The sequence below is a fragment of the Lycium barbarum genome, chromosome 12 (genome assembly GCF_019175385.1).
Source record: "Lycium barbarum isolate Lr01 chromosome 12, ASM1917538v2, whole genome shotgun sequence".
Lineage (NCBI taxonomy): Eukaryota > Viridiplantae > Streptophyta > Magnoliopsida > Solanales > Solanaceae > Lycium > Lycium barbarum.
The window spans coordinates 98693425-98836884 of NC_083348.1; the positions used below are offsets into that span (position 1 = coordinate 98693425).

Sequence of the window (143460 nt, forward strand, 5' to 3'; positions counted from 1 at the left end):
AAGAAAACTAAAAATTTCCCGTCAATTTGGGGGAAAATTAAAATTGGAAGGGAAAAAAGAGGTTTTCTAGAAAATCGTCCCGGCCACTGCTAGATATCTCGGAAAAATATGCAAAATCAATTTTTTTTTTTGCATAAATCGGATATCCGAGCGCAAAGTTATGACTGTTTAAAGTTTGACCAATTTACAACTACTCTTTCACCAATTTACAACTACTCTTTCTCCTATATTTTTTAACTATGTTTTTATCTAATTGAATTAGATTTATATTCAAAATAAAGTTATGTTTTGATGATGCGCAATAGACTTCAACATAAAAATTTCGGAGTAATGTAGCTGTGAATGTCAATTTCACTTATGTGGTTTCAATTTTTGAAAATAAAGCTGACTAATTTTCTCAACATATAGGATTAAACTAATTTTTTTTACACGAAATGCAAAAAAATAAATAAATTATAATTTCCTATTTCGTTGGTATATCAACGAAATACAAATATATATTTTCCAATTTCGTTTTTAGATGAACGAAATAAAATAAAATAAACTATTTCAAAAAAACTATTTCGTTCATTGATTCACGAAATGCAAAAAAAAAAAAACATTTTCTTTCATTAATTTCATGAAATGCAAAAAAAAAAAACATTTTTTTCATTAGTTTCATGAATTGCCAAAAAAAAAAAAAAATTGTTGCATTTCGTGAATTGCACAACGAAATGCAAAAAAAAAAAAAAAAACAGTTTCTTTCACGAATTGCAAATAATAATAATAATAATAATAATAATTTGTTGCATTTCGTGAATTGCACAACGAAATGCAAAAAAAAAAAAAAAATTGTTGCATTTCGCTACATGTGTAGCGAAATGCAATAATTCATTCGGCACCGGAACAGTGTGAGTGTGGGTATTTCGTTGGTTATCCAACGAAATACCCATTTTGGTCTAAAAAAAAAAAACATACTATTTTGGGCTAATGGCTGCAAAAATAAGCCATTTTAGCTCCGGACTCGGATGTTTTGTGTACAGGAATGGCCTTCCTTTTTATCATGTTATTTTTTCTTTTAAATCATTTGGTGTATGAATGAAAATACTTATTCAAATCCGATCTTTATATCAAACTTTATTAATTTATACCTACCTAATAAAAAGAATTCTCCAACCGGTGATTCTTTTAATTTTCTTTTTGATAGGAATCGATAAGAAATAAGGAATATTTCTAAGGCGAATTGATTTATGCTAATGTAGTAGTCTATTCCGATTTTGGTGGTATTAGATAATTAATCTTAGCATAAATTCAACATAAGATTATACAGTATCTAGTTGACTCATGACCGCATAAGAAAAAAAATTGATACATCATAGTATTAAATAATACCCGTATTAAGTTATGCAAGTATTTTATACAGGATAGAATATATGAAATTAGAATATGTGTATTTAACAATTTTTTCATCATTAATCATTGAACAATTACTGCATTATAATTACAACATAACTGGTAAATAAACCAAACAACCTAGAGTTATTGGGATGTTGCACTAATTAAAAGGATGGGAAGATAGTGAACTGTGAACAGCTCGAGGAACTCTGAACTTACTATCTGATGTAAATCCAGAGTACTTTATTTTGACTGATCCATTTGGTGCCCTTTAATTGCTCTGAATTGAAACACAAAACGCGTGCCTATTATGTTTCTGAGCTTTGGTTAATAAACTCTACTTTTGACCCCTCATTTCAAAGTTCTAACCTTTGAATATCTGCAAAAGCTGCATCCCAACTTGTCCTATCCTCAAGGTGCCTAAATCACAAATGAGCATATCTAAATTATTAACATAATAGAAAATTAAATGATTTTACAAATTAAACTAGTCGTCATATTCTATCGTGTTACGTAAAGGTGGCAACCGGTTGGAACCGGAACCGGTTGGAACCGAAACCGGTTAAGGAACCGGCCGGTTCCGGTTTACCGGTTTTAAACCTCAAACCGGAACCGGTCCGGTTTGGAGTGGTTAAAATCTATTTTTTGTTTTGTTTTTTGTATTATATATATATATTATAGTATTTATTTGTATATTGTAGCTATATTTTCATATGTTATACAACTTTATAATTAAAGTTTAAATATTTACTGACTAACAGCCTAACAGCAAGTCAGCAATACAGAATAGTGCTTTTCGTATACATATATATGTATAACTTACATACTTATATATATATGTATAACTTATTATATATACTATATATATGTATAACTTAATATATATACTATATATACATATCTACTATATATACTATATATACTTAATATATATGTACTATATACTAATATACTTAATATATATACTATATATACTTACTTATATACTTTAGTTTTTTTTTTTTTTTTTTTTAAATTTTTTACCGGTTAAACCGGTTTAACCGGTCCGGTTCCGGTTTTACCGGTTTAACCGGTTCCGGTTTCCAAAATATTGGAACCGGACCGGTAAACCATTAAACGGTTAACCGGAACCGGTTCTACCGGTTCCGGTTCCGGTTTAACCGGTCCGGTTACCGGTTAAAACCGGTAAGGCCAAACCGGTTACCACCTTTAGTGTTACGGAATGAACCTTCACATAGCTCGATCCAAAAAATTAGCTCACCAGAAAAGTATTGTCCATGAGGCAACCCGAAGTTTAATTACATAGTTTAAAACTGAGTCAAAAAGAGTTAATGCTGTTTTATAGATCAAGATCACGTGACCCCCAGGCCAGCTCATTCATCAGTGCTACTAATAAAATACAAGTCAAAGGTGAGTCAACCATAGTAACCCATGGATGCCATCTGCAGCATCTTTCTGAATTCTGTAAGCAAAAGCCAACCTCCCTTTTCACCCTTTGTGTTCTGATTATCTGCATTTCTCTCTGCCTGTCTTAGCTATTTGCATTTAAAACATTTTTAAGCTGTTGACAGACCCAATGACCCCTCCCCTTTATTATCACCATTACTCTCTTGTCTTTGAATCTTTGAGATTCATATCCTGCCAAGACCCCACCCTTTCACTTTGTGTATATCACTAACTTTTTCTATTTTAAAAATATTGTATGAATCCATGCCTCATCCACGACCAAAGTTTGAATGTTTGATGTACTAAAGAATGGTCAAATTTTCTGCCTATTTCTCTATTAATAGTTCAAATTTAATTTGGACATACACAGATACACTGGATGGGCACTTAAAAGCCGAAATAAATTTTCCAACTTTTTATATCCCAATCAATTACAAGGAATTGATTTTGGGAATGAATGCACGAAACACTATATAACGGCACGTAGAAAAGATAATGAAAAAGAAATGTCATTCAGCTAAGAGAAGAAAACGTCTAAGAGAGGGGCATTGAATGAAAAACATAATGAAGTGACAAATTGGCTTCCTTCTCCATCGGATTCTATCCAAGATTTAGTGGTCAGAGCAAAAAGCACAGTACATTTATCGCTCAATTCCCAAAAACATGTCTAGCCAAAAACCATCACATCTTTGATTTGATGTCCATGTACATCCAACATATAGTCAAAACTGTACAAGACATCCCCTGTCACACCCCTCCTATCTTTTGCGCTAAATCCCAACCCCCATCATTCTTTCACTCACAACCTGATAACCAGATATTTTAAGTTTAAATTAAAAATAGAAAAATTCTCAATAAGGAGCATTTTCAAAATGAGATATTCTTAGTGTTCTAAGATAGTCTCTTATTTCAATCTTAAGGAAAAAGACGTTTGTTATGTCCATGAATCTCAATGTAAAAATCGATAAGTATAGTGTGATCATATTAAAGAATGAATATGTAGTGAATGCATATTATATTGAAATAGATAATTGAAATTACACACACAGACATTAGAGTTCATCTCCATAAACTAGTAATCAAATCTTCGAAAGGAAGAAGAAGAAAATAAAAAGAAAGAAGGGAGGAGGTTTCAGAATTAATCTAAACAACTAAGAAAATAAAGAGATGACTTCACGACATAACCCTAATAAGTTATATCTTATTATATATATAGGCATCCTCACAAAGTGCGCATGCTCCTTCTTTTAACCAGGGTTCCAAACGTAAATTTCCAGTTCCCCAAATGAGTCCTCCATCATGGTTATATTTGTTACAAAATACGTTACATTATTTAAATTTAATCAATATAATGAATAATTCTTGAAAGTTGGCATCAAACAAATGTTAATTTGCCTTTAGACTTGTTATCAAGAAACTTGTTCAGAGATGCCGTAATAAGAACATAGGAGTTTGCTGCAAGGTATTTTGACCCCTCATTAATTAAAATTTAAGTTGTGCAAATTTAAATTAGTCTAGCCAATAAATTTTGAATACTAAGTAAGCGTTTGGCCATGAAAACCAAATATTTTTCACTTTATTTGGAATTTTGAAGTAGGAGTTGAAAATGGAGTTGGGTTTGGTTATAGTTTGTGCAAAAATAATATTTGGTTGTTTGAATGTGCTGAAAGTAAAAAAAGTGAAAACACGGTTCTAATTGCTTTCCACGAAGTTGTATTTGAAATTTTCATGATAAAACGCTAATTTTTAAATAAATTGAAAAACAATTCCGAAAAAAAGTGAAAAATTCTCATGGCCAAACGGTCCAAAACGCATAAAGGGGAAAAGAAAATAGAGCCTCTCCTCCACCCCTCCAAGACCACAGGGCGTATACTCCTGATGATATAAATACAGACATGTAGTGGTGGGTAGTAACAGAGAAAGAGGGTCCCCCTAAGAATTTATTGAAGCAAGAATTGGAAGTAGTGAGGGGTGTGGCCAGGGGTGGTTGGGTTCTTATTTTGCGATACCACCTCACATACTCACAACAGTACTACCCATATGTCCCGTTTGAAAGAGTAGTAGTAGTCACTCCTCTTCATGGCATGCTTAGAAATGTACAACCAAAATAACTCTGATGATCACAACAAACAACTTTATTCAATGAGTCCTAGAATTTCCTTCTCCAATGACTTCATCGACTCAAATACTAATTCTTCTTCTTCTCACCATCGACAACAAATGATTATGAAGAATGAAAGGTCTTATAGAGATGCACCTGTTTCCTCTGACTTTGAATTCTCTGTCACTAATTATTCCATGATTAGTGCTGACGAACTTTTCTCTAAGGGTAGGTTGTTGCCCTTTAAAGAAGGTTGCTCTAGTGGACACTCTCAGAAAACTACTCTTCGTGATGAACTCCTCAACGATGACAATGATGATGATTTTACCTTGAGGATACCCAAGAGTTCTACTAGGTGGAAGGGTCTATTAGGCCTTAAAAAATCTCATGTTGGGTCCAAGAAAATCGACAAGAAAAATGAAGACAAGAGGTCTGAAGAGCTGGCTAATGGCAGCAAGAATTCCCAGGTATATTTATTTATGCAAAAATTAGAAACTAAGAGAGGAAAAAAATCTAGTAAAAATCCAGTATTTGATATGTATTTTGTCTTATGTTCTTTCGCAGGAAGTATACAATGGGTCTGGTAGTGGAAGGGATATGGACTTTCGTTTTAATGGAAAGTATGAGGAGCAGGGCAGTAACTAGATTTTAGAAGGTATCTTGGGGATGCAAATGTCACAGTGGCTTATGCTTTTAGTTTTGAAGTTTAAGAGAATCATATAGATTCTGATTTGTTGGATTTTAGTTCTGATCATTTACTATATTTTTTAGAGCTATTGTGTTCTTTTTGCTATTTGATTCAATCAAATTGTTTAAATATGTAGAAGTTGGGAGTTTTTGGCTTTATTCTTATGAACAAATGAGATTGTTGAATCAAATGGTATCTAGGTTGTATGATTTTCAGATGAAATGACAGCTATAGGGCATTTCGGCTAATAATGATTGAGAAGGCGACCCCCACTTGGACAAGCGATCAATTTTAGGATGAGAGAAGATCGATGAGAAAGCATCTTGGCTTTTTCCCTTGCAATGAAATTCTTGATTTCAATCCATTCTACTCATTTATTACTATTGTTTTCGAGCGTTAAGTTGACATGCTATTTAAATACTAGTGAATTCTTCTTTGCTTCCAAAATACTAGTACTAGTACTAAGGTACATTACATATCATTCCTTATTTTTCTTCAACTATAGTATTTTTTTTATGTTATTGTTAATATTAAAAAATAGATATGGAAGTCAAGGGGTCAAAATGACAGAGGGGGAACAGCTGGATGAGGAAGAAGCACAAAACTCCAAAATAAATTTCACTTTTACCAATTTGAATCTGACTCAGAATTGATAAATGTGCATTTGAATATTACTGTTTGACATACAATGTCCGCAGCGTGGGAGCTGCCGGTCGAAACGTACTTGGCAACTCAGAAACCATTTTGCAAAGAAGCTTCCTCTTTTCTACTAGAGTATCTTTTTCCACAGCCCCCACAATAATTTTGTTACTGTTTGCTACAGTTGATACACTCTTATTTCACTTTTAGCAATAATAATAATAGTACTAAAGAAAACTTCCCTATTTATTGGGAATCTTTGTAAAATCAAATGAACTTTTGTATCAATGTTTTCTTTAACATGTTTGGTACATGTCTTATCGAGTTAAGGTAATTCTGGCTAACTATGCTAGGCTTAACGTTTTCAAATCTTATGTGTATATTCTTGTGCTTATAGAGTAAAACTTATACAATTGTCATTCGTTATAACAACATTTCACTGTAATGGTCTGATTTTCTCTAAAACTGATTTTTCATGTTGTATTTTACTTCTGTATAACAACATCCTGCTTATAACAGCAGTGTCATTCATTATAGCAGTACACTCTCTGTGAAATTACCTCTCTATAATAGTCATACTCAAATATTGGGTAATAATATTTCGTAATAAAAATATATTGTGCATAATAAAAATAAAAAGCTATTATTAAGAGTTAACTATTACTTGGTGTGAGATAGAAGGGTCAAGTGTTACTTGAGGTGAGATCGAAGAGTCAACTGTTAAGCTCTTAGATAACCTTCAAATGAAAGCTATTGAATTCCTTTTGCTGAAAGTTTGGACAAATTTTTTCGTCAATTCCAGCATATATTATCTCCAAAGACTAGAATTTACGAAATAACCTACAATTGTAGAATTCTTATGTCAAACTTGAAATATTTAAAGTCTCAATTAATTTTAAATGCATATGTTCCTTAGAGTAATTCTTTATCGGTATAGTACAAATGGTTATGGATTTAATAGTAATTTATTAGTCTTTTCAATTTTTAATGGTAGCTATGAATTTTCGGACAAACGGTGCCATTATAGAGAGGTTTGATTGTACTATAAAAGGAATTACATTTCATTTAAACGCATTACCTTTTTTTCCTTTTGAAAATATGTGGGAAATCTCTATCTAGCCTAGGGAATTTGTTATCCATGCTTTTTTCTTTTTGGGTTAAAAATACCTTTTTACTTTGAAAAAAAGGGGCTAAAAATATCCTCTGAACTTATTTTGGGTAAAAAATATCCCTCTAATCCTTAAAGTTTTCAAATGTACCCTTGTCTTGATGGAAATTATCCCCCAAAATAACCCAAAATCTTTTTTTAAACCCGCTCCATCATTTAAACCCGACCCAACTAAATAATAACCCATAAGATCCCCTTATTCCCCCAATTCCCTCAAGCTTCAAACCTACATATTGGGGGAATAAGGAGATCTTATGGGTTATTATTTAGTTGAGTCGGATTTAAATGATGGAGCGAGTTTAAAAAATAATTTCGGGTTATTATGGAAGATAATTTCCGACAAGACATGGGTATATTTGAAAACTTTAAGGATGAGAGGGATATTTTTGACCCAAATAAGTTCGGAGGATATTTTTAGCTCTTTTTCCAAAGTAGATTGATATTTTTAAACCTTTTCCCTTGGTTTTTTCGATCTTGTACCTTGATGCAGTGAACACTTCATAAAATTCTGCTTCAAATTGTTGAAATATTGCTTGCGTGATGAAATATACGCTGGACGTAACATTTCTAATATTTCAGGGGTCAATTGATTTTATGTTCCATAGCAAATTTTACTTTTTAGTTTATTTCTAACTTCCTGAGTTATCTATATTTTACATGTAAGCATCTTAAAACAAAATAAAAGAGATCTTTGTAAAATCATTTTTCTCTATTCAACTATAAAAGATTATGTTAGACCATATACTCATAATTTTTTCGGACTCCAATCATGTAATCTCTTCCCTTTACTTAGTATTTATTTCCTTTTCACTCTATATTACGCTCTTTTAGTATTAAGAGCCATTTTATTGTTAAGGACTTTGTACCGCATAAAAGGTAAGTATGTATTTAAATGCCATTGTCATCTTTCCCTTTTTCCTTTCACAGTCCTTTTATGTAAATAAAATTATAGTTTAAACCAAAAAAAAAAAAAAAAATCAACTTACGCACGCATAGTGGCAGCAAAAACTAGTCACAATCCTTGACTATCCTAATTACACTAACATTTTTGCAAAATCAGTTTAACACCTAAAAGATCACAATTAGGGGGGTGGTCATTATAACCCCTTGCTTCAAGGTTCTAGTTGGGTTTGATGTCAAGCCAGTTACGAGCCACCAGTCAATGATTGAAATATTTTTAGGCAAAGTACCAGAAGTGGCAGTCACTACGACACTATATGATATGAATTTGGCCATAGTTTGCGTGTCACCCAATTCCAGAACTTTTTTTACTAGGATTAGATTTTTCTTTTTCAAAGTTCTTATTACTTATTGTTTTCTAAAATTTGTGAGCTATTCTGAAAAATATTTAAAAGATAGAACCGGAAAATCACATGTCATTAATCTGTTAATAAGGCCTTGATAAAGTATTAATGTTTATATGCTAAAGTTTTTGAAATCAAGAGTCTCAATTTACTGTAATTTTGTTTACTATTCCATCGATCCATTGGCTAATTTATAAGTGTAGATTCAAAAGTGAGCTTTTCATTCTGGATCTTATCATATGAGCATTGCTCCACTAAAAAGTATGTGATCTATCATCAACATGGAAGTTCTAAATGAGTTTTCTCCGTTAATACAGTGTTAAGTGATTGAATTTAACAATTTCAAACATCCTTTGGAAACTTTCATATTTGATCTAAACTTGAAAAGAGCTATCTTTTTCTCCAAAAATCATCTATCTAATAAGGACAAGCAGCACAAAACTGAAACAACTATCATAGAATCTAGACTGCTTGTACGTCAGTCTTTGAAATTTTTTAGCTAGGTCTTTCAGGCTTACATAATACTTCATAACAATAACAGCAGAATTTAGCAGTCAAAGTAAAATTATCATGCCCTTCCAGATTGATATGTACTACTAAGTACAAAGTAGGATATACTAACAACATTCTCCCTTTCTACCTTCACTCTGATTTGCTGCATACACCATATAATAACGAAGAAACATAGAGAAGTCTACCATGGAGCATTGACTTCTCCTTGGAACATAAGCTCATAGCTCTCAGCTTTTGATTTCAGAGCCTCAACATCAGCACCATATTTTTCAGAAGCTTGTTTCAGTTCCTCCAGTTTCGTTTCAAGATTCTGTATCTCATCTTCAGCTCGAGACCACTCGTTTTTAGCTTCCAAGTACCTCTTGGTGTCCGAAGCGCCTTCCGAGTCAAATGCAAGACTCAGCAACCAGCGCAGACGAGTCCTTAGAAATCCAACATTCATGCCCAGAAGTTCAAAAGATTTCAGTGACTTCTCCCATATATCGAATTCCTTCCGTGGGGTGGTGAGAGTGCAAGCTCTTATCATATCGGCAATGTTGACGACCTCAAATATCATACCAGCAACCAGCTTACAATGAAGGCCTTGTAGAAGACGATCATGAAGAAAAGAACTTCTACTGCAGCATAACTCGTAGTACTTTCTCCTTATATGTTCAGGAAGTTCAGAGTCTATGCATAATCCATTCACCAGAATGTGGAACTCCTCAAGGCTCCTAATGTCTCTAAAATTAACAGCAGGTCCAAAGGACCTCGAGCCCTCTAAAATTTCTGAAGCGACTTCATCGCTGTCATTTCCCGACTGCGCCTCCAGTGGAACAAGTTGTTTACTCAGATCCGCTTTTCGCTTTCTCCTTTGCAAAACAGTTAAAGGAAGAGATTTCTTTTGACGCTTCTTTATGTTATGAGCATTAGTTCCCTCTGACATGCGACAAATTTGAAACAAGTTGTTTAAAAGGACCAGAAAAGACCAAAAAGTATAGTATTATGTTTTCACAGAATGTTTCGGGAGTAAGATTGATTTACTGACCTGCATCACTTTGCTTGGGGGGTGCATCCAAATTTAGAAGGCTAAGAGCGCCATCCACCTCTTTTAGATCATTTGCTCTTATGACGTAGACCTATGAATTCAGAAACAAAGTTTAGATAAAGATCGCTGCTAAAGATCTGTGAATTTGCAGTGAGAAAAGCATTTCTTCAATTTCCACGTTTCTGCTTCACTTCAGGGTGAGAATTCGTACTAAGATGTCGTATCTGATACTAGGCCTAAGATGAAAACCATAATCACTTGCAATGTATTCTATCATGCTGTTAGCTGGATAACAATTCGTATAAATGGTGAAAGCAGCTTTCAATAGCCCTAATTCAACCAGATATTGCCTCTTAAGCCTGTAAAGTGATTAATAGGATGCACTCATTGACAACACTAATAGCTATCCTCTTACTTTTGGTGCCTTAAAAAGAATCGAGAATAATTTGTGGATTTTTGTTTTCACGAATAAAAAAAAAGCAAGTGCATACCTGCGCCCTCAATTTTAGATACCCTGTGACCCAAAAGTTGAGTTGAAAACATGTAATTTCTCTACTAATAGTATTGCCCATATATGCGTTCCTCCCAAAAGATACCTCGATAGATGCTTGGCTTGTACATAGAAGCTCCTTAAAGGATTATGTTTGCTTGCTTCAATGTTTTTCCATCTCTATCACAGTTTAGGACAAGAACCATCCTTACACAATAGGTTTAGAATACTTGTTAATGTACGTTCCTACATGCGGAATTTGGAATGACTACTTATCTCTAGAATTGTTTTTACTGCACTTTTGATAATGTTGATGCACAATGGACCAGCAGTAGGATCAAATTTCCCCCACCTGACTTTGTTTTCAGGAAATACAATAGAGGACACCTTCACCACTAGTTTTTAAACTACTTCCATCCTGTCCAAGAAGCACAATGCCAGAAAACTGGTGATCCACCAGAGTTCTCTCTCGTTTTTCTAATCCTCCCTTCTTGACCTCAAAATTTGCAGATTGAAACTGAAAGAGCGTTTACTGTAATAAGGTCTTCCAGGACATATTACATCAACAGACTAGAGTCAAACTCAAGAACAGTTTCAATATTTTTTCCAGCATTAATCAACAATAACCATAATTCTGCCCAAATCTTCTGATAAGAATAAAACTAGCAACTGACTAATTCACACTCCTGTTGCAAAATCTTTATTGACATGTGTATAAGTTGGTTTTACATGATGACATCTTTCTTATACTCCACGAAATGGGAAAAAGAAAATCAATCCCACTTCTCAAGTAACCGTAGTTATCTGCTACACTTATGTACAAGTACATCAACTAATAGGATATGTCATACAACCATTGCAATAAACTTAGTTAAAGCATGTTATATAAAGAAACTTGGAGTGTCACCTTGAATCTAGTAGGCTCAACTAGTTGAAAAACTAAAGCATCTCCCTCAACCAACTTGTGAGCAACAACGTACTTTCTCCATCCTGCACTAAGTCCAGTCTTTTCAGCAATGTATTTTATTTCAAATTCTTCGCCATTCTCGCTTTCAAGAATAACTTGAGTGTCCTTTCTTGGTAGATGGGTCTTGCAGAATGGCACAGGAAGACCCTATTGTATGGATGGTATAAAACAAAAATTACAGGGTTAAGTAAATAATTCCTTTGCTAAGTCAAAGTTAAGTTGTTTAGACAAAACTTACCATCCAAAAACAGCTACCAACATGCGATCTAACTAATAATTTCACGAAACTGGGATATTCATTTCCAATACTTGACAGTAGGTCATCTGCTCGAATGATGACTGCTGATTTCATTTGGGTAGCACTTCCAGAACCATCAGCTGCAGCCCTCTCTTGTTTGGTGCTTCATGAAAAAAAAAGCAAATAGCTGTCACTCTCAAATACCGAAGGTTTACAAATTACAATTATGGAAGAATAGCCAAAGAAAGTACTTTACGAAAAGACTAACCTAATTGACTTGAGCCCAGCATCAGCTACTGCCTGCTCAAGAACAAGAGAAACAACATAAGGGAGTGTAGGAAATTTAGTACGATCACAACTAAGTTCTGAACCTAAAATTAGCATAAGCAGAGAGATCTCCTGAAATACTACCTAAATGTCGAATGCAACAGGAAGGAAAATGATATAGCAACATCTTGTATATCCAGAAAAAGGGATTACTACCATGCGAGCTAATGAGGTATCTGGCATCACGGAACGAACATGAGAATGCAGTTTATACCTTTCATATAAATCTTAAACGTTGTGTAGTAATGATAAGTTATTTGTGTTATTGAATATAATAACAGACATCCGATAGCTCCTTTCCTCCCGTATAGTATTCGCCAATGGGAATAATCTGAAGTCACTTAAGATAGGCCTGGACCAATCTTAGAATCCTAGTTTGGCAAATACAAATTTCCTATGGAGTTGAATCAACTTTGAGTCAACCCCGATTAGCTTCATTCATGCTGTACCGAGCTATTTAAACTGAACAAACACCTATTAAGTACCAGTTCACTTTCAGATTTAAGCATACAGAAAACCTGAAAGAACTAATTAAGAAACCTCTTTCATAAGTTCAGTTCATGAAGTTCCCAAATAAATCATCCCAGAAAGAAAAGACCACCAATGTGAGTGCCTGGTGGAACAGTCAGAATAAAAGGCTCGGGAACTAAGCTAAGTGTTGTCTGGGATTAAGGGAAATGTTGACTTTGATAGCCGGGTTTCGTTTTACATCAGCCTGTTTGCTTAAGTTATCGCATTAGTTAATATCCGGGGTCCATTCATTAGTTTAGGCAGGTTCACAATTGATGTGAATTCTGCTACTAGTGGCCTGAATCACATTTTCCACCAGACTGAGTTGCAAACTAACATAACAATTAGTTGAAGCTTTATCAGCAAAACAAGAGGGATAAATGCAAGATTAAAAGCTGCAGCTAGAGCATAGCAATAAATTGGTCAAATATCATGTGAGCCGTAGGTTAATTAAGAGAATGGTTGCTTATGAATAGGGCGGCAAATTGGTGATACGAAGTGAAGTGTATCTCACATTGTTGGATTGAACCTGTTTCTTGATTACCCTCTTCTTCCTGTAGGGAATTGTTGGAATCTGATCAATTATCTCCTTGGGCTTCCTTCTTCTTTTACCCTGAAACAATTGAGCCAGATCCAACATCAATTCAAGTAAATCAAGACAGGGAATAACAACAAAAAATAGAAAAAGAAAAGAATACCAGCAAGGAAGGAGAGAGAATCAGGGAGTTAATTGGGATGGAAGCATCAACAAGACTCAAATTGTCTTTGGGTATTGCAGAATCAGGTAACTCAAGTTGTTGATTTTCAGGTTCCACATCAAGAACTTCCTTCTTGGGCATATCTGGGTAGGATTTATCTTCTTGATTTGGGGGTGAACTTCGATGAACTACTTTTATCTTCATTGGAATTTAGATTGTGCGTTTTGGGTTTTTTTTTTTTTTCTTTCTTTTCTTTCTAGCAGATCGTTTTTCTACCAACACTCGAAAACAACTACTAGTAAGAGATATATAGAGCCCTTTTTTCGGTGTTCGGTCAAGGGTGCATTTAGATGGACGTTTCGTTTGGTCGTTTGGTTTTAACTGTTAAAAGAGATATCCATACGAAAACACAATTACAGATGCATTTTGTGGTTTAATCTTTGCTGGATTGCAACACGAATACTGCAAAAATGGCTTTAGTGGGGGTAGTGACGAGTTTTGGTTATTAAAGATTCCTAGCCACCTGGTTTACGCGTGTAACTTGTAAAAGCTACAATTCATTGACAGTCCTTGGATTTCCTGATACTGGTGGAGAATGAGTTCTTTGCCAGTCTAGTCTAGTAAAACACGGAGTAGACTTGGTGACTAATAAAAAGACTATTTAATTTGTTGTGACATGAATGTGAGTAATCTTAAGTCGAGTTCATTTAACATAGCTTAGTACTAGTAATCTAATCTAATAGTATTAATTAGAGGTATTGTTTAACATTTATTACGTACTGACGAGCTAAAAAGTTGGCTCATTAGTGGCCGAGTGCCTGATTCAATAACGTAGTACCCAAAGGCAAAATTTCCCAACCAGCACATAGATGTTGCATTCTGGGCCAAGTACTAGGGTAACTTCTCTTTCTGAGTGATAGCATATATGTCAAACAGATTCATAAATAAGAAACACGATCTTGAAAAATTAATATACTAAAGGGACTTACAATGATTTGATTTCTATAGAGATCCAGTACCTGAAGAAGTTTGCTATTAGCATAAAACGACATACTAAAACAGGTATGCCGATTTTTCCTCTTTTATTTATGGTAAAAGACTATAATGACTACTTTTTAGCATATTAAAACCAAAAAATCATTTGTAAAATGCTATTAGATGACATACAAATACTAACGAAATTCATCATATTTACATGTTCAGAAGGTATTGCGTTAAAGAAATAACACTCATTTCATGATTTTAAAAATGTTGCATTTGTTTTAGCGTTAATTATTCCTTTTCAATAGTTATTTATTTATTTATTTATTGCTTAACGTGATACACACATGCAACGCACGAACGCTAAACTAGTATTAAAATACGAGAGTTCACCAATTTAGTTGTGGGAGACTATGTCACGACCCGACTAGGGCCGCGACGAGCACCCGGCGCTACCTCACCCGGGCACCCCTTTAACATACTTTCACATAACGTCTAGGTGAGCCATAAATCAAATCATGCATTCTAGCCATCAATCATACTAGTCCCAATTGGACGACAACATTTCTTATATCATCATAGGCATCTATGCCACATCAATGTACATGGGCCGACAAGGCCAACAAATGACATACAAAAATATAGGCCGACAAGGCCAAACACATCTAACCACATACACATGTCTACGAGCCTCTACGAAGGTTATAACATATCACATGAGCGGGACAGGACCCCGCTATGCCCATAATTATGTATACAAAAGAATAAGTACCCAAAAGCTATAGCTCCGAATGAAATGGAGCTCCGCTATGTAGTCCCTGAAAATATAGCTATGGATCAAGCCTGTCTCCCTGTGCACCTGCGGGCATGACGCAACGTCCACAAACAAAAGGACGTCAGTACGAAGAATGTACTGAGTATGTAAAGCATGATCAATATCAATATGAAAGCTTAAGAGTCAACATATGAAATAGCATAACATGGGAGTTAATAATATCGTCGTCATAGCACTTACTTGCTTTCCACAAGGACATTCCATTTCTATTGTGTGTCCGTGTACATACATCCATATCCATATTTATTTACCTTCACATTCATTTTTTATAACATATTCGTACTCATATTGATGTCATATACACACACACACACACACATATATATATATAGCTATAGCGTGCCCGACCATAAAGGTTCGGTGTTTCATACATACTTGGCCAACCAAGGCTCAAGGTCATACATACCTGGCCCTACCAAGGCATCAGGGTTATCCGTACCTTCTGCATAAGTGCGCGCGCGTTTCATAATCATATACATACTCTATACATATTCATATACATATATTCTTACCCGGCGTCATAAGCTCGGGTCTTATTATAGCCCTTCATAGGCACACATACATATAATAGCTCATAAGCATCTTTAGCATCATTTTATTCTCATCGTCATTACTATCATTGTCATTATCGTTACATCTACCCTATAGGCTTACTCGTCATACGAGGAACTTAGTACAATCGTAGCACATCGAGCATCGGGAGCTTACTAGCTCGGAGAATCAAATCATTTGAAGGGAATCATAGTCTTATAGGAGAATTAGATGTTTGGCCAAAGAACCATGCCTTATGAAAGAAGGGTTAGCCTTACATACCTTTTCGTTCGACTATATAACACATTGCACATTCCCTTCCACGCTTGCGTTTATACCTTCATCAAGGTCATACTATCGTTAGAATTGACAACTAGCATAAATGGCTAAAGCTAGGGAAAATCGGACAACATCTCCTTTATTTATACAACATTCCTCCATATCGTAATTCAATTCCCAAACGTCAACAATACATTTACAATATCATAACAATAGCCTTTAGTCATCTACATTATCCATATTCTCAATTCACTTCCAATTTTCCATATTCAAGACCATAACACACGATTTCGTCCATTCACATACCATACCTATTTCATGATATTAACGTCATTTATAACCCATTCATGTCACAACACAACAACAATCATGATTCAATTCAAACTATTTCTCAAAACGTCACTATTCATCTTTCATGACCCATTTTGCTATACTCTTCTAAAATCCAAGCATTCCAACTTCCAAATACCTTAAACAACATATAAATACCATAAATCTTACCTTAGATGTTGTAGGAACAAGACTTAGTCGAAATACTCCACTTGAGCAAAAACCCTAGTTTTTCTCCATTTGGGTTTCTTGACTTGAATGATCTTTAATGGGTTTGCTTACACTTGATTCACTTATTTTGTGTTGTTGATCACTAAAAACCCTTGAAAACTTGTGCAATATATGTAGAGAGATGTTTTAGAGAGAAGGGGTGTGATGTAGAAGTGAAATGAAATAAGCCTTGGTCCCCTTATTTAATGACTTAAAAATCTGATTTGAAGTGCACAGTGGTCGTAAACTTGGTTTACAGTCCGTATTCCAGTTTACGGACCGTCCTTCGTGGTCGTATTTAATCTTAACAGAACCAGAAACTCAGGCTGGGACATGGTGATTTACGATCATGGTTTACGGGCCGTAAACCACTTTACGGTCCGTATTCCAGGTCGTATTTAAGCATTGATCATTTGGCAGAAAGTTTGAAGTTTTGGAAGCCACAATACGACATGGCAGTTTACGGACCGTATACCACTTTACGGTCCGTATTTCATTTTACGACCACTGGCCAGAATGCAAACTTGCAACTTTTCACATTTCCAAAACCTATAATTATTCATTATGGAGCATAACTTCTCTCTTATTGCGATTGCCTTTGGAATCTTATTTAGGGTCATCAAATGTCGTTTCTTACTCATGGAAACATCATACACTCGTGCTCATCACTAGGTCATTCACCCGCGTACCAACGGAAGATTTTCCCGAGGTGTAACAGACTATTATACATAATGAAGGTGTGCTACATTGAACCTTCACTTAGCATAACAAATATATCTACTCCAGAGTCGGTAGTGTGCTCTGCATTGAACTATGACTGCTTAAGGGAAATAAAGTATCACTGCTTACACATAATAATCAAGGTGTTGACATAAGCTTTAATAGCTAGCACATTACGGCCTTGTGTTATCCTAATTTTCATGAGTGTTTTTGAGAACAAGCTTGATTCTCATTGGAAGCTACCTCCACATTCACATAGGTGAAATTCTGTCAAGGGTGCTCCTGTAAACGTTAACACCCCACTCATACGAGCTACAAATTTTCATTAAGAGTTCATAGATTCAACCTCCACAAATTATTACAGAATAAATGCACCACACTATAGGGAGGGAATAAAAAATAGTGTATTTCACAACAAGTCATCATACGATTCTTTTTTTCCATTGAACCTGGTTATAGGATCTCTAGTCCCCAGGTTAGGTTTCCTCATATATGACTCATGAATTTATGAGCTTCAATTCCATCCCCCTCGATGTGCTCCAGACCCTTTTTCTTGCTAAGGCCTTAGTCAGTAAATCTGCAAGATTTCACGTCATCAATCTTTATGGTATACCGCTTGTCAAAATATGATCCCACAAATATATAGTGTTTTTTTTCTCATGGGTCTGAATTTACCATTGTGATAACGGTTTTGTACTCTACCAATAATATTGGTGCTTTCACAATGATTTAAAATAGAAGGAATCAATTTTCAAAATAAGACATTTCATATAATAAATCCGTCAAGCAATTCGCTTCTTCACTAGTTGAAGCTAAAGCAATAACTCAGCTTCCATGGTAGAGTTAGCAGAAATAGTTTTTTCCCAACAAATAGCACTAAAGTGTTCTCATCTTCATCCAAAAATAAAATAAAATTAGTACATATATATATTTATAAAACAAGCCACAAATCTTTGTTCTAAGTAATATACCTGGTTTGCTTTTCCTTGCTAAGTACTTTTACTTCATACACAATATCAGGTCAATTGCAATCAGTCACATATCTCATTTTTTCTCTTAGGCTAGCATACTTCTTTTTTACTTATCAACCATTTTCACACATTTGAATCAAAAGGAGTTGCAAGGCGTGTACAACTGATAAAATTGTACTTTCCAACATTATCAACATAATGTGTCCTGACAATGAAAAATTTCACATGTTTTTTGATATTTTTTTAATTCCAAGAATGAAATTTATCTCACCAAATATTTCATGTCAAAATCACATATTTTTTGTTTCTCGCAACAACATGTGAATTATTGCAAGACTTATAATAGATGCACTTAACACATTTTTAAAGCATTTTCAAAGATGCATAAATCACTTATGATAAATATTTCTCATTTCTTTAGCCCCACTTTTCGAGAATTTAAATAACAATTTATGTTCATGAAAAGTAGTGTAAGTTTATTCATAAAAAATGTTAGGTAAAAAGTGTTTTAGCTTTCTTCCGCATCTAGCGGTGTCGAAGCGGAATGATGTTGACATCTCCTATCTTGACATCCACAATTTTTTTTCAAACCGTAACAAAGATGAATCTCCTTAAAATTGTTGATGAATATACCGATAAATTATAGTTGAAATATAAAATAAATACAATGAAGAAAAATACTATAAAGATTCTTTAGGCTGAGGCGCGAATATCTCGCTTTCTTTAAGAAGATTCAAGCCAGGGGCGGCTCAATATACTAGGTGGCCTAAAGCGAAAATTAATAAAACGGCCTTACGTAATTTTAATAAAACGCGAATATCTCGCTCTCTTTAAGAAGATTCAAGCCAGGGACGGCTCAATATACTAGGTGGCCTAAAGCGAAAATTAATAAAACGGCCTTACGTATTTTAATAAAATTTTTATATTATTTATTTGAAGTTTATTCCTATAACTTCTTAAAATGTAAAGTAGTCACTAATATTTTTATATTAATTTCTTAATTGACAATATATAGTTAATTTGTCTAATCTTTTCTTGAGAGATTACCGATATTGGTTGAGGTTTTATTGATTTTAGTTTTGAATTTTTTTCCAACTAAGGCAACTAGTATAGAAAATTTTAAAGTTATTCTATAAGCAATTAAATATTCTTAAAAAGAATTAACACTTCTTAATTCTTTAAGTATGCCAATTAAAGTACTTTTTTGTACAATTTCTCATTGCACTTTTATTTCAACTTTGAGTGAATTAGACAAAGTAGCAAAAAGTAACTACAATTTTAATTGTTTAACACATTCAATTATAATTACTTTGATCTGATAACAAAGGACAATTTCCGATTTGCACCTTATCCTATCGTTTTTAGCGATTTGCACCCTAGTCTTCTCAATTCCTTGCAAAATCATAAAACCCCATTTTTTTTAAATAATTCACAAAGGGAAAAATAGGAAAACACAATTATTTTCTCTACATGAAAACTGGGTGGGTATTCTTCCCGCGCCTTCTCTGCACAATTTAGGTTTAAGCCCTAGTTCTTCTCTGCACAACGGTAGCATATTGTAAGCAAATACAAACCCCAACAATTGCAGGTTATCATATTTGAAAGACGATTCTCAACCTCACTGAATCAATCATGCATACGATAAAAAAGGAGAAATTGAAAGGTAAGTGGTCTTTTCTGTATTTGCAACCACAACACCCCACTAAAGCTCTACGAAAGGATCTATTTTGGTTGTGATCACCATGTTATTTTGCCACTGTAATATTGATCTTTAAATATAACAAAAAAGAAAGCATAAGTGTTTGTTTCCAACAACATAAACGAAAACCAGAAAACCTCCAAACTTAATTTAACAAAGGTAGAACCATCAATACTATCCGACATAGTGAAGGGTGCTTAATAATGTTAGGGTTTGCCCTGATTTTCTTACCATATTTGAGTTTTACTTTTCTCTTGAAGAAAAGTCAAAATATAACCATAATTGCTTCACTTTTCCTGAAAGGAAGATATAATTCTCTTCCATATTTGGCTAGTCATTTTCTTGGAGGAAAAGGTTTTAGACCTCTATATATTGAATAATCCCTCTCATACAATAGAACACACATAATAGCATCCACAATGTAATCCTTTATAAAGTTTTGTTTAGGAGGAAATTTTTTCTCTCAATAGGTTTTATGCTTTTATATTAGTTTTTCATATGTAGATCAATTGATCAAACTATATTAGAATATTATATTTCTTTTATTATACTTTTCTTTGTCGTCTGATTTATCGTCGTCAAGGTTTGCAATTGTTAGCTTCCGCATAATGCCTTTATTATTTCGATCCCAACAAATAATATTCCATTCCTTGAAAGCCTATGACTACTAGAGCCAATGAAACGGTAGCTACAAAAGCATAAACTGCTCGTTTTTCCTAAATTCAAAACAAAAACGACTTTCACCTCTGTACAGATAAATTGAATTTAACCCCAACCGATGGAAAAATGAATCCGCAGATCTTGAAATTTCCAAGCTAATTCAGGAAAAGCATAACTTTAACTATTATAGATCAAGAGAGTTGGGATTGGCCTTGATCTTTAGAGCCCGTTTGGATTGGCTTATAAGTTGGCTTATAAGCTGTTTTCAGTTTTTTTGAGTGTTTGGCTGGCCAGCTTAAAGTCATTTTATGCTTAAAATAAGCTCAAAAAAATAATTGGACCCATTTGACTTAGTTTATCTAAAGCAGCTTATAAGCTGAAAATAGCTTATAAGCCAAAAAAAATAAGTTGGACTACCCCAACTTATTTTTTTCAGCTTATAAGCTGCAAACAGCTTTAAGCTGTAAGCCAATCCAAACGGGCTCTTAGCCTGCATTTCTCTTGAGCTTGCTTATCTACTACTCCATGAAAGTGAAAATATTTCTCTCTCTAGAAAGACTAAATCAAGAAAGATGGAGTGTTTGTTGATCGAAGAGAAAGAAAGCTTTACTGCTCGAATGGAGAAAAGCTGTAAAGGGAAATAGAAAAAACTTGGTGTCCGTGCAAATGTTTCTATTAGTATTTTTTTAAAAAAACTTTTGTTTACCCCTCCCTCTAGGAGCTCGTCTTTTGCTCCCTTGGTGATTTGAACCCACAACCTTCGGGTTGGAGGTGGAGGTGCTCACCATCTGAGCAACACTCTCTTGTCTTTCTATTAGTATTCAAATGTTGTTGTTGTTGTTTTTTTTTTTTTTAATTTAAATGATTTTTTTTTAGTTTTTAATATGTAATTTTCCTATTTTTCCCTTTGTGAATTATTGGAAAAAATGGGGTTTGTATGGTTTTGCAAGGAACTAAGGAGACTAGGGTGCAAATCGCTAAAAACGATAGGAGAAGATGTAAGTCATAAAAGAACATATACGTTAGGGGTGCAAATCACAAATTATCCGACAACAAAATATTGAAAATGTTCCATTTATCACTAGTGATAAGTATACACTAATGGTATATGAGCAATTTTGGGGGCCTTTATTTTTCGGGGGCCCAAAGCCACTGCTTTAGTGGCTTTGGGGTAAAGCCGACACTAATTCAAGTTCACTGTGGTATAATATTCACCGGTCTAGCAGTATAATTCTGACTTGTCCCCTTCAGGATACAACAACCCGTCAACGTCGTACAACTCAACAAACTTTGGACAAGATGTTGAGTCCAAAGCTCCACCAAATGAACACCTTCCTTCAACTAAATAAAACTCTCTTTTTTTCTCACTTTTTCAAGAACTCTTCAATATTTTTTTTATACATTCACAAGTTTAGGATGACTAACTATTCGTAGGTGAGGAAATCATCCTTACAATGAATTAGAAGAAAGTGGGTAAATAATGAAAGAATTGTAATAATGTAGGTAGATAATGAAAGAATTATGGCATGAGTTACAAGGCCTAAAGAGGAAGAATGCGGGTAAATAAATGAGTTAGTGGGAAGAAGAAAGTAAATCCACATTCAGCTAATATTTTGCCATAACCGAATGTTGATAAATGTTGCACTTTAATTTGAATTTGTAATATTAAAATTCTCAAATATTCTACAGGTTTAATGTCAACCCAGTTACTGTTAATTCACCGTCGACAATCATTATCACCATATTTGTTGTATTAGTGTTTGCTTGTTTCTTCTATTTTTCAAATATCAAATCAATTGGATGGTGCTATGCAAGCCACCAGTCAATGATTGAATATTTTTAGGCCAAGTACCAGAAGTGGCTAGAATTTTCCTTTTCAAAGTTCTTATTGCTATATTGTTTTCTAAAATTTGTGAGTTGTTTTGAAAAATCTTTAAAAGAGAGAACCGGAAATCACATGTCATTAATCTGTTAATGAGGCCTTCATAAAGTATTAATGTTTATATGCATAAGTTTTTTAAATCAAGAGTCTCGATTTAATTTACTTTTGATTACTATTTCCATCGATCCATTGGCTAATTTATAAATGTAGATTCAAAAGTGAGCTTCTCATTCTGGATATACAAAGCATGTGATCTATCATCAACATGGAAGTTCTAAATGAACTTTCTCAGTTAATACAGTGTTAAGCGATTGCGATTGAAGTTAACAATTTCAAACATCCTTTGGAAACTTCATATTTGATCTAAAGTTGTTGTCTCCAAAGATCATTTATCTAATAAGGACAAGCAGCACAAAACTGAAACAGTTATCATAGAATCTAGACTGCTTGTACACCAGTCTATGAAAGTTTTTAGCTAGATCTTCAGGCTTACATAATACTTCATAACAATAACAGCAGAATTTAGCAGTCAAAGTAAAATTACCATACCCTCCCAGCCTGATATGTACTACTAAGTACAAACTAAGATATACTAACAACATTCTCCCTTTCTACCTTCTCTCTGATTTGCTGTATACAGCATAATATAATAAAGTAGAAATATAGAGAAGTTCACCATGGAGCATTAACTTCTCCTTGGAACATAAGCTCATAGCTCTCAGCTTTTGATTTCAGTGCCTCAACATCAGCACCATATTTTACAGAAGCTTGTTTCAGTTCCTCGAGTTTCGTTTCAAGATTCCGTATCTCATCTTCAGCTCGAGACCACTCGTTTTTAGCTTCCAAGTACCTCTTGGTGTCCGAAGCGCCTTCCGAGTCAAATGCAAGACTCAGCAACCAGCGCAGACGAGTCCTCAGAAATCCAACATTCATGCCCAGAAGTTCAAAAGATTTCAGTGACTTCTCCCATATATCGAATTCCTTCCGTGGGGTGGTGAGAGTGCAAGCTCTTATCATATCGGCAATATTGATGACTTCAAATATCATACCAGCAACCAGCTTACAATGAAGGCCTTGTAGAAGACGATCATGAAGAAAAGAACTTCTACTGCAGCATAACTTGTAGTACTTTCTCCTTATATGTTCAGGAATTTCAGAGTCTATGCATACTCCATTCACCAGAATGTGGAACTCCTCAAGGCTCTTAATGTCTCTAAAATTAACAGCAGGTCCAGAGGACCTCGAGCCCTCTAAAATTTCTGAAGCAACTTCATCGCTGTCATTTCCCGATTGTGCCTCGGGTGGAACACGTTTACTCAGATCCGGCTTTCGTTTTTTCCTTTGCACTACAGTTAAAGGAAGAGATTTCTTTTGACGCTTCTTTATATGAACATTAGTTCCCTCTGACATGCGACAAATTGGAAACAAGTTGTTTAGAAGGACCAGAAAAGACCAAAAAATATAGTACTGTATTATGTTTTCACAGAATGTTTCGGGAATAAAATTGATTTACTGACCTGCATCACTTTGCTTGGGGGGTGCATCCAAATTTAGAAGGCTAAGAGCGCCATCCACCTCCTTTAGATCATTTGCTCTTATGACATAGACCTATGAATTCAGAAACAAAGTTGAGATAAAGATCGCTGCTACAGATTTGCGAATATGCAGTTAGAAAACCATTTCCTCAATTTCCACGTTTCTGCTTCACTTCATGGTGAGAATTCATACTGAGATGTCGAATGTAATACTAGGCCTAAGACGAAAACTATCATCACTTGCAATGTATTTTATCGTGCCGTTAGCTGGATAACAATTCGAATAAACGGAGAAAGCAGCTTTTTCAATAGCCCTAATTCAACCAGATATTGCCTCTCAAGCCTGTAAAGTGATTAATAAAAGGATGCACTCATTGACAACACTAATAGCTATCCTCTTACTTTTGGTACCTTAAAAGAATCCAGAATATTTGTGGAATGTTTTATCGATTAAAAAAAAGCAAGTGCATACCTGCACACCTCAATTTTAAGTACCCTGTGACCCAAAAGTTGAGTTGAAAACATGTAATTTCTCTACTAATAGTATTGCCCATATATGTGTTCCTCCCAAAAGATACCTCAATAGATGCTTGGCCTGTACATAGAAGCTCCTTAAAGGATTATGTTTGCTTGCTCCAATGTTTTTCCATCTCTATCACAGTTTAGGACAAGAACCATCCTTACACAATAGGTTTAGAATACTTGTTAACGTACGTTCCTACATGAGGAATTTGGAATGACTACTTATCTCTAGAATTGTTTTTACTCACCACTAGTTTTTAAACTACTTCCATCCTGTCCAAGAAGCACAATGCCAGAAAACTGGTGATCCACCAGAGTTCTCTCTAGTTTTTCTAATCCTCCCTTCTTGACCTCAAAATTTGCAGATTGAAACTGAAAGAGCGTTTACTGTGATAAAGTCACTTAGGACTTATTATATCAACAGACTAGAGTCAAACTCAAGAGCGGTTTGGATATTTTTTTCAAGCATTAATCTACTATAACCATAATTCTGCCCAAATCTTCTGATAAGAATAAACCTATCTGCAATTGACAAATTCACACTCCTGTTGCAGAATCTTGATTGACATGTGTATAAGCTGGTTTTACATGATGACATCATTCTTATACGCCACGAAACGGGAAAAAGAAAATCAATCCCACTTCTTAAGTAACCGTGGTTATCTGCTACACTTCTGTACAAGATCAACTTATAGGATATGTCATACAACTAGGGGTGTGCATGGACCGGGTTGGTTCTGGTTTTTCAAATACCAAACCAAATCAACTATGTCGGGCTTTTAAATCGATAAACCAAACCAATAAAAGTCTGGTTGTTTGACTTCGGGTTTTTTTTCCGGAAAAATCTTCATACAAAATATAATTTTTACTTCAAATATTTCTTTAGTCCTAGTAAGATACAACTATACAATTAAGGTGTTTCTTAAGAAAATAACAAATATGTGAAATGAGTGATTACATTGTAATAAAATATTCAACAAAAAAATATTAGATGATTAAGCATATGTCATACAACCATTGCAATAAGCTTAGTTAAAGCATGTTAAAAAGTATGTTATAAAAAGAAACTTGGGAGTGTCACCTTGAATCTAGTAGGCTCAACTAGTTGAAAAACTAAAGCATCTCCCTCAACCAACTTGTGAGCAACAACGTACTTTCTCCATCCTGCACTTAGTCCAGTCTTTTCAGCAATGTATTTTATTTCAAATTCTTCGCCATTCTCGCTTTCAAGAATAACTTGAGTGTCCTTTCTTGGTAGATGGGTCTTGCAGAATGGCACAGGAAGACCCTATTGTATGGACGGTATAAAACAAAAATTACAGGGTTAAGTAAATAATTCCTTTGCTAAGTCAAAGTTAAGTTGTTTAGACAAAACTTACCATCCAAAAACAACTACCAACATGCGACCTAACTAATAATTTCACGAAACTGGGATATTCATTTCCAATACTTGACAGTAGGTCATCTGCTCGAATGCTGACTGCTGATTTCATTTGGGTAGCACTTCCAGAACCATCAGCCACAGCCCTCTCTTGTTTGGTGCTTCATGAAAAAAAGCAAATAGCTGTCACTCTCAAACACCGAAGGTTTACGAATTACAATTATGGAAGAATAGCCAAAGAAAGTACTTTACGAAAAGACTAACCTAATTGACTTGAGCCCAGCATCAGCTACTGCCTGCTCAAGAACAAGAGAAACAACATAAGGGAGTGTAGGAAATTTAGTACGATCACAACTAAGTTCTGAACCTAAAATTAGCATAAGCAGAGAGAATGTCAAATGCAACAGGAAGGAAAATGATATGGTAACATCTTATATATCCAGAAAAAGGGATTACTACCATGAGAGCTAATGAGGTTTTTGGCATCACGGAACGGACATGAGAATGCAGTTTATGCCTTTCATATAAATCTTAAACGTTGTGTAATAATGATAACTTATTTTTGTTATTCAAAATAATAACAGACATATGAAAGCTCCTTTCCTCACATAATCTGAAGTAACTTTAGATAGGCCTGGACCAATCGTAGACTCCTAGTTTGGCATTTCCTATGAACTTGAATCAAACGTTGGGTAGTAATGATAAGTTATTTGTGTTATTGAAAATAATAACAGACATCTGAAAGCTCCTTTCCTCCCATACAGTAGTTGCCAATGGGAATAATCTGAAGTCATTTAAGATAGGCCTGGACCAATCTTGGAATCCTAGTTTGGCAAATGCAAATTTCCTATGAACTTGAATCAACTTTGAGTCAACCCTGATTAGCTTCATTCATGCTGTACCGAGCTATTTAAACTGAACAAACACCTACTAAGTACCAGTTCACTTTCAGATGTAAGCATACAAAAACCTGAAAGAACTAATTAAGAAACCTCTTTCATAAGTTCAGTTCATGAAGTTCCCAAATAAATCATCATAGAAAGAAAAGACCACCAATGTGAGTGGTGGCCTGGTGGAACAGTCAGAATAAAAGGCTAAGGAACTAAGCTAAGCGTTGTCTGGGACAAAATTTAAGGGAAATGTTGACTTTGGTAGCCGGGTTTCGTTTTACATCAGCCTGTTATTGCGTTAGTTAATGTCCCAGGTCCATTCATTAGTTTAGGCAGGTTAGCAATTGATGAGATCCCAATTGTAAACGAGAGTTGGAGATGTGAATTCTGCTACTAGTGCCCTGAATCACATTTTCCACCAGACTGAATTGCAAACTAACATAACAATTAGTTGAAGCTGCAGCTAGAGCATAGCAATAAATTGGTCAAATTAGTTGACCCATAGGTCAATTAAGACAATAGTTGCTTATGAATAGAGCAGCATATTGGTGAAACGAAGAGAAGTGTATCTCACATTGTTGGATTGGACCTGTTTCTTGATTACCCTCTTCTTCCTGTAGGGAATTGTTGGAATCTGATCAATAATCTCCTTGGGCTTCCTTCTTCTTTTACCCTGAAACAATTGAGCCAGATCCAACATCAATTCGAGTAAATCAAGACAGGGAATAACAACAGAAAATAGAAAAAGAAAAGAATACCAGCAAGGAAGGAGAGAGAATCAGGGAGTTAATTGGGATGGAAGCATCAACAAGACTCGAATTGTCTTTGGGTATTGCAGAATCAGGTAACTCAAGTTGTTGATTTTCAGGTTCCTCATCAAGAACTTCCTTCTTGGGCATATCTGGGTAGGATTTATCTTCTTGATTTGGGGGTGAACTTCGATGAACTACTTTTATCTTCATTGGAATTAAGATTGTGAATTTTGGGTTCTTTTTTTTCTAGCAGATCGTTTTTCTACCACTAGGAAGACTAGAAAACGACTACTAGTCAGAGATATAGAGCCCTTTTTTCGGTGTTCGGTCGAGGGTACATTTAGATGGACGTTTCGTTTGGTTTTAACTGTTAAAAGAGAAATCCACAAGAAAACACAATTACAGGTGCATTTTGTGGTTTAATCGTTGCCGGATTGCAACACGAGAACCATTTTTACTACTAGTAAAGTGCTAACAAGAATACTGCAAAAATGGCTTTGGGGTGGGGGTTACTGACATAATGTCGAGGCTCTAGTTTTTGGTTATTAGCGATTCCTAGCCACCTGGTTTACACGTGTAACTTGTAAAAGCTACTGTACAATTCATTGACAGTCCTTCAATTTCCTGATACTGGTGGAGAAAGAGTTCTTTGCCAGTCTAGTCTAGTAAAACACGGAATAGACTTGGAGACTAATTAAAAGACCATTTAATTTGTTGTGACATGAATGCTAGTATTTTAGTCGAGTTCATTTAACATTAGTTTAGTACTAGTAATCTAATCTAATAGTATTAATTAGAGGATATTGTTTAAACATTTATTACCTACTTACGAGCTAAAAAGTTGGCTCATTAGTGTCTCGAGTGCCTGATCCAATAACGTAGAACCCAAAAACAAATTTCCCAACCAGCACATAGATGTGGGCAATTTGCACGATTGCCTTTATTCGGGGTGGTCATTAATTTTTGTCCCTCAAATTGATGGTCTTTAATTTCTATCCTTCATCTTATACTATGAGGTTTGGGTTCAAACTCCAGCTTAGCAAAAAAAAAACAAATATCGCAAGACAGAGCTTCGTAGTAAAATTAGACCTATTCGTACAAAAGTTAGACCTTAAGGCAGAAGTTTACTGTAAGACAATTTTTGCCCAAAATTAGGCCTTAAAACCTAACTTTTATCCGAATAGATCTAATTTTGGCAAATTTTAGGCCTTAAGGCAGAGGTTTCGTGAAATGAATTGCCTTGCGATTTTTTTTTTTGACTGAACGGAGTTGCGAACCCAAAACATCGAAGTATTTTCGATAAATTTTTTAAGCGAAAGGCAAATATTAAAGATCAGTACGTTTGAAGGGCAATCCGCACATAAAAAATTCATAGGTGTTGCATTTTGGGCCAAGTACTAGTGGGGTAATAGTTCTTTCCTGAGTGATAGCATATATGTCAAACGGATTCATATATATAAGAAACACGATCTTGAAAAATTAAAATAGTAAAGGAACTTACAATGTCGAGTAGGATGCTACCTGATTTGATTTCTAAAGAGATCCAGTTCCTGATGAAGTTTGCTATTAGCATAACACGACATACTAAAATAGGTATGCCCATTTTTCCTGTTTTATTTATGGTAAAAGACTATAATGACTACTTGTAAAAACGAATTAATAGGGTTGACTAATCGCTTAGGCTAAACTTTAGCTCTATGGAGATTGTATGGAAAAACTACAGGCAACCATAGTGTCCAATGGATATACAAGCAATGTACTCCCTTCGCGCACTTTTATTTGTCCATTTTGGATTTTTTACACTGTTTAAGAAATAATAAATGAAATGCATAATTTATCAATGTGTCCATATTAATTAGTGCATATTTTTATTAGTCCTATGCCGAGGGTCTACCGAAAACAGCCTCTCTATCTTGGTAGAAGTAAGGTCTGAGTATATTTTACCCTCTCCAGACCTCACTTTGTGGGATTTCACTGGGTATGTTGTTGTTGTTGTTGTATTTTTATTAGATTTAAAAAATGATTTGAAGTGAGTAATTAATATTATGGATAAAACAAGAAAAATAAAATTGTTTTCTCTTGATATGCTAAAAGTGATAATTAAAAGTGAATTTATTTTGAAATACTGAACAAATAAAAAAAAGTGAACAGAGGGAGTACTCCTTGTGTTCTCTTTTATTTGTCCATTTGACATTTTAATCAACAGACTAATCTTCATGACTATATCAAGTATTTCCATAAAACTTGAGCAGGTTAGGTTTAGCCTAATTTGTCTATTCAAATGTTTACTCAAATGTTTAGTCATGCTAGGCATAAATATTGCTTTGAGTATATATAGGACCTCCCTCCACTCCCCACCCCCAACCCCCCACCCCCCAAAGGTTAAAGCAAAAATTTAAGCATCCAATGAAAAGAGAAAAAAACGTGGAATTACCAAAAAGAGACGGCCAATGAGGAAGAGCTTGACCAATTACTCTTCTTATCTTTATTCTTTCAGAAACTGAAAAACGTGATAAGATAAATATGTATGGAACATAAAATCGGTGTGCTGATTGCTATATTTCATTATAATTATAAGTTTTCCAATTGAAAGACTTATTAGATGATTGAGATTTGTAGATAATTAATTATTAATTTAGATAAAGAAAGTTCATTCTTAGAATAGGACTTTATTTTAGCTTAGTGGTTATGTTTTTATTTCATATATATTTCCAGAGGGAAGAGAAATGGTTAGGGAAAATGACAGGTTCATGAGAAAATTAGCTAAAAAAAGGGTTAAGTCAAAAATTAATGGCCTGCTAAGCTTGACTATCATCCACGGCAGCCATCGTCGGGGGACGGAAACTTTCTTAATTTTGTGCTTCACACGTAATCCAACCAAAACCCCTCCTTGCTTCTTATCTTATCCCTGCTAAGTATATACTGTAGAGTATTATTTTCATCCCATCTTTTCAAACAAAAGCACATGCAAGATGCAACATTTAATAAGAAAAATTATTGCCCTTGCAATGTCTAAAGTTGTTCCTCTAGTCGCATCACCCAGGAAACAAGCGGACTCATAGCACCATCAAAAGATGTAGTGAGATGGTCGAGATTTTTCTATGTAAGTTTGAGTTTGAGAATTAAAAAAATCCTTTAAAGGAGCTCTTTTCCCTTTAACGAGAGAGTCGTACATAATATCAATCTATATTAATCAAGCCCGTAAATTTCGAAATTAGATGATTAAAAAAATTGCTATCTCCAATTCATGGTATTGTAGCAATTTTCAGTGCCTTTACAAAAAAAAATGCTAGTTATTTAGTATTATTAATGTTTAGAATTATCAGCTGTTTGATATTTTGATTCGTTCTTTATGGATTTCTTGTAATCTAAGTTGTAAAGTCGTTATCATTCTAAAATAGGCAACGGCACTTCAGGTGCATTAATAATTAAGAGAAGAAATGAAATAGTACTAGAAGCTACTATTCTCTATGATGCTTTAACAATATTTCAACTTCTACGCCTCTCTGTTTCTAGAAGACAAACATATCTACTTGGTTTTTTCCTGGCACAATTCAAAATAAGTTGGCTGATTTTAAGTAATGAAAGAAATAACCAAGGAAGAAAAGTCTGCATAATTATTGATATTGTAATTTAATAAAAGGGGCACGCCAATTTTCATACAAAAATTAATCCTCCAATTACTCTGACTCATCCTTTACGTCATGGACCAAGACAATATAATTCTTGAGTCGTATCAAACTAATTGGTTTAAAATCAAAATATCTTCTTTGTCTCTTGTTCCAGCCTAGCTTCTCTCTTTAAAATTTTCAGAAGTTGTCTTTCCCCCATAACTGGAGTTTCTGTTTGTTTGACACACACACAAAAAAAAAAAAAAAAGACATGACCAACAAAGTGGATTACTGGTTCCAGGCCGTTTATGTTGTTTTTGCGTTTTGCTCTGCTTTAATTTTGGGTGCTCTCAAAAGTTAGTACTAATTTTTTTTTCCCTTTCAAGATTTCTAATGTGTGATTTTACGATCATGGTCTGTGCTATTATTCTTGGTTCTCAATTCCAAAATTTGCTGATTGCAGGTTTGCTAGTGGGTCCAATTGCTGGCCTAATACTCATTTTAGGAAATGTTGGGGTGATTTTATGTCTTTTCCCAGCACATGTTTTCTGGACAGTTTACACCCTTGTCAAGTAAATGCCATTTTTAGGCCCTTCAAAGTTTCTTTTTTGTTTCTTTCTTTCTAACGTGGATTTCTTCATTATTGAACAGGACTAATAGGTTTGATGCGCCACTTAAAGTTGCCTTCTTGTTCGCTTTGCCAGCTTTATTTGGTATTTGGTTGGGTTTAAGCATAGCTGGTAGTGTTCTTGTGGGAGTTGGATATGGATTCTTCGCCCCTTGGGTTTCTGCTTTTGAAGCTTTCAGACACGACGACAACGATTATAACAAGTTCATTCACTGCATTGTGGTAAAAAAAAATAAAAAAATAATAAGAATCAATTCTTGTTTGTTCTGCAGTTTAGTAAATTTTTATGATTTTAAGGTTGTTTTGATTATGTTAATTTTCAGGATGGAACATGGGGAACCATAAAAGGTAGTTGCACTGCTGTCCGAGATTTTGCAGACATGTGTTATCATTCTTATCCAATGTATTTGAAGGAACTGCGTGATTCCCCTGCTTCTCTGGACTTTCAACCTTTTAGGTTTGTTTCTAATTTGCCTTTCTATGTTAAAACTTTCCGCAAAAAAAAGACAATCATAATGAATCTCTCATATTGTGTTATACACGGTATCATGCCCATATTCTAATAGGACCATATTATATTAACAGTCAACTTACCACAAATTATTTAGAGGAATAAGTCAATGAACTACCCTTGACTCAGAAAATAAATGGGGTTGACTTTCTCCTTGGCCTCAATGATCAGATTTAAAAAAAAAAAAAAAAAAAAATTGAAACTGGGAAAAAGTCTATTCTGCGGAAGAAAAAGAGTAAGAGTAGAGATCAAGAAAAGAGAAGATGATAGGAAATAGTATGCTAAGTCTAGAAAATGACAAGAAATAGTCTAAGGAAGAAATATTTTTTCATGAATTGTGGGAAGAGATTTATATCAAGCAGGAAAAAGAGAAAAGAGGATAATAACTTTTCTTATTTGGCTACGAGCATTTGTTCAATTCTCTTCTCGATAACCAGGGAATAAAATATGCTAAATGTTGTGTTGCAGATTCATCCATGTACCAGGATGTATACTGGTTGGTTTAATGGGACTGATTGTGGAAATTCCTCTTTACACTGCTATAGCCATAGTGAAAAGCCCATTTATGTTGTTCAAGGGATGGTATAGACTCATACATGATCTGATAAGCCGCGAAGGCCCATTCCTTGAAACTGCATGCATTCCCATTGCTGGCCTAACAATCCTTCTGTGGCCTCTTGTTGTCATTGGAAGTGTCATAATGGCTATTTTCTCCAGCTTTTTCATTGGATTATATGGAGCTGTTATTGTTTATCAGGTAATTTATCCCTTTGCCTCCTTTAGTTTCTCAGTTCTGTCTGCTGTTTTAGTGTGACAGTAAGATTTATTATTAGAAAAAACTGTCTCAATTCAGGAGAGGTCATTCCAAAGAGGTGTTGCTTTTGTGGTTGCAATGGTGGCAGAGTTTGATGAGTACACAAATGATTGGCTTTACCTTAGAGAAGGGTCCATTCTTCCAAAGTAATTACTCGAGTTCTCCTTATATTTCTTTGCGCGGTTTTCATATTTGCCACGATTACTGATCATCTTAATCGTAGCCAGGCCTCATTATCGAAAAAACAAGGGATCCAGTTTGTCAGAGCACTCTGTGAAACGAAACAGTTCAGTACAAGGCAGATTAAACTCGATATTTGCTGAAGCACCTGCAATGCTTGTGCCAAGCCTAACGTCGTCTAGATCAGTGAGGGAGGCAATACAAGAAGTGAAAATGGTGCAGGTGTGCTTCTCTTTCGATGTTCTTTTACATGCTATTTTAGTGAAGAGTACACCATGAAAACACTTTCTGGCTAATTCGTAAAATGCTGACAATTGTGTGAAATGATTGATGATCTACTTGTAACATCTTTATATGTAAGCTATCTCTAACAACTTAAGTTTTTAGATAAGATGGTAACACAATACAACAGATCTTTCATAAGTAGAATCATATCTTTCTTGTCTTGGAAACCATGAAATTGGGTAATTGACATGTCACAAAAATTAACAGGTGTGGCAGAACATGGCAAGATCATGTGAACTAAGGGCCAAGGAATTATTGGACGTGAAAGTGATAACCCCCGGCGACCTAGACGATTGGTTGAAGACAAAGCATGGTGTTGATGTTGCAGTCATCAACGTTGGTTTACCGTGTTATACATTTCTACAGATAATCTTTTATTCCATAAAAGCCGGATCAGATGGACTGTTCCTTCTTGAGGATCTTGAAATCACTCACCTGAACAGACCTCAGGACAGATTGTTGGACTGGTTTTTCCAACCAGTCATGGTCCTCAAGGAACAAATTAGAGTCCTAAGTCTAGAAGAAGGTGAAATGAGGTTCCTAGAGAAAGTAGTCCTTTTCCAAAGCAACTCTGAACGCTTTAAGGCCTGGGAAAATGGAAGCGTGGCACCTCAAGATTCTCTTAGAGCTGCCCAAATTGAAGGCATAAGCCGAAGGTAAGTCTCTTTTTAAAATTTTCATCGAATTTTGCAGTGTTAAAACAAGATTTATGAAATTTCATTGCTTTGGCAGGATGGTGGGAATGATTAGAAGTGTTTCCAAGTTTCCAACTTATAGAAGGAAATTCAGACAGATAGTGAAAACATTGATCATGCAGTATTCCAATAGTTCCAGAGAAGGTTCCACGCGATCTGTTCCCCGTTCTGTAATAAAGAACAGTTCCACCAGATCAGTGTCCTCAAGATCAAATGGTTCTCTTGAAATTGTTTGAACATTCTAAGTAGGGATTAGTTATCTTTAAGTCCCATCACGATGATTTATGTGAGTTCATTAAGTTTCATTGTTTGAAAGACTTCACAAAGTAGGCTAACAATTGTTTTCCAAAGCTCAAATCTCTTCCTACGGACAACTTGAGGAGCTTGAAGACATCTTAACAGAAATCGTCAACAACCCATCAAGAAAGGTCTCAAGCGTAGACCATACAGTCTTTTTCAGAACACACTATCAAGTGAACTCGACAGGCTTTAGAGATCAAAAGAATCTGTTTTTTTGCACAGATGCTAGTTCTTTTTTTTTTCTTTTTTTCTTTTTTTCAATTTCAGTTATTTCCCTATTTGAAACTTGTAAAGACATGACTTTTTCTTCTTTCTTCTTGTTTGTTTTCCTTTTCCTTTTAAGGGGTACTACCCAATAGAGTGAAGTTTAGGGTGGGAGATGATGTAAAGTACTGTTATTTTTTCAATCGGTAGAATATTGGATCATTCTACGTTTTGCTCAAGATGGATAATCCCATATGTTGTTGAATTTCAATATGCTGTAGACGGGATAATTGGCGTCAAAAGGCCTTGTTTTCCCATGTAAATGAGTTAATGAGCACAGTTTCTCCTTCCTCTGTTGTATGAAGAATGGTGGAAATAGTGTTTAATAGTCTCAAAACAAATAAATGGTGGAAATAGTGTTTAATAGTCTCAAAACAAATAAAGTTTCCTTCTTGCAACAATCAATGGGAAACTTGGATTAAAATGTAAAAGCAAATTGGTATTAAACTAAGACTAGAGCGTTAGGGGTCGTTTGGTACGCGGACAAAATTATGCCGGTATTATAATTTCAGGATTATAAATGTCACGCCCCGAACCATGGCCTGGGCGTGACACGGCACTCGGGCCTTGCTTGCATGTGTCCGAGCGAACCTCATGGCTTGCTTGTCAACATGGGCATCAAAACAATATAATCTATATGATGCAATTTAAATAAATCATGAAAATGTAATTTACGGAATAAAGTCTTGAAATTATCTCATAGCATGAAATATCATGAAAACACAATAGTTTGCAAACATAAAAGCATAACTGACTCTGTGAACTAACATCTGTCTATGAAACCTCTAAAACATGTCTGAATACTAACTACCAGGACATGGCCCTGGACTACCATAAACTGAATACTAATGCAGACTCCATGTTGAACCCCGAGAGAAGTGGGGCTCACCAATAAGCTAATATCTGAAGTGATCCTACTGCGCAGATGTATGCTCCTGAAAACCAGTATCTGCACCGTGAAGTGCAGGCCCCGGGCAAAAGGGACGTTAGTACATGGTGAATAGTACTAGTATGTAAAACCTGCTGAAATGAAGAACATGACACAACATAGATATAGGATATGACCTGAAACTGAATGTAACTTGAACATGAGCATGAAACATGAGTAAAGTCTTAAAACAGTAAATCAATAGAAATACTTGTATGTAAAACTACTTGTAACGTGGGGAATGCTATAGTATAACCGACAACATGGTCTGGTATTTGCGTCCTACTAGCAGAACACTCACAACCTTGCCAGGGATATGAGATTTAAGTAATAATAAGCATGTAAGGATCCAAACTGCATAATGAAGATGTTGCCTCCTTGCTAACAACCCTTATCCTACGGTGGCTACGTAGTTTCAGGCTATCTGAGCCTTCTCGGTTAACTAAGCAATTCCCAAAATATGAACATAATATAGTTGGCTAAGAAGCCCATGATTTTCGTGAAATAACTTGTAAATAACTTGTAATCATGATTTCACGAAATAACTTGTAACATGGTTTCATGAAATATCTTGTAATATGGTTTCATGAGATAACTTGTCATAGTCTTGCAAACATGTTCTTGATTCATGAGTAATAACAATAGTTCATAATTATATATATATATATATATATATAATTGACTTGAAAACATGTTTGTAACTTGCTACATAAAATCATAAAGTTTCATATAAACATAATAAGAACACATGAGGAAGAATTCATGATTCATGGATTAAGCTAGGGTTCCTAATAATCGTAATGGAAAATTAGGAATACAATAACGAATATAGATACAAAATTCATGTACATAAATACATAAATACGGGCTACCAATATGTTGGGTTTAATGCCCTAGGGTTTGAACTTCATGGATATCAAGAAACGGAGCATGGGGAAGAACGTAGAGATTTCCACATGTGGATGGAAGTTCTACATACCTTAATTGCTCCAAAACTTGAATTAAAGACTTGAGCTTTGAAGAAGATTTTCAAAATCTTGAATTCTTGAACCTTGAGATGGGTTTTCTTGAAAACCCTAGTTTTGGAATGATGATTTCTTGTTTAGATTACAAGGATAGGTATTAAAATTGAGTTGGAATAATTAGAGTAGGCTTACCTTGATGTTCTTGATGATGGAAGAGGGTAGGAGGTCGTTCTAGGGCTTGAAGGAATGAAAAATAATGATTTAAACTGGTACGGACGAATATGTACTGTTCTGGAAAATTAAAATTTTGTCCCAGTTAAATACTGGCCGTATTTCAAAATACGGGCCGTATTTTGAAATATTGGCCGTATTTTGAAATACGAACTGCACTGCATCTCTTCAATAAAATGGTCATAACTCTTTGTACAGATGTCCGTTTGACCCCCATAATATACCGTTGGAAAGGTATTTCAAAGCTCTACAACTTTCATGAAGGAAGTTTTCCCATATTCCAAATAAGTTTTGAAATACGGTCCGTATTTAACCATTTGACATCCAAATGCCAAATTCGAGAATGCTCAGAAATCCTTGGTTTCAGTTTACGACTTGAAATACGGACCGTAAACTGAAATACGGTCACTTTTCATGGGCGTAAACTCTCATCCTACAACGGAACAGGGAAATTCCAATTCTCACATTCTTTATCTGATTTTCTAAGTCTTGGATCATGGTCAAAGCTTACGTTAAAGATACGAGGTGTTACAATAAATCTGGAATTATTTTATCCCATCTCTTAGATGGGATAAGATAATCCCAAGGTTAATTGGATTAAGTGGGCTTCATTTTGTAATCCCACCTTATACTGTAGACACTTCACTGGAACAAAGGACTTACTCCATGAATATTGTGGACTGTAGACCTTGGCTACTCCATAAATTCTATTGTGAGTGTAGAGTGATATTTGGCACAAATATCATGTTTTGTGTCATTTTATATCCTATTCTTATGACTTTTATCGCTTAATTCATGAGGCAATCGTCGTATTTGAACTTATGTCATTATATTTCATGTGTATAGGTACGATGATGACAAACAATGGAAAACTGTGCTTAAAGTGATTGATTTTGGAGCATATGACGATTAGACGAGGTGACGAGTCGAAGACCACAAGTGATGAACTAAAAGGAAAAATAACTGAATTGAAGGTCTCGCTTTTCATCCGCGCATCGCATGAAGAAAGTGGACAAGACCAGCCCAGGCATTACCATCAGGCGATCCTTCCGCATCGCGGAAGGAAAGTGGGAGGCCTCAGGACATTGCGCTTTTCATCCGCATCGTGAAAGGAAAGCGGGGTTCTGCGCAGCTTTCCCGGTTCGACTAGGATTAGGTTTACTTATTTTTTGTTTTTACCCTAGACTATATATAGACGTTTTATTAGCTGAAAACGGGGTGCTGGGATTACTCAAAGACTTGTAAGCCACCGTTCTATTTTCTCTCTCTAGGTTTATTTTATTTTTCATCTTTTTCAACCCTAGATTATTCATAAATTCTTTTGTCTATGATCGAATCATGAGTAGCTAAACTTCTTAATTCTAGGGTTGTGGCGAAAGACTTGAAAGTTGGTTTGATGACAATTATTATCTATTGATTTTCCATATTTTGGGTTGCCTATTTATTCTTGATCTTAATTGTTTGATTATCTGGCCAATAGTTAGACACTATCTGTGGTGCGCGAATTGGACTTGAGAAAGGGAATTCACATACGTAATAAGAATAAATAGAGTTTGTTCGATTTAATCATTTCGCTACTGAGGATAAAGATATACCCTTTAGCCCTACTTAATTGAATACGGAGAAATAAATGCGTTCTTGTTACCTCTGATGACCATAGAGATATAGGCGTTATAGTAACATCTACAGGCTTGTGAGTAGTTCGAGAGAATATCATAAAGTATAATTAACCCGTCAACTAGTAACCTAGGAAATAAAATAGGTGGAATTGTCCGCAAATCAACTGGATTGTCGAAAGCCATGACCCTAGATCTTTCTCTCATCTGATAATTCTTACAATCTTTGTCAAGATATTCCCAGTCACAAAAACACTCATCACAAATTGTTTACTTTTCAGTTTTAGTTTAGTACAACAAACATCTTGATTTTCACTTTCTTGAATAGTTTCATTCGAATTTGAATTAGCTTAACAGTAGAATCTAAGTCTCTGTGGGATCGATATCTGGACTTAACAGTCTATATTACTTGTACGACCACGTATACTTGCGTGTGTGTTTGGGAGCAACATAGAGTCAAATGTATCACAGAAATAGGAATTCCAGTATACGTAGGCGCAAACTGTCTCCTGCAACTTTTTCTCAGCATAAAGAGCAATTTGTCGAGACTAACAACTTTTCCAGACCAATTAATCAATCAATTTAGTTGTTCAGTCTTCTTCTGTCAAACAATTTGAAGTTTCTATCTAGCGATATCTTGTAGACCAAAATCAAGTCCTGCAGAACGTGTTGATCACTCATTTCTTTACATCTATTCAAGGCACTATTGGCGTTGCAATAACCATGCATTATTTTGCTGCAACAATTTGAATCTCAAAGCTAATTTAGTAGGCCTGTGCAGGGGCGATAAAATACAAGAAAACAACCTAACTCTCAGTAAAAGAAAACCTAGATCGAGCAAATTAGGACAGAAAGAGTATTAGTCTTTGCTTTACCTGGTTATTTGTAGTACATAGTTATAGCAATTCGATCTTTTTTATCGTCATGAAAGTTCTATGTATCGCAAGTGAGGTGACCTTTTCGTTTATTCTCCATATGCGCGACAAAACTTGCACCAAAGTAAGATGGCGTTATTCCTGTTTTTATTTTTATTTTTGCCAAAGAAGATGGCGTTATTTCAATTAAAAATTTTGGCAAAAATGAAATACCCCCTCCGTCATAATTTACATCGCACTTTCTAGATTTCAAGCGTAAAATAACTTCTTTTTTACCGCAACTCTTTCATGTCTTTTGAATATTTAGAATTGTCAAATATTATGACTTATAATATTTTTTCACGTAGTTTTCAAATATGTAAATTTTATTTTAAAAAATTTAAAGTCCGAATTTACGGTCAAAACTATAAAGTTTGACTCTCAAAATCTGAATGTGCCACATAAATTGAGACAAATGGAGAACCAAATAAAGATGCTAAAAATAAGTGTTGAAGTTAAACACCATCCGATATTTATACGTAGTCAATGAATACAAAATATGTTTTTTATGCATTCATTTATTGTTTAATCATGATAAAGTGATATGTATTCAATTTTAATGTTAAGTAACTGCAAAAATTAAGTAGTTTGGTTTGGTCTCGATACCGGGTATAAATATGTATTTACCAACAGTATATACCAAATTGGTAATACTCGAGTAGTCAATGGTATAAAGAAGTAGAGGGTACAGTGTGGCGGAACAGGATTTTAAACCAGAGGGTTCAAAAATATAAAGAAATAGACAAACGAAGAAGTCAGGGGTTCAATATCTACTATATATACATAAAAAATAATTTTCACCTTATATATACAGTGTAATTTTTTGCCAAATGGATGAACCCCCGCTCCGCCACACCCCAAATAAGGAAGTCTGTTTCAACAGATCCAAGAAGAATGCTTGTGTAACAATGATGGAACATGGAAGCAGCATTTTCTGCGTCTTTTTACTGCTTTACAATTCCTTTCAATTACAGAAGTAGCGGGTACAGACCCCAAACAACTTTTGCTCCATGCTAACTTTAAAAGAAATTGAGCACTACACTAGACTTCATGTGCCGCTTTCCCGGGGCTAGAAGAACGACATACTATGCAACTATGCAAGTCAGTTTTCGTGCATAAGCAGTTTCGTTTAGCAATGAAACCCAAATTGCCAAAAGAGCAAAAAGGAAACACTCTAAGGGGTCGTTTGGTACAATGGTGGGATATCTAATGGGATTAGATATCTTACTTTCTATATGTGATCAGTGGCGGAGCCAGAATTTCCGCCGATTGAGTTCAAAATATAAAAAAGTAAACATACGAAGAAGCTTAAGGGGGTTCAACATCTACTATATATACATAAAAAATAATTTTAACCTTATAAAAATAATATTTTTTTCCGCCGAGGGGGTTCAGATCCCCCTAGGCTCTATGTGGCTCCGCCATTGTATGTGATAACTAATTTCACCATTTTAGTGTAAAAGTTATTTCAAAATTAGTTAATACTCCAAACTATACATGGGATAGAGTTAGTTCCAAATTTTATCTGGTGATTATTATCCTTTTATCTCATATGCCAAACGATCCCTAACAGAGATGAAAGTATAATAATTTTACCAAGTGCTAATAATTTTAACAAGTGCGCAGTGTACTTTGTGCTAGCTGCATGCATGGAAAGGTCCACAATATTAAAAAGCCTGTAGTAGGATGAGTTTCCCTTTATTCAGCACGTGTCCGTAACTTACACAGCAAGGCCTATTGCTGCGTTTTTCTGTACTGTAAGTCTGTAACCTATCACTGCCTCTGCTCTCCGCTACTGCCTCTAGCGAATATTCCAGCCCTCCACCTTGGGCGTCAGGTTTAGTCCCCCCATCCACACTAGAAGAAAATGGACATTTTCCAGATACATTCCAACAGAATCACCAAATCACACTCAAATTTCAGTGCCTTACTTGCGAAGCATTGTAACAACGGAATGCTCCTACTTTCCAGTTTTAATTTCTTCCTCAATCTCATACTACAGACTAGCTACAAACAGTACAATTGCATTGAACACAGACAAATTCAATATCTTATGGGTATTGTTGGTTTTAACAAAGAAAATTAGAGAAATAACAGGGAAAGACTTAGAAAAAATTACCGGTACATAATGAAGTCAAACGGAATTATTTTATTTAGCTATGTTTAGCTCTGCATTTATAGGAACAAAACAGTAAGAAAATAATGATAACCTAGCCTAGAATATTTCTGCAAGAATATATGTTTAACTAACTAATTACTAGTAACAAATAGGAAAAGCTAGCCAACAAACTTTTAACTAGAATTTATTCAAAAAAACTAAAGCGCTAAAATAAAGTTACGCAGTCCAACAGCAAAGTTCTGACAGGTATGAACAATATGATGCTACATTCGCCCACGTAAATTGCACCGGTAAATATCGAAAGTAAATTCACAAATGAGAACAAGAAGAAGAGCTCTTATTCAGACAAATACTAACTGGCTTCTGTACACATATCGTCCAAACTCCCGCCCTCTATGGAAACCAAAATCACAAAGCCATAAGTAACAAAACAAAAAAAGAGAACTATTAATAAGCGGAAACGGTCAAATATACTTGGAAATACTAGAACCACTGTCACTGGACTACCAACAAATTAGAACGGCTGCTAAAATATTGCGTTGGTCTTGCGGATTCATTTTCATGGTCTCATTGTCGAATCCATTCATAGCGACCTTCCAATGGCTCCTCCTTAGCAAAGTCAAAGTTGTATCTGTTACAACACGCACATTCATGAATCGTGATACTCTTTCAAATGCTTAAAAAATGTGAGAAAGCGAGAGAGAAATGTACTTTTCTGCAAATCGTTTATGGAGATCTTTCTCGGCTGCAGCCAAAAACTCATCAAGCTGATCAACCTCGGAGGGCATTTTTGTCTCCGTAAATAGGCGGCGAGGCTTAGCATGTTGTCGTCTCGGTGTTGTCTCCAGTTTGTGAACTTTACATTCGCTGGATAGAAGGACGCTTTTTGTTTGCAATAAACGGTGAAGAAAAAGAAAAGAAGATAAATGAAACACCATGACAATGATGTAGAACGCATATTTACCTTTCTCTGACCTCTGAATTACTGTTTGCAATTTTCACACTGTCGTCCTGGAAAGTTCAAATATCAGTCCGTCATCCAGTTCACGAAAATGAAAACATTTAGTAATGCATTAACTTGATACTATCAGAACTGAAAGCATTACTGTACATAATGCAGAAAAATGGAACAGCGAAATTTGTAAAATTCAAAGAGATTCACATATATCCAGATCAATAAACTTGGAGCTTCCATTATTATCTGCAAAGCAAGATGCCAAAGCGTCATCAAAGTTAGAACTCACAGCCGGTTTACTCGAAACAGTGTTTCCGTTGGAACTGAGCTCGCTCACAGGAGAATCTAAACTCGCCAGTGCAACCAAGACTCCAGAATGACGACTTCTAACGCGTGCTACAGTTGGTGACATCTCCAAATCACCATCACACATCTTCCTCTTCTTTGTCATCTTCACCGCTACCTCCATAATCCAGCTCCCTTCGACTTGCACTTAAAAATGGGTTAGAGGGGTCGTCTTATTATGTCTAAAAATGGATTGTTTTACATATTTTTTGGAAACATTTGATGACTTATTGTCCAAAAAGATTCAAAAATTACTTTACTGAGTTACTTCTACAACTTGGATCGATGGAGATTTGAGGAACTGACTCGTTTTCTGCTATCAACTTTCACGAAAATTTTGATCTCTCTCTCTCTCTTCATCGAAGTCAAATTCTACGCGATAAACTCCAACAAGTTACAACATTCTTCTCTTTCTCTCTTGGACGGACAAGAATTGTTTGTTACTATATAAACTCGGAGAAATGCAGAATTTTGGCACCAGAATCGTACGATCTGACTTAGGATATCTTGTTTGTTCAGTAGTGTGGGGAGAGAGGAAATGTTAGAGACGGTGATGGTGATAATAATGATAGACGCATTCCGTTTAATCATTCCACTCGGTTCCTATTATCGGTCGCTTCGTCTTGTGGTCCACAGCTCTAATGTGACGCTTCTTTTTCCTTACCATAACGGGATTCTGATGTCGCCGTTAGGAGGATAAATACTCTACGTAGAATAAAGAGAAGCCTAAATATATTTTGCCCAAAACTGATAAAAAGATACTCCTTCCGTCCCAATTTATGTGATATAATTTGACTAGGCACGGAGTTTAAGAAAGGGGATCACTTTTGAAACTTGTTGTCTAAAACAAGCCATAAATATTTGTGTGGTTATAAATCATTTCATTAAAGGTAAAAGGGAAGCTTCAAGTAAAATTATTTCTAAATATAAAAATATATCATTCTTTTTGGGACAGACTAAAAAAAAATGTATCACACGGGAAAGAGAGAGTACTATTTGCTTGTGAACAGAAATAACGTTTATTAGGCATAATTGGACTAACAGATAAGGTTAATGAATGGGATTAGACGAGGAATAAGATCCCACTATGACTAGTCACAAATACTTTTGATTTTAATTTTTTACTATATCTATATTTATCGTTTATTATTCAGCTTACCAAAGACATGATCTCTTAAATAGGAGGTTGGAAATCAGTAGTATTAGTATTATTTTCGTCATTTTTATATTTTAGCTCATAATTCTTTATTCTTAATTCTCTATTATCACTTATTGTCTCTTCTTCCTCAATTTTTTTACTATCCTGCTAGTGTTACTGCGTTTGTTTTCATAGTTGTCGTGCTTATGCTTTATTTGAGATGAGCTAGGGTCTATCGAAAACAACCTTTTTACTTGCACAAAGGTAGAGGTAAGATCTGCATACACTTTACCCTTCCCCAAACCCACTTGTAGATTATACTGGATATGTTGTTGTCGTATACCTACTGTTTGCAGTGTACATAGGTTGAAAAACTGTACCAAACAAGAAATTAGTAATGCACAGAGCTAATGTATGTATTATTGTTCTCTAAAGGAGTATATTCTACCAAACGACCTAAAGAAAGAAGAAGAGAATTGCATGGTGGTAAGTTTTTATAGCCATTTAGTATATTTTTTTCCTTTTCCCAAATCATAAAGTAGTCAAAGGGCTTATTTACATGGTGAAAAGCTGGCCAACGTATTACTAAATCTTCCACTATGATCAAAACTGAAGTTTACAAGTGGATGAACTATGTTTAATCTAACTATTTATGAAATGGAAAATAGTCAAGAGTATTACTTAAACCAAACAAAGCGGAATTGAATTCTGCTCGAGGATATCTTTCTTCTAAAAGTTACATGAATAATAATGGAATAATAGATATAGTACACCGTAACCGTATGTATCAATATTTGGATGAATTGCAGGACCAACAACAGCAACAAGTTAAATGTAAACGACCCATGTACATCACTTGAGCATGTGGAATTTAAGAATTTTTCCTCCCGTACGTGGTCCTGAAACTTGAATATTTTATCGTATATACTCGTTAGCCCCAAAAATGAAAAAGTAAATTCCATTTAACTCTCTTTTCGTTTTAGGACAGTACGTAGGGAACCCCCCCCCCCCCCCCCCCTTTGAGATCAACACAGTATTAATGTAGAGAATCCCATTAAGAATTTACATGTGAATGAAATAATTGTCACAGAAAGTTAGAATTGTCAAAAGTATTCTTTAATATATTGCTATAAGAAGCCAAACTTGTTCGTCTTTTGAAGGGAATTGTTGGGTGTCAAAAGTTTCTTTTCTGAAAGAAAAAAAATCTCATTCTTTCCTTTCACTTCCTTTGAATTTCAAATTTATTTTTTGGAGATTCTTTTCTCAATAGGACCTAAGAATTTTTACTATAACTTGATCTTTTCTTATGTTGCTTTTATAATTACAACTATAAAAGCAACATACCCAGTACAATTTCATAAGGTGAGGTCTAAGGAGGGTAGAGTAGGCAGACCTTACCCCTACTTTGGGAGGTAGGGAGGCTGTTTCCGATTTATGTTGAATAATGAGTGTTAAATAAGATACTACCTCCGTCCCGTTTTAACGGTTGATTTAACATTTTCACGCTCATTGAGAAAACAATAAATACAAGATATAGTTTATTAAATTATCCTCATTTGTTAGATTTTTTTTGAAGTTGAGTAATATTAGAAAAGAACTACTATTATTTAATATTAAGAATATAGTTAAAAATAATTATCAACTTTTAAAGCGACTTTTACTTTAATTTGGGACGGAGAGAGTCAGATACATACATAATTCTAAAATGTTCTAAGTTTTTTAATATACCGATAAATGTTACAGTAGTACTAAAAGGGATTGTCTAACCTATTGTCAACTCCAAGAAATTAAAGCCAATTAAGGGTGTGTTAGGTATGGAGGACAATGTTTTCCTGAAAAATGTGTTCTTGGAAAATAAGTGAATTTTTACTTATTTTGTCATGTTCGTTTGGGTAATAAAAAATAAGTGAATTTTTTACTTATTTTCGCATGTTCGTTTGGTTGGTAGAAAATATTTTCGGAAAAATACCCACCCAAGCCCCACCAACTCCACCCCATACCACACCCACCCTCCCACCCAAAACAAAAATTTGAAGTTTATAATTTTTTTCTGAATTTTCTACACCACCACATCCCCCCCCCCCCCCCCCAAAAAAAATTTATTAAAAAAAAGTTTTAAAAGTTACTTTTTTGGATTTTTACACCACCCACCACCCCCTCCAAAAAATTTATTTTTTAACCACGCAAACTTTTAATTTTCATAATTTTTTTATAAAGGTGAAATTTAATATGAAGTAGAAAATTCGAGAGGGAGTAGGAGGTGGGTGTACACAATTAAAAAAAAAATCAAAACTTTTAAAGAAAATTAATTTCTTTGGAAGGGGTGGTGGAGTGTCGGGGGAGGGGAGGTCGTGTGGCAAAAAAATAAAAAAATAAACTTTTAAAACTTTTTTTAAGAAAAAAGAAAAAATAATTGGGGAAGGAGGGGGGAGGGTGGGAGCGGTGTGAGGGGTGGAGGTTCGAGGTGAGGGTGGGGGGGAGGGATGTGGTGGTGTAGAAAACCAAAAGAAAAATTAAAAAAAATAAAAATTGGGGAGCGAGGGTGCGGGGTGGGGGTGGAGATTCGAGGTGGGGGTGGGGGGAGGGATGTGGTGGTGTAAAAAACCAAAAGAAAAATTTTAAAAAAAAATTGGGGAGCGAGGGTGCGGGGTGGGGGGTGGTGGGTGGTGTATGGGTTGCGGGAGTTGTTGGGGTTTGGTGGTTGGGGGTAGGTTGGGTTGGGTTGGGTGGGGGTGGGGTGGGTGGTGCATGAGTTGCGGGAGTAGTTGGGGTTTGGTAGTTAGGGGTTGAGTGATGAGTGAAATATTACTTGTGGACTTGTTTTCCCTACTTTGATTGGGGAAGTCATTTTTCCCATTTTTAAGGAAATTATTTTTCTAAAAAAAATGTTTTATAAAAATTTTTATCAAACAAATATGAGAAAATTAAAAAATATTTTCTGATACACCGAAGACACCCTAAATGAAAATTCAATCATCACATTCACACGTGAGGGCAAACGTCGGGTCTTGAAAACTGGGACCATATGTACATACGCCCTCTGCCCAAATTTGCCATGCAACAGTTGTGAATACAAGTTTGTTGTTTTCAAGTTTACCATGTTCAAACCACAACGTTTACTATTTTACGTCCTTGAGGAATTTATGAGCACCAAAATAAGTGAAAGGAGAATCTTTTTTTCCATGGCAAAGAATCCTCATTTCAACAGTTATACTCCTATAAGAATTTATGAGCCTAGATGGTTAAAAAGGCAAACCATCAGAGTACCGCAGTATCGTACCTTTAAGGGGTCGTTTGGTGCATGGTATAGGTTGGGTTATCCCAGCACTAAATTTTTGTACCGTGTTTGGTAGAAGGTATAAATTTATCCTGATAAGGTGGGATATCCCACCTTATCCTGGGATTATTTTATCCCATCTCTCAGATGGAATAAAATAATCCCAAGAAGTGGATAAATTAGTCCCGAAATTATAATCCCGAGATAATTTTGATTACCTACCAAATGACCTCTAAATGCTTTTAGTTCTCATACGTATTGCAGTAAAATAGGAACACTGTAAAAAGGAATTTACTGGATTTGTAGGATTTGTAGGATCGCACTTGGATTTCTATAGTGAAGCTGCTTTCTCGTAATTTGAACTTACGTATCCTGATGCTCCTGTACGTTCTTTTACTTACCATCAAACAGTCACTTTTGGGTAAAATTTATTCGATTCCGGTGTTTACAGCAAATCATGTAAAATAATTATAGTTTTGTGATTAATGAGGTGAAAATGTATGTTAATTAACTATGATAAAGTGCTAAAACTCTATGTGCAAACACATGTCATGCATCTATGATCTATATATTGGCTTGATTAAAACATCGGGTGCGAATAAAATTTTAGCTAGCGTCACATTTGGTAGGAGTATTTTCTCTTCCAAATGAGAATTTTCTGCACGAGTTGGGATTAATTGAGCTTTAAACTGCGTATTGAATACTGGATAAATCTAAAAAGATAGAATTACAATGAAATCATACATTTAATAAGATATATACTCTCTCGGTTCACTTTTACCTGTCCACTTTTGACTTTTCATGCTGTTTAAGAAACAATGATTAAGATAGATATTTTACTATAATACCCCTATTAACTAATACTCAATCTCAATAATTGAAACTCAAATTCCCATACGTAATTATTAGAGCAATATGAAGTTCCACGATTCAACATTAAGTTTTTATATATTAGCACTTCACAACTCATCCATCTCTCTAGTGCTTCAAATTCTTTGGAGCCAAACAGTAAACTAAGAGGTTTGTGTCAATCTCAATGCTATGCATTGGTTAAGTAAAATTGACCATTGACCATTACCATTTTTAGAAGTCTTGGTAAATAAATTAAGGGTAAAACAGGAAAAAGAAAATTGTCTAATCTTGATATGTGAAAAATGACAAGTAAAAATGAAAATCTATTTTAGGAATAGTGGACAAGTAAAAGTGAACGGAGGGAATACTTATCAGGCAAGTACAAACTGGATGTTGAATGAAATGCATAGTAATAGTGTCACAAAGTCACCCTATAAACGGAAGGAGGAATAAATGCAACGAATATTTCTTCTGTGAAATAATTAAATCCGAAATCTTGAAATCCAGAGACTTAAATATGCTGTACACATTGAGGCAGCTAGAATTCAATATCACTGAATAATAGAGTAAACGATGTCGGAGATCTGGATACCTCCTTGCTTTGGAATAGGGAATATTAAACTTGCTACGAAATCAATTGATTTTTCTCCTAACTCTAGAGTCTAGATTGTTAATCTGTAGGGACTTTGGTGTGCATGGGGTTTAATCCACCTTTGGATTAATTAATGAGTGGGATCATGAAAGCTACTTTGTCTCATATAGGAACTAGGAAGGATGAAATCAAATAAATTTATTGGATATAGCACACTTCTACTTTAACTTTAAAGAGTTGAGAATATGGCATTGCCCTCGCGCTCGCTTCCCCGGCTCGGCTTCGGTCGAATAATCTAATTCAGGGGCCTGCCTCAAATTTCACACACTCAAATTCGAATTCTTCTTCTCCTGTTCTTCTGCATTATTTTTGAAAATAAAAGTAAGTGCCGAATGTGATTTACTCCGTTATTCGGGTTCACTAAAGTTCTATAATTTGAAGTACCTCTATTATATAATTGTTTATATCGTTCTATTATGAGGGGAATTAATTCAAAACCTCCACAATGAGGAGATTAATAAATTTAAATATTAAGGACAACCAATGTAATTCACTAATTTGTAAGCTCAAAATTGATTTAATTTTACTATTATATATTTTGCTTTAATAGAGCTGGTTAGTGATACATAAAGTTAACAATATTATGTCCATAAAATCTGGTATTAACATGCTTGAGGGGACATAAGCACCCTTATTCCTATTCCCACCTTGCGCGCGGCAAGATACGACAACCTAACTAATTGGATTCACCTTATTAGCTTTAATCATTGCATAAGTACTAATACTAAATTAATTACTGGCGACAACTAAAAGGTAAGATTCCTCAAGTTATGGTAATGATAGGTGGTGAAATAAAGGGTAGTAGACAAAGGCACATGGACCTTATACACGGAAAACAAGAGCTTATTTTTGGGTCCTATTCACTTTTGAAATTTTGAAAAAGGAAAAATTAAGGCGGCAGACGGCAGTGATTGATTTAAAAGTGAATTTCGGTCCTCTTTTATTTCTTTAAGATTGAAATTGAACTTCAAAAAATTAGACTAATTAGTACTTTTCCTTACTTTAATGTTTCCTCTCACATCTGCAAAATATTAGGAACAGGGAAAAAGTCAATACTTTCCCCAGATCGAAAACAATGCTGTTTGGTGTATAATAATTTGAATTTTAGCAGTATTTTGTAGGATGTAAAAGTATAATATAATAATTTCCCATTTCAGAATACTGCAAGATCCAAATAGTCTTTTGTCCATTCCAAAAGGATGTAGAAGTTTATTACTACTGGTCAAATGATATAGTAGTAAGTACTTTTGTATTTTCTGAATGAATACTGAGGTCAGTTTATTATTATTTCTAGGTCGTGATACATTACTTGTACTCTACTATTGTTTTCACTAGAAGTACTCTACTATTGTTTTCACTAAACCTGCGTCCCCAGAAATATTCTAGTAATACCACTAATTCCAAAAAGGACTTCTCTTAACATGGTGGCTGGTAGTGATCATGTTTGTATGGAGGCTAGGGGTGGTGGTTGAGCAGTGCTAGCAGGCGGACCGCACCACTGCCATCCCTACAGGCGGTGGCCACCAGAGATCATGTGCGTCTTTAGTTGATGGTGGCGAGCAACGGGGGAGACGACGGTTATGACTAGTGGCTGTGTGATGGATGTGGCTGGCAATTTTAAATGTGGTAGTGGTTGACGATTGTGATTGTGACTTGTCGGTGGAAATTAGTTGGCAACGGTGGTTGTGTGATAGTGATTGGCGTGGTACTAAATAAAGTGATAAAAAATTATTTATAGAAAATTTTAAGTGAATATTCTAATGATCGATTTAAGGTTTGTACATGATCTAAATGACTCAAACTTATTAAGAGTTAATAAGTGATGGTGAAAGAAAATAATAAATATCAGAGAGGAACTCGAATTCAAGGAAGAAATACTGGTATTTTTAAGAGTTAAAGGGATAGCAACACACCTTAAGTGTCACGTTTTTTTAATTTCGTACCTAAACTATCAGGTGTGAGAGTTTCCTACCTAAACTATCACCAACTAGTTAGCAAAACACACCTTAACTATCAGTTGTTCATTACCATCTTTTCTTTATTTTTAATTAAAGGAATTTGCAGTTGATATTTTTTTTCGTTTATATCTTTTCTTTAGCTAGCCGCCAACCATATTGGAAATTCTGGACGGAATTAACATGGTGGGAAAAGGGGAGGGAGAGGTGTGGTTTTAAAACTGAAAAAAGACAATAGAATTGTAACCTCGTAGCCAAATTATTCTCACATAAAGGCACGACTACATGTCAAAAATAGAGCGCTGAATGACTTTATCTGTTTAACCATCTTTTTATGAAATTTAAGCGCGCGCGCAGTGGAAAGACATAATCCGTAATCCCAAGGCTGGCCAAAAGATAGTGAGAAAGCAGAAAGCCGAAAAAAAGGAAAAGAAGGTGGAAAAATAGGCAGAGATAAGGAATCAAGTAACATAAAAGATCGTGGAAATTTATTTTATCAAAATAATTTTCCTGAGGAAAAGGAGTCTGACTGGAATATACAACTTTATTTTAAAGAGAGACTTATTTTCATGTCTAAGACATGTTTTCATGGCTACTGCCTAGTGCGCAATTGGTCCACTCCTTTTTTTTTTTTTTTTTTTAAAAAAAAAAAGTTCAAAGCATCTTGGTTTTCATCGTTCTAAAAGCGTAATCAAGTCTTCACCCTTTTGGAACAGACATTTTGGTCCTTCTCCCAATGGTCACGTCCAAACGTACTCTTTATTTTTATTTTAGTTTTTAGTTTTTGTTTCTTTTTTTCTTTTTTTCCATTTAAGTGCTTCGTGTAAAGCACGTAGGTATAAGGTCTCAGAGACTCAGAACAATAATCTAATACTGGCATTGGATTATATTATCAAGATACATAATCTAATAGCTTTGGTGGAAATTTTCCTTATTATCTAAAAAAAGGTTTAGCTTATTATGGATAGGTGATTATTTCTTATATGATTTAATGGAGTAAAAATTCTTATATATATAACTGCCAATTCATAGAATTCGTTTTTGTATCGAATTGGAAACTCTTGGTCATAAAATTGGGGCAAAATAAAGAGATTTGGCAGCTTCAAATTTCACCTTCCTCCTCTAGAGTTCGAGAATAGGTTTCTGTGATAAATATATACCCGTAATGCAACTTTTGGTATATTATATGATAGAGTAACAAGTAAAACCTTCATTTCATAATGCTTAATACTAGGTAAAAAGTACAGCAAAGAACAAGTTAAAGGCGATCGACATACTTCATCGTATATATGTCAGTCTTGCGATAAATAATCAATTCTGTAAGTATTAGTACTACTTCAGCTAAAAATTAAAAAGAGGTGGGTTAAAAAAAACTATCTTTTCTGTGAAGCAGAAGGCCAAATAAAGAGGGGTAACTGATGGAGATGGTTAAATTGTGAGGGGAGCCGTAAAAAGTTGTGCGCTAGAATGGAAAAGTAAATGGTCCTCAAATACCATTGCGCAATAGTACAAAAAATGTTACTCTAGTATCTACTTCGTTTTCTCCGATTTCTATTCCTATGCTATTTACGTAAAGAACGAAAATGCTATTCCATTTAGGGTGTGTTTGGTACGAAGGAAAATGTTTTCCGTGGAAAATCTTTTCCTATAAAATGTTTTTTGGGAAAATAAGTGGGTTTCTTATTTATTTTCTAGTGTTTGGTAACTAATCAAAAGAATTATCCCAAGATCATTTATATGTAATCTAGGAAAACACCGTGGGGTGGGATGGGTTGGGGAGTGGGGGTTCCGGGGTGGCGTGGTGGGAGGGTCAAGAGATGGGGATTGGGGTCCTTGGATGTGTGGGGAAAAGACAACGAACTTGGAGTGTTACTTATGGAATTTGTTTTCCCTACTTCCAATAGGGAAGTTATTTTCCTCACTTTTAAGGAACTTGTTTTTCTAGAAAAAATGTTTTACAACCATTTTAACTAACCAAACATGAAAAAATTGGAAAATGTTTTCCTCCATATACCAAACACACCCTTACTGTTGCCTTTTCTCCTCATACTTCTAATTTACGGCCTTGATTTGAGTTCCTCTCATTTTGGGCTAGATTTGGAAAAGTTCAGCAAATCATGTGGCAGCTTGAACAGTTTTAACATCTTCATGAATGCAGGTTGAATCTATATATAATATAAAGCTAGGCATAGACAAGATGATATCGCATCTTTCTATGACCTGTATTTGTATTTATCTTTTTTCTCCTTTTTTTTTTTTTAGCTTTATTGCATTTTTGGTTAATTCCTGCAACTAACCTATAACAACTGTTATAACATTCAAATGTCAGAGAATTAAAAGCAAAGGAAATTAATTCTAGCATTAGTTATAAGTTGAAATTAACCTTCACAACGTGCATGCCAGAAGGAGTTTTAATTTGGAAGCCCAATGGTCCATCATTAATTCTCTAAATAATTTCACTTGAATGGCTACTGTACAAATTTAACCTCAATAAAAAGAGTTTACATATCTTAATCTTTATCCCCATAACCACCTTCTTTCATTCAGTGAGAATTTACTTTACTTTTCTCTTCCATATTGTTACTAATTAGAAAATAATTTGCCATTGTTCATGGCATATTAAAGGAGGATGTGAGTTTTTTATTAAAGGAGGATGTGAGTTTTTCTGTTAAAAAACTTATGAACCTACACCAGAAGAGGGTAAAAGAAAGAAGCAAAACTGAGTGCATTTGTCCCAAATGATTATAACTGTAGGAATCTTCGGGTGAGTTTTGTCTTTATTTTTCATTTGTTCTTTCTTTTATCTTTTTGTGTCCTTTTCTTCATTACTTTCATTTCTTCTCCAATGTCATATTCATTGTAAGAGGTGATGTTCAAGAAGTAAAAATCGGATTAGCAAAATTGATAAATGTAATAGTAGTATGTATTTTTCATTTATTAGTTTTCTGGTCTTTTTTTATTATTAAATCCTTTCATATAAGAAGTTTGTGTTACACTTTGGTGGATAGTTCAGGATATGTTATTGAATATCCTATGAGATGTTGGTATTTTCTTTTTGAATGATCTTGATGGTCGTTTTTTCATGAATTTTTTATCATGCGATTGCAGGGTATGTGTTTTCATGACCTTTTAATTTGAAGTTTAAGTTTCCTTTAATGTCACAAATCATTATTTGTATGAAGACTTTTTCATGAGAATATCTCTTCAAAATTTGCAGGATAGTAGATAGTGTTGCTGATGAGGACGTGACTGGGATTTACAGGGTATAATACAAGGAATGTAATTTTAATTTGTAGGAATTCATAAATGATTGCAAGGCCGTGTTTAATATCAGAAAGGAATGACAAGATCAATGGTTAATTAAAAAAAAAAGGGGGGGGGGGGGGGGGTGCATTAAGCTCTTGAAATGTATTCATGAGCTTATCTATTTTTCTTTGATCTGATTCATCTTTAACTTCTAATGATAGTATTGCGTAAGTAACTAATTCTACATTCAAGTTCTTAAATCATACTCTCAATATTTTTTCACATTCATTAAAGATCCCCTTAATTTCTTTTTGTTGCGTCTCTTTCTCAATTTCATTTCAACCTTCCAAATTCAGTATAATTCCTTTTTGTAATTCTTTCTCTTATTCATGACTTTAACTGAGAGTGATTACTACAAAGAGAAAATATGAGGTTTCATACCTCCTATGCTAGCACGCTCAATTGTTTAAGAGATATCAATCATTTTTATAAAAATATGACATTATTGAACTCCCTATTCAAAAAGTTGAATACTTATTTACATAATTTAAATGTACAAGGAAATTATGTTTAATTTATTATACATATGCACATAAAGAGACCAATTTTTTAGAATTATTTTCTTTCTTTACACATTAAAAATAAAAAAAGATATAGTTATACCTATATGGCTTATACAAAACTACTCAACAACAACAACGACAGCAGCAACAACATATCCAGTGTAATCTGACAAGTGCAGTTTGGAAAGGGTAGAATGTACATAAATCTTACCCCTGCTTTTTTGGGTCAGAGATACTGTTTTCGAAAAATCAACGACTCAAAACTCAAGTGTTAATAAAAATGAAGACTCTTAGAAAAATGTAAAATGAAATGTTAATAATAAAAACACATTAAAATCTGAACTATAATCTGTATGTATGTGTATATGAAGAATAAATTTTAAATACTTTTAATATATATTTAAAAAAATTGTATATAAAGTGAGGTCTCGGATAAATTCACTAGTTTAAGTTATAATGACAACTAATTAATCCCAGAAAAAGAAGTAGTGAATTAGTAAACAAGAATACTACATTTAGCATCTTGTGAAGTAATTACTGTTAATGGCGAACTAATAAGTGCGACATTAAAATAGACAATCAAGTAGGGCACAGACTGTATGAGTAAGCAGCTGTGGCCTGTGTGTTGTGAGACTGAGGCTTGCCAAAACCAGTGAAACCAAAAATTGAAGGGCTTGACCATATATTGGCCAAATAATGGGGAACACACATGGCAACGAAGCGAGTAGATTCTATAAATAGGGAAGTGGTCCAAATTTACTTCGAAAGCTACATTTCTCACTAGTTTGGATACATATATAAAAGGCTTAATGCATATGAAGCCTCTAAACTTGTCCCTTTTTTTCATTTTAGCACCTCAACTAAGTGTTGTTCCTATTAAATTCCTGAACTCGTCCTCAAGTGTGTCTATCAAACCCTCTAAATTTGATTTTTATTAGAAGCAAAAATTAAATTGGGTTAATGAAGGTGAAGTAATATTTTAAACGTGTGGTAAGATATTCTTTAGGTCATGGATGTGTCGATTTCTGTTGGTTCTGCTCTTCCACTGTCGGCTTAATTAAGAGCTTACTCTTTTTTCCCCTCTCAATTGCTGTTAATCTGAGCTAAAAGATGACATAATTAAATTAGAATATATATTAGCATATTGCTACATTGAAGATGGAATACTATGTAAGTCAGATTGTGTTTGATAGACACACTTGAAGACAAGTTCAGGGGTTCAATAGGAACAACACTTAGTTAAGGTGCCAAAATGGAAAAAAGAGACAAATTCAGGGAGCTGCATATGCATTAAGCGTATATAAAATCAATGAAAAGTGGTCGCGCTAGTAATTGATTTCATCAATTCACTCTTTATCAAGAAAATGACCTGAAGGAGATGAGAATTGGAATGTGGTCCTGCTGAAAACTTAATTAATGTAAGGGCTTGGTTCCTCATAGGAGAAGTTAGGCGTGCAAGGGGTTCATTCGAATCCACTTTAATAAAAAATTACAGTATATATATAAGGTAAAAAAAAATGTATATATATATATATATTAGATGTTGATTTCTCTTAACTTTAATAGTATATTTGCTTTTTTATATTTTCAATTTTCCTTAATGAAAGTCCTTCTTATTGATATAAAAAATTTAAAATAAAAATAAAAAATAAAGGAGCTAAAAGGTAGAATTAGATTATGAAAAAAAGCAGGAACTAAAGGAAAAAAAATTAAAATAAGAAAAAGTATATAAAAATCACCAGAAAAAAAAAAGAATAATAAATACAACTAACAAAAAAGTTGAATGAAATTAGATTATGAAAATAAAAAAGAAAAAGAAAAGAAATATATGAAATTAAAAAGGAACAGGAAATTTTAAAAAAAAATAGACCAAAAAATAAAAATAAAGGAGCTAGAATTAAATATGAGATCAAACTCTGGTGAAAAAGAAAATAAAAATAGTATGATTTAGGAAAGAAATAAATGAACAAAAAAGGAGGAAAAAACACGAAAAAATAAATAAGTAAAGAAGATAAGAAGCAGAGAAATAAAAAAGGAAAGAAGAAAAATGAAACAATTACCTACAAAAGCTACAATGGTAGGAAGGGTAAACAGTTTTGGGGCATGAAAGTAAATGGTATAGAATGATAATTATTTTATGTGTAGTAGGCATTGGCGTTCTTTTTCCAAAATTAAGCTGGGTGTCCATTAGGGTAACTAGTTTGCCAATTTTGGCCCAATTCTCCACTTCTTACCCCAATTAATTCTTCAGCAATTTAGTTTCCAAGTCTCTCATGCTTGTTTTTAGGATCTATCTATCTCATGGCTTCTCCGATCCATCTATTTCTACGCTCTTTCTTTTCATTGACTCCCTATTATGAGTGACCAAAATCACTTCTCCCATTTATCTTTGAAATTCGATATAATTTCATGATTTTTGAGTCCAACTCCAATCTGGGTCATCGCTAGAATTTCCCATCGTAAATTCTCCAAAGTGGGTTTTGTTCAGCGACGTTCAAATGGTTTCTTTTGTGGGTTCTATTATGTCACCTCTGTCAACATTTGCAAAAGCAGCAGTGGCTCCTCTTCTTCATCTACTTACTAGAAAATATTGTTTCCCAATTCTAATTTGGAAAAGCCATTCTTGGTGTGTTCCCTGACCTGATGAGTAGGAAGGGTAAGGAGACTGTTTGTGGTTGTGTTGCTCTCAAAAATAAAAAAAAACACTTTTGAATTGTTATAATTCTTTTTGTAATGTCGTCGCTCGTTTCCACGTCGAAGCCCATTAGGTGTTTAGTTGCACATGGGAACGTGTTCAAACAAAGGTTGGAGATTGATAAAACCCGATTAGGGATTAGGAGATCATGTTCAAGTTCGATTCTTAAGTATATGTAATATATATGTAATGTATAGTAGTGTATACGGTTGTATATGTAAAATTACAAAAGAAGTCATACATAATAAATGTATCATCTATACACTGCAATTTGGGTTGGTTTCATGTGTTTATAAATGAATACACAAAGCACATACATTATATACATGTATATGTAATGTTCATATATAGCTATACAGAACAAATACATTATCTATGCACCGATGATACAGTGAGCTACATCGGCTGCAAACTAGATGCGTGGGCCGTATGTATGTATGGGTCAGAGTCCCGAAAACATATCGAGTAGATCCAATACATATTAGTCACCACTCCATATGATAAGGACCCGTTTGGCCATGATAATTATCCACTTTTTTCCGGGAAAAAGAATTCGCTTTGTTTGAAAATCAGAGTTTGGCATGAAGTTGTATTTGGAATTTGGAAAACACCTAAAACCCTATTTTTCACTTTCAATACATTCACACAACCAAATATTCTTTGCAAAATAACCAAACACAACTCATCTTCAACTCCAACTTCAAAAATTTCAAATAAAGCGAAAAACATTTGATTTCGATGGCGAAACGCCTACTAAGAATCTGAAATAGATAACACCCTATGTCTATTTGGATAAAATATTTACCTGAAATGGCCCATATTTCTAATATTACCTTAAATGTCCCTTTTATACATCATTATACACTTTTATACAGGTTTATACATTGTCTACAGTAAGTGTATAATGCTGTATTTCGTGTGTATAAACATTGTTGTAAAAAAAAAAAAAAAAAATTGACTCTGCGGATGTAAATAAAAAATATGTCTGTGTGGATGTAATATTTTATACTGAATTGTATATTATTTGAAATTATCCCTTATTTTAAATAAGCTAGAAGGTATGTTTTAGCTTTACAATATACAGTCAAACCTCTCTATAACATCATCCGCATATAACAACACATCTCTGTAACAAGTAATTTTTTTTCGAAACCGATTATATGTTATATTTTACTTCTATATAACAACATTTTATCTATAACATCAACAACCAGCTTTATAATAGTAAACTCTTTGTAAAATTACCCTTCATATAACAACCATATGCTTCTTTTTTGTAATTTGACTAAATATTTAATTTGATACTTTAATATACTATATTTATGACAGAATACTACATTTGAATACATAAAGCTTAAAACTTTATACATTCACTAATGAATTTATTGGAATTGTATCAACTTTTTTTAATGTTTAGGTAGTGAAGTATGCATATCTTTTAGATTTAAAATTTAAATAGTTATTTTTATAACATAAAAAAATAAATTTTATGCATCTCTTTTGCCTATAACAGCCAACTATTATTTAAATGTCAAATGCTGTTATAGGTAGCCAAAACAATTTGGACCCAATAATGCTGTTATAGAGAGATTTGACTGTATATCCCAATTTCAAACTTACAAAATGAATAAAAATTATAAATTGGAATTCTTCTTATGATCCTGAAAGAAGTTCTACATCTAACATTTGCTGATTAATTCCTTGTATAGAAGCAAATTTCCATATTTTGCAAACTTCATGCTAATATTATTTCGTATCAAGCTTCTCATAGTTCTAAGATTATTTTTTGGGAGTATTGGCCTATAAATAGTTCTTCGAACGCTAGCTTTATTTCTTTTTTTCATAATTGCTTATTGAGTATTACTCACTGGCTAAGGGAAAGTTTTCAGCCTTTCATTGCCCTGTAATTGCCAATAAGCCCATACTGTGTCAGTCCTTTTGGGCTGGTCCACTGATATAAGCGGGCTGGAGCTTCTAGACGAAACCCTAAAGGGCAATTTGCAGGATTGTCCTTCATTAGGGGTGGTCTTTAATTTTTATCCCTAAAATTAGTGATCTTTAACTTTTGCCTTCGCTAAAAATTTATTGGTTTCGGGTTCGAACCCCGCTCAGTCAAAAATTTAATAAAATTCGCAAGATAGAGTTTGGATTCGCATTAAGGCTTCCTTGTCAATCCAAACATCTGCCTTGCGTTTTTTTTTTTACTGAGCTGGGGTTCGAACCCACAACCTCGGGGGTATTAGGCGAAGGACAAAAATTAAAGACCACCCCAAATGAAGAGCAATCCTCAAAAAAAAGAACCCTAAACGTAATACATTTTTTTGCTGCCCGGATTGTCCTTCTTTTGGGGTGGTCTTTAATTTTTGCCCCTCAAATTGATGGTGTTTAATTTTTGCATTTCACCTAATACCCCGAGGTTCTGAGTTCGAACCCCAGTTTAGTAAAAAAAAAAAAAATCGCAAGGCAGAGGTTTGGATTCGCAAGATAGAATTTTGCGTTCAAAACTCCACCTTAAGATAGAGTTTGAAACTCTGCCTGAAGCATGCAAAACTCTATCTTAAGGTAGAGCATGCAAAATTTTGTCTTGCGATTTTTTTAAAAAAATTTTGACTGAGCGGGGGTTCGAACCCTAAACCAAGGAATTTTTAGCGAATGACAAAAATTAAAGACCAATAATTTGAGGGACAAAAATTAAAGACCACCCCCCAGCGAAGGCAATCCTGCAAATTGCCTAACGGAATAGCAACAAAATAGGGTCCATTAATCACTTAACTATGAAAAGTATTGGGCAACTTACACAAATAGCTATAGTCTAGGAGCTTCTAACCATCCATATCTAGCTTTTTTTTAATTCACAATTCGTAGCTAATTAAGGCCAATTCGCGTGTATTTGAATATACTGTTCAGTTGTACCCAACCTTATTTGATGTCGCGTGTATTTGACTGTATTTGAATATATGCAACTTTAATTTCTCTGTACATGTGTATTCAAAATGATTGTATTTCAGTGCATTTAAATACACGACAGAGCTGTGTATGTTAGCATATTTATATATTGATGTATCCTTTTATTTTGGCAAGTATTCGAGTTCCGATCAGTAAGGTCTTCGCTGAACGTCACAAAGATTGAATGTATTCAACTTTATTTTAATGTATTTGAGTTATCGCCGGCTAGTATTTCACTGCTATAAAGTGTATTTGGGTATATCAAACAATGGTAGGGATAAAATTGTATAAAAACAAGAAAAATTCAGATTGAAAATTTCAGATACACTATATTTACTCGGAAAAATTGTATACAAACATATATATATATATATATAGATCATTCAAACAACACATACAGTCAAATACATCTAGTTTGCCTAAAAATACAATCAGCCAAATACATTAAATTTATATTTACACCAGTGTTTTAAAAGGCGGGGGCGTAAGGCGGGACGTTTTACATACGCCTCATGAGTATTTAATTTTTAGTATTTCTTAAAATAATATAATTACAATAAATATTTTTAAATAGGTAAAATTACATAAACAAAATAAAAGAAAACTGTAAATAAATGAAACATATATATATGTGTGTGTGTGTGTGTGTGTGTGTGAGCGCGCGCGCGCTTGATCCTCGCAAAAAATGATCAAAGCAATCCATTATACACCGCTTATAACTTGTAATTATATATAACATAATTTTACAAGTATAAACAATACAATGAAATAAAAGCTATTATGAAATGGAAAACAATTCTAACATTTTAACTTTCAAACACGGAAAAAAACACAGTTTCTTAAAACACTATTACTATCATACTATTCATTTTATCTCCCTATAAGCAAATAATCAATAAAATTTATCAATATTACAATTAAAACATAACTTCTTCATGAACAAAAAATAAAATTATATGATAATTTTGATACATAGGACTTATGACCAATGACAAGTGAAAATGTACAATTCCGCTATGTGTTTTTTTTTTTTTTTAAATTAAGTGATATTCACCCTCACGACATTCTCAAATAGTAAATATCCAATACTATGACTTGTTATATGAGTTACACCCAATCTTCTATTTCTATAGATGAAAAACTATTAAGTATCATTATTTTGTTAAACAATTATGAGGGTGAATGATTTTAATTAAGGAATTTAAAATATAATTTGTGTAAGAACTGTTAGGCGAGCCCTGGGCGTTGGGCGTTAGGCGTGTTTAGGGCGTACGGTTGGGCGCTTAGGGCGTAAGTCTCATAGAAACTAAGCCCCGCACGTTAGCCCCAGGGCGTTTTGCCACTGCCCTGCCCCAAGGCGAGCCCCGGGGCGAGTCCTGACACTGCCTTTTAAAACAATGATTTACACTAAAAAAAATGACGAATACACTCAGATCTGAGATATAAGATGGAGAAGAAGCGATGAAATACACTTAAATATACTCAGATCTGAGATACAAGAAGAAGAATGATGAGCAGGTGTATTTGCTCAACTTGAGATTGTTCCACTTCTCAAAAACCGAATACAAGCCTCGAATCCAATCCCTCAAAGATTTTCTCGCTGGTGGAAGAATTTCCGCCAGTGACTCGACAATGGCGGTGACGCCGCTAGGGCTGTTCAAAACCGAACCGCAACCGATAACCCAACCGCAAAATAGGTTTATTGATTTATTCGTATCGGGTAATTGGATTAACGAATGGGGAATGGTTTGGAATTTTATAGTTAACGGCTTAACGGTGCGGGGGGCGGCTTCCTCATTTTCCTTATCGGTTTAGCCGTTAACCCGTTAAGAATAATTAAATTATAAATAAATCCCTATGTATATAAAGTACTAAAGATTAGAAATACTAATCTTTGAGCCTAAAATTCATTTTTCTTCCCGCAACATGGTAGCAGTTTCTCATTTTCCTTATTGTTTCTGCCTGGTGTTTGTTTTTTTATTATCTCATGTTACCAACTAGAATCATTCAAAACATTTTTACTTTCCTTGGATGTTTCTTCCCTTTTCTATAGTGAAGATGAGAACGAGATAGAATTACTAGTGGTTGTTTGAGAAAAATAAGTTTTCTTATGGACATTGACATGCTTTAGTATGAAATTATGATACTTAATCTGCACAGTTTATTTAATAACGGTACTTTAGTGAAAATTTAATTCGTATTTCCAATAATTTAAAATCATGTGTCCCAAGAATACCCACCATGAGTAATACATCCATTTAAACCTTGTGATGTGAAGCAAATAGGGTCAAATGTGAGTTTGCAACCTATCCACTATCAATATTGCGCCTTTTGTGTTTCGATAATTTTGTATTGATGCAATAGTCCGAGCAAAGCGAGGGAAAAAAATCTCATATACTTTATTAATTAACCGATAAACCGACCGCTAACCGACCGTTAACCGCTAAATCCACTCCGAACTAACCGATATCTTATTGGTTGGTTAGCGGATTGGGATATTTAAAAACCGATATCCGATAAGCCGAACCGTTAAGCACAATTATCCAACCGAATCGCCCGATAAGCACCCCTGGCCGCTGCTTTACGGTTCTCGTCTTAGGGATCTGGTTCTTCTTCTTCATGTACTGTTTCTTCTTCTACGACATCATTTTCATATTCTTCTTGTTTAACATCAGGTTCTTATTTTAATTATCTCGTGGTTCTTCAACTTGTTATTATTTGGATTCGGAAGCTCTTGTTTTCGCTTCTTAGCCATGATGAATATTGAGGTAGAGAGAAAAGAGAGAGTTGAAATTAGGATTTATGATTTGGGGGCTAGGGTTTCGATGGAGAGGATGATAAAGAAGAGTATAAGGCTAAAGACAGAGGGCGAAAGGGGGGGGGGGGGGGGGGGGGGGGGGAGAGAGAGAGAGAGAGAGAGAGAGAGGTGAGGGAGAAGAGAGATTTGGAAGAAGAATTTAAGTTGTGAATACAATATAGCTATAAGCAGTAAATTGAAAATTCACTGTAGCTACTAAAAGTAATTAAATTAAATAGTAGTTATTAATCATAAATACCTCTCAGAGTTAGCTAAGACATGTTCCAAAATTATTTAACAAAGTCGTTTTTTATTTGTAACAAGAATATTAGTTATTTTTGCCTATACAATTTCAATGGTTACTCTTCCACAACAACAAAAACAACAACATACCCAGTGAAATCCCACAATGTGGGGTCTGGGGAGGTAAAGTGTACGCAGACCTTACCCCCTATTTCGAAAGATAGGGAGGCTGTTTCCGAAAGACCCTCGGCTCAAGAGAAAACGCGACGAGAAAAGGTCAGATAAGCACAAGTAGTTCAAAGCAAAATGAAAACGAAACTAAAGAAAGCGAATAAGTCATGATAGAGCATTCTGAAAAAAGGAAGCAGTAGCTACCACAGATAAATAAGATAATCAAAGTACAAGAAACGACATATAGTAGCAAGAATCAAAGGACAATAGACTATAGATCAAAACTGTGACTACCTACTAGCCTTCTACCCTAATCTGAGTCCTCCATACCCTCCTATCTAAGGTCATGTCCTCGGTAAGTTGAAACTGCGCCATGTCCTGTCTAAGCACCTCTCCTCAATACTTCTTCGGCCTACCCCTACTTTTTCTGAAACTATCAATAGCTAACCTCTCACACCTCCGCACTGAAGCATCAATAGCTAACCTCTCACACCTCCACACTGGGGCATCTGTAACTCTCCTCACATGCCCAAACTATCTCAGCCTCGCTTCCCGCATCTTGTCCTCCACTAATGCCACTCCCACCTTATCCCGGATATCTTCATTCCTAATCCTATCTCGCATGGTGTGCCTACACATCCATCGCAACATTCTCATTTCCGCAACTTTCATCTTTTGGACGTGAGAGCTCTTGACTGCCCAACACTCTGCCCCGTACAAAGCGGTCTCACAACCACTTTGTAGAACCTGCCTTTAAGTTTTGATGGCATCTTCTTATCACACAGCACTCCTGAAGCGAACCTCCGTTTCATCCACCCTGCACCAATACGATGTGAGACATCATCGTCAATGTCCCCTTTTTCTTGTATAATAGACCCAAGATATTTGAAACTTCCTTTCTTTTGGATGGCCTGGGTATCAAGCCTCACTTCCACGTCAGGCTCATTTGTCACGTCACTGAACTTGCACTCCATATACTTTGTCTTGGTCTACTCAACTTGAACCCTTCAGACTCCAGAGTTTATCTCCAAACCTCCAGCTTAGCGTTCACTCCGCTGCGTGTTTCGTCAATCAAGATTATGTCATCCGCGAATAACATATACCATGACACCTCACCTTGAATTTGCCGCGTCAAACAATCCTTCACAATGGTTACACTTCCAAATTGTATAAATTTGGCCAGTAAAAAATGATGTAATATTTTGTTTAATCTGCATGGACTTCCATTATTCCCCAATCCACTTAGAATTGATGACTCGTACCACTTAAAACTAATCCGATCCTCCTGACCCAAACACATAATCCGAATAAAATTATCTTCGTTCTGGGTAAAACATTATGTTTTCACTCACTATAAAACCCTAGTCAACACAATATAAAATATGATCTTAACCCCCTACTCAATGTAAGAAATTTCACTCCCTTCGTTTCAACTCGTATGACTTGATTGGAGTACGGGGTCAAACTAACTAATTCGGTATGAATTCGAACATGTAATATTTATTTTTTAAACTATATAAAATGCACTATAAATCACAATAATTAATAATTTAAAATATTTAAAAATTATAATAAAAAATATATATTTGACTCTATAATAATCGTAAGAATTAGCAAGCGAATGGAATGAAAGACGAGGGAATCTATGTAGTATATCTTTTATTGGACAAGCAGATAAGTAAGAGAGTAAAAAAAAAACAAACGGCAAACGAAAAGAATGGTAGGAATTTGGTCAATTCAACCCCGCTTCATCTCTTCATTTCTTGGCGACTGCCGTGTCATTCAACCTTGTCACCCACTTCATCAACTCTTCCATTACAACCCAGGTTCTTCCTTTGCTATTTATATATACTTTGATGATATTCTCATATTACTACTTTGGGACAACAAACTAAAGTAAATTACCCTATTTTCTTCTTATTTTACTGCCTTTTTCATCCCAAGTTTTCTCTATTTACATATACTTACTATGTACTTTCTTGTCGTCAGTTCAGCTAGTGCACCCCACCCCCGCTTACTTCTTTATTTCTGGTCTCAAGGTTTATGATGGTGTTCAATATTCATAATAGTGCTTAGGGGGGACAAAGTTGAATCTTTAGTGTAACTAGTAGGAAAAGAAAATATTACAAACAAAATTGAATCTTTTATGTAGCTAGCAAAAGGAATTATTTTATGTACTCATTTTGATGTTAAATGTTTGTGGTTACTCAGGAAATAAACATGTGACCCTGCAATGCTCAAGAACTTTTAGTGGGTTAACGGATTTGTTATTCAACAGAAGGTATGTTATTTAATCTTCAAGTTAGACTAGCATTTTTGTTTCTCAGCATGCTGATTACCATGTCACTTTTCTTCTTTTAATCCTTAAACATGTGACCTTTTGACTGTTACTGTCATGTTTGCATCCTCAATTCCTCCACTTGGAGGATATGAATTTGCTCCCCAATCAAGTTTCCGGCTACGCTCATGGGAGGTGATACAAAAGTAAAATCGGCCGTCGCATCTTGCACTTTTTGGCCTTTTAAGTGAGGGATGTCATTTTGTCTTCTTGGCATGACAAACTTGAAAATAAACACGTCTGTTCTTCATCTCCAAAATCCTCCACAGGCTCGGGTAGTTCAACTTTTATATCACCAACTAAGCACAATGTTGAAAAATGGTTGGAATGTGGTCTAAGGCGCTCCATTTTCAAATTCGCTTCATATTTGACATCCTCATCCACAAATGAACTGGAGTCCTCAAAAATTATTTGACTAACCTTTCTTTGCAATTCTAGTATCATTTCTTCAACCTCGGTGTCATTCATTAAAGTTGGGTCAGTTGGTTGGAAATCTGTCATTTGCTCTTCAATATGGGCCTTGACCTCATCTTCTGTTGAATCCAACTCAAAATTACTACCCTCGACCATTTGGTGTTGAGCATTGTATGCCTCAACCTTTGCAGCCTCCAAGTCCCGGATAGCAATTTTTCAAGTTGCTCCACTTCTTGACACTGCTCAACATTTGTCATTAAGAATTCTTTCATCTGTTTTTGTGTATGCTGCCATTTCCCTTTTAGGGGAAAAAACAAGAGGTGCTTCCGTTTCTATTCCTGGTTCTTGGTAGTATAAAGCTAGGAGATTCCTCAAATGGAAAATGCCATACTTGGTTTGAGAATGAGGAATTAGTATACATCATTAGTGGATCTTGACTAAATGAAGTTTGTCATATTTCCGATCTCAATGTTTAGGTTTTGGTTCAATCAGTCCAATTATAGTTCATCTCTTTACATTTAATTGTAGAATTCTGAAAATAAGCATACTCAACCTTTGATCCTAGCTACATCTGCGCCCAAATTTGAAAAGCATTACAAGGGCATGGCTGAAAAAGCAGCTAGAACTTGTATGGATCAACAGTGAGAAAAAAAGGAAAACTTAACTAATTATCATTTTTCACCTTACCTTGCACCCAATAGCCTCCGTATGCCGTCTAGCTCACGTTAGCCACTTTTTGCCTAACAATTTAGACTTTTGACCCTTGGAATTATTAGCTTCTACCCGCTTCTCCTGCCCATCCTTTTCGCTTCTTTCACCTTTTGGGTAGGTCTATTACCTTGAACTGGACAACAAATTCCCGCGTACTTGTTTTGTCCTTTTCTCCATTATCGCGTTGCAAAGAGGCCCATTTGGAGCTAATTACACCTGATATCCCTATCAACATTTTCCCCTTTAAGTATCGTTTAGATTGAGGAGGAGTTGAAGGACATCCTTGCCTCACAAGGATTCTAAATTATGCTGGTCTATCGTATAATCCTACTAAAGACAAACATGTTTAGAGAGCAACAAGCATTTTCTTCCCCTGTGCCAAATTAGACATCTTAAGTTGAGTTGCCATGTGTTTTGGGGAGGATTTGTATAGTTGTACTCAAATATATTTAGGTCGAACAGTAGAAGTGTGGGGCGACACTAGGTATGTTGTTCTTGTAGTATAGATGAAGTCAAACTCATTTATTGATTTGATGTTTCATTAGTATTAACCGTGCCCTACCCGTGCCCTACTTATTCTTTTGGAAGTATGAAACTGAACAAGTCGTCAAAAGTGAAGGGGAATAATTTCTTTTAAAAAGCGGAAACGTGATATGTGCCCCAAACGTAAGTAGGTCAGTTAATCTGAGGATGATGGTGTATGGGAATATGGAATTGTCTATAGAGAGTGACAGTTGCAAGATGGAGACATGGAGGGTGCAAGCAAATATCAGTACAGAAGGTCTTGCGTAGGTTTGCTTAAAGGTCACGCTAGATACTTGTAACTTAATAACTTTTGGCATTGTCTTGGTGCAAATGAAAGACATCTCTTTTGTTTATCAGAAAGAAAGTTTTGTAAGCTCTTAATTTTCTATTGTTTCTAAACATTTTAGACAGTCTTATTAGGTTCTTAAAACCTGCATTACATGAATACCGCATTTATTGTAGGTTCGTTTCTGAGTTGTCTATACTGATATGAGACGATTCTGGTACTGGGAATAGTTATGTCTATCTCTGTAGGGAGGTCACGAGAAGGTCCCCTGGGAGAACCTACAGCGGACTTGCCTATGCTTTGCTTCTTTTGGTTCTTCCTATACTAAATTGATTTTACGGATAGATTATGGCTGATGAATTATGAAAAGTTACAATGGACAATGTGAATTTGAACTTTCTTCATGTGAGAATAAGGTCCAACAAATTGGAAGTTCCAATGTTTCCCTTATTTTATGTTCCTGCTTGCATGCTAATTTTGAACTAAACTTGGCAGAAATGTAGATGAACTTCCAAACACCAATCGCAAACGTTTAAGACCAGGTCAAATTTCTCCTCTTCGACCAGTTCCAGAAGAAATACAAAGGCCTCCTTATGTGAAGTCTAGGAAGCCACCTGGGATTGGTAGTGGCTCAGAAGTGCATGACAGAAACGGAATAGAAAAGATGAGAGCTTCGGGGAGGCTTGCTGCACAGGTTCTTCAGTATGCTGGGACATTAGTCAAGGTGATTTATGGAGCACCTTCTACTCAGTCTCGATATGGAATTCTTTGCGCCTACAAGCTTCATTTAGGTTAAAAATCAAGATTTGTGTTTGGCCCAGTTTATGGCTTTCAGTAACTGACTTGATTAGCTAGAGTCTCTATTTCCCGTCTTACTATGATCATCTACTTGCTTTGAACTTTGGATATTAACTTTGTTCAATTAGACATCTACCTTGTGTTTTTGCTCCTTCTAGGTTTTTCTTTGCAGACAGGTTACTACCAGGGGATCGCTAGTAAGAAGGAAGGGGGTTCAATTTAATCCCCTTCATCTTACACTATACAAGTAGGGGTAATTTTTTTTTTTTTTTTTTTTGTATAAACTGTTGAACCTCCTTGATACAACAACATACCCAGTGTAATCCCGCAAGTGTACAGTTGAACCTCCTTGATATGAGGGAAAATTCTAGTGTAGTGGTAAGCGGGTTCAAAAGTTGTTTTAGGTCACAAGTTCAAGTCTCACCTGTGTCATTCTATAGCATTCTTTTGAATGCCCCTTATGTAAATTTCTGATTTCTCCCCTGGTTACAATCTGCTTTTACTAGTCCTTCCCTTACAGTTTGTATGACAACTTTATATTTTTGGATGTTCCAAAATGTTTAATACCGTTTCATTTTTATATTACTTTTGCAAATTTATTGACCTATTCAAATTTTACACATTGATATGAGTTTTTCCCTATTAAACTAACTTCGCAATCATTACTTTAATATTTTTCTTCTACTTTCACTAATATAAGATATACATCAAATTAACTTGTTAAACTCCATGCACACAAATACTATTTATAAAATGGAATATGGGGGAGTAAATGATTCCTTTTTTATCCTTTCTTTTTGTTCATGAATAGAAAATGTAAAGAATGTCTGCTGTCAGATAACTCCAAATTATTCAATATTGGAATATAACAGGTCTAAATGGAGCGTGAGGATTTATGTAGCCAACCCCACCCAGCTTTGGTTTGAGGCGTAGTTGTTGTAGTGGTCACTATTGCATCAGACTGACATCTTCCGTAAATGGGTGCAAAAAAGATCAATAAACAGAATAGTTTCGCAGGTTGTCTGAACTATGCATCATTTTAAATCTGCATTGCTATTTCCTCTGGCAGCCAGGCATTATGACAGATGAGATTGACCAAGCCGTTCACCAAATGATCATTGACAATGGAGCATATCCGTCTCCTCTTGGTTACGGTGGATTTCCAAAGAGCGTATGCACATCAGTAAACGAGTGCATTTGTCATGGAATCCCGGATTCACGTCCACTTGAGGTTTGTTCTGCTGAATAGTTGTTTCTTTCATAACCAAGAAATTCAACGTTGCAACAGGCTAACATTCTTATGGTCTGTGATAATTAATGTTCAGGATGGGGATATTGTCAATATTGATGTCACCGTTTATCTTAATGTAAGTTGTTTGTTGCAATTGATTGGTACCATTACGTGTCTTTTCATTGCTTCAACTTTTCTGTTTAAACCAATATTTGTTTCTGTAGAGAGTAAATAACAACATCATCATACCCGTATATTCCCACAAGATCAGTAGAGAGTAAATGTCAGTTAAATAATTTTGCAAAACGATTAAGCATATCAGAAAGATGTATTATATTTCCTTCTGTCAAAAAAGCCAGCTTTGTTTTATTTAGTGCATTGATGACATCTAATTGTGTGAGGATGAGCTGATGCGCTATCTTCTAGGTCTTTCCTTCCTCTTCTGTCTCTCACTTGAAATTAAATTAGTCGAGCATGGTTTAATAAGTGCAGTCTATGACTCCTGCAACTCAATTTTCTCTCTGTTTATCTGCCTGGCTTGATTGATTATGCAGGGTTACCATGGTGACACATCAGCAACGTTCTTTGTAGGAAATGTTGATGAGGAAGCCAAAAACTTGGTGCAGGTATGACTTCTTGGTGGTATAGGGATATTTGGTACCAGCTTTTTGTGTATGTACTCGGCATTTGAGCTCATCATTAAAAGCTAAGAAAATATTCTTTTTATGGCTCTGATGCTTAGAAGTTCAACTTCTTTTTTTCATTGATGATCATATAAGTTTCTCGCAGCTATATAAGATTTTTTTTTTTTTGAACCCTCAGGGGTTGGCCTGGTGGTAATTGGCTTGAGCCTTGGGGTTTGCTCCCTTTCAAGGTCTCAAGTTCGAAACCCACTGGGTGCAAACAATTTCTGAGGGCCATCGGACTGGGGTAAAACCCTGAATTACCCGTGGTGCACTTGCGGGAAACTCCTTGCCGAGGGCCTGTGCACCCCCGGGATTAGTCGGGGCTCAAAGAGACCCGGACACCCGGTGCTTAATCAAAAAAAAAAAAAGATTTTTTTTTGGCTCTTCTTTGGTTTAACTTCATATTGTGAAATCACATTATTAGTAACGAATGCATAATCTCTTCAGTGTCTACATGTCTGTTGAGTCATTTTGTTTTTGATCTTATCTGACCCCGTACTTGACCTTAAAAAAACATAGGAGCATATTTTGAGTTTCTGACTCTATCCTTGATCCTTCTAGAACATGAATATTGCCCCTTATCCAGTGTTGTCAAAGGCGCGCTTTAAGCTCTGAAGCGAGGCTCAAACCATGTTGAGCGCTTCACCTCGCTTTATGTGCGCTTCAGTGTCATCATCAAGGCTCTAAGGCATACTTTTCCTTGCCAATGAGCCTCTCTTGAAGGGGTGACACTAGATAATTCATATTTCACTTTATCGTAATATTTTTACAATTCCTTTGCCCATATGACTTTTATTCATGCTTATTATTATTAGTCTTGGACTAAACATATATAGATTTGTATTTTGCACCATTGCGCCTTTTTCATTTAAGCCCACGCTTTATTTGCACTTTGCGCTTAAAGCCCTAGCTGACCTTAGAGCTTTTTTGCGCTTTTCGCTTTTGATAACACTGCCCTTATCTTTATTGCCTCTACTGTCAACCCCTCTTATTTGACAAGTTTGACAGGGCATGTTGTTGAATTACCTGACTTGTGTATTATTATTATAATGGTAAAAGGGGAAGAAGATATTGAAGTTATAGTTGAACGACTAGTGTTTTTGGACAAGACTACATCTTCGTTTGAATTTGTGTACTTGACAGAAGTGAAAGCTGTATAGGATACTGTTACTTACAGAAGTGTGTCAAATATTTTAGATTGACAATGATAAATCATTTAACATAAATTGGGATACAGAGTATCTATCTTTTGTAATTTAAGGTGGTACATGTTCTTGTTTATGTCCTTAACTCTGTGACTTGCAGCACACTATCCAATAGATAAAGCTGTTATGTTAGTATCTATTCCATAGTGGAACAAACTTTTCTTTGGACTTTTTGGTAAAAAGTGCACTTTTCAGATGACATATTAAAGTATGTCTAACTTTTGATGCATGTTCGAAATTCTTATTTAACTGCATAAATGACAATTAAGTGGAATAGGATGACCTAATTACTGATACTACACCATATTATGCACCGATCGCTAGATGCTAGGGATCGGAATTGCAACCTGAATAGAACTGGAATATGAAGAAATTATAGTTTATATCATATTTTGTTGCCTCTTTGCTTAATTTGAATTCCTACCTTTTGTACTACTAAGAGCCCGTTTGGATTGGCTTACAGCTTAAAGCTGTTTGCAGCTTATAAGCTGAAAAAAATAAGTTGGGGTAGTCCAACTTATTTTTTTTGGCTTATAAGCTGTTTTCAGCTTATAAGCTGCTTTAGATAAACTAAGTCAAATGGGTTCAATTATTTTTTTGAGCTTATTTTAAGCATAAAATGACTTTAAGCTGGCCAGCCAAACACTCAAAAAAGCTGAAAACAGCTTATAAGCCAACTTATAAGTCAATCCAAACGGGCTCTAAGTATTCTGTATGCTTTAACTTATTTTTAAAAAAAAAAAAAAACCTTTTTTCCTTTTGTGCTTTAGAGGGAGACACCTTGTTTTGTTGTATAGATGCATCTGCAATCCCGCCTATTGATTTTTATTTGATGCCTCAGGTCACTAAAGAATGCTTGGACAAGGCAATATCAATATGTGCACCAGGAGTTGAATTCAATAAAATTGGCAAGGCTATACAGTAAGACGTCTGCCTAAACTTCTATCTTTTTTGTTCTTGTGCATCTTGGTCTGCTAAATTTTAGAAAGATTTGTCTTGGCATGAAGGTGATTTGTCATGAAAAATCAATTGATTTGAGGAATAGGACACATTCATATCTGATATTTTTTGTAACAACAACAACAACAAGCCCAGTATAATCCCACCATGTGGGGTCTGGGGAGGGTAGAGTGTACGCAGACCTAACCCCCACCTTGAAAGGTAGGGCGGCTGTTTCCGAAAGACCCTCGGCTCAAGAGAGGAGAACAAGAGAGGAAAAACAAGACAAAAGGTTAGATAGGACCAAGCATATCGAAAACAATATGAAAGCAAGGAATAACAAAAGCGAGAAAGTCACGGTAGAACAGTCCGGAAAGAAAGGAGCATTAACCACTATAGATAACTAAGATAACCAAAGTACAACGACCCAACAAATATAAAAAGCAATCAAATGCAGAAATCAAATGGCAATAAACAAATGAGCAAAACTACAACTACTATGGTGAAAGGATTAGCCACCTAGCCTTCTATCCTAATTTGAGTCCTCCACAATCTCCTACCTAAGGTCATGTCCTCGGTGAGCTGAAACTGTGTTATATCCTGTCTAATCACCTCTCCCCAATACTTCTTCGGCCTCTCTTTGCCTCTCCTAAAACCGTCCATAGCCAACCTCTCACACCTCCGCACTGGGGCATCTGTATCCCTTCTCTTCACATGCCCAAACCATCTCAGCCTCGCTTCCCGCATCTTGTCCTCCACCGATGCCACTCCCACCTTGTCTCGGATATCTTCATTCCTAATTCTATCCCTCCTAGTGTGCCCCACACATCCACCGCAGCATTCGCATTTCCGCGACTTTCATCTTCTGAACGTTAAATTTCTTGACTGGCCAACACTCCGCCCCGTACAATAAGGTCGGTCTAACCACCACTTTGTAGAACTTGTCTTTAAGTTTTGGTGGCACTTTCTTATCACACAGCACTCCGGAGGCGAGCTTCCATTTCATCCACCCTGCACCAATACGATGTGAAACATCGTCGTCGATATCCCCATCTCCCTGTATAATAGACCCAAGATACTTGAAACTTCCTTTCTTTTGAATGGCCTGGGTACCAAGCCTCACTTCCTCGTCAGCCTCACGCGGTAGGCCACTGAACTTGCACTCCAGTTTTCTGTCTTGGTCCTACTCAATTTAAATTCTTTAGACTCCAACGTCTGTCTCCAGCCCTCCAGCTTATCGTTAACTTCGTTGCGAGTCTCGTCAATCAGGACTATGTCATCCGCGAACAACATACACCAAGGCACCTCACCTTGTATTTGTTGCATCAATTCATCCATCACCAGGGCGAATCCATCCATCAATATAGTCTCGTCAATCAGGACTATATCTGATATTTCTTGTAAATTCTTAAAATGCGGTTATTATCTATCTAAATATACATCAATATATTGCTTGTTTAGCATAGCAGATTTTATTGACCAAAACGTTCTATTTGTAGTGACCTTGCAGATAAACATCGCTATGGGGTTGTTCAACAGTTCGTTGGCCATGGAGTGGGACGTGCTTTCCACAGTGATCCAGTCATTCTGCATTACAGTAATTTTCCTGTTTTTTATACTAACCTCTTTTCTGCTTTTTCTATGTGAAGAAAAATGATCTATGCTGAGCCAATTGGATTTAACTTGTTTGCTAATCATAATGTTTGCATGGGAGAAACCTGATCTTCTTGCTGAGTTTTCTACTTGTGCCATCCAATGTACTCCCTCGATCCCATATTAGTTGTTGAGGTTACTTAAAATGTTTGTCCCAAGATACTTGTCATTTTACGAAATCAAGATAAAAATTAATGATTTTTTTTCCATTTTGCCCTTTTTTGGATTGTCAAACAAATGTTATTCATTGATGATATGATTGTTCAAATACCAATAAAATTAGCCTACCCTTATTTATGAAGAGAGATAACTAGATAAGGGTAAATTAGTAAAAGAATACTTCCTATTTATGATTTCTTAAGAGGTGTGCAAAAGGGAAATGCGACTCTAATATGGGGTGGAGGGAGTATTATTTTCTTGAGGTGTAATAATACACTGCTGTTGTATCAGGGGATAAAAGTAGAGTACACCTTAAATTTATTTGTATTGCACCCCAAATAATACTTAAGCTATGTGTAACATAAATATTGAATCTCTGTTGAAACTGGTTCGAACTACTATCAGTTATCTGAGATGACAAAAATAAGTTACTTCATGCTGTTTGATCTGTATCAATTTACAAAATGTTTCATTCATTTGCAAACCTCCATCCTCTTGGACAGTTTTGTAATGCAAAATAATCTATTTGAACAGAGTCAATTTTCACTTGCATTTAGTATTATTCTTTTCCTCCTAAACCAGTAATTGTGTTCATATCAATTTTCATTTTGCTATATTTGTTTTCTGTCTCAGGGAACAATGGACGTGGACAGATGGTGCTCAATCAAACATTCACTATTGGTAATGTACAGTAACTGATTAATTTTCCACGATGTTGAAGAGACTTACCATGATATAGCTGCACCATATTTTTCTGTGTTAAATAAATGTCCGCTTGAACTCTCTGTTTATAGATATTAGCCAGAATCTGGTAGCTACTGTATTGTGTCTCGTTCTTCCCTGTAGTCTGTCATTAGCTAAGAACTGAGGTTTCACAGTGCTTAATGTTATGAATCACATGGTTAGTTTATGTTTGACCTCTAGTTTTGCTGTAATTGATGCATCTCTTGCTTTTTAGAGCATAAAATTACTACTAAGCTTTATGTCCACGATTTTTCTGTGCTGAATGTAACTTTTTTACTGTGTTGTACAGAGCCGATGCTGACAATGGGTAGCATAAATGGATTAATATGGGATGACGATTGGACTGTAGTTACAGAAGATGGTAGTCTATCGGCACAGTTTGAGCACACCATTTTGATAACTAAAGATGGTGCTGAGATTCTAACACAGTGCTAGTGATGGCCCTGCAACAACATCCTTCTAACAATTCTATATTGTTGTACAATTCCATATTGGTTACTATAATTCTCATATTGACCTTGTTCTAGTTTTGGTGCTGTACTATTCTTTGATTGTGCGATAGAAATAAAGTTATTGTTACCTTTGAATCCCCTTCTCGTTTCTTGGATATCTAGTGTGATTCAAATTCTTAAGGAGACTTGTTCAAGGTTAACCATTTTTAAACTTTAAATCCCTACTTGTCTAGACAATGGGACACGAAAGTTTATATTTATGACAAGCTTCATGATTTGGCCTAATTCTATGCTTAAAATAAGTTAATTCTAAGCCTGCCAAATAGTTCCATTTCGAAGTTTTTCTTGCACGCCTTCGCAATTTGGCAAATGGCAATTGTGAACTGTTTTCACGAGAGTTCGGAAAAGAAAGACTCTATTTGCGGTTCTATATTACGTGAATGAGAATTAGTATGGTTCCAACAGTTAAAAGTCTATTAAAAATTGACTTATGTGCAAAGCTTTCCAAAAGAAGATAATTTATCAATGCGCTATAAAAAGCCAGTTCAAGTTGAAAACTATTACTCCTGGCTACCATTAGCTTCTTAATTACTTGGTCGAAATTGGAAATATTTTACCGTGAGGAGAAGCATTTCTTCCCATGTGGTTATTCACTTTTTTCCATTTTGCCATAATCTGATCAGGTTCTTCCCATACATATTCTCAACTGATCTCACTTTTTATCTTATCATTTACGTGCATTTGGTCCTAACAACAATAAAGTTACTAGTACTACGTTGCTTGGTGCCATCTATATATATATATACACATACATGCACAATAAATTCAAATAGCATTACGATATAGTACGCACTTGAAGAAGATTTCAGATGACTCAGACTTCGAGTCATTCATTCACCTAAAAAGTTAAGCACATACAGCTGGAGATGGAGGGACTTAATTGCAGGAATAAAATCCAGCGGAGCACGGAACGTTATGGAGAAAGAGTTACAGTGTTGAGCATTGATGGAGGCGGAGTTAGGGGAATCATTCCCGGAACCATATTGAGTTTTCTTGAATCAAAGTTACAAGTAAAACAACTTGATTTGAGTCATGGAGCATTTGCACAAATTATCGACAGTGTTATAATTCCTTACATTGTCAGTGTATAGTAACACTAAATGTAGTAGCTTTGTGTATTGCAGGAGTTGGATGGACCAGAAGCTCGACTTGCAGATTACTTCGATGTAATAGCAGGGACTAGTACTGGAGGCCTAATGGCGACCATGTTAACAGCACCGGACCAACATGGCCGTCCTCTTTATGCTGCAAAGGATATTGTTCCATTTTATCTTGAGCATAGTCCCAAGATCTTTCCCCACCGCAAGTATAACTACAAAATTACCTCATTAAAACGGTTCTCCTCTAACTTTTATTTAATTTAACATAATGCGATTGACTTTTACAGTAAAATCGTAACGCTACTAAGGATGATGTATGGTCCAAAATATGACGGTAAGTATTTAAGGAATTTAATCCGAGGACTCCTGGGGAGCCGAAGATTGCACGAAACTATAACTCATTTGCTTATTCCTACGTATGACATCAAGATACTTCAGCCCCAAGTTTTCTCTTCATTTGAGGTTTAAGAAGTTTACCTCACTGTGCACCTAATTTTCTTTAATCGTTTTCCTCTATTTCTGTATGAAATATGGTCAATTTGAATGATTGCAGGCGGCCTTGGATCCTGCTATGGATGCTTTATTATCAGATATCTGCATCAGTACTTCGTCAGCTCCAGTTTATTTTCCTGCTTACTTCTTCAAGACAAAAGATTATCATGGAAATGAAAGAGAATTTAATCTTATCGATGGAGGCATTGCAGCCAATAACCCGGTAAGTTCAAAAACATACTCTCTCTGTCCCAATGTATATGGGGCCGTTCGAATCTTTAGAGTCAATCTTTTTAATTTTCACCATAAATTCAAATATAGAATTTTTAAGGGTTTTCTTTAAATAAATATTACATATTTAGAAACTACATAAAAATAATACTAAGTCACAATAATTAACAATTCAAAATATTTAAATGACATATCAAAATATTACGGTCAAAGAAATCGATCTCGTTTGACTCTGGAAATTCGAATGATGCGACATAAATCAGGAAGGAGGGAGTATACACAATTATAATATATTTTGGTCATGTCATAGGAAGACTAATTAATTAGTACTAGTACATTTTATTTTATAAAGGCATTGCTGGCGATGAGACCAATTGGAGCCAAGGCAAAACTATTGCCGGCAAATGTTTTGGATTATGGCAAGTATCTAGTTCTATCTGTAGGAACAGGTACTTCAAAGTCACAAAGGAAGTATGATGCAATTAGAGCAGCCAAATGGGGACTCATTTGTTGGCTCACTAAAGATGGAAACTGCCCTTTGGTGGATGCTTTTACTTTTGCCAATGCTGATATGGCTGACCTTCATTTATCCTTGCTTTTTAGCACTGCTGGCCATATAAACAACTACCTTCGGATTCAGGTCTTTTACACCATTTTATATTGAGTTTTAAGTAATGTATACCGTTACACCATCAGGTCACGTTTACTTGTTGTGGCAGGAAAGCTATCTTAGTTTTAAAATTATAAATTTTACATTTTACGGAGATTTACCTGTAAATATTCTTTGAATGACCTAATAGTATAAAAAATTATTTACACTAATGATGGTTGGTGTGTGTATATATATATATATATATAATTTAAACTCTTTTATATTTGGTTACTGTTGTTATTATTTAGGTGACCTGATGATCAGTATGTAGAAGTCTCACTCTTATACTTTTGGCAGGATGACTATTTAAGTGGACGGGCATCATCGACTGATAAAGCGACAAAGGAGTGCATGGAGGAGCTGGTGGAAATTGGTAATGACATCTTGCAAAAGCCTATTTCAAGGATGAATCTTGATAGCTGCAAATATGAAGCTGTTGAGAATGAAGGCACAAATGAGCAAGCTCTTACCAGGTCTCTAATTAATTCATAATCCAAAAACCTTGAAACAAATACTAATGATTAGACTTTAGATATTTATAGATAAATTCCACAGAATATTTATTGTGATTTATTTAACAGATTTGCGAAGCTGCTTTCACAGGAGAAGAGACTTCGCACTAAAAGGATGAAAGAGAAGAACTTGATCTAATGGACACGCATGAACAAATTGTAGAATAAGTCCAAAATTGTTATTCTTCTAAGATATAATTGACTAGTCTCTCTTTTGATTGTTCAATATATATAGAATAAATTATAATTCTTCTTAGAGAGAAGACATGTCTCAATCTCTCCCATTTGTCAAAGCAGTTGGATCACTTAAACGTACAGTTTTCCCATTATTATATTATTTTGTATTTGTAAATCAACATATATAATTAAAATTATTTGTGGACTTTACTTGAATTGATAATCAAGATACTTATCCCCCCCCCCCCCAAAAAAAAAAAATTGTCTATATTTCTTTCCCTTAGAAAGTAAGAAAACGGAGAATGAACCTTCAAAAAACTGCGGAAAAAAAAAATGGCTTGCAGATGACCCTTTTTCTTTTGTTCAAAATTTAGTACTATCAAGAAAAAAAGAAGATTATTTCAAATGTCTTCTAGAAAGTGAGGTATTATGCGTCTGTGACAAATGAGAAACATATGTAACATAATATCTTCAATGAGAGAGTTGAATGACAAGCACAACTGAAAATTTTCGATGAAAGTTTACTCGTAGCTAGGAAATACTATAAAACACAATCAAATGATACTTCTAAGGATTGTTTGATTGTTGATGATTATTTGACAATTGATAACTATTTGAAAAAATCATTATCAACATTTAAAAAAAAAACACTTTTACAGCTAAAAACAATGATGTAAATAAATGAAACTAATTTAATCATATAAATTATAGGTATTGGGCTTTATGGCCGCGTTTGCTGAAAAACAGACGGGCTTCGCTTGCTTGCTTGTTTTTCTAACGTGAGGCCCAACAGCCCAAAGCTAAAAGTCGTCATCAAACCTATAAATGACGTTTCCATTTGATCTTACCACTTTTCTAGAACAAAAAAGTAAAACAATTCATCCATCCAATGGATTATTGTATAGCTGTGAATTGGGAGGCACTGGACTCTCTAATTATCGATTTCGTCAAATCCGAAAACCTAATCGAAGAAGACTCAGTAGGTTCTCCTTCTTCGTGTTATCAGTCACGATTACTTATCCGTCAGATCAGACGTTCAGTTGAGTATGGTCACATTGATGCCGCTATTGATCTCTTGCGTGTACACGCGCCTTCTGTTCTTGATGATCACCGTCTTCTCTTCTGCTTGCAGAAGCAGGTAACTCATTTTTTTACTTCGCCATTTTTCTCCAGGCTTAAATTTTGCAAGTGAACTTTCTAGACCTCACCAATTCGATTTAGTTTGCAAGGATTTAAAATTAATTGATTCAGCCTTCATAAAAATTAAGAGATTAGGTGCTATCACCAACTATTTATCAAAACACATCTCGAAGCTGACTAGACCAAGTGGTTGAATGCAATCGCCAAAAGGCGGTGACAGCTTAATTTGCCCATAAAATTTCGTCCACATGCCGGCTGACTCATTAATTTTGAGGTGTGTTTTGATAAATAGTTGGTGATAGTTAAGGTAGGAAAAGCAAACACTTGATAGTTTAGGTAGGAATCTCGCAAAAAACAATGATACTTAAGGTGTGTTTTTGACCATTAAGAAGACGCTTAACATTTTCGAGTTAATAGCTTCTTAAGTCTTACTCCCTCTGTCCCAATTTATGTGGCACTATTTGACATGTCACGAAGTTTAAGAAAGAAAGAAAGACTTTTGAACTTTATGGTCCAAAACAAGTGTTAGATATTTGTGTGGCCGTAAACTATCTCATAAAGTTAAATTGTTTCTAAATATAAAAAGGTGACATTCTTTTTGTTACATACTAAAAAGGAAAGTGTGCCACATAAATTGGGACAGAGAGTATCTATCTGACTTGCGTATGTACAGATGTCACCTGATTATGGTCTTACCTTTTATTTGTTGAGGTTGAAAACCCTGAAGATAGCTGCAACTCAGATTGGGGTGCTTTGTCCTTGCCGAGGCTCTTCAACGCCTATGGGTTCCCTTTTGTAAAGGGCAGCACTTGATAAATATAGCTAGCAAAGAGATATTTTAATTGTTAAAGCAATATTAAGGATGATTTTAGTAGTGAATACAAGATAATCTATTAGAAAATTAAAACTAAATTTTGCATCTGAGTCAAAGAGTGAAATGGTATTTGAACTTAATTTTAGTTAGCCTTCCATCTCTTGTCGATATTATTGTTCTTTTCATTTGCTGTTATATTTTCTTATCACACTCAAGACTGACAGACACATAATCCCTTACCTGTGCTTTTCTTCATTGAAGTGCTCGCTTTAATTACGCTTGTCAATAGTCACTTGGTGTTTTCCTGCGTTTTTCCTTTTTTATGTGATTAACCTTAAGACAACAGATATTTAGAGTTTTAGTTGATTTATGAGACTTTTTGGCGATATGCTTCACCTATGTTATTTTTAGGTTTAAAGGTCTGTCCATGCAAACTCGCTGGTAAATTAAGTCAAACTTGTCTCCCATGCTTCACTTAAACGAATAATTGGTGATCCCTGAAACTTGTCTTCATGATTTTTCTGCAGAGGTTTATTGAACTTTTGAGGAAAGGAACTGCAGAGGACCGAGAATCTGCCATTAATTGCCTCCGAGAGTCACTGGCACCTTGTGCATTGGATGCATATCCAGTAGGTCCCCTGCATATTCATTTTGATTCCATTATCAACATTGACTCTAGTGAATACCTCTTCTATCAGTCAACATCACAATTTTGTTTTTGTAATCACAACACGACTCACTTATTTACATATCGCTATTTATTTTTCTCAATTAGATTATAAGTTATGTTTATGCAACGCATGGAGAAATGTTTGGTTTGACAAGCTTATTCCTGGCGTTTCTTTGTGGTCCAAGGATGTAATTTCTTATCATTGATTCTTTGTCATAAATCTTGTTTTCATAGATACAAGTTATGTTATATGATATTGGCTTACACGCTATTCTCAGATTCATCACTTTGGATCCCATTACATCAATTCCATACTTTCAAAATAGTTCATTTGAGTTCTCTCAATCTCATTTACAAAAACAATTTTCTATGTGCATTCTTAATCAGTATATGAGAATCATTTCGCTTCCAATGGTTCTCTGTGTTCACACTTGGGTTCTAATGAATGTTTAACTTTTTATCTTAAGGAAGCATATGAGGAATTTAAGCATATTCTTCTTGCCTTGGTTTATGATGAAGAAGATAAGAATTCTCCGGTGGTGAGGGAGGTAAGAGGTTATTTCCTTGGCCCCGAGATTTAGACTTCCATATATGTTCATGTGGCAGCAGTTAGATGTCTCAGTGGTTTATTGAGATTTATTTTGGGTCAAATAAGAAACTGAATGTCTCCTTTTAGTTAGAGTGACTAATGTCTTTGCACTTCACTATCCCAGTGGTCTCCAAGGAGGAGGATTGACATTGCTGGACTGCTGTCATCTGTTTTAAGGGCTCATTTATGTGCATATGATCCTCTTTTTGCGATGTCATTGAGGTACTTGATAAGGTTAGTACAACTTTTAGATGATCCATGACGTGCTTAGATGCACATTCCAAATCCAATGAAATGGAAACATTCTATAACTGGTCCACCAGCGATCCAAGTCCTCTTTATATTCTTATTTAATTTCACAATCATTTTGCAGCATACACAAGTTGTTTTGCTTTCGTCAGGGAGTTCCATCACCTATATCAGATCTTACGCAGAGGTTACTTCTCGAGGATCGTGACCCCCCTGCGACACCACTTGAGAGTTCCTATGAAGCACCTCCATTTGATGAGGTTATAAATCTTAGCTACTCTATTACTATCCTGATGTAATTGTTTTGGTTATTGAACCTGAAGAGGAATGTGATTTGTAAATGTGCTATGCTTTATGTGGTAATTCTCTTTGGTTATTTTATTTTACTTTTCAAAGGTCTTAGAGAATGTAGAGAATCTCTGGTGTTAGAAAGGCCCTTATTTGCTGTGGCAAATTATAGGGTATTGGAGTAAAATGTCCAATCGGGGATGGTGTGGGTGTTAAAAGATGTCTATATACAGATGCCAACTAGTTTGGGATTGAGGTGTGTTTTTTTGATTAAGTAAGATTTGGTACTTAATGTAATGTGCATCATTTGTTAAAGTTTAAACTGCCATATCTTCTTTTTTTGGGATACTAGAGAAATCCTTCTAATGTTTTAGGCATTAAGTGACATCAATATTTTATGAAAATAGGTGGACATACAAGCTCTTGCACATGCTGTAGAGCTTACAAGGCAAGGGGCTATTGATAGCTTGAGATTTGCCAAGGGTGACTTATATCAAGCATTTCGGGTTAGTATGCCGAATTATTTGCTATATAATAGAAATTGTTTGCTAAATCTACATTAAACTGGGTTAGTTTCTCTTAGAATCTCGCATATACCACACTATTTCTGCCACAATAGGTTCCATCTTTCGGATGGTAATTTGAAGATTAGTAATGTCCTCGTACAGCACCACCTGCTGTTTCATTGATAATACTAAATGTATGGCTAGTAATTACTGGTGATGCTGAGAACATAGTTGATGGAGTTCAATATGGCCCCCCTAATCTTGGGGTGTTTTCTGTTTCTCAAAATGAAGCTTTTGTTAAAGTTATCTGCTTTTGATGGATTTTGTATACCTGAGGAATAGCCTTGTCTCTTATTTCTTTTTGGTGCACCCATGAGGTTTTTGTTTGTATAGAAGATTGGGTGTCATTAGTAGAAAACAATGTATTTTTGTAAGGTTCTCTACTTTTTGGTATACTTCGTGTAGACGGGCGAGTTTTTGCCCCCCTTTTAATGAATTATATTACTTACATCAAAGAAGTTAAAGTTATCTGTGTGTGTGTCTATGTGTGTCGACGTCAATCCTCTGAGTTTTGGATTTGTGTGCCATTATCATTATTGAATTCCCTTATTTTTTATTGCCCATTCAGCTTCCAATGGCCTGGATGATGTCTCACATATAGTTGCATTAAACTACAGTCAATACTTATGGGTTTGCTTGCCTTATGATTCTTTTCGCTTCAACAGCGATTCAGTTTCTTTCACTAAATGGAAAATCAGTATGTAGTTCTTTCCTTGTAGCTGCCAGTGGCTTTTCTCAGTAAAAAAGCCGGGATGGGACTTGGAACGATTTCGTCGCTCATTTGCATTCTTGTTGAGTTGTTTTCTGTTTTTTCTAGTGTTCGAGATATTCTATGATCTGCTTATGAGGTAGATCTAGCCTGCTAATTGTACAGCTTTGATTGCAAATAGTAGAGAATCACAAATACTTTTGTTGAGTTTGTGCCTGTACTTTGCTGTTGCAGAATGAGTTGTGCCGGATAAGGTTGGACGACCCCATGGTTGATGAGCTTGTTCATGAGTATTGTGTCTATAGGGGATTCATCAACTTTAGTGTGGTAGATTCTCCTGGTAAGTTTCTCATTGATTTTACTTTCCATTCTTACATTCTGTTTGCTAATATGGCTGGCTTTTATTATTTTTTCCATTACCAGGGATGCAACTTAGTATCAACGATGATCAATCAGTGTATGGGCATTTGCCAAAGAACTGTTCCACTGAAGTTGGGCATGGAAACACGAAACTTTCTGGCAGTGGCACCTCCGCTACTCAAGTAATCATGGAGGGATCACCTGAAAGTAATACCAACTTGGCTAGCATTCGAAGTACTGATACTGAAGAGCGTTACCCTAGTGAGACAAGTCATGGAGATTGCAGTACCAGTGGGACTCCTCAGTTCGAAAAAATTCTGCAGAAAAATAAGTCTCTTAGAGTTGGTGAAACAAACAAACGCAAAAGATGGAGGGGGAGACATGAAAACACAGAATTTGTGTCTGGACCTACCAGTGAAAGGAGCAGAGAAGATCTTAATGCCAGCACGACTATGTTGAAAGATCAGCAGGCATGTATTTTGGTTTTAATGGTTCAAAGTAGAACTTAACATTACAAGTACCAAAAAAAAAAAAAAAAAAAAAGAGGCGGTGAGTAGTCTTCAAAGTTAACACTTTTGACACCTTTCATTACAGGTCTCTCCGAAATCGTGCTTCCTGAATATGATGAAGAACCGAGAGGACAAGCATGAGCTTGTGCTGGGTTTGAAGGAATTAGCTAGCAGAGGAATGGCAGAGGAGGTCGTGGAGGAGATTAATGAGATGGATTCAAACTTTTTTGTGCAGAACCCTGCTCTACTTTTTCAACTTAAGCAGGTATGGAAGTTAAACTTTTGCTTGGGTCAAATATCACTAGAAGTTATAAAGCATGTTGGTATTGATTAAGGCATTTCAAAATAATCTCTCTGGTCAGGTTGAATTTTTGAAGCTGGTTGTCTCGGGCGATCATACTCAGGCACTGAGGGTAGCCTGTTCTTTTCTGGGTCCTTTGGCTTCTAGTCATCCTGATCTATTGAAACCATTAAAGGAGACTTTGCTAGCTTTGCTCAAACCTAATGAAGAGGCATTTAATGAACACATGCCCTTATGTGCTCTTGCCAATACACTCCAGGTATGACATTCTGCACTCTTTATGGTAAAAGCAGGTCCCAGGTGAACCATGACCTGCTAATCTTTACCCATCCTTACGTCCCCTTTATCTCCTTGTCAGTGTATCTGTGTATATGTAAGATAACAGAGTGAAAGACCCGCCCATTTACTAATGCAGCCCATTTTGACCTGTCCAAATTCAGCCCGATCTGCCCATTTGACACCCCTAAGTAAGCCCAATCTTTTGGAAATTTTTCTGTTTGCTCTTTTCCAGTGAAAGGGGAAAAACAGGGCTCTGGGATAAAATGGTGGTGTTATGGAACTTCCTTTTTACTTGGGAGGGATTATTTCAGAAAAACAAAGCTCATTTATCTCTTGATCAAACAAACCTCATTAACCATCACTAATTTTCCCTGAATCGACTTATGAATGTCAATCACACAGCAAACAAGAAACTGATTTGTTTTCATCGCCGCTTTCTCACTTCAGTTTCCTGAATGTTGATTCTTAATCATTCTTCATTGACTTGGAATTGTATTTTGTCCTTCATTAGCCATTTAAGATTTGGGAAAATTTGAAAAGCAAGATCTTGCTGGTCCTCTTTTTCCATTTTTCTGCTATATTAAACGGGCTTCAGAAGGCGCGGGGGGTTTTGGGGTTTTTTTTGGGGGTGGGGTTGGAGTGGAGTGGGTTTTGTATGTTTTTGTGTCTTCACTCACCTAATTTGCTGTTGCAATTTTGGCCATGTAAAGGTTGCTATTGGTAGGAGGCTTGGTATTGAAGAACCCCAGCTTATGAAAATTATAAGGGCCACACTTTATACACACAGTGAGTGGTTCAAACTTCAAATGTGTAAAGATCGATTTGAAGGGCTCTTAAAGATTGACACCCTGAAAGAAGCTGGTGCCAAATTGATTATAGATGCTTCCAGATTGGATGTTGACATGAGCACTGATGGATCATCTCAAGTTACTGGTTCCTCAAATAATAAGAAACAGGAAGATGGAAGTCCAACCCAGTCATCGGCCAGAGATGTTGGATGTGATGAAACTGCAATACTAAAAGTTATGGTGAGTCTTGTTCTGGTTTACAACCTTGCTTCTACTTGACGCTATTCTACTGAGGTGTATGTCCCCTGTTAGTGTGTGCTGCTTATCAGCAGATCATGTTAATTTTCTAGATGTTCTCATTATGTGCCATTTTAGCAGGTCATTTTTCGGTGCAGCTACTTAATTGTGAATATTTGGTGCAGGAATTTCTGGCATTGCCCAGAGCGGATGCAATTCATCTCCTTGCACAATATAACGGGAATGCAGAGACGGTCATTCAGCAGATATTTGCATAGTTCCTAGATTATAGCGGAACGGTGATATTCATTTATTTGTTAAATTGTTTAGTTTCCTACCATAAATTCTTACCTCTGAGGCTTTATTATAGGCTGAAAGAGGGGATGTAATAACTTAGAAAACAACAAAAATAGGTGGAAAGGGGATGTCTTTGTGTGTTACCTGAAAACTTTTCCACGTCAAGTATGATATTGGCTGATGAGAGGTTTGGTTATGTAAAGTGCTCTGTAAATACACGTCATAAATGAGGATGAAGAAGTTCCAATGAAATGCTCTTATGTTCCAGAATCTTATGTTACTTATTACTGTGCGTTTACTGATGCAGTTTTTTTTAGCAGTTCGTGTCTATCTAACTTTTGCTGTATGAGTCTTAAGTCACCAATGTAGTTTCACCGCATAGATAATAAAAATTGAAGTGAACAAAAGAATGATACGCTAATAAAGGTATGCAACTTCAATTCCACCAATATGCAAAGGCATAAAAGGAATGGCAAAGTAGGACCATTATTAAATTGAAAAACTCAATGCAGTCACGCAATAGCAACACAGTGGATGATAATACAATGTCATTTAGACCAACCGGCCACCGGCTTTGGACTGGCGGAGTTTTCTCTCGTCCGAAAGTATCTTTGCAAACCTGCAAAATTTTAAAACGAGACAATGGTCACTAATTAGTAATTAGCAGTTTATGTATATAAACAATAATACAACAATAAATGCGACAGACAAGTGTACCTCCGAAGAGCTTCCTTGTTGGTTCCTCCATTCTCAATTGGTTCATAAACTCCTTTGTCTAAGTTTATCTTGGAAGCTGGTTTTTCAAGCAGCTGTTCTCCTACCTTGACGAGTGTTTCTAAATTTTCCTTTGTGGATACGTCAGCTGAGGCCAAGTTCCCCGTTAAGGTGTCATCCTGGTATCAAGCAAATGTGAAATTATGGTAATCGATTCTAGATGGTGTAAAATGGGAACTGTCATATCAAATAGCAAATTACGGCAAATGAGATTAGTAACTTAAAAAAGAAGGCAAGTAACCTATTACAAGTTACAACATGTTAATTCACTTATAGGTTAAAAAAATATATTGTCTGTGTGTATAACTGTGGCTCGGGTACCTGGATTCGGAGGTACTTATCATCCGATTTAAGAGCTTTGAAAACCACAAAGTTGTGATAATCAACCATATCAGCGCTTGCTTGATTAAAAGCATCTATGATTGGTGTAGAGTTATTATTAGTTAGCCAGCTAAGTAATCCCCATTTGGAAGCCATTTTGGCATTGTACTTTTCCTCGTTCTTTGCATTGCCTGTCCCCAGTGATATTACCAGAAAACGACCATAATCCATGGGCTTTATAGGGAATAAGTCTTCATGCTTCAACAATACTTGCTTAGTCACCTCACCAATTGCTATCAATGTCTAAAATTCATCACATACATAAACGAAATATTCAATTATTATCAGATCTTCTACTCTGAAGTAGTACTAACTTATTAATTCTACTAATTCATAGTATTATATATTTACCGGGTTATTAGCAGCGACGCCACCATCAATTAGGTTGAATTCCCGTTCATTATTTTGAGCATCCTTGTTCTTGAAACTGTGGGCAGGTAGAAACGTTGGCGCTGCCGAGGTACCAATGCAAATGTCCGCCAGTTCTGCATCCAAATCAGGTTTCGATTTTGCCTACAAAATGGTTAAAATAGTTGAAGTATTTGACTCGTATATATTGACATGTTAAAATATTTTAACATGTTGTAGCAAGGTAACTACCTTATTTTTCAAGCTATTAATTTCACTTATTTAATATTTACTTTTAGTTTATCTTTTAGATGATTAGTACTATAGAGATTCTTTTACAATACTATCAATACATTAAAGTGATCTAACAGAATTTTCCAATTAAGGGGATAAAAGGAATTAAACAAAAAGGAGGATTAAGTCGAAATATAAAATGCGCACCTCATATGAGCTGAAGATAACTGGCTGAAGTGTCTTGATGTCAAAAGTTGGAACAACGACGGCAGTTAAGGTATCATGCAACCTGGTACCTCCTAAGAGTCCCTTTATAAGTGTATGAAGATACTTCCCATCATATTTAGGTCCGTTCATCATTTTGGCTAGATTTAAGACCCCAGTAAACGGCCCTCTGCAAAAATTTATCCTACAAATCAAGAAATATATATACATCGAAGGGTGTGGTCTAATGGCCCTCAATAATCGGGTTAAAATCATTGGACAGCAGATTTCGAATTTCAGCAGACAAAAGAATGCTAGCCTAAGTCTTGATACATAGTCAAAGATAAATAATCAAGGTGAATACAAGTTATCTGTATAGCATCATTATCCCTAAAAAAACCAAGAATCATATTATATATGTTTGGGTTAACGTATAGCTAGCATGAGTTACCCTTTTTGGGGAAAGATTTTGGGGGAGTGCTGAAGATAGAAAGGAGTAATATCTTTTGCAGCATATAAAGGGCGTTTCTGTTCATTTGGTGCAGCTAACATGGCTGTTACAAGACCACCCGTGCTTGTTCCTGCCATCAAGTCAAAATAATCCGCGAGTCTTGCATCTTCACCGTCCAACTCCTGCAACAAAATGAACACAATTAGAGAAGGTTTAAGTTTAAACTTAATCATGAATTCAGCTTTGAAGGTTTTTATCACTGAACTTACTTCATCCACCTCTGAATATGTACAACTAATATCACTACTAAAAAATCAGTATTTTCCCATTGATTTCCCATTGAAAAAATTTCGAATGTTGGTGGGAAAAACCTAAATAGTAGAGTTTTCACACGGAAAAATTAGGAAGTTTCCTAGCGTCTCAATGGAAATCCGTTTCCCACCATGCGTTTTCCCAATGAGATTATTCGGTAGGAATGAGGTGGGAAAATCATGTTTTATAAAACAAATTTTCCACTGAATGGCGGTGGGAAAAACTTTTTTTTCTAGCGGTGTATATCGTACATAGCCTACATGAACTTATAATTCTAGTCTTGGTCAATATTTTTATTAATTTTCCTAATTACCTGAAGTTGTGATTCAAGATATGCAAGAATAACCCCAGGAATGATTCCTCTAATTCCTCCTCCATCAATGGCGAGAATGGTTATCAGTGTCCCTGTTTTGGGAGGCGGCAATATTGCTACTTGAGATGATGCAGCTGCAGCTTCGTTTTCCATAGGATTCAAAAGATAATTAAGTAGCGTGAAAAAGGATTATAGAGGGAGTTTAATTGGTTCATCCTCATATGCTAATCATAATGCGAATAAATAGAAATATTGTGCAGGAGTTTCAAAGATGATAATCATTATAAAATAATATTTAGAGGTATCTTTGTCAATGAGCACATGGGATATATAAACTGCTCTTTAATTGAAGAGCTCATTAACAAAACTCAATTCCTCTGTCTAGTAATTTAGACTTGAAAGATATATTGTTAAAGAATGTATTGAGTTTAACTTAATCGAGAAATTGAGTAATGGTTAAGCATTGCTATATTTTTAAGTTTCTTCAGCGTTCAAGTTGCGCCAACATCTAATAATTCAAATTTATTTAATTAGATGTCCTGGAAGATTAGTTGTTGGACAAGCATTGGTCTCTGTCAACAAATACACGATTAGACACGTTTACCTTTCTTCAAAGACAGTACCATGATAATTTGGGGCTAGTTTTGCAGCTTAATTGCACATTTGCACGATTTCATTTTGACTTTGCTAGTATTTTCTAGGGAAAAGGGTCAAAAATATCCCTTTACTTTGGGAAAACGATTAAAAATATACTCCATTACAAATTTGGGTCAAAAGTATCCCTCCCAGACTCCCATTATTATTTCAAATATACATCCGTCTTAACGGAAATCCCCAACATAACCCTATTTCATTTTTTTACACCCGCTCAATTTAAACCTGACTCAACTAAATAAAAAAATCCATATGGGTTACCTGCTCCTGTGCCTAGTGGCTCCAGATGTAGGGCTTGGGAACAAGTTGGTTGCATATGATTTTTTTATGTAGTTGAGTCGGGTTTAAAAATGAAATCGGGTTATTTTGAGGGATTTGAGAATTTCCGTTAAGATAGGGGTATAGTTGAAAAACTTCAATGACGGGAGGAGTATTTTTTATCCAAATTTATTGTGGGGGATATTTTTAGTTCTTTTACCAAAGTAGAGGGGCATTTTTTGACCCTTTTCCCTATTTTCTATCTCACATTCTTGTTCTAACTCCAAAAATTAGGGGAAAAATTAGCAGTAGTTACAAAGGAAATGATTTCTTCCTTGGATAATTTTTCCTGAGATATATCTGTTTTTACTATGTTCCTTTCTTTTCTTATTATTATAAACTATATATGTCGCTGGTGTTAATTCCTTGTTTTCCGTTTCTAAAGCATTTCGTCAGAGGTGTTGTAGTTATCTTGTATTTTCAAATTTTAAGCTTGCTTTTAGTGCAAGTAGAATAGAATCACATGATAAGGATGAAGCTTAAGAATAATATACTCCTAGAATGACGGAGAAAAGTCAAACAAGAAAAACCTGGGAAAAAAGAAAAAAAGTCAACACACAGTGAGTAGCCAAGAAACTCTCCAAAAAATACTTATATGCAATTGGTTCGTAAGCGATATTCCATCTCTTTCATGTTACATTGTTTATTTATTGTACCACAAATTCTTACCTGTGAGGCTTTATTATAGGCTGAAAGGGGATGTGATAACTTATAAAAGAAAACAACAAAATAGGTGGAAGGCGACTCTATGTGTAACCAGAGGCGGACCCCACATGGATGGTGGGAGTGCACTATCAGAGGCGGACCCACACGAGTATATATATATGTGTATATTTTGAGAAATTAATATATATTTAATTGTTCACTCTAACAAATAAAAGTGTCTTTGGGGCACGTTGGTTGCAATTGCTGCTTCCCTTACATGTCACCTTGGATGAAATCCGAATGTCACTTTTAATTATTTTTTTGAGCCTGTTATTAGGAAAACAATAAGGGTTAAATGAGCTCGCCTAGATGCGAACCTGCACTGTCACCACATGTTGCACAACTTTAGCTACTGAGCTATCTCTTTCATTTACTTCACTGTGTTAAATTTTATTTATTACACATATTTAACCTATATACTTGTATTTTCGTCACTGCTATGCTATTAGTGATCGGTCCGACACGGTATTATTCCTCAATCGTCATTAAAATTTTTATTGGCGTTTATGTTAAGATAACGGTGCGCTCGCCGTCTTAAAATCTTGGGTCCGCCTCAGTAGGTAACTTGAGGACTTTTTCCATGTCATCAAGTATAATAATGATTGATGAGAGGCTTTGTTATGTGACAACTCTGTAAATACCCTTCCATAAATGAGGTTAAATTGCAGCCTTCGTCATATTTACTTGGGGCGGAGCATCCAGGGGATGAAGAAGTTGAACCTCTTCGTGTTCCAACGAAATGCTCTTATGTTACAGGATCTTATGGATTACTTCAATTTACTATGCGTTTGCTGATGCAGTGTTTTCTTTTTGCAGTTTGTGTCTATACTAGTCAGCTTTGCTATCGAAGTCACAAATCGAGTTGGACGAGTAGGTAATAAAACTTGAAGCGAACAAAAGATGACACTTTAATATTGTATTTATAGGGATGCATTGCCATATTGCGACATTGACTGATGTAGAATGATACGCTAATTAAGCTGTGCAACTTCAATTCCACCAATATACAAAGGCATAAAAGGAATGGCAGAGTAGGAACATTATTAAACTGATATACATAATACATTCACGCTGTTGCAACAAAGTGGATGACAATACAACGTCATTTAGACCAACCGGCTACCAGCAGTGGACTGGCGCAATTTCCTCTCGTCTGAAAGTATCTTTGCAAACCTGCAAGATTTAAAAACGAGACAATGGTCACTAATTAGTATTTCATCACCAGCTTACATGTATGCATGTTCAACAATTCAACTATAAATGTGATAGACAAGTATACCTCCGAAGTGCTTCCTTGTTGGTTCCTCCATTCTCAATTGGTTCATAAACTCCTTTGTCTAAATTTATCTTAGAAGCTGGTTTATCCAGAAGATGTTCTCCTACCTTGACGAGGCCTTCTAAGTTTTCCTTTGTGGCTACGTCAACTGAGGCCAAGTCCCCCGTCAAGGTGTCGTCCTGGTAGCATACATATTTGTATCAAAGTACATTCAAAATTATGGTAATCGAGTTTAACTAAAGTGTAAAATATATGTGGCGCTCTCATATGAAATATATAGCTAATGACAACAAATTATAGCGGTATATACTCCCTCCTGTCGATATTATTTGTCTTTTACAATTTCTATTCCTCTCTTAAGGAAAGACATTTAATAACTTTAATCATGAGAGTACTTATATCTAAATCATTATTTCTCTCTCCTTATATGTCTAACTTAATTAATAGTAATTCATTAATTGAAACCTCAAGAGAAGATCTAGAAAATACGGCGGTAACTTTTTTGAAACAAATTCAGTTTGAAAAAACTATTAATTAATACCCCTCTGTTCACTTTTATTTGTCTAGTATTTTAAAAATAGATTTTTACTTTTACTTGTCGGGTGAAAATGATTTTCACCCCCCAACTTTGCTTTAAAAATCAAACTCCCCCTCAACTTTGAACAATAGTCATTCTCCCCCCTTTATCCTAATTGGCTTTTTAAAATTCCTATTTTACCCTTATATTATTAACTTGTCTTTTTTTCTTTTACCTTTTTAAAATCATGATTTTTTATCTCTTTAATCTATGTAACAAATTTCCTATAAAATAAATAAATATTATTTTCGATACAGAAAAAGAAAAGTGAGAAATACTAGTTGAGTATGTAAGTTAATGCCGTTCTATAATGAAATAAATGAGAAGAATAAGAATTTTATTAATAATATTCAAAACTCTGATATCTATTTATACAAGTAAACATAACATGCACTAATAATTTTATAAATATATTTCAATGAAGGTAATATAAAATAATTAATAAAAATAGAGGTATATTCTATAAAAATTATCTATTTATATTGTAAATGAATTTTAAATTTTAATTTAAAATATTCTATTAATGACAACCACAACCAGGACTATATATATATATATATATATATATATATATATATATATATAGAGAGAGAGAGAGAGAGAGAGAGAGAGAGAGAGGCGCCCTCGCGCACACACACATACAAATATATGTAAAAATAAAAGGTAATATGTATGTGTGTGCGCGCGCGCACGTGTATAAATATACTTATGCATGTAATATTAAAATATGAATCATAAAAGTAATATTTGATTTTGTGATAAATTCATAAATGGATTATTCTATTTATAATATGAATTTAGATAAAAGTGTATAAATATCTAGGTTAAAAAATAAATTTTTTATACTATAAAAAGGTATTACATAGATGGAGGATTGAAATGCCAAGGGTAAAATAGACATTGTCTAGGATAAAGGGGGGAGAATGTCTATTGTTCATAGTTGAGGGGACAGTTTGATTTTTAAAGCAAAGTTGGGAGGTGAAAATGATTTTTGCCCTTTACTTGTCACTTTCAGCATATCAAGAAAAAACAATTTTTTTGTTTTGTTTTACCCATAGCATTAAATACTCACTTCAAATCATTTTTCAAATCCAATAAAAATATGCACCAATTAATATGAGAACATTGATAAATTATGGACTTCATTTATTATTTCTTAAACAGTGTGAAAAGTCCAAAATTGACAAGTAAAAGTGAACGGAGGGAATATTTGGAAGTGAAGAATGAATGAAGATAGATAAGAGTACAATGCTGGTGATCAAAGTGAAACTGAAGCTCGGGTACCTGGATTCGGAGGTACTTATCATCCGAGTGAAGAGCTTTGAAAACCACAAAGTTGTGATAATTAACCATATCAGAGCTTGCCTGATTAAATGCATCTATGATCGGTGAGGAGTTGTTATTAATTAGCCAGCTAAGTAATCCCCATTTGGAAACCATTTTGGCATTGTATTTCTCCTCGTTCTTTGCATTGCCTGTCCCCAATGATATTACCAGAATGCGACCATAGTCCATGGGCTTGATAGGGAATAAGTCTTCGTGCTTCAGCAATACTTGCTTAGTCACCTCACCAATTGCGATCAATGTCTAGAATATTCATCACATACATAAACGAAATATTCAATTATTATCAATTTTCTACTCAGAAATACTGATTATTCGAAGAATTATTTTAATTAGTATGTCATGTTGTAATTTTTACCGGGTTATTAGCAGCGATACCACCATCAATTAGGTTGAATTCCCGTTCATTGTTTTGAGCATCCTTGTTCTTGAAACTATGTGCAGGTAGAAAAGTTGGCGCTGCCGACGTACTAATGCAAATGTCCGCCAGTTCCGCATCCAAATCAGGTTTAGATTCTGCCTATAAAATGGTTAAAATAGTTAAAAGTATTTTGACTTGTACACATTGACATGTTAAAGTATTTTCCGCAAGTTCACTGCCTTATTTTTCATGCAAGGTATAAAAGGGGTACCTCATATGAGCTGAAGATAACTGGCTGAAGTGTCTTGATGTCAAAAGTTGGAACCACGACGGCAGTTAAGGTATCATGCAACCTGGTACTTCCTAGGAGTCCCTTTATAAGTTTATGGAGATACTTCCCATCATATTTAGGTCCGTTCATCATTTTGGCCAGATTTACGAGCCCAGCCAATGGTCCACAGCAAAAATTAGTCCTACAAAAATCAAGAGATATACGTGCATTCAAGGGTATGGTCTAACAGTTAATGAAGTGAGTGAAAATCGCAGTCGTACAGAATTCAAATCTCATCAGAGACAAAAAAACTGCTAGGACGTGACTTTTACCCATATGCCTAATTAAGTCTTGGTAGGCGTGTTTATTTCTGGTATCTGTGCTAGTGGAAAGTAACAGGTATCCAGTGGAACAATTGATCAGGTGAATTGCCCATACAACACCATTATCCAAAAAGAAAAGAAAAATTTTATCCTACAAAAATCAAGATATATACATGCATCCCAGGGCGTAGTCTAATGATCATTAAAGTGGGTGAAAATTATAGGAGCACAGCACTACTAGGTGACTTTTGCCCATATGCTTAAGTCTTGTAGACATAGTTTCGTCCGGTACTTGCACTAGTGGAAAGTAGCAAGCATCTGATGAAATAGTCCAGATGCACGCAGGTAGCCCGTTCAACACCATTATGCACAAACAAAACAAAAAAATCAAGAATCATACTATATGATTGCGTTAACTTAAGTAACATGGTTTACCCGATCTGGGGAAAGATTTTGGGGGAGTGTTCAAGATAGAAAGGAGTAATATCTTTGGCAGCATAAAAAGGGCGTTTATCTTTGTTTGGTGCAGTTAACATGGCTGTGACAAGGCCACCCGTACTTGTTCCCGCTATCAAGTCAAAATAATCCGCGATTCTTGCATCTTTACCGTCTAATTCCTGCAAACAAATACAATCAGAGACAAATCTAAGATTTAAACTTGGTCTTGAATTCAACTTTTCACGTTTTTATTACTAAACTCACTGCATCCACCTCTGAATATATGCAATTAATGTAGATACATAGCCAATAAGTCTTCATAATTGTACTCTTTGAACATTTTATTTTACTCTAATTAATTTGGTTAATAATTACCTGAAGTTGTGATTCAAGATATGCAAGGATAACCCCAGGAATGATTCCTCTAATTCCTCCTCCATCAATGGTGAGAATGGTTATCAGCTTCCCTATATTGGGAGGCGGCATTTCTACTGGAGATGGTTCAGCTGCAGCTTCGATTTCCATCGGAATATTGTAAAAATGGATATATAGAGCTGACTTAATTAGTTCATCTCATATGCTAATCATAATGATAATAAATAGAAATGTTGTGCAGGCGTTTCAACGATGATAATCATCATAAATAAAACAAAAAAGAATATTAATAAGTGTTTTTGTCAATGAGCACTACAAATGGACATATAAAATGGTCTTTGAAGAGTTCATTAACAATACTCACTTCCTCTGTCTGTCCAATAATTTAGACTTGAAAGATTGTTGAAGAATTTATTGATTTTAAGTTAATTAATAAATGGAGTAATAGTTAAGAACTACAATTTTAAGTTTCTATAGCGTCCTGTCCAAGCTGTACCAACACCTAATAATTCGAATTTATTTAATTACAAGTCCTGGAAGATTAATTGTTGGACATCCTAGTTTCAGTTAACAAATACACGGTTTTACACTTTTAGCTTTTTTCAAACATAGAACCATGATTATTTGAGGCTAGTTTTTGCAACTTACATAAGGGGTTAGCATGATTTCATTTTGACTTTTCTCGTAATTTTCTATCTAACATCTTGGTCTCGCTCGAAATTAAGGGGAAAAATAGTTATAATCTTCCTTGGTTGATTTTTTCTGGGATTTTTGTAAAATTCCTTTCTTTTCTTATTATGAACTATGTCGCTGGTGTTAATTCCCTGTTTTTCGTTTCTAAAGCCTATCGTCCGAGTTGTAGTTCTATTATGTTTTCAAATTTTAATTTGCTTGTAGTTGTAGTGCAAGTAGAGTAGAATCAGGTGAAACACGATGAAGCTTAAAAATAAGGCAAAATAATACTCACACAAATGAGGAGAAAAAGTCAAACAAGAAAACCTGGCAAAACAGAAAAAAGTCAATACAGAATGACCTGCAACAAAAGAGGGAAAAACTTATATGCAAGGGCGTTTGCACCAAGAAGTTTGTGTCTTGTATATAAGCTTTTTATCATTATTTATGGTTGAGAAGTGATACTTCATCTATTTCATTAAACTAACCTTATTAAACTCGGCACGAAAGTTAAAATAAGATTGTCTTAAATTTATAATTTTAAATATGTCACAATGTACTTGCTATAAAAAAATATTGAAATTTGTGTTATTAAGGATGTCATAATATTTCTGTGCGAGGAGAACTTGTCATTAAGGCTAAAATCGGAATCTTAAGCTGAATTATTTTCAAATTTAAAAATGTAATTTTTAAACAAATTAAAAAGATCTATGATGTCCAATGTCCTCCAGCTATAAGAAGGACATTTGAAGTCATAGTTGTGAATCACGATCGATCAGGAGATTCTTTTTTTGATCCAGCTACAAGGAATTTACTCCTATTTTCTTAAGGTTTTTAGGGTACTACGACGTGTACCCATGTCACTTCATATTTTTAAAAGATAAAGGTCAAAAATACATTTTAACTATTATATTTTTTTGAGTTTCATACCTAAACTATCATAAGATTGAGAAAATTACTTAAACTATCATTATTTAGTTTACAAAACACACCTGAACTAAATGTGTGAACTCACTCTTCAAAAGGAAAGTGAAACTCAAATTTTCTCAAAACAATTATCCACATAGCATAAGTAATGCTATGGTGGCACCTTAGAAATTAAAAAATAATATTTTTTTATAAAAAAAAAACTTTATATTTTTTTTTTAAAACTGCATTATTTTTTAAAAAAATCAGCATTTTTAAAAAAAATATATGATTTTTTTTTTGAAAAAAAGTATCAAAAAATTTTGAAAATCAGAAAAAAAAAAGATTTAAAAAATGGAAAATTTGAATTTTTTTTAAAATGTGAAAACTAAATAATCAGTTTTCTTATTTATTTATTTTAAATAACTTTTCCATTTTTTAAACTATTTTTTATAATTTTTGATATTTTTTTACAAATATTATTTTTCAGTTTATTCTTTAAAACAAATAACTTTTTTTAATTTCCATGTGGGTGCCACTGTGACATTATTTATCCACTTGGATAACACTTGGCAACATTTTTATATAAAATGGAGAGTGTAGATCACATGCTATTCAAGAATAATTTGATGTGTGTTTTGCAAATTAGGTAGTGATAGTTTAGATAGTTTTTCTCAACCTTCTGATAGTTTAGGTATGAAACTAAAAAAAAATGATAGTTGAGATGTGTTTTTGACCCTTATCTCTATTTTTTTAATATAGAAACGTGTTGTACCTAGTTTTCAAGTTTCTTCAAGATATACTCTGCACGCTATTGCCAGTTTGCTTTTGAAGTATTTCTGATGTTCCTTGGCCTTTATTATTTCCCATTTTCTATTTCTTTATCATGCGTCAGAGTACTTTGAAAAAGAAAAGATAAACATACCACGGCATTAATTATTGGCTAAAAAAAATAAAGGAATAGGAAAATAAACTAGAAGCAAATACGAATCAGTCTCTTACCGTTTTGATTTGTAAGAAAAGGTCAACTCTTCACTTATTCTACCTCACAAAATCTTGAAGGCTTAATAGCTGGGACCTCCTAAACTTGATATTTTTTTTGTTTGGGTACCAAATTAAGGATTTTTACTGAACAAATTCGACAAATAAAAATGTAGTGTCTGAAATTTGAATACTCAAAATGAATTTTGAACACCCTAAAGCACTGAACCAATTTCTATTCAAAATCTATATATGTACATAAAAAATTATAAAGTATCTTATATACCATGTCAAGTGGGATATTTTTCAACCGTAAATTGCTACATATCTAATACAATAGTTTATTTGTTTCAAACTATGCAACTTCTTAGTTCTTCTTAATACACCACACATATTTTACTTCAATTTTTTTTTTTTTATAAGAATACTTCAACTTTATATTTTTTTATTCATTCTTTAGGCACAATGGTTATTTGTCCAACTATATATCCCTCCGTTTCAAAATATTTATCTTACTTTCTTTTTTAGTTTGCTTTAAAAAGAATGTCTCTTTCCTTTTTGTCAACTTTTTAATTTCAACTTCCCACATGACATGTTTAAGAGCACAAAATTAAAGGACAATTTGGTATATTCTACATATCTTTAGTTAGAAACCACATGATTCAAAAATCTTTTTTATTTTCTTAAACTTTCTGCCAGTCAAACCAGAAAGACTTGACTGGAATTCTATTATTTTAGCCACACATAAAATTTTACCAAAATAATTGAGTTTCAAGTGTAATTTTTTTTATCTTCTTATTTAGAGACAAATGACTATTTGTTTTAACTGTGTACTTTTTCTTTTTAGGGCGAAATTTATAAAAAACAAAATTTCTAGATCGTCCACTGTTTTTAGTAAAAATATTTAGCCAAAATAATAAACTTTTCAACTGCTTATTTCTTTTTAGATGGAATGACGATTTCAACGATGCAATTCTTCTTTTTACGAGATAAATTTGTGGAAAAAAAAAAAAAGGAACTCAGGTGACCCTCCATCATATTTATCCATACAAAACAAAAATAGCCTAAATAATGAAGTTTGAACGTGCATTTTACAAATTTCGCTCGCTAAAATGATCCAAAATATCTATGAGTTTAAAAAGGTAAGAATATATTTTTTAATATTAATATTTAAAAATATTAAAATTAATATTAAAAAAATACCATGTGAGGAGAAATATTCATGTGGCAGCGAGTATAGCACACCTCCGTGAGCTAAAGTCATTCATGGGGGGAAAGGCGCCGGGTGGGGGGGGGGGGGGGGTTGTAATAAACCAATAATAATTCAGATGTAGACATAACAAAAGGTATATCAAGCTCAAGGGGCGCCCAAACTATTAAGGTCTCATTTGTTTGCACTTAATGGAGGTCTGAATCTTAATCATTCAGATCTCAGTCATTAAGTGTGTTTATTTTTTTGGTCTGAATCATAATGGGAAAAGGGTCAAATTTACCCTCCAAGTATGGTTTATAGTTTAAATTTTTCCTCCGTCAAAGTTTGGGATCAAATTTGCCCTCCTCTTTAGGATACTTGTTATATTTGCCCTTTTTTGGAAGGAAGTGTGACTTGAACTAAAAAATTAGCCACGTAAACTTCCAAACCCAATTATTTTAACCCATAACCCGTTTACCTATCATATAAAATAATACAAACCTAATCCTTTTATTTTAGAAAAGAGAAAAAGAGGGAGAACAAAAAGCTCTACTGCTCTACAGGTGCATTTCTTTAAGGTTGGGTCCATAACATGTGTGTCAATTCCCTCAGACAATTCATACCCAACATCACCATTGAAATGGACCTCGTTTTCAGCAATAACCTCATAGTCCTTATAAAGCTCTACTGCTGTAGGGCTGTAGTTGGTAGCCCATTTGTGTATCTCACTTTCATTGGCTACTAACATGTCCATTACCTACACAATATTAAAGTGTTAGTTTTATGTGTCAAACTAAATAGACAAGCTAAAATGGACAAGTGTTACCTTTAGCCTGATATCTTCAAGCATTCTGATAATTGGCTTGTGTCTTGCCTCCAAAATCCAGCTATCAAATGACAGCAGTAGAGCTTTTCGTTCCCTCTCTTTTCTCTTTTCTAAAATAAAAGGATAGTTTTGTATTATTTTATATGATGGGTAAATGGGTCGTGGGTCATGGATTAAATTGGGTTTGAGAGTCTACGTGGAGTCTACATGGCTAATTGTTTTTAGTCCAAGTCACACTTCCATCCAAAAAAGGGCAAATATAACAAGTATCCTAACGGGGAGGGTAAATTTGATCCCAAACTTTGACGGAGGGCAAATTTAAACTATAAACCATACTTGGAGGGTAAATTTGACCCTTTTCCTAATCATGATCATTCAGATTCAGTCCATTAAGTGTATTTGTTTTTTCACTTTTAAAAACTCTTAATGGGTCTGAATAGATCTGAAGAAGGAATCAAATCTGTAACAAAGTCTTAACACAATTCAGACTTTGGTCTTCTCCCTTTGTGCAAAAAACAATTTCACTCTTCCCTCTCCAACTATCAATCGACAAACCAATTTCTTTTCCTCTTAAACTGGTAAGGTTCTAAAATCTTTACCCACATGATGATCTATTATTATTAAGCACTAGTAGAACATGAATATTTCTACAAAAGAAGGTTTAATTTATTTATACTATGTACTGGTAAGTCTACATTAAATTAAAATGGGATTGAAAAAGCCTGAGGCATGTAATATCTCGAGAATACATATAAATCTTATATGAATAGTAATATTTATAGTTCATCCATTTAAGGCTTGGTATTCGTGTAAGCTTCTTATTAATATGTATGTCCACAATTATCAAAAGGTGTTTTCATAGGGATGATTGCATATGCAGTTTAAAAAGGATTATGAATGCATATGCAATTCCATTATAAAAATGACGATGAATGCAAATGCAGTTTCATTTTTTTTTTAAAAGGTGAAAGCATATGCAAGCAATTTCAAAACTAGTTATCAGCATTTATAATTTCATTTACCTTGTTAGAATATTTTTTTATATTGATTTCAGATCGTTCAAAATATTTTCCAAAGATAAAATATACATTTATATTTTTGAAATATTATTTTCTATCAAAAAATAATTTTATTTTGCCGTAATGAGATTTTTATAATATTTTAATGATATAATGTTTAATACCTAATTTTATTTGAATATTATACTGAATATGTTTAAAATGATAAATTATTTACATTCATATATTGAAAACAAACAGTCTTAATCATTCAATGTTTATATTCAGAGATAACATCTTAATATTTTAGATGTGTATTCAAATTCAGACGTTTAAATTTTAATGCACATCTTAATATTCAGTTATGTATTCAGATTCAGACGTCTCAATCTTAACGGAAATAAATGAGAATAAGTCAATCTTGAAAGAACAATAAATGATAAGAGCTTCAAATCGGGAAAATTGATGAAAGGCTATGCCTTTAAACCCAATAACAGTATGCATCCTAGTACTAGAAGATCCTTAATGATTAAATTTATGGAGGCACATTAAATATGCCATTATAAATATTAGGCAGAAGAGCTAAAAATTTGTTTTTCAATTTGGCACGAATTATTAATTGCCTGTTTAAATTATGATGAGTGCTAACTATCCCTACTTTTGGATCCTTGAAATTTTGCAGGCGAAATTAGTACTCCTCTGAATAAAACAAAGTGTCCACTTAGCTTTTTATTTTTTGGTCAAAAAAAAGTGTCTACTTATTAAATCAAGAAACAATTAAACTTATCTTTCCAGATTTGCCCATATTAAATGTTATGTGATCAAATTCCAATGCCTATTTAATTGGGGTAGTTTAGTCAATTTACATATTTTTTTTTCTTGGAGTGAGTATTTTCTTAAGGGGTGTGGAAATTGCTAAGTGAACTCTTTTTTTGATCTGGAGGGTAGCTTGAACTTCACTGTTTAGGCGTAAATGTTTTTATTATGCTAAAAATAATGGAGTTTTATCGGAGTTTTAAATATTTGACTAAGATGACACTTACTATGGGATGGAGGAAGTACATAATAGAGTTCTAATCAAGGTTTTTTTTCTCGAAAAAAATACACAGTTAAAATAATTAATTATCGCATCTAAAGAAGAAATTTAAAAATACACAACTGGCAGTCTATTATTTTGACTAAATTAATTCTATTTTGCTAAGAAGACGGAGTTCAAGCCAAGGCTTTTACAAATTTGGCTCAAAAAAAGAAAAATGAAATACACAATTGGAACAAATAGTTATTGCATATGAAAAAGAATTTTAAAAAAGCAAAAAAAAATTATTAGATATAACTATGTGACAATTAATGGTTGAAAAATACCCCCACTGAAAATTGATTTTTGATTTTTCTTTACTATCATGCGCCTAAAAATAATGTATTTACACTATTTGTCATGCCATGGTTCAAGAGGTAAGTGCTAATAAATAGTCAAGTCCAGGATTTAAATGAAAACCACGAATAACTTAAGCATACAACTAATAGTTGGTGTTAAGTTTAATGTTTAGGTATATCCCTATCTAAGTATTACTACCAAATAGAAACTGAATCTTTCTTGGATTATTCAAGAAGATTTTGCATATAAATTGGGCTCAAGAAAGTGTCCCACAACTGTGTTTACTCCAAATCTTTAAAAGGCCCAATGTGAATATTGCATCCTTTAATATTGAACAAACAAATAGTATTGGCTTATTGGCCAGGTTAGAGCATCAAACAAAGGCCCTGTTTGGATTGACTTATTTTAGGTGCTTAAGCCAAAATAGCTTTTAAGCACAGTCTTACCCCACTAAAAAAAAAAGTATACTGATTTTTGTGGCTATATTATTGCTTTTTTCATATTTTGATCCGTGTTTGTCAATTAAGTGGCGTTTGGACATAAAACTCGTGAAATTTAAAAAATGGTATTCCTAGGAAAGTTAATTTTCAGGTTGGATCTTGTTTCTCGCCTCAGTTATCTCCTAGGCCATTTTCCTTCTTTTTTTTTTTTTTTTCATTAGCGTCAAACCATAGTTGAGACCTGTCGTGGGTCAATAATCTATATGTTAAAATCAATTTTGTTTTCTTCATATGCTTATACCTTACACTACGTCTAAAAAGAAACTGACATTACGTTATCTTATACCTAATTAAGATTAAGCATCATTTCATTTCAAAAAGAAGAAAAGGAGTTAGTTCCACTTTCTATTTATACAAATTAAATGATGTTTTGAATCGTATCATCCGTTCATCGTCACATAAATCACTATTTAAAAAATGAAAATTAGCAATTAGCGACAGATAAATTCTGTAGCTAAACAATAAAATTCATCGTTAATCCTATTTACCGACTGATTATAAGAAAATTTTGTTAGCTAAGTGTCATATACTGAGGAAGTTCGTTTTTTTTATTTGTTTGTTTGTTAATTATAGGGGTGGGCGTTCGGTTCTTCGGTTCGATTTTATCGAACTTCGGTTCGGCTATTTCGGTTTCGGTTTTTTGAAGATGAACACCGAACACCAAACCAAACTAGTTCGGTTCGGTTCTTTCGGTTCGGTTTTGAAGTTTGGTTCAGTTTGGTTTCAGTTTTTTTGATATGACATTAGAAGCGATTCCATTTACACTAATTCACATTCTCAAAAGCAACAAAACATAAAACTGACAAATTAAAATTAAAATCAAACAAACAGGATACACAAGAATAGAAAACCATAACAATAATATATGATTACTAGGTGTTATATACATACAGTAAGAATAATTAAGAAAACACATAAAGGACATACATTAATCCTAAAGCCACATCCTAGTCACATTTCTTTGTTAAAGATATTTGATTTTTTCAATTGAAGTGGAAAATTAGGGATACAAAAGCAAAAAATGACTTGTTACAATTGTTTTTTTTTTTTTTGCTTAAACTTAATGGGCGTGGACTATTTTAATTTTTTTGGGTAATGTATTAAATTTCGGTTCTTCAGTTTGGTTTAGTCAAAGTTCGGTTCGGCTATTTCGGTTTCGGTTTTTTGAAGGTGGACACCGAACACCGAACCAAACTAGTTCGGTTCGGTTTCGGTTTCTTGAAATTCGGTTCGATTTTTTGGTTTTCGATATTTATGCCCAGCCCTAGTTAATTATAGGTAATAGGAAACAAAGTACAAGTTCCGAGGTAATAAGAGAATTTTGTTATAATCAGTTAATTATAGGTAATGGGGAAATTTTGTTATAATCAGTTAATTATAGGTAATAGGAAAATTTTGTTAGCTAACAGTAATATCCCACACTACTCGTATAGCCACTCAAGTGGAAAGCTGTCTTCAGTTTTAAGCAAAAGCTAATTGATAAAAGAGAGTGAGTGCTTTTATAATTGTAACATGTTTTTTGTCCATTCCCTCCTATAATTAACTAGACACCCCAGATCCTTTGCTTTAGTTTCTTTTTTATATATAATATAATAAATACAAAGAGCATTGCCTTTAGCAGGAAACAACAACAAACAACAACAACAACCCAGTGAAATCCCGGGGTCTGGGGAGGGTAGAGTGTACGCAGACCTTACTCCTACCAAGGTAAGATGGCTGTTTCCGAGAGACCCTCGACTCAATAAAAACATAAAAAGAGGTCAGATACGGCTAAGAGATTCAAAGCGATATGGAAATGAAATGAAGTAACGCAAGCGACACAGATAACATAGAATAATCAAAGCACAGGAAATAACAGATAATAGCATAATAGCATAAATTAGAGCACAAGAAATTATACTACGATAATGCGACTATTAATAAGGCAGGGTAATGAGACTATCTACTAGCCTTCAACCCAGGAAAGAGATCTTTTAATTAACAAAACACTTCATACAGTCAAAAGAAAGAAGATCGATGTTAGCATAACGTTTTCCTGCTGAGCTGTATAAATTAGCTATAATAATCAAACTTCATTTTAGAAAGATCAAGCAGCCTAAACTCTGAGTTTAACTTCAATACGCTAAAAGCTCAATTTTGTTTTTTGCAATATAAGGTCACCTAAAGTAAATTATATATATATATATATATATATATATATATATATATATATATATATATATATATATATAACACCATATATTCATAAAAAGTGGGGTTAGTCACAAAAAATAAAAAGTGAGATTAGTAGCCTGACAAATAAGACGAGTTTGAATATCCAATAGAGTATAAAAATTCTTAGCGTTATCAGCTTTTGTAATCACCTGAATCCTTTAAATATAACATGCGGTAAAAGCTCTAAATATGATTCGATATGTTGTTGGAGCTCTGAGTACCACTGATAAGTAGTGTACTGTATTGGATGAAACATGAATATATGTTTCAAAAGTTTGGTTGGTGAAGTGGTTATCATGAATCATGACTATAGCTTAACTTTATATTTACGGAGCTGTATTTAAAAACTACAAAGTATTTAAAAGGCCAAACCCATCGACATGTACCTATGGTCGTCCACTTCTTTCACGTGAGCACCTAAAGTGACCCTTGTTTCATTTAAACATTTCAGATGGGTTATTCCTATTTCAATTAGACACTTTTTGCACCGTTATCGGAGCAAAACTAACACCAAAAGGGGCGTCACCTCATTTCAAGTTGACGAAATATTGATTCGTACTGATATCAAGTTTGAAGATTTCGTTGCTACAATTTCAAAACAATTGAGTGTGGACGTCGAAATTAATTCTTTAGAAATCCATTACAAAGTCGATGAGAATTCTCCACCTATGTCAATACACAATGATATGGGGTTGCTTGTATACATTGAAATGAAGAAAATAACTCAGGATTTCGGCAAGTATCCACTTTGTATAACAGTGAAGGTGAATGATATATCTTCCGATGATATGGAAATTGATATACATGAGTTTTCAGACTGTGATACAGTTCCTCGAATTGACGGAGGTAATGAGAATGACCAGCAACATGAATTTTTGGAAGAAATTGGGATAATTGAAGATCCTCTTAGTCAGACTATCATCGAAGGTCAATTGTACAAAGACAAAGATACAATCGTTAGTGTTATGAAACGTTACGCCTTCAGGAAGAAATTTCAGTTTAAAGTGAAAAGGTCCAGCTCAATAAGGTAAAAAAAAAAAAATATTTATATATCTAATGAGCTTATTGTATGTTATGAGAATCTGTATATCATATTTTATTAATTTCTCCGTGTAAAAAATCCTCAATATGTATGTGTATAACATAGATGTCCTAAAAATGTGATATACATTTGGTTTGAAATATGAAGTAGACGTTTAATATATGTTGTTTATTATAATTAGAATATCAACGCCTATATAAGAAAATAGATCACAATATGCTGCAAATGAGGAGAAAGAAATACTTCAATTTAATTTAAATTTTCTTTATATATGGAGTGATTATTTCTTATTTGGTCAGATACTCGCTGGAGTGTGTTAATGACCAGTGCACATGGTTTTGTAAGTATTCAAGCTTGCACAAGTCTAATATTTTCAAGCTGCGAAAACTGAATGATAAACACACTTGTTCAAGAAAAGATAGATTGTTGACACAGCGTATGGCTACTTCGAATGTCATAGGAAGTCTTATAGTGGATAAATTTGTTGACCCAAAAACTGTATACACTCTCAGGGACATAGCCAAAGACATGACGAAACAATATGGTATTGACATAAGCTACTCAAAAGCCCATAGATCGAAGAAAAAGGCACTTGAATCATTGGGAGGGAACGCAAGTGAATCATATGGAAAGCTACCTAAATACTTATTTATGTTGATGCATTCAAACCCAGGATCAGTTGTTAGCTTGAGTAAGACTGATGAAGGACATTTCATGTATACCTTTGTGGCATTATATGCATCAATAAAGGGATGGGAGTATTGCAGACCAATTGTGGTGGTAGATGATAGCTTCCTTAAAGCATCTCACAGAGGGACTTTTCTAGCAGTAAGCACTCAAGACGCACCAGATGTGTTGCTTTAATTATATGTTGTTTACGATTATAGATGAAGTCGTAGTAGAAACATTCATTCAATTAAAACAAAATGGCCTGAAATGTTGACTATACCAAGGATGTAGTTCAAAATGACTTGATCACTAATTACAGGTTCTGCACTATAAATAAACACATAACAACAATGGGTTCCATTTAATCCGGTAAACCTTATATTCCTATAACGTAACAATAGTAAGATATAATGAAATCCTTATCTTGGAGTGCTTGCCATTAGGGAGAGGAGGCGGTGAGGGAGAAGAGAGAGGGCGATTAGAAGACGAGGAGATACATTTTAAAGAGAATTAGATCATGTTCCCTGTCGATCAGATCTAAATAGAATTAGAGATACATTGTATTCTGTTCATCCTCGATGGTTCCAACTTTGGTATTCCAGCGTACGGAAGCTTGGTAAAATCAATATCCCATCTCTTGTCATAAAACCTTGTTTTAGCCAGGAATATGGGGATTAAGACTGCATAAGGTAAAATAGCCTCGCGAATCTTTGCTTTATGACCCACGCCATGCATTGAGTCGTATATGTATATACACCTTTCCTTAAATGTCAACACACCCAAAACCCAAATTGTTTTATCCTCTAGTCCAATTGGAATTAACCCATGGTCAATGGTGTGCCACGGGACATTGCAAGACATGAAAACTCCATGACTATATTCAGCTATATCATGATCATCGTTGATTACAACATAATCCCTATTATTCTCAATAAATTTTTTGTACAAAGAATTAACCTTGTCAACAAAGCAGAATTTGTTGTGGTGAAGGATTTTGGGATATTCAAATCATACTTGCCCTTTTTCCGCAAGTAGTAAAATATGACATCAATATGCTGTAAAAAAAAAGCAACTTATGTTAATAATAAAAAATAATTAAGTTTGAAAAGATTTATGCGTGATATACCATATGTAAGAAGAAAAATAATGACAAAAGGATAATAGACATCTATAAATAATCTATAACATTCTTCTTCAGTGTCAACTATGATTCTCTCATTCTATGATTGTTATTAGTCAGATTTTTCTACAGTAGATCTATATTTTTTTTTTTTTAAAATGCATTAGTTTGCGACAATTGCAAGACAAATATAAATTTGAACTTAGATTTTATCAAAGAGATTATAGAAACCTTAAGTTGAGTTCTCATCAAAAAAATAAGATTTGGAGGGAAATATATTTGTACCGTGTGATTCAAAGGTCGACCGATGTACGAAAAGGTATGGAACCATTCCCTATTCTGAATATGTTGATCTCCAAATACATATGGTTTCTTCATCTGACTTTTACCACTCTGGTAAATATTTACCCTGTAATGAACCCAAATAAAAAATTCAACAGTTGAGGTCTATAACAGATATAATTTCCTTCTTAAAAAAAGTACGTACTTAGATTTTCTCAACATATGTCTGTCGACAAATTGTTGAAAAGGAAAGCACAAGTTGGTGTCAACTTCTGTCCCCACTTCTTCGGTGAAAGGGTGTTTAAGACTGAAGAATGTTGACAGTCGTAAAGCCACAGAGCTGCTGCCAGAACCAAATTGGTTCACATATGGAGAAACATTATATCTCCCCTCATACCTTATTGTTGTTTCAGGAAGAGGCGTTGGAACAACTGAAATTCCTGAAACTTGCGCAAGAAGCTTTGGATCAGAAGGAATTTTTGGAACTTTTGCAAATGACTTTTCCAATTCAACAATCTGGGACTCTGTTGGGACGGGGTAATACAAATCATCAAACGAGGCAAAACGTTTTTTCCTTTTTACTTCATCAACCGTCGTGTCTATACAGAAAAACAGATGAACAAGTAAGGAAAACAATAGGAAAAATATAATTGATAAGAAGTAATACGTTGGTTTGGACAACCACAGAAGGAAGTTATTACCCTGGAAAACACTAGTTTGGACACCACCACCTAGGGAACCTGAACGAAGCGATGTCTCATCCAGCTGTGTATATGAGACATCATTGTAAACTTTCTTTATGTAGCCGACCTATATAGAGCAGAAGGAATCCTTAAGTTTAAGATTACAAAAAAAGCTTGTATATCATGCCTAAGATTATGTTAAATAGTATGGTTATATACAAATATACATACAAGTTTTATGCGAGAGATACATCTTTGCAAGAGAACTTATATTGTTATATAGATTTAAAAATGACGAAGAAAACTTATTTCATCATGCTTAAAATTATATTAAATAACAGATATACTGTCAATTATGCAAGTTTTTGAAATAGATATACATTTTACAAAGGACATCTTATATGGTTCCTGATTGTATCTCAATGCATACTCTATGTTGGCTGCTGATTCTAATAAAAAAAAATGAAATTACCTCCGCGGCTTCCACATGTTTTGGTACTGCTTCAGCTATATGTTTCAGAGCTCCAACTCTAGTATGCCCAAAAAATGACTTAGATGCTTTCTGAAGTGTTTCATTTTCAAGATTTTTACTAGGATCACCCTGTCCAGCAATATAAACATTCGTAATCCAAAAATAGTGGTATATAAAGTAGTTCAAATTTTTGTGAAACTCATTAATTATTTATAGAAAATATATCCTCCTGCAAAATTAGAATCCCTCCGATTCATTCTTGTCAAACAATCTCCTACGTATATCCTCATTATCTTCAAATAATTTGACGAATGACTCCATCATAAACTTCTTGAATGAGTAAAATTCATCGCTAAATTGAAAGTAGTAAGAGTAACTTTGTGAATAAGATTCATCACTAAACATAAATCATTTTATGCTAAATCACAGTTTATTTGATAATCGGTAAGCATAAATTTGCTTACCTTTTCAAAATCTCCTTTGAAACCTTTTTCATGAAGGTTTTGATCAAAAAAGCGATAAGTAACTTTGGAAGTGCGTTGTTACTGGTTGTTGCTACTCGTTGGAGGTGGCATGCTTAAAACACCATGTGAAAATTTGGCCAATGACTCTTTCACATCATGCTTAAAAGAGAAAAATTCTTCCCTAAGCTAAAAATAAAGAATGTTATAAGAGTATAACCGTTAAAAACAACTAACAGCTTGTTACCTTAAGTCAACTCTAAGCTGAACTTACATTATTTAAATCAGACATCATAACTTTCTCGGCTGAAACTTAAATGTCACTAATTGAACTTATCATCTTTGTAGCTGCTTGTTGATGTTGCTGCTTCATCTTCTTCGAAGGTGGAATCTCGAAGTCATCATCACCCACATGAAATTCAGGAGAATCGTGGAATGGACGACAATCTCGAAGATCATATTCTTCATTCTCTAGCAAAGGTAGAATACCAAGTTCTTCCTTCGTTGCGGATATATTTGAATAAATAATCTGTATGGAAAGTTGAATTAAAACAAACTTGTGTTATTTCAACTCCAAAATTATATCAGTATGTAGAAATTACAAGATTCTGTGTATATTGATATGTTACAAGATTCTGTGTTTATATCGATATGTACGATGCATAATATCAATTACTATACAAACATATTCACACAAATTTAAATTTCACACACTACCTTGTTATTGAACATGGCTTTGCACAACTTTGAGAAGCCTGGCTTCTCTTTGATGACTTGCCAGTTTAATATCCTAGGAACCCTGTTTGAAACACGAATGACGATCTCCTCACGGACATTTGAAAAACACTCATCGACCCAAATTTGCAACGCTAGTGGTAAGCCACCAAACCTATAAAACTTGTTGACTTTCTTTAGCTTATCTCTGACAGAATCTATTAATGATGTGAACACCACCTTACCCCATGGAAAAAACTCAAATTCTCCACTCTCAATCAAATTAAAATCTCGATTACTTTCAAATGATCTAGAGTTCATAGTGGAGAAAAGGAATGTGTATAAGAAATAAAGCAGAGCAATCTTTACTGCATCTCCATCAGATTGCCATTCCTTTTGTTCGAAACATAAAATAAGGTCATCCTTTGATACCCTATCACGACCTAGAAAGAAAACTTCCTTAAGCCTATTGGAACCACCATAACAGTCCTCATGTTTAACATCACCAATACACCTTCATCCAGTCACTATTGAAAACTCCCTAAGCCCGAAACACAATGTGTTCTCATTTATTTTCACGTAAAACAGATTTGGATTATCTTGATTCAGTTCTCTAGACATTAAGAACTTAATTATTTGGTTCTGCACAGTTAATCTAGGCATATCTAAAAAATACCCAAAACAGGTATTCCTAAACAACAGTAGCTGCTCATCAGTAAGTGTTGCATTAAGCAGATCAACAACCTTAACGTTTGTGTGTGATCCAAAGTGTGAAGTACTGAACTTTATATGCAATGGGACATAATAATCCCACTTCTGCAAAAAGCGAAGAACAATTTATAAATGTTTAGTACACATTAAGGCTTACATCATACCTAATTAATATTCTATTGGGCAAGAGAAAATAACTGAGTGGTTAGAATGAGATATAAAAGGTGGATAATCAGATGGATTAAATTCTAAGGATAATAACTAACTGGTACATCTTTTATGTATATCAAACGACTATTGATTGTACCTTGATATTTATGTAAGTGGGGAAATTGACGTGGAAATACAATAAGCACATACTATTGGCACAAAACAACCTAGATTTTAACTATTGGCATCTTATAGCCAAAATACAGAATTCCTTCTTAAATATTGGCGTTATATAACCAACTAATTAATTAATTCTCACCTATTAAAAAAGTATCTCCTTGTATCTCCCCATGTTCCCTCTACGTCTGTAAATTTTCAATGATTAACTACTCTTGAAGATTTTTTCAACACCACCAAACAATTGTACATAAGGAAAATTGGGGCAGGAATATGAAAAAATGAGATCAATTCACATTATATGTACATCCTATTGTGTACCTTATGTATTAACATATAATGTATATATAATGGAATGGGCAATAAATGTATCACATTCTCAGTGTATCACATTTTTATATATACAAACTATATCTCACATTACTTCTCAATGTAACACTTTATTAGAGCCTAAAATCCTATATACATAGTATTCCATTGGTACGACATATGGATTTAGAACTGTGGAGGACCAGCACACCAGGAAAAACACACATTAGGCAACACACCAACCATAAATAGAAATATGAACTTGTCATAAACTTTGTAACTTTGTTTCTTGGTTCTTTTTTTGACATTTCCTGTAGACTAAAACAGAGAACTAGGGAAGACTTGAGAAGAAAGGGGGATAAAGGGAATTATGTACAAAGAGATGAAAAAAAAAGTTTTAACCAAAAAGAAATCAAATAGGTAAGCTTTAAAGAGGGTTTACCTTCAATGTATTCTTAGATTTAACATTGTATTGCTTCTGAATACCCTTAGTGTTATGAGATTTGACTTTCTCATCATCTTATGTATCATCCCCGATTGCAATTTTTTTTCCCTTTTCAATTGTATTGTTTTTTTTTTTTTAACTCCGAATCTCATCCTCAACTACTCTTGCCTGTGGAGAATTCGAATCCCCAAATATCGGATCTTCAAAATTAGAATATCCGGCTACCTTATTGTGTGAAGTTCTTACAACCCCCATAGTTACATGTTTCCTCACCATTGTTTACTTACAAAGTTCAAAACTCAAATGCAAGACAAATTAACTCCTAAATAATTTCTTAAACACAACATCAAACATCGCTAAAATATCGGAGTATACATCTGTGGAAGTTTAGATTTCCTGTAAATATACCTAAAGAAAGAAGGAAGAAAGATGGAGGTTATTTGGGAGATAAAAGCAGTTACAGACGTAGAGGGAACATGGTACAAGGAGATACTTTTTTAATATGTGAGAATTAATTAATTTGTATATTTAATTAGTTGGTTATATAACGCCAATATTTAAGAAGGAATTCTGTATTTTGGCTATTAGATGCCAATAGTTAAAATCTAGGTTGTTTTGTGCCAATAGTATGTCTTTATTGTATTTCCACGTCAATTTCCCATTTTTTTTAAAAATTAAATTTTACCCTGCTGGGCCTTTTATTTATTAGATGTAGGACAATTGTTATGTCCGTTCATTTTTTAGTTGGGTATCTGGGGTTGGGCCATGTTTTGAGCTCAGCCTATGTGTTGAACAATTTAATTTCATGAATACCCAATAGTGCATCTTACATTACCGCTGGTGCCGCTCTCTCCTCTTCTTCCTTTCCTCCCTCTTTGGCGTTTGCCGCCACCCCTTCCTCCAACTTTCACTGTAAATACCTTTTTGGGTCTTTATTTATACCTTCTAAGTAGTGGAATTTGTGGGTTTTTCTTGTTCAATAAAAGTAGTAGTGAATAGGAACAAACAAAGACGAAAAATATGCCTCGTACTACCACATTGGAGTCCCCTGGTTGCCCTTCTCTTAGAGCTTTAACTTTTGACATTCTTGGATTAATCAAAGGTAAATGTTTGAGCTTTTAATTAATATGTTTCAATAAAGTTTGAATCTTTTTTCCTAAAAATTGTATTTTTATTTGAATGGAAACTGACCCTTTTCAGCTCACAATCAGTAGTGCAAAGGGTATTTATTTTCTTAAAAAAGATTTTGTTGGGTGCAGTTATTGAAGCAAAGGGTGAGCAAAAGGAAGCTCCTAAGGTGGTGGAGAGATGGGGGGAGCCTGATGCTTCAAGGTGTGTTCTTGCCACGTCAATTATAGACCGCCAATTTGACCCTGTAAGTTGTCCCTCTCAACTTCATTGTATTATGTATGTGCTATATTATTCTACTTGTGGGCTAATATTCCATTTAGGGGTCGTTTGGTAGAGCGTATAAAAATAGTACTGAATAGGGTGTATTAGTAATGATGAGGTGAGTTATGCGGGGAAGTCAAAGGACTCATATCAGCTCTATTTCTGGTTCTTTTCCAAACACATATTCTGTTAACAGTTTAACATATGTTAGTTTAAAGGAGAAAATGATGGAAAACTTTATACACTCCACACAAGATCGCAAGTAAATCATTAGACAATTACATAAATCTAGAAGATTTGTTAGGGCATTTAACTTGGTCCATAGTAAGAATCAATTGAAGGAAGGAGGGATCTTCTAAGTCTTGTTACTTTTTTTATGGCACTTCTCTTAATGAGCCAGAGAGGAAAATAATCAGTAACAGACTTAGGGACCACAACACTATAAATAAGGAAAGGCAACTCTTCGAGATGACTTTTCACAATAGGTACCTTTTCAGATATAGGCCCATCAATATATCTGAAAGTTGTATTGGGTTTCTCATATATGAAGCCCATACGCTATTAACTGATATTTCTATAAATTAACACTTTATTAGATCATAAAAATGGGCTTCTTTAATTGATAGCAATCTATTTACAATTACATTAAAGATGTGAGTCCACTAAATAGAGAATTTCTAACAGAAAAATCACACACTTAGGTTAATTGAAGGTCTGATGTGCTTAGTCAAATAACACAAGGATCAAAATTGGAATATAGCAATAACTCGGGGACCAAAAGCGCTATTTACCCATTAGTTATACATAGGTTGAAAACACTACCAAACAAGGAATTAATAATACCAAATTTAATATATGTATTACTTTCTGTAATACATCCTACCAAACGACTTCGACAGCCTCCTAGAGCATGATCTTGAGCTCGTCACTAATCCGAGCTCGAGTCTCGGCTTTCTGTTCGACCACTCTCAACTTCTCCTTGTCATTAGCACTCTCGGATTCAAGCTGGTGATGCCTTTCTGCCATCATCACAGCATCGGCCTTGACCGAGTAGAGTTCACTCCGAAGTTGGAAAATAGTGGCCTCGAGGTCACCAAACCTCGTAATAAAATGCGCATTGTCTTGGTTAAGACCGAAATTATCCGCTTCAAGGAGCCGATTATTTTCAACCATATCGGCCAACTCGGCCTTCAAGAGAAGATTTTCAACCTTTGCCGCTCCGAGCTCGGATTGAAGGTTAGGTAGAGCCGCGGCCGACTCAGTTGATCTTCTTTCTCTTGCAGGAGGAGTTTGAACTTCTCCATTTCTCGGCCCTGGGCATCCAGCTGGCCCTTTAAGTCCTCAACCTCGTGTTGGGCACGGACAAAGCCCTCCTTAACGAGTACAACATTCTGTAGAAAAAAAAGCAAATTGAGTTAAGAAATTGAATAAATGAGAGTTAAAAATCGCACATCAATGATAGAAAGATGAGCGTAAAGCTTACCCGGTTGCCTGCATGCATGCCTTCGTTAATAAGGCACTGCCAAGGAACCCCGACCAATTTTCTCTTATTCGAATCCGAAATAAGAGGCCTTAGATAACTTGCTACTCCCCCAGGGCCGGATAAAAAGCCACAATCCTCGGGGATGGTGATCATGGCCGATCTTGTCCTTCTCGATTCCACACTGGGGGTCGGGAAAATACCTACAAGGGAGTCCCTCGCACCCGTTTCAGTGGACCGACTAGCCGCCCTCGTGGCTAGAAGAATAGGAAGGTGTCCAAACCAAGCTGCTACCCCGGTTGCAGGAGGGATGTCCGAGAACATGTCTTCCAGGTTATCGGACCTCGATGCAAGAGTAGGAGAAGCCGGAACGGCTCCAGCTGCCTCGATAGAAGTTGGTGCCTCGGATGTAGTAGCTTGGTCGCCACTGGACAGTGGGCTGGCAACTGTTGTAGCCTCGTTGTCTGGAGCTGGTGCTAATTCAGGACTTTGATCAGCCTCGGTATTCAAAGACGGGCCAGACCTTCTAGGCCTCTTTGCCAAGGGAACCACTTCGGGTGAAGCATCACCTGAAATATCGATAAATTCAATGGACCTCAGTGGAATTGGAAAAAAACATCTTCTTCCCTACCTGTGTGCGGGGTCGGGATAGAAGTTCCTTCCTCAGCTGTAGGTGAGGGCGGAATGGTAGTTTCTTCCTCCGGAATAGAGGTGACAAAAGGGCCCGCACCAACCCTTCGAATAATAATATCAGACTTTGATTCATCCCTCAGGGTCTAAACATCGCTCATCGGCCTCTTCTTTTGTTTCTGCCCTTTGGCCGAGGGCTTTCTCTGTCTCTTTCCGGCTCCAGTAATGAGCCGGGATGCCCCTGCCGTATCAAATTTGGGAGCTGGTGTGGTAGGCTTGGCTGTTGATTTGGGTCTTGGCTCCACCGAGTCCTTGGGCAAGCCTGAATACCAAAGGAGTTATAGAAAGAAAAATCAAAATGGAAGGACGCAATAAGTACCTAATCAAGGGGAAGATTACCATGATTTTGGGCAACTCACTGGCCACAGGACAGGTCTCCCCATGTCCGTTCACCATAAGGGTGTTGGCTGATGATTGCCTCGACCCACTCAGAGAGGTTCCGGATAGCTGAAGGTATCCATGCCTCGGCTAAACTAATAAAAAAAAATTACATATGCATGTAAGGGAGCAAATTTAGACAGATTGTAGAGGAAAGATAATTATAGAGGGGAGACAACTGAGCAACTTACGTCTATTGTTTCACTTTTCTGGAAAGGGCATGTGATCAGCCGAAATAATGTTTGCGGTCCTAACCTAGACATAACGTTCCAACCATCGTCGATCTCTATCCTCGTTGAGTTTGGAAAGAATCGGGTTCCGACCTCTTTTGGCGACCTTTATCACGCCCCCTCGAAAGATTCTCGGAGAATACAATCGGATGAAGTGTGCCAATGTGAATTCCCTTTTTGCGTTATTGGCCAGTAGGCGGGGGCAGGACACGATCCTCCAGATAATCAACCCGATTTGGGCCAAGGTCACGTTGTACGTCCGGCACATCTTGAGAATAACCGGATCAATTGAAGGATCGAATTTGAGCGTGAACGGATATGTGTAAATGTACAGGAAACCTTCTATGTAGTCGGTAATGGTCTCGTCAGGCCCGGGAGCGAACGCTTGCACCGGATGCTTATCCCATCCACAATCGGCCCGGACCCGAGGGAGGAGATCCTCCGTAATAGACGAGGGTATCGCCTTACGTCGAAACCCTTATCCTCGATTAGAGATGGATTCTCGACGTCAAATTCGTGGTTGTAATTGGTTCTAGATGGTATTATGTACAGAGCAGTCAGTTCCACAAATGTTTTTCCTTTGGGTTTTGAAACAGGTTCAGCTTCCGGAGAAGAAACTGAGGGAACAACCTGGGAAGTAGAATTGGTGTTGGCTGACATTTTAAAGATGAAAGAGTGGATATGAAAATTTTAAGATTTGAAGAGTAGATGAAAGATTCAAGAACGAAACAATGAAAGTGGAATATTAGAAGGATGGAAGAGGCCGTTAAAAGATGCAAAAAACCTTGAAGATTCAGAGCAAATGAAGAAGTTAACAAAGAGGCTTTACGATCAGGGAAGCAAGAATCAAGAAGTAGAGAATGAGAAGTGAAAGTGAAAGTGAAAGTGAAAAAATGAGCTGCTTTGAGCCTTATATAGGCCTTCCACTGTAGCGGTTACAGAGAACGGCCAATCGAGAGGTGACGCATGTCCCATAATTAATGTGACATGATTTGAGGCGACGTGGGTTAAGGTGATTCCCAAGGTCGACCACTCGGGATGAGACACGTGGCCGTAGTCAGAAGAACGTGACATAACTGTTCCATCCAAATTTGAAGATAAGAACGAGCTTATGGAATCACCAGTTTTGGAACTTATGCACTTCCCGTTACTCCAGTAAAACTACGATCCGAAAAATGTAGAGACTATCTGTATATGGTAAAAATCGGGTCAATGTATGACCCGTGAGTCCGGAGCCGAGGGTAAATCTAAATGAGCATGAACATGTACGATCTCTTCTTCACACCGGGGTATTGTACCGGATACAGTTAACCCGAGACAAGAAAAGCGTGTCTGTTGGTCCGGGTACACCGATCCAAAATCAACGTGTCCGTTGGTCCTGTTAAACCGTAGCGATGTTGTCACGCGTCATAAAACCGTTCTGTCATTTGCACTAACGACAATACGGGTGTCAGACCGTACGGTCCTACATTATCTATTTTAGGGTTTATTTATTTATAAGGGCTTTGCATTGTATTCAAGGCCCATAAGGCATACCTATAAATAAAAGACATTCTTCCCCTTTTTGGGGTTAGCTTTTTTCAGATCTCAACAATTGTAATAGTCAAATATATTGAAGCTCTCTCTCAGATATTGGTCCGAATTTTGTGGTGTTCTTCCTTAGCTTTACTTGTTCATTCAATATAATATATTACTCAACAAATATATCTGGCATAAACTACACACACACACACACACACACACATATATTTTGCAACAAACGAACCCATAGACAGTGGTTCAGGCTGAGCTTGAGTCGGCTAATCAAATTCAAATAGTTCTTCTTGAAGAGAGATCCGAACTAGAAGAGTTTCTTAAAGACATGGAGACTGCCAAGGCTCGTTCTGCGATTCTGATCGAGTATGAGCGGTGAAAATCCCGTAGGGTTACCCTCGAACAGGTTAAAAAAGGGTTAGGGGACCTCCAGGCTCGGATACTCGAGGCCAAAGAAATCGAGAATAGGGCCAAGAAGGCTCTCGATGCCAATTCTGAAGATTCCGAGCAAACAGTTTCCTAGAGCTCCGGTTCCAATCATACTGGGTAGATCAGGGCCTGTACGAGCCTTTATTTTGTTTTTATTTTTGACTTATGTGAAAAGTCCAAATGTAAAGACTTAGTTTTATATATGAATGCGTATTTCCCTTTTGGCTGTTGTTTTCTTCATTCTTTTATCCGAATGTATGTTATGATATTTGCATTAATCATTCATCCCGAAAGGAATAATCAAAGGTTCGGAGCCACATCTTTTGTTCGAATTGCGCCTATCTTAACTCATTAAGTATTGGATTTTTCTTCGTTCGGTACGTTTTTGACCGAGGATTTTGTCGAATGGTTTGCCCGTGGGGATTATTTATGCTTGGTGAATTCAGACGTCTCCGAATCACGTTGGGCATTTTGGGCTGAGGTTTTTAAATTGTTTGAACTTTTTTCGACTGTTTACTTATAATAGATTAGGTCCGGATACCTGAATCCCTACCTTTTGTCAAATTTTTAGACCGCAGTCCCTATTCGAGGGTGTTAAAAGATTTTAGCTCGGTTCAACGTGACCTTGTTTCCTTTGCTGAATTTTGATGATAGTCCCCAGCACAGGGTATTTAATAAAGACTTGTCCGAGACATATTTTTTCATAACACTTCTTTATATTGCAAGTGTTTGCACGTACATAATATAAGGATTGCATTTGTTTCCTTTTGTTTTTGACGTTGCAAATACTAAGTGGACACAATTCACTTTTGATCTTTTGGTCCTTACATCGAAATATAACCCAGAAGGTTCGGGTTTACACAAAAATAAGAAACATAAAATTTTGAGGACCTTTCTGGGATAGCACTTAACAGTGTTTCTTCGTCTGCTTTGGTGAGTTTAACTCATTCTACCTTTTCGGGATAGGCCTCGATGTGGGTATAATAGTCTCCTAGTATTTATCCGAGCGGCATTATCGGGTAAGCACTATTAAGTCCCCACTCGAGGGGCAGACCCTCCTTTTCCGGGTACTTTGCCTTGTTTTCGTAAAGTAATACGTTGTACTTGTTGCCTCATTAAAAACCTTATCGGAAAACCCACTTTGGGACAAAATCGTACAAAGCAAAAGAGTGCAACACGTGTTTTCAGACCTAAATCCATTCGAAACTACTTCTGCAAAAAAGGATAGGTTAATAAAAGATAATCACAAGGGTAGGCATCCATACCTTAGCAATAGTATTTCTTCAAATGAGCCACATTCCAGTTATTGCGCAACCATTGTCCGTCCATGGATTCCAGCTGGTATGATCCTTTGCCAGTTACTCTGGTTATCTTGTACGGCCCTTCCCAGTTCGGACCCAACTTCCCGCCATTGGGATGCTTGGTGTTCAAGTAACTTTTCGAAGTACTAAGTACCCGACTTGAAAATGCCGAAAATTGGCCCTCCGGTTGTAGTACCTCTCCATTCTTTATTTTTGAGCTGCTAAACGGACCAGCGCATTTTCGCGTAGTTCGTCCGCCAGGTCAAGTTTTACGGCTATAGCCTCCTCGTTTGACCCGCTGGTGATGTATTTGAATCGGAGGCTCGGTTCGCCAACTTCTACGGGAATCAGAGCTTCAGCCCCGTAGACCAATGAGAAAGGTGTTTCTCCCGTACTTGACTTTGACGTAGTTCTATAAGCCCATAATACCTCCGGTAGCACTTTCCTCCATTTATGTTTCGATGTTTCAAGTCTTTCTTTAGATTTTAAATTATTGTTTTGTTATTTTCCATTTACGGAGTCGATACTATCTTCTTGATCTTCAACCCTTCGAGGAAATTATTAAACTTACTGCCAACGAACTGAGGGCCGTTATCACAAGTTATTTCGGCCGGGATACCGAAATGACAGATAATATGGTCCCATATGAAGTCAATAACCTACTTTTCTCTAATATTTTCGAAGGCCTGCGTTTCAACCAATTTTGAGAAATAGTCAGTCATAAACAGAATGAAACGAGCCTTACCTGGCGCCCATGGCAAAGGACTGACGATGTCCATTCCCCACTTCATGAACGGCCAAGGTGATATCACCGAGTGCAGCAACTCCCCGGGTTAATGAATCATCGGGGCATGCCATTGACACCCATCACATTTTCGGATAAAATTCTTCACATCATTCTCCATCCGGTTTCAATAATAACTGGCTCTGATAATTTTTCGAACCAAGGCTTCCGCACCAGAGTGATTAACGTAGGTACCCTCATGGACTTCTCTCATCATATAATCTGTTTCTCCGAGACCCAAACACTTGGCTAGAGATCCGAAGAAAGACCATCGATACAATTCACTATCTATTAAGCAGAACCGTGCTGCTTTGGTCCGGAGTGATCGTGATTCTTTTGGGTCGCTCAGGAGCTTCCTATCTTGCAAGTAGTCAATGTATCTGTTGCGCCAATCCCAAGTTAGACCCATTGTGTTTATCTTGGCCTGCCCATTTTTCTACTGCCGAATTCATCAATTGTATTACGGTACTGAGGTTGATATCCTCCGCTTCGACTGAAGAGCCCAAATTGGCTAATGCATCGGCGTCATTATTCTGCTCCCTGGGTACATGTTGCATGGTCCATTCTTTAAACTGGTGTAGTATCACCTGAGTTTTCTCCAAGTATCTCTGCATATGCTCATCCTTGACCTCGAAGACGCCATTTACCTGGTTAATGAGCAAGAGAGAGTCGCATTTTGCTTCAACTATTTTGGCTCCCAGACTCCGAGCTAATTCCAAACCTGCAAGCATAGCCTCATACTCAGTTTCATTGTTAGTCAATTTAATAGTTCTAATCGACTGTCTAATGGCATCACCGACGAGGGTCTTAAGAACAATGCCCAACCCGGATCCTTTTAGGTTCGAAACACCATCTGTGTGTAGAGACCATGTTATACCCCGTATATTTATACGTCGAATTATTCGCAAGCAAATCGACCCAAGTTAAAGACGGAAATATTTTCGGACACGAAATAGGAACATTTAATTTTCAATTTTAATTAGAACATAAATTGTTTATAAAATTTATTTAGTGTAAAAATATTATTGGAGATTAAGAAATAATTAATTATGATTAGATTATTAAGTGGAGATTAGTGATTAATTAAATTAATTAATTTAACTTAATTGTGGGCCCCACCCGTTTTAACTTTTTTTAAAAAAAACAAATTAGCAAAGTTTGATGAGTCATGGGGTGGACACATGTCCCACGGCTAAGAAGCCTATACATATTCATCAAATATGAATCATACCAACCGTACACTTCATTTGCACAATTCAATACAAATTATTTGATATAGAAAATTACTTCAATATCGTTTCAATAGCAAGCTCAAAACAATCCATCAAAACTACCACATCTAAATACAATCTGCGACCTTTACTTCGCAAAATCACAAACACATGGAAACGAGTGTAATATTACCATGAAAAAAAGCACCCATACATATCTATAACTATATTTCCATCCCTTCAACATAAACAAATTACCTTCAAATACAATACCATAATAATGACAACACTAATCAAACTTAATCCAATTAGAACAACTCCAATTATGTCCATTTACAATTTCAAGGCCATGGATGGCCGTGAGCTTGGCATCCACGTCTGCTCATATTCTTCCTTCAATGGACTTTTTGGTGAAGATGAATGCCTTATTCCTTAGTCATCACATGAATATATAGGCTTCCCATGCATAGGACACGTGCCCCACTATAATGCATCATCCAAGTTTTATTTTTTTTAATAATTAATTCTGGTTGGGCCCACTTAATGGTCTAATGAACTTAATTAATCATTAATCCTCACTTAATAATCTGATCATTGCTAATTAATCCCTAATCTTCACTAATATTTCTATACTAATTGAAATTTATAATCAAATCGTGTACTAATTAAAATCGGGGATTAAAAGTCCTTTTCTCATATCTCAAAAATAATCTTGTCCTTGAACTTATGTCGATTAGCTTACGAATAATCCAACGTACAAAAATACGGGATATAACATCCTTCCCCCCTTTGGAACATTCGTCCTCGAATGTTAAACTGGTCCTGCACTCCCAGTACTTCCTTAAATGTTCTTTTACTTAATTATGCTCTTCACATGACTCTTTCGTTGGTCGATTCCCTTCCATTTATTATAATGCATTTCAGATCTCTAAGTAACCATTTCCGTAATATTTCCTCTTTCTGTTGCTTCTCGAGGTAATAATGCCACATCGTTGTCTTTACTCTCGTCCTTATCTCGTAGTTGGTTGACAGTTGTATTGCGAGCTCTTCGATTGAAATCTTACTCTTTCCCTGGTGCACTTAGTCATAACTCGACTCTTTCTTCTTCTATAGTTACTCCCTCAAGATATATCGTTCACTTCATCTTACCTCTTACGCGTAGACGTCCCTCATCAATTTATTAGACTTTACAATCCCTGGAGTATTTCATGCCTCTGGCAACCTGTAGACCTTTCGCAGACTCTACGAATAAAATGAAATTTTCCAAGGTGTTACACTATTTTACTTCAATAACCTTACATTACTCTGCTGTTCCAATCCATATTCTGGAATCTTTGGCCTCATGTATCACTCCTCGACTTCTTTAAAAGACTTTAACTGTCACTCTACTTTTTAGCTCTTAATCTCAATCCTTAGAGTTAGCTATCAAGTAGCGCTGGAGTTCCCTCATATAATAAATTTACATAGCCGCTCTGTAATCTTGCTATATAATTCTGAAAGAATTTTTGATTTGACATATAAATTCACTGTCTTCCAGTAACCAGCTCGTTCTGATTATCTCGCTTAAACCATTTCATAATTTCCCTTAACCCAACTTGTAACACTTTAGGCATATTATCTCGTGTCGTTTCCTTATTTTTAATTCAAACTCTTCTATTTCTTCTTTACTCAGATTTTTCTCTTAGGTTTTCTGTCACACATTATGTTGCAATCTTTACAAGAATATGCGAAGGTACTCAAATACCTTAGCGTCGTTTCACTAGTCTTTATGCTTTACTTTGCATTCTCCTCTTGTATATTTCAATCGGTATCGGGGTTCAACTATGGCCATGTCCCATTTGCCCCCAATACTAACTCTATCTCGGTAATTTGGCTCAAACCATCTTTACATCTTTCCTTAATGCCCCCGAAATATCATAACCACATTGTTATTACTGAATCCTTACTCTTCTTATCAAGTACTCACTTGGTCTCATTCTTATCACACAAATATTCGTAGGCTGCATAACTATTCTTGTAGAACTTGTATAAAGTGTATCTAATCTTAGTCAGAGTTTTCCCTTTTCCTGGTTCATTCTGCTTTACGTATCTCATTTGTACTAATACCCACTCGTTGCCTATCTTGTCATACTCCTTTACCTTCCTCTATTCACCCTTTGATTTTATCATATCCTACTATAGGAGATTTTCTATCCTTCTCTTTTGTTACTTATAAGTCACAATATCATTAGCGCACAACTCTGTTGCCAAATCTTAGCCTCTAATCTAGTATAGTATTGCTATCCTTTATAATATCTCTTAAGTTACTTGTTACCATTCTCTTGTCGTACTCTTTCTTTTTATAAGCACCCACTTTTATATGTCATATCATTCAAGATCTTTACAAATAATTCTCAGCACCGTCTCAAATACCATCTTGACTTCTATCTGTTTATTGCTGGCTTTCAGATCTTACTAACTTGTTTCAGCAAGGGATCTCACTTGAAGTTTAAGTATTCATATCAAATATATTGCAGTGTCAATTGTTTCTATTTTACACTTGCTTTTCTCACACCCGCTTCCCCCCTTTAAGGTGTACTTATACCATTATCTGTTTATATTCCGCTCTACGTCCCTATTTCCAATCTCAAATTCATCTGATCCCCCCCCCTTTTTTTAACACATTTGGCATACTGTACCATATCCATATCTTTTCTTTATAATTTATAACTTTGATTATCCACGTATGAAATCTTAACAAAATCATGAGGCGACGAGAACCATTTCTATATATGGTACAAAATCTCATCTGACCATCTGTATTCGAGTAATGCAACCCAGGTAGCAACTCATCCAAGGCCACATTCCACTTACCCCAATCAGTAATTAATTAGTACTTATAGTCGTTCCAAATTCTCAATTAGGTAGCACTTATATTCCGATGATAAGTGTCCAAAGTTCTCTTATAACATTATCTTTATCCCAACCTACATCATCTGTTTCTTTTAATAAATTTACAATACATTATTTGTTCCTCAGGCCTACAGTCCTTGTCCTTTAAGGATTTCACTATTTCCGAGGTGAAGTCATATACATGCAGTACCCCTTTATGCCTTATGCTCTTTTACCCTTATTGTGTACCTAACGCTGACTTCTAACTTACTCAAAATCATACCAAGTTCGTCTTAATAATGGTCTTATCTTATCACCTTATCGCCGTACTCCACCTTTAAGTTCGTTGCTATATATTTCCCTTTTGTTTTATACTCGTATTCAATTAATTATGTCTATCTTGGGTGCTTCCTTTAGTATTCCCTTACCATTTCTCTAGTCTATGTCCATCTTCCATTCTGTGCACGAGGAATCTCATGCTACCTCTGTATCCTTCGGAAAACACTACTTCTGCATAACCCCTTTCTTATTCTCAAAACGTATTATGTTCATCCCTGTTTGTTATTGTCATACTAGTCATTTTCTAGCACTCATTCTACCTCGTTGCTCATTTTTCTGTAGTTTGGTCTTTCTGAATTCCATCACTTATATTACTCGTGTCCACGGTTATGTCATAACCTGTTACTACACTGTTATCTCGCTTTCTTCTTATTTCCTTCTTCCAATTGACTCCTTCTTCTCTTGTGTTCGCTATCATTCCCGTTATCACATAATATTTATTCTGAACTTTCCCTATAGAAGAACTTTATAAGTCTTTCTTATTCGTTTTATAGCTCGCTTTTCCGTTTCACACTTGCCTTTATACTCTAGTCACATAGATCACGTCATATCCTTTAGTCACTTCCTCACTAGGCTTTTTTTTTCATTTCCATAACAATCCTTATTATATTCACATAATATCCTGTCTGTAATCAATCCTATAGTGTAACACTTCTTAACCTTATTCACGATTCTTGTTATAGTTTAGTTACACTCTGTGGAGTAGGCGTACTTAACCTTTTCCCCTTTCTGATCAATCTTATCCTTAATACCTCACAAGTTGTCTTATCAATACATTCATATTCGTCGCAATTCTTCCTTCTCCGTACTCGTGTCTCAATCATACCATTACTCCTTTTAACTATAGACTCGTCGTAATTTATTCCTGCTTATCAATTCAGTCGATACCTCAATATAATACTCTATTAAGATTTGCCAGCCTTTTCTAAATCATCCCTTAGTATCACAAGCCCTTCCAAATTATCCTAGCATTTGTTTTTACCATATCGATATCGACCTCATAATTACTATTACTATTAATTTAACAGTTAACTTTATTTCTCGAAGTCAGCCGTACTCGCAACTTAGTCAAAGCTTATCATTACTGTTGACATGATCTTTCAAGACTTTTTACGAACCTATATCTCATTCTCTTTTTATTTCTAGGAACATTTTGGTCGAGTTTCCTCTGTATTTCTTACTATCCCAAAACTTGCACGCAGGAAATACCAACAATGCCTTACAGGGCCAACATATATATATATATATATATATATATATATATATATATCATAGCCACACAAGGCTCTCAATACTAACAATAGTATGAAAATGATGAACTTATCTCGTATGTCCAACTCGAACTGTACATGTTACACTTTCCTGTTTATTTTCCCTTTTCAACCTTTAACTGCAGGTTTCAATCATACCTGTAACATTCACAATATATCTGACACATATTCTGCTTGCCGTTACTGATTCCTTCAGCTTCTTCTGTGCGCACCTTATGACTGAACTTTTCAACAATATATATATATATATATTCAATCCATTTTTTTACTATACTTACAATAACTTACCTTGATGATGGCCAGTTTGCCACTCTGTATATACAAATTCTCATAACGTAACCTCAATATCCAACTTTCACATGTATGTATGACTACTTTCCATCCTAGATTTCAAAATTCCCATGGTGATGGAAACACCTTGGTCACCGTTACTTATAAATACTTGGCTGTCAGCCCCTTTGATTTCTGCTCGCCGCTATTAGGTAATAATATATAGCAAATGCACATACATAGGAAATTTCAATAAAGTCTCATATACCTGTAGTCGATCGATCTCTAGTCTGATCTGGTGATCTATAAAGTGAAGTGTGCTCCTCGTCATCGTATGCCCACCACCTACTCGTCTGGCGGCCTTCATCATCTCCCTTATCTGAGTCTGAGGAATATAGATAATCGGGCAACTCCTGGTTTACCGACGGCCAGGATAGGGGGCTGGAGTAATCCGTAACACTTATCGGGGTAGCCGGTCTAACGTGGTGCTATGCCTTATGAGCAACTGGTACGGCCTCTGGGACCTCCTCCCTGGATATCAAAATCTCTGGAGGAATTGTCGCTGGGTCCTCCGAGGGGTCAGTCTCGATAGAATAACTGAGGCTCCTCCTGCTCGGTCCTGGAGCCTGGGGTCCTGAATCTACTCTAGGGACCTTTTTAGCACCCCCACTATCTGAAGCTGACCTCTTATAGATGTAGTGCACAACACACCGATATCTGAAGCACATCCTAAATGTCCTGTAGCTTCTTGTTTATAGATGTGGTGCACAACACACCGATAAACAAGACTCTAGTAGACACGGCCTGTAGACATTCCGATGATGAACTGCTCTGATATCACTTTTGTCACAACTCAGCCTCATGGGCCGTGACTAGTGCCCGAGCTAGACACTCGTAAACATACCTGTCCAATATAGTCAAGTGGTAACTAAGGCAATATGAAGATTTGCAAGGACAAGCTATAGACTCAAAACGCCATATATCATAATAGACCTGTCTCCTGAGGAATCACAGCTAATCAACACATAGCACGATATGCAAGCCGACAAGGCTGCCACTATATACGAGGATATCCAAAGCAAAACATATAGACACAGCTGAGCATAACCTATATACGACCCACATATGTCTACAGACCTCTAAGAGTTATAAGAGTGAAATATGACGGGACAGGGCCCCGCCGTACCCCTGAATATATATAAGTCTATATCAGAAGATCTGTACCAAAATATCTAGGCTCCGGAACAATGGAGCTCTCCAAACAGCTGACCAGAAGTCCTAAGCTGGAGGATCACCGGACTGAGTGTCTGCACCTGCGGGCATGAAACGCAGCCCCCCGAAGAAAGGGGGTCAGTACGAGATATGTATTGAGTATATAAAGCATGAAATACAATAAAGAGGATCATGACGGAAATAGAGATTACTGGAGACAAGTATGACAATCAAGAAATCACTATATTTGTGCCTTATAAAATGAAAATCATGCATAGCTATATCATATACCCTATCCGGCCCATTATGGACTCGGTGAATAAAGTCGTCTACATGTATACTATGCCCTGCCCATCAGGGGTGTCGGTACCATCATCACATCATCATATCATCATATATATATATACCGTAACAGGCCCTCTAGTGAGGGACTCGGTGAACAATGCAGTGAAACTGTGCACGAAAACATACCCGGCCCGGGACTCGGTGAAAGATATATTAACAGTATGCACGAGCAGAGTAGTGAGCAACCATATGCAAACTAAATCATCATATGAGACTCAATAGAATAAGTAGAATAAACTAACACTTGAGTATCAAAGACAACAGTTATGTCCAATGCCCCTCGAATGTCATTATGCATCATATCAAATAGAACTTCAGGAATCATAGACATGTATCAAAATGTAATGAAATAGGTTCTGGAAATCAAAGACAATAGCCATCCTAGTGTCTCTAAGAATAGGAACTTCTTTGGAGTTATATGCTCGTCGTCTGTTTGTTTCATAAATATCATGCCAAAAGAAGGAAGGAATAACTTCACATACCTGTTATAGATCGACCGTAACCAAGCTTGCTTCATCGTCCCTTTAGCCTGTTAATATGAGAGTAACACTATTGTTAATAAACTACGACCTCCCAATTTATAAATCTACAACCAATCACTTATGGGAATCACCTCTTAGTTCATACTTCTTTATTCGTATTTTAACTAGTTAAGAACTTACGGAAATCGGGCAGCATTTCCTCTATATAACTTGCCTAACCCGAACTTCCAATTAATCTCCGATTAGCACAGTAACACCAACAACAATAATAACAACCCAATAACCTCTCCTAATCTTTTTTTTTCTCAAATCGATAACATCTAAGATTATACACCCAACAGACCAACATACGCTTCGTATACGATACGTTATACAGTTGTTTTCTTCCAAATTTATGAACCATATTAATAACAACACGACATCAACATCAATTACCATCCATGTACAAGAAAATTACTTCAATATTGTTTCAATAGCAAGCTCAAAATAATCCATCGAAACTACCACATCAAATATAATCTTCGACCTTTACTTCACAAAATCACAAACACATGGATACGAGTATAATATTACCATGAACAACAGCACCCATACATATTTATAACTATATTTCCAGCCCTTCAACATAAACAAATTACCTTCAAATACAATACGATAATAATGACAACACTAATCAAACTTAATCCAATTAGAACAACTCCAATTCTGTCCATTTAAAACGCCAACAATAATCATGTAATTTTCTTACTTCCAATTTCGTCTAACACAAATTAATCTCTCCATTACAACATCATTAACACCAATTACATTTCAAGAAGAAGAAATCTTACCTTAAATTGATTAGGACAGATCCTATACTCACTTGCACCACTTCTTCTTCCTCAATTCAATTTAAACCTTATGTTTCCGCCTCCTTGAACATGTAAAGCACCTTGGGGATTTTTTTTTTTTTTTTTTAAAATTTCAAGGCCATGGCTGGCCGTGAGCTTGCTAGCCATGGCTGCTCATATTCTTGCTTCAATGGACTTTTTGGTGAAGATGAATGCCTTATTCCTTAGTCATCACATGAATTTATAGGCTGCCCATGCATAGGACACGTGCCCCACTATAATGCATCATCCAAGTTTTATTTTTTTAATAATTAATTCTGGTGGGGCCCACTTAATGGTCTAATGAACTTAATTAATCATTAATCCCCACTTAATAATCTGATCATAGATAATTAATCCCTAATCTTCACTAATATTTCTATACTAATTGAAATTTATAAGCAAATCGTGCACTAATTAAAATCGGGGATTAAAAGTCCTTGTCTCATATCTCAAAAATAATCTTGTCCTTGAACTTATGTCGATTAGCTTATGAATAATCCAACGTACAAAAATACGGGATATAACAGTTACCCACTGTTGTTCTCGTTTTCAGCCACAATTTCGTTGTTGTTGACATGACCGGATTGTCCACTGCTTGCCATTTTGTCCGTTTCTTGCGAAAATTAGCAGATTCTTCAATCAATGGGTAAAAGAAGGAAGAAGCAAAGATTAAAAAATTACTATTATCCTAGCCCCACGGTGGGCGCCACACTATTTTCACCGGAGTTGGTAACAATTAAATTTGTAAGTGAGGTATAGGATATGGGGATGAATTTTAATCTATTTGGTTGATGTAAAGTGTCTATGGGTTCGTTTGTTGCAATATATATATATATGTGTGTGTGTGTGTGTGTGTGTGTGTGTGTGTGTGTGTGTGTGTGTGTGTGTAGTTTATGCCAAATATATATGTTAAGTAATATATTATATTGAATGAACAAGTAAAGCTAAGGAAGAACACCACAAAATCCGCACCAATATCTGAGAGAGAGAGAGAGAGAGAGAGAGAGAGAGCTTCAATATATCTGATTATTACAAATGTTGAGATCTGAAAAAAGCTAACCACAAAAAAGGGGGAGAATGTCTTCTATTTATAGGTATGCCTTATGGGCCTTGAATATAATGAAAAGCCCTTATGAATAAAGAAACCCTAAAATAGATAAGGTAAGACCGTATGGTCTGACACCCATACTGTCATAAGTGCAAATGACAGAACGGTTTCCTGACGCGTGGTAATATCGCAATCGGTTAACCGGACCAACGGACACGTTGATTTTGGATCGGCGTACCCGGACCAACGGATACGCTTTTCTTGTCTCGGGTAAACTGCATCCAGTACGATACCCCGGTGTGAAGAAAATACTGAACATGCTCGTGCTCATTTGGATTTACCCTCGGCTCCAGACGCACCGGTCATACATTGACCCGGTTTTTACCGTATACAAATCCACTTCTTCAAAATACTGGAAACTAATAAAGCTTTGTAACTACTAATACCTGTTGCATTTGCAGAAGAGTGAGTAGTTGGTTGTTGTGGTTGATGTTGACTCAACCTTTGATTCAGAAGTTCCACTATCTGCTCATATTGTCCCCTTGAAAACATAGGTGCTCCTCCAATTTTCACCTGACCATGTGTCATTTCTGCACCTTGTCTAGCACACATTTCTGCAGTCCTGACACTTACTTCACTTGTCCTCCCAACCTTTGTAACTCCATTGTCATGACTGTCCTCAGCGTACACATTATAAGCAGCATGTTCTTTCTTTTTGGACTTAAAACTAGGTGGATAACCAACCACCTTATAGCAGAACTCTTTTGCGTGACCCTTCATTTTACAAACTTCACAGTATAGATTGTAATTCTTCTTGGATTTCTGAGGGCCTGTTTTAGAGTACAAAACTATAGGATCATGACTGGAACTTGCATTGAAAATAGAGGGCATAACACCTAACAAGCTGCAGACTTAGCTTAAACAGACTTTTGGTTTTCATCACCAGAAATCATGGCATATGCTTTGTTCACAGAAGGCAGTGGAGTCATTAAGAGAATTTGACTCCTAGCTTGCATATAGTTCTCATTCAGCCCCATCAAGAACTGATATAGCTTTTTCCTTTGTAGATATTCTACAAAATCTTTAGACCTTTCACAGTTGCACTCTGGTGGAGGAGCCAATGCCTGAAACTCTACCCATAGATTATTGAGTCTAGTATAGTACTCAGCAACAGTCGATGTTCCTTGACTTAAGGTTGCTATTTCCCTGTGTAGATTATAGGTTCTTGATCTGTCTACTTTGGCAAATCTTTCTTTTAAATCTTCCCAAACTTCATATGCAGTTTCAGCATACACCATACCACTAAGAATATTACTAGAAGTTGTGTTCATTATCCAAGATTGTACAATTGCATTCACCCTATCCCATTGATCCCATAGTTCCTCTCCATAATTTTATTTCTTGCAAGAACCATTCACAAACACAAATTTATTCCTACCCAACAAAGCCAACCTCATTGACCTACTCCATAGAGAATAATTATCACTAATTAATTGAAGTGAAATGAGGGATATACCACGTACATCAGAGGTTTGTAGATACAAAGGGTGGTTATGATCAAGAACACCAGTTCCATTTGTTGCTGATTGACTGCCATTCAAGTTGGCATTTCGAGTTTGAGGAATTGCACTTGCATTCCCACTTAGTTGTCCTGATGTTGAATTAACTCCATTTACACCAGTCATTTTGAAGAATCAATTTCATAAAGTTTGATATACGCGATATGCAGTCAATATACAGTTATGTTCAAGAATTGTGTATGAACTGTAAGTTTGCAGAGAATCTACTGAGGGATTTGAATTGATATTTACAGAAGAAACAGATCGAACAATTGAGTAAAACACTCACTGCTCTAATACCATGAAGAATTCAGAGATCAATGCATAAGGCAAAGAAGGAAGATTCAAGATTTAAGAACACAAGAGAAGAAGAAACAGGATGAGTTTAGAGAGAAGAATTTTGTATTCATTTCATTGATTGAAGTATATTGACTTGAGCATATACAATAAATGTGCATGTATATATAATGAATACTTAACTCTAATATACTCTTCTATGATTAACTACTAACCATGATTAGCTATAACTAATCCGGGAAGTTAACAGCTTGTCCTTACTAACTTTGGGAGGGAAAATAACTAACTTCCTGAACTTGCAGTTTTACTGTTTTGCCTTTGACCTTCTTTGTTGTTTTGTTCAACACAGAGCAAAGGGAAAATGAATATAGTCTTGAGTTGTCTTAAGGTAAATGAAGCATTAAGAAGGGGAGCACAACTGGTTTTAGGGCCATCACCTTTGGGAGAAAAATGAAAAGCAAAAACACATCTTCAGGTTCAAGGTTTTTCATTACTTTTGTTAAATGAAATTCCATACTTGGTATAAATTTATTTCATTTCGTAGTATATTGAGAAGCGAAATTACAAATTTGCTCTTTTGAAAATATCTATGTTTCAATTCTCTAAAATGACTTCCCCTCCAAATTTATTTGCATTAGAACTTTTTATTTAGCATAAGGGAATATTTTAGTGAAAACTAACAAAAATATTTTTGTGATTATGTTCCTATTTTTACTTTTATAGGCACATCCATCTTTTGAGTTGGAGGAAATGTTAAACCTGACTTTCTTTAATCTTTGAAGATGGGAATATAGGAAAAGTGAATTAGAAGTAAAAGACGAGAGTAAAACAATTAAGAAGGAGACAGATTTCTATACTACATTGATTTTAAAACTCTTTTTCCCTGCACTTTCTTATTTCTTGTCTTTATTAGACTTCAATCTGGGCAAAAAAAAATTGATGGATCATTAACGTTCTAAGTTAGTCAAATCATGAAATTGGTGAAGTAACCCCTTAACCAACCCTAATGGGAATTTTGCATAGTGTATCAACGGGGAAACATAATTGGCATAAAATAGCCAAGGTTTAAGAAGTTGGTAATGAATGGCCATTTAACACGTTTTGGGTCATTAAAACTTGTACCCCATTATCCAAAATCAGCCCTTCAAAATAGCTGCACATATCATTTTCTCTCCTACAATTTTTCCCCCTCTTTCATTATCTATTTTATACTATAATATTATATTAAAAGCATGAACTCCTAAATTGAAAAGTTAAATTACTTTAATACCCCTCATTTCAACAAAAATACCCTCCTATTTAATAAATAAATTAAAAACTAAAAAAACCACTAAACTAAAAAGAGAAGCAACGTGTCTGTTCGGCTGTTTCTAACTTTCCTCCATCAAAGAGTTGCAACGTTTTAGTAGAAGCGAATTTCAATTTCTACTTTACTCCCACCAAGCTTAATTGTTTTACTGGTATGTTCTATTCTCGTTTTTTGCATAATGAATTGAAAAGCTTTACCCTAAATTATAATTTTTAAATTATCAAAATATCCTTTTAAATAATTAAACTACCCTTCCTGTAAATAATGAAAAGAAAAAGTTGTCTCTCAAAAGTGTTAGTCTACTGCTTTTTTTTTTTTTTGATATTCAAAGCACTGCTTCATTTTTATTCTGCCCTGTTACTACGTCGAATCCGGTGTTCGCAAACTCGTTTTTTGCATAATGAATTTAGTGAGTTTAACTCATTCTACCTTTTCGGGATAGGCCTCGATGTGGGTATAATAGTCTCCTAGTATTTATCCAAGCGGCATTATCGGGTAAGCACTATTAAGTCCCCACTCGAGGGGCAAACCCTCCTTTTCCGGGTACTTTGCCTTGTTTTCGTAAAGTAATACGTTGTACTTGTTGCCTCATTAAAAACCTTGTCAGAAAACCCACTTTGGGACAAAATCGTACAAAGCAAAAGAGTGCAATACGTGTTTTCAGACCTAACTCCATTCGAAACTACTTCTGCAAAAAAGGATAGGTTAATAAAAGATAATCACAAGGGTAGGCATCCATACCTTAACAATAGTATTTCTTCAAATGAGCCACATTCCAGTTATTGCGCAACCATTGTCCGTCCATGGATTCCAGCTGGTACGATCCTTTGCCCGTTACTCTGGTTATCCTGTACGGCCCTTCCCAGTTCGGACCCAACTTCCCGCCATTGCGATTCTTGGTGTTCAAGTAACTTTTCGAAGTACTAAGTACCCGACTTGTTCGCAAGCAAGCAAATCGACCCAACTTCCCGCCATTTATACGTCGAATTATTCGCAAGCAAATCGACCCAAGTTAAAGACGGAAATATTTTCGGACACGAAATAGGAACATTTAATTTTCAATTTTAATTAGAACATAAATTGTTTATAAAATTTATTTAGTGTAAAAATATTATTGGAGATTAAGAAATAATTAATTATGATTAGATTATTAAGTGGAGATTAGTGATTAATTAAATTAATTAATGTAACTTAATTGTGGGCCCCACCCGTTTTAACTTTAAAAAAAAATCTGCAAAGTTTGATGAGTCATGGGGTGGACACATGTCCCACGGCTAAGAAGCCTATACATATTCGTCAAATATGAATCATACCAACCGTACACTTCATTTGCACAATTCAATACAAATTATTTGAAATATAAAAAAAGGCACATAGCTATGGCTGCTCTCACGGCCATGGCAGCCATGGATGAGCTCGAAGTATTGAAGGGAAGAGAAATTAAATTCTAAAAATGTTCCACGCGTTCAAGGAGGTGATAGCAACATTGGATATTAAGTTGGAGATAAAGAAATTGTAAAATCGGAGCAATTGAGCGTACAAATTCCTCCGAGAAAATTGAGGTATGATTTTATTGTTTTATAGTATAATTATATTAATGGTGTTGTAATGGAAGGATTAAAATTGGATTGGACGAAATTGGAATTAAGAAAATGCATGAAATCGATGTTATAGGAAATTGTGGGTTGAAATGGATTTAGAGAAGTTATTGGGTTTCTAGAATTGTTATGGGCTGAATTGTGAGAATTTTATATGTATATCGCTGTTGTTGGTATTTCTGTGTTAACAGGAGAATAATTGGAAACTCGGGTTAGGCGAATATATAGGGGAGGTGCTGCCCGATTTTCGTTAAGCCCTTAACTAATGGAAAACCCTAAACGAGAATGTATAGGTTAAAGAACAAGTTCTATAAAGTGATGGGCTACGGATTTACGAACTAGAAAGTATAGTTACTAACGATAACGTTACTTTGACGTTAAATAGGCTAAAGGGGGCGACAAAGCGAACTGATTTGCGAATAGTCGTTAAACAGGTATGTAAAGCTATCCTTTCTTTCTTTTGGCATGTCCTCTATCTAAGTGATGAATGATGTGAACTTTGGGGTAATTCTATTCATAAGTTCCGAGTGTGATTCATCTTGATGCTAGAACTCTTAAGTGATTGAGTCCTCTTCAGTTTTCTATACGTTGGATAGTAGTCGATACATATATAAGCTCTTATTCTTGGAAACTCTACGATAGCTAATGTCCTTGACTTCTATAAGCTATTTCATACTATATTGACATGTGTCCATGATTCCTAAGGCTCTTTTGATATTATTTATGATGACATTCGAGGGATATTTGGTATGATTGTCGCTATTGATACTCAGGTGTTAATCCCTTCTTCTTATTCTGTTTGAGTCTTGAAAATATTTTAAATTGCATATGGTTTCTCACTACTCTGCTCGTGCATGCCTAAATACGTCCTTCACCGAGTCCCGGGCCGGGTATGTTATCGTGCACAGTTTCACTGCATTGTTCACCGAGTCCCTCACTAGAGGGCCGGGTACGATATATATATTATGGTGTTATGATGTGTTATGATGTTATGTTGTGTTATGGGGTTATGCTGTGTTACGGAGTTATGCTGTGTTATGGCGCCAAAGACGGGGTGGCGACCATGTTCACCGAGTCCCATAATGGGCCGGATATGATATATGATATTGACATGCATGATTTATGTTTCAAAGGCAAGCATTTTGGTATTCTGGTTATTGCACTGGTTTTCTGTACTTCTTATTTCAGTTATGATCCTGTTTACTATATTGCATGCTTTACATAATCGGTACATATTCCGTACTGACCCCCTTTCTTCGGGGGGCTGCGTTTCATGCCCGCAGGTGCAGATACTCGCTTTGGTGATCCGCCAGCTTAGGATTCCCTTTTTGCTGTCTTGGAGAGCTCCGTCGTTCCGGAGCCTAGATTTTGGTACAGGCTTCCTGATATGTATATATATATACAACAACAACAACAACAACAACAACCCAGTGAAATCCCACATCTTGGGGGTCTGGGGAGGGTATAATGTACGCAGACCTTACTCCTACCAAGGTAGGATGGCTGTTTCCGAGAGACCCTCGGCTCAATAGAAGCATAAAAAGGGGGTCAGATAAGGATATGTATATATATATATATATATATATATATTTGTCCAGGGGTACGACGGGGCCCTGTCCCGTCATATGTTACTATTGATACTCTTAGAGGTCTGTAGACATGTATATGGGTTGTGTACAGGTTTGATCAGCTGTGTCTATAGGGTTATTGCGGACGTTCTGTCATGGTAGCAGCCTTGCCGGCTTGCATATGTCATCGTTTCGTAGTGGCAGCCTTGTCGGCTTGCGTAATATACTGATATGTAGTGGCAGCCTTGTCGGCTTGCGAAGTATAATGTTATATATACAGTTCAGCCTCGTCGGCTTGCGGATGTTATTTCGATTTGATTGATTGAGGACCTATAGTATCAGTCCGGTTATGTTTGACAGGTACATGTGGGTGTCCAGCTCGGGAAAGTTTGATGAGTCATGGGGTGGACACATATCCCACGACCAAGAAGCCTAGACATATTCATCTACCAATCGTACACTTCATTTGCATAATTCAATACAAATTATATGAAATAATATATATGTGTATGTTGGCCCTGTGAGGCATTGTTGGTATCTCCTGCGTGCAGGTTTTGAGATAGTAAGAAATACAGAGGAAACTCTGCCCAAATTTTTCCAGAAATAGGAAAAAGAATGGAATGAGATATAAGTTCATAATATGTCTTGAAAGTCGATACCGATAGGGTAAATTTGATATGTTGGACTAAAGTTTTAGGAGATGCCCTCCATGTTATCCGTAAGGGGCACCATTCTTATTTGGAAAATTTTATTTCGAAAAAGCATATATGAGTGGCAAAGTTTAGAATTCATTTGAACGGACTAGAATACGTTCCAACCACATTTTGCCTTAGAAAAAGCTCAGCAATTAAGTTTCACTTTATTGGAAGAGTACAAACCATACAACAAGTAGTTTGTGAACTAAATGATTCGCTCACGACCCAAGGACAAATATCGAAGTAAACTATGTGAATCAAGCACTAAGAAGTCCTGTGGTGCTTGTCGGATTCTAGTTTTCTTCTACTGGTGGTTGGAGGATGCTTCATAGTAATATTTTATTAGTTCTTAATCAACTAATTGGAGATGGAATCTGTGGAAGGAAACTTAAACTTGTGAGTTGTTTAGGATCATGTGTTTCATATGTTGTTAATGAAATGCTAGGATGATTCGGAAGGGCTTGTGACACCAAGGGATAAATTATGACGAGTTTACAGTTAAAAGGGAGTAATAATATGATTGAGATAAAAGTACGAAGAAGGAAGAATTATGACAAATTATGAAGGTATTGATAAGACGGCTTGAGAGATATTAAGGATAAGACTGATCAGAAAGGGTGAAGGGTTAAATACGCCTACTCCACAGAGTGCAATTAAAACATAGTAAGAGTCGTGAATAAGGTTAGGAAGTGTTACGTCATAGGATGGATTACGAACAGGATGTAACGTGAATACCACAAGGATTGCTATAGAAATGAGTAAAGCCTAGCAAGGAAATAACTAAAGGATATGATGTGATTAGTGTGAGACGGAAGAGCAAATATAGAACGAATAAGAAAGACCTACAAAGTTCTATAAGGAAAGTTCAGAATAGAGATCAAGTGGTAACGAAAGTGAAAGCGAGCACAGGAAGAGAAAGAGTTAATAGAAAGAGGAAGATAAGAAGAAAACAAGTGGGATTGCAGTGTAGCGATGCGTTATGACGTGTATAGCTAAGAAAATGAGTAAAATAAGCGACAGAATCGTGAAAGGCCAACCTAAAGGAATGTGAGCAACGAGACAGAATGAGTGCCAGAAATGACTGGTATGATAAGAACAAATAGAGATGAACAGAATATGTTTCGAGAATGAGAAAGGGGTTATGTAGAAGTAGTGTTTTCCGAAGGATACAGGAGTATCATGAGATTCCTCGTGCACAAAATAAAAGATGGGCACAGATTGTAGAAGTGAAAGGAATACTAAAGGGAGCACTCAAGACAGACGTAACCAATTGAGTATGAGTATAGGATAAAAGGGAAACATATAGCTACGAACTTAAGGTGTAATACGACGAGAAGGTGATAATACAAGACCACTATTAAGATGAATTTGATATGATTTCGAGTAAGTTAGAAGTCAGCGTTGGGTATACAACAAGGGTGAAAGCGCATGAGGCATAAAGGAGTATTGCGTATATGTGACTCCACCTCGGAAAATAGTGAAATCCTTAAAGGACAGGGATTGTAGATTCACGAAACAACTGATGTATTGTGAGTTTATTAGAGGAAACAGGTGATATCCGTTGGGATAAAGATAGTGTCATAAGAAATCTTGGGACACTTATCATTAGAATATAAGTGCTACCGAATGAAGAATTTAAAACGACTATAAGCACTAGCTAATTACGGATTGGAATGAATGGAATGTGGCTTCGGATAAATTTCTACATTAATTGCATTACTCGAGTACCAACCATCAGATAAGATTTTGTACTATATATCGAGAGTTCTCATCGCCTCGTGATTGCGTTGGGGTTTCGTACATGGGTAATCTAAGTTATAGATGATATAAAGAAAGACATGGATATGGTGCAGTATACCAAATGTATTGGAAAATAATCACATGAATTTGAAAATTTGAAATGGGGACATAGAGTAGAGTATAAATAGATAAAGATGTAGGTACACCCAAAAGGGGGGAAGCAGATGAGAGAAATGCAAGTGTAAGATGAAAACAACTGACACTGCAATATATTTAATATGAAAATTTAAACTTCAAGTGAGGTCCCATGTTGAAACAAGTTGGTAAGATCTGAAAGCCAGCGATAAAAGGATGGAAGCCAAGATGGTATTTGAGACAGTGCTGAGAATTATTGGAAAAGATCTTGGATAATATGACATCAGAAGGTGGATGCTTATAAAAAGGGAGAATACGACAAGAGAATGGTAACGAATAAATTAAGAGATGTTATGAAGGATAGAAATGCTATACTGGATTAGAGGTTAAGATATTGGCAACAGAGTTATTGGCTAATGACATTGTGACACATAGGTAGCAAAAGAGAAAGGATAGGAAATCTCCTATAGTAGGATATGAGAAAATCAAATGGTAAATAAACGAAGGGAAAGGAGTATGACAAGATTGACAGCAAGTGAGTTTTAGTACTAATAAGATATGTAAAGCAGAATGAACCAGGAGAAGGAAAGACTATGACTAAGGTTGGATGCACTTTGTACAAGTTATACAAGAATAGTTATGCGATCTACGCATATTTGTATGTCAAGGATGAGACCAAGTGAGTACTCGATGAAAAGAGTAAGTATTCAGTAATAACAATGTGGTTACGATATTTTGGATACATCAAGGAAAGGTATAAGATGGTTTGAGGCAAAACTACGGAGATATAATTAGTACTGAGGGCAAAAGCCATAGTTGAGCCTTGATATCAATTGAAAGATATAAGAGAAGAATATAAGGTCTGCATAAAGACTAGCGAGGCAATGCTAAGGTATTTTCCGGGCTAATTTGAGCACCTACACATACCCGTGTAAAGATTGTAATAAGATGCGTGATAGGAGGACTAAGAGAAAATTTGAGTAAAGGGGCAATAGAAGAGTTTGAGTCAAAAATAGAGGAACGACACGAGATAATATGCCTAAAGTATTGCCAGTTAGGGTAAAGGAAATTACAAAATGATTTAACCGAGACAATCAGAACAAGCGGGTTACTGGTTATTGGATGACAGTAAAATTGTAATATGAAGGAACCCTAGTGCTACTTGATAGCCAATCCTAAAGGTCGAGATCAAGAAGTAAAAGCAAGTGATAGTTAGAGACCTTTAAAATAAAGTCAAAAAGTGACACATGACGCTGAGGATTCCAGAATACAGACTGTCGCAGCGGAGTAAAGCAAGGATATTGGGATATAAAAATGTTATCCTCTGGAAAGTTTCGTTTTACTCATAGGACCTGCGAAGGGTCTACAGGTTACCAGAGGCTTGCAACACTCCAGGAATATAAAAATCTAAGGAACCAATGAGGGACGTCTGCGCGTTACAAGATCTTGTTAAAGATAAAGAGGTAAAGTGAAGTGAACGATACGTTATCTTAAGGGAATAACAATAGAAAAAGAAAGAGTCGAATCATGACTACATGCACCATGAGTACAAGTCCGAATCAATCGATGGCAGTACAACTGAACAGTATGCAGATAAGAGAGACAATAACACTTCAGCAGAGCAGCTCGAAATGCAGTTGATAACCAACTGTGAAACAAAGAGAAGAGCAAAGATAACGGCGTGGAATGATTACCTCGAGAAGCAAAAGAAGGAGGAGATATTACAGGAATGACTATGTAAAGACCTGGAATGCGTTATAATGAACTAAAGTGAGTCGACAAACGGAAGAGGTATAAAAAGGGCATAATTAGGTAAAAGACCACTTGAGAAAGTGTTGGGAGTTCAGGATCAGTTCAACATTCGAGGATGAATGTTCTAAAGGGGGGAAGGATGTTATACCCCGTGTATTTATACGTCAAATTATTCACAAGCAAATCGACCCAAGTTAAGACGGAAATATTTTCGGACACGAAATAGGAACATTTAATTTTCAATTTTAATTAGAACATAAATTGTTTATAAAATTTATTTAGTGTAAAAATATTATTGGAGATTAAGAAATAATTAATTATGATTATATTATTAAGTGGATATTAGTGATTAATTAAATTAATTAATTTAACTTAATTGTGGGCCCCGCCCGTTTTAACTTAAAAAAAAACAAATCAGCAAAGTTTGATGAGTCATGGGGTGGACTAAAAAAAAAGCAGTAGACTAACACTTTTGGTTTGGACTTTATATGAGTTACTAAACCGACAAACCGCACCAAACCGATAAACCGAGTCAAACCGAGAAAAAAACCCGACTAGTGGTTTGGTTTGACTTGGTTTGGTGTTGGAAAAAAAAACCCGACCATAATTGGTTTGGTTTGGTTTTAGCTAAAAAAAGTCAAACCGAACCAAACCAACCCGACATTACATGTATTCAATTTTTAAAATATTTTATACTTAAAAATATTTATTTGTAATGTAATTTATAAATATTTCTTAATTTTTTTCATAGTTTTTCATCTATTATCATATTATTCAAGCTTGAACTTAGGATTTTGAATGTGAATAAGTTTTATATCCTATGGATGTTAGTAACTCATATAAAGTCCAAACCAAAACCAACTCAACACTAATACTAACAAAAGAATTTCAATTTACCCATAGAAATGACAATAATGTTGGATATCTATTCTTTTGTTTTGCATAATTGGTTTAGAGAGTGAAAATACAGAACTTAAGTTTTTTTTTCTTGTCATGTAATTAATACTTATTAGCCGTACTTATTTTAGCATGACTTAGTATTTTTAGATTATGGTCATTTTCTTTATGGCTTATTAATTAGCAATATTTATTTTAACCGATTTTATTATCTTTTGTTAAATATTTTAATACAATGTCATCACTCTTCTCACATTTTGTGTTATTTTCTTATGAAACACCTTAATTACATAGTTGTATCTTACTAGGACTAAACAAATATTTGACGTAAAAGTTATATGTTTCGTATCAAGATTATTCGAAAAAAAAACCCGAATAACCCGAGAAAATCGAATAATCCGAGAAAACCCGAGGTTGAAAAACCCGAATTTTATTGGTTTGATTTGGTGTATAAATTTAAAAACTCGACGCAATTGGTTTGGTTTGGTG

At 35.3% G+C, this 143460-nt stretch overlaps 11 protein-coding genes across 17 annotated transcripts; 5 read left to right on the plus strand and 6 right to left on the minus strand.

Annotated features, from left to right (window-relative positions):
- Positions 1-4711: 4711 nt before the first annotated feature.
- LOC132623694 (uncharacterized) lies at positions 4712-5818 on the plus strand. Its single transcript, XM_060338482.1, has 2 exons — positions 4712-5388; positions 5486-5818. The coding sequence occupies exons 1-2, from the start codon at positions 4900-4902 to the stop codon at positions 5564-5566; spliced, it is 570 nt and encodes a 189-aa protein (XP_060194465.1). The 5' UTR covers positions 4712-4899; the 3' UTR covers positions 5567-5818.
- Positions 5819-9158: 3340 nt separating this feature from the next.
- Positions 9159-14557, minus strand: LOC132623199 (B3 domain-containing protein Os01g0234100-like). Of its 2 annotated transcripts, none has more exons than XM_060337930.1 (7): positions 14480-14557; positions 13307-13405; positions 12224-12255; positions 11956-12118; positions 11658-11864; positions 10261-10351; positions 9159-10151 (listed from the first exon to the last, which is right to left on the minus strand). In XM_060337930.1, the coding sequence occupies exons 1-7, from the start codon at positions 14540-14542 to the stop codon at positions 9415-9417; spliced, it is 1392 nt and encodes a 463-aa protein (XP_060193913.1). In that variant the 5' UTR covers positions 14543-14557; the 3' UTR covers positions 9159-9414. The 2 variants fall into 2 exon arrangements, with proteins under 2 accessions (XP_060193913.1, XP_060193912.1); XM_060337929.1 differs by lacking the exon at positions 14480-14557 and adding an exon at positions 13491-14138.
- An 8445-nt stretch (positions 14558-23002) lies between these two features.
- On the minus strand, positions 23003-28323 carry LOC132623200 (B3 domain-containing protein Os01g0234100-like). Its single transcript, XM_060337931.1, has 7 exons — positions 27675-28323; positions 27491-27589; positions 26291-26322; positions 26025-26187; positions 25727-25933; positions 24106-24196; positions 23003-23991 (listed from the first exon to the last, which is right to left on the minus strand). The coding sequence occupies exons 1-7, from the start codon at positions 27876-27878 to the stop codon at positions 23261-23263; spliced, it is 1527 nt and encodes a 508-aa protein (XP_060193914.1). The 5' UTR covers positions 27879-28323; the 3' UTR covers positions 23003-23260.
- A 2917-nt stretch (positions 28324-31240) lies between these two features.
- LOC132623995 (uncharacterized membrane protein At3g27390) lies at positions 31241-35161 on the plus strand. Its single transcript, XM_060338809.1, has 9 exons — positions 31241-31635; positions 31743-31851; positions 31931-32129; positions 32231-32364; positions 32887-33175; positions 33272-33378; positions 33460-33634; positions 33905-34353; positions 34430-35161. The coding sequence occupies exons 1-9, from the start codon at positions 31551-31553 to the stop codon at positions 34626-34628; spliced, it is 1746 nt and encodes a 581-aa protein (XP_060194792.1). The 5' UTR covers positions 31241-31550; the 3' UTR covers positions 34629-35161.
- Positions 35162-42045: 6884 nt separating this feature from the next.
- On the minus strand, positions 42046-43706 carry LOC132622274 (cyclin-dependent kinase inhibitor 1-like). 3 transcript variants are annotated; one of them, XM_060336851.1, is made up of 5 exons: positions 43285-43706; positions 42974-43176; positions 42694-42740; positions 42441-42611; positions 42046-42360 (listed from the first exon to the last, which is right to left on the minus strand). In XM_060336851.1, coding segments are annotated over exons 1-5 (486 nt in total). In that variant the 5' UTR covers positions 43286-43706; the 3' UTR covers positions 42046-42296. The 3 variants fall into 3 exon arrangements, with proteins under 3 accessions (XP_060192834.1, XP_060192835.1, XP_060192837.1); XM_060336852.1 differs by having other exon boundaries at positions 42441-42596; positions 43285-43702; XM_060336854.1 differs by having other exon boundaries at positions 42974-43705.
- A 21507-nt stretch (positions 43707-65213) lies between these two features.
- On the plus strand, positions 65214-75840 carry LOC132622266 (methionine aminopeptidase 1D, chloroplastic/mitochondrial). The gene is made up of 10 exons (XM_060336843.1): positions 65214-65390; positions 65776-65845; positions 68334-68562; positions 69706-69867; positions 69962-70003; positions 70422-70493; positions 72600-72679; positions 74197-74294; positions 75143-75190; positions 75543-75840. Exons 1-10 carry the CDS (start codon positions 65282-65284, stop codon positions 75686-75688), a joined length of 1056 nt encoding a protein of 351 aa, XP_060192826.1. The 5' UTR covers positions 65214-65281; the 3' UTR covers positions 75689-75840.
- Positions 75841-76542: 702 nt separating this feature from the next.
- LOC132622371 (patatin-like protein 2) lies at positions 76543-79129 on the plus strand. The gene is made up of 7 exons (XM_060336977.1): positions 76543-76775; positions 76890-77071; positions 77153-77327; positions 77419-77580; positions 77941-78228; positions 78538-78713; positions 78822-79129. The coding sequence occupies exons 1-7, from the start codon at positions 76632-76634 to the stop codon at positions 78889-78891; spliced, it is 1197 nt and encodes a 398-aa protein (XP_060192960.1). The 5' UTR covers positions 76543-76631; the 3' UTR covers positions 78892-79129.
- A 645-nt stretch (positions 79130-79774) lies between these two features.
- LOC132621281 (uncharacterized) lies at positions 79775-86977 on the plus strand. Of its 2 annotated transcripts, XM_060335490.1 has the most exons (12): positions 79775-80067; positions 81411-81512; positions 82021-82101; positions 82267-82376; positions 82516-82651; positions 83087-83185; positions 84189-84294; positions 84378-84784; positions 84909-85088; positions 85186-85383; positions 86114-86431; positions 86614-86977. In XM_060335490.1, exons 1-12 carry the CDS (start codon positions 79819-79821, stop codon positions 86704-86706), a joined length of 2079 nt encoding a protein of 692 aa, XP_060191473.1. In that variant the 5' UTR covers positions 79775-79818; the 3' UTR covers positions 86707-86977. The 2 variants fall into 2 exon arrangements, with proteins under 2 accessions (XP_060191473.1, XP_060191474.1); XM_060335491.1 differs by lacking the exon at positions 83087-83185.
- Positions 86978-87135: 158 nt separating this feature from the next.
- Positions 87136-90137, minus strand: LOC132621282 (patatin-like protein 3). 2 transcript variants are annotated; one of them, XM_060335492.1, is made up of 7 exons: positions 89743-90134; positions 89118-89299; positions 88670-88856; positions 88232-88393; positions 87821-88123; positions 87443-87618; positions 87136-87344 (listed from the first exon to the last, which is right to left on the minus strand). In XM_060335492.1, the coding sequence occupies exons 1-7, from the start codon at positions 89893-89895 to the stop codon at positions 87278-87280; spliced, it is 1230 nt and encodes a 409-aa protein (XP_060191475.1). In that variant the 5' UTR covers positions 89896-90134; the 3' UTR covers positions 87136-87277. The 2 variants fall into 2 exon arrangements, with proteins under 2 accessions (XP_060191475.1, XP_060191476.1); XM_060335493.1 differs by lacking the exon at positions 87821-88123 and having other exon boundaries at positions 89743-90137.
- Positions 90138-92326: 2189 nt separating this feature from the next.
- LOC132622355 (patatin-like protein 2) lies at positions 92327-96759 on the minus strand. Its single transcript, XM_060336956.1, has 7 exons — positions 96385-96759; positions 96007-96188; positions 95249-95450; positions 94975-95136; positions 94557-94859; positions 92699-92874; positions 92327-92592 (listed from the first exon to the last, which is right to left on the minus strand). Exons 1-7 carry the CDS (start codon positions 96532-96534, stop codon positions 92526-92528), a joined length of 1242 nt encoding a protein of 413 aa, XP_060192939.1. The 5' UTR covers positions 96535-96759; the 3' UTR covers positions 92327-92525.
- A 14049-nt stretch (positions 96760-110808) lies between these two features.
- Positions 110809-113758, minus strand: LOC132623871 (uncharacterized). 2 transcript variants are annotated; one of them, XR_009576452.1, is made up of 2 exons: positions 113281-113758; positions 110809-111306 (listed from the first exon to the last, which is right to left on the minus strand). XR_009576452.1 is itself a non-coding variant. In XM_060338678.1 (2 exons), exons 1-2 carry the CDS (start codon positions 111810-111812, stop codon positions 111091-111093), a joined length of 534 nt encoding a protein of 177 aa, XP_060194661.1. In that variant the 5' UTR covers positions 111813-112082; the 3' UTR covers positions 110809-111090. The 2 variants fall into 2 exon arrangements, 1 of the variants encoding a protein (XP_060194661.1); XM_060338678.1 differs by lacking the exon at positions 113281-113758 and adding an exon at positions 111495-112082.
- Positions 113759-143460: the final 29702 nt, after the last annotated feature.

What these genes read in the sequence shown, in the direction of transcription:
- LOC132621282 (XM_060335492.1), bottom strand. Translation starts at nt 89,895, where the DNA reads ATGGAAAACGAAGCTGCAGCTGCATCATCTCAAGTAGCAATATTGCCG. An exon ending in AAAATCTTTCCCCAAAAAGG is followed by an intron (nt 88,857 to 89,117) that starts GTAACTCATGCT and finishes AAATTTTTGCAG; the next exon opens with AGGGCCGTTTACTGGGGTCT. An exon ending in ATAAGTACCTCCGAATCCAG is followed by an intron (nt 87,619 to 87,820) that starts GTACCCGAGCCA and finishes GCTTGATACCAG; the next exon opens with GATGACACCTTAACGGGGAA.
- LOC132623199 (XM_060337929.1), bottom strand. Translation starts at nt 13,694, where the DNA reads ATGAAGATAAAAGTAGTTCATCGAAGTTCACCCCCAAATCAAGAAGAT. An exon ending in GCTGGGCTCAAGTCAATTAG is followed by an intron (nt 12,119 to 12,223) that starts GTTAGTCTTTTC and finishes TTTTTCATGAAG; the next exon opens with CACCAAACAAGAGAGGGCTG. An exon ending in CCCCAAGCAAAGTGATGCAG is followed by an intron (nt 10,152 to 10,260) that starts GTCAGTAAATCA and finishes GTCGCATGTCAG; the next exon opens with AGGGAACTAATGCTCATAAC.
- LOC132622274 (XM_060336851.1), bottom strand. An exon ending in CTGTTTCGAGTAAACCGGCT is followed by an intron (nt 42,741 to 42,973) that starts GTGAGTTCTAAC and finishes TGAACTTTCCAG; the next exon opens with GACGACAGTGTGAAAATTGC. An exon ending in AATTCAGAGGTCAGAGAAAG is followed by an intron (nt 42,612 to 42,693) that starts GTAAATATGCGT and finishes GCAAACAAAAAG; the next exon opens with CGTCCTTCTATCCAGCGAAT.
- LOC132623995 (XM_060338809.1), top strand. Translation starts at nt 31,551, where the DNA reads ATGACCAACAAAGTGGATTACTGGTTCCAGGCCGTTTATGTTGTTTTT. An exon ending in GAGCTGTTATTGTTTATCAG is followed by an intron (nt 33,176 to 33,271) that starts GTAATTTATCCC and finishes GTCTCAATTCAG; the next exon opens with GAGAGGTCATTCCAAAGAGG. An exon ending in ATTGAAGGCATAAGCCGAAG is followed by an intron (nt 34,354 to 34,429) that starts GTAAGTCTCTTT and finishes TTGCTTTGGCAG; the next exon opens with GATGGTGGGAATGATTAGAA.
- LOC132622371 (XM_060336977.1), top strand. Translation starts at nt 76,632, where the DNA reads ATGGAGGGACTTAATTGCAGGAATAAAATCCAGCGGAGCACGGAACGT. An exon ending in GCATTGCAGCCAATAACCCG is followed by an intron (nt 77,581 to 77,940) that starts GTAAGTTCAAAA and finishes TATTTTATAAAG; the next exon opens with GCATTGCTGGCGATGAGACC. An exon ending in AATGAGCAAGCTCTTACCAG is followed by an intron (nt 78,714 to 78,821) that starts GTCTCTAATTAA and finishes TTTATTTAACAG; the next exon opens with ATTTGCGAAGCTGCTTTCAC.
- LOC132623871 (XM_060338678.1), bottom strand. Translation starts at nt 111,812, where the DNA reads ATGAACTCTAGATCATTTGAAAGTAATCGAGATTTTAATTTGATTGAG. An exon ending in AAGCCATGTTCAATAACAAG is followed by an intron (nt 111,307 to 111,494) that starts GTAGTGTGTGAA and finishes CTTTCCATACAG; the next exon opens with ATTATTTATTCAAATATATC.
- LOC132622355 (XM_060336956.1), bottom strand. Translation starts at nt 96,534, where the DNA reads ATGGAAATCGAAGCTGCAGCTGAACCATCTCCAGTAGAAATGCCGCCT. An exon ending in AAAATCTTTCCCCAGATCGG is followed by an intron (nt 95,451 to 96,006) that starts GTAAACCATGTT and finishes TGATTTTTGTAG; the next exon opens with GACTAATTTTTGCTGTGGAC. An exon ending in TTATCTTCAGCTCATATGAG is followed by an intron (nt 95,137 to 95,248) that starts GTACCCCTTTTA and finishes ACCATTTTATAG; the next exon opens with GCAGAATCTAAACCTGATTT.
- LOC132623200 (XM_060337931.1), bottom strand. Translation starts at nt 27,878, where the DNA reads ATGAAGATAAAAGTAGTTCATCGAAGTTCACCCCCAAATCAAGAAGAT. An exon ending in AACAGGTCCAATCCAACAAT is followed by an intron (nt 26,323 to 27,490) that starts GTGAGATACACT and finishes GTTCTTGAGCAG; the next exon opens with GCAGTAGCTGATGCTGGGCT. An exon ending in TTGAGCCTACTAGATTCAAG is followed by an intron (nt 24,197 to 25,726) that starts GTGACACTCCCA and finishes CTGAATTCATAG; the next exon opens with GTCTATGTCATAAGAGCAAA.
- LOC132622266 (XM_060336843.1), top strand. Translation starts at nt 65,282, where the DNA reads ATGGTAGGAATTTGGTCAATTCAACCCCGCTTCATCTCTTCATTTCTT. An exon ending in ATGCTGGGACATTAGTCAAG is followed by an intron (nt 68,563 to 69,705) that starts GTGATTTATGGA and finishes TTCCTCTGGCAG; the next exon opens with CCAGGCATTATGACAGATGA. An exon ending in CGGATTCACGTCCACTTGAG is followed by an intron (nt 69,868 to 69,961) that starts GTTTGTTCTGCT and finishes ATTAATGTTCAG; the next exon opens with GATGGGGATATTGTCAATAT.
- LOC132623694 (XM_060338482.1), top strand. Translation starts at nt 4,900, where the DNA reads ATGGCATGCTTAGAAATGTACAACCAAAATAACTCTGATGATCACAAC. An exon ending in ATGGCAGCAAGAATTCCCAG is followed by an intron (nt 5,389 to 5,485) that starts GTATATTTATTT and finishes GTTCTTTCGCAG; the next exon opens with GAAGTATACAATGGGTCTGG.
- LOC132621281 (XM_060335490.1), top strand. Translation starts at nt 79,819, where the DNA reads ATGGATTATTGTATAGCTGTGAATTGGGAGGCACTGGACTCTCTAATT. An exon ending in GTGCATTGGATGCATATCCA is followed by an intron (nt 81,513 to 82,020) that starts GTAGGTCCCCTG and finishes TTTTATCTTAAG; the next exon opens with GAAGCATATGAGGAATTTAA. An exon ending in CTGCAATACTAAAAGTTATG is followed by an intron (nt 86,432 to 86,613) that starts GTGAGTCTTGTT and finishes TATTTGGTGCAG; the next exon opens with GAATTTCTGGCATTGCCCAG.